Source organism: Gorilla gorilla, chromosome 16 (genome assembly GCF_029281585.2).
Source record: "Gorilla gorilla gorilla isolate KB3781 chromosome 16, NHGRI_mGorGor1-v2.1_pri, whole genome shotgun sequence".
In the NCBI taxonomy this organism is placed as follows: Eukaryota; Metazoa; Chordata; class Mammalia; order Primates; family Hominidae; genus Gorilla; species Gorilla gorilla.
This window is the reverse complement of record NC_073240.2, coordinates 15956202-16100380: the sequence shown is the minus strand read 5'-3', so window position 1 is coordinate 16100380 and position 144179 is coordinate 15956202. Positions and strand designations below refer to the sequence as shown.

General features: G+C 35.6%; 1 protein-coding gene and 1 pseudogene across 2 annotated transcripts; both read right to left on the bottom strand.

The window, feature by feature from the left end:
- Positions 1–67666: 67666 nt before the first annotated feature.
- Positions 67667–68431, bottom strand: LOC134757322 (small ribosomal subunit protein uS2B-like; annotated as a pseudogene).
- Positions 68432–71526: 3095 nt separating this feature from the next.
- On the bottom strand, positions 71527–136251 carry LOC129531453 (ATP-binding cassette sub-family D member 1-like). 2 transcript variants are annotated; one of them, XR_010130904.1, is made up of 7 exons: positions 136225–136251; positions 126567–126675; positions 123849–123905; positions 112549–112602; positions 73176–73260; positions 72901–73026; positions 71527–72755 (listed from the first exon to the last, which is right to left on the bottom strand). XR_010130904.1 is itself a non-coding variant. In XM_063698384.1 (7 exons), the coding sequence occupies exons 4-7, from the start codon at positions 112553–112555 to the stop codon at positions 72509–72511; spliced, it is 465 nt and encodes a 154-aa protein (XP_063554454.1). In that variant the 5' UTR covers positions 112556–112602; positions 123849–123905; positions 126567–126675; positions 129545–129728; the 3' UTR covers positions 71527–72508. The 2 variants fall into 2 exon arrangements, 1 of the variants encoding a protein (XP_063554454.1); XM_063698384.1 differs by lacking the exon at positions 136225–136251 and adding an exon at positions 129545–129728.
- Between the last annotated feature and the right edge of the window lie 7928 nt (positions 136252–144179).

The window sequence follows — 144179 nt, the reverse complement described above, 5'->3', positions numbered from 1 at the left end:
TACACAATTTTTACAGACAAATACATTTATAAGTTGTTTTTATCTTAAAAATTGGGGATATTTCATATTTATAACTAATTATTGAGCCTTAAGTTTTCTTGGCCATTTCTAGGCTAATAAACTAAGAATCATGTAAACTAAGCCAAAGTAGAATAGACATAAAAGTCCTGAACACTTTAACTTCCTATCCTTCAAGAAGTATACCTCGCAAAGCTCATTTGAGAGAGGAAAAGCTTTCCTCCACCCTCTGTTTTACAGCGCTGAGGCTTCTCATCACATTTCTATGACTTGTAGCTTAAATCCATGTTACATGGTCACTGGTATTATTAGTGCTTCTCTTTTAACACTGTAGGAATTAATCAATTTGGTGGCATATTTAATTAATTCTATCACTAGAGGATTGTAAAATTACATATATGAATACCTCACTTTAAAGGCCACTTAATTTTTTTCCAAGGGGATATTTGACTATATTTCACTTGTGTCTTATTTAATGATTTTATAATTTTAACCCTAAATTATAAATCTAGAATTTAGAAAGTATATTTCCTCACTGGATTACATTTTTGGAAATATTATTTTATATGTGCACAAATATTACAAAATCACTGTAGACACCTGAAAACTATATTTTAAAGGCAATATTCTACATTAAACTGCTATAACAAAATTGTTTGGTGCATTTTTTCCAGTACATTTTGTATATATTACATGTTTAACCTTTTTTTATCCAGCAAATAATTTTTGAGTACTAAGTGCTAGGTTCTGCATTACTAACTGATTTTAAAGAGTGAAATAACAGACATGGTCTCAGACAATAAAAATTAACATTAGGTCACCTATTTATATATTTTTAAATGGTAATTATGAAAACTTTTTGAGATTTTTAACTAGATAACATTACAATAACACACTTGATGTTGTTAATATTTGCCAGTGAACAAAAAGGAAAATAAAAAGATGGTTTTATTCAATATACACTTTAAAATTGCAGGAAATAGTCAAGTTTCTCTGCTTTGCAGTTGAATGTCTATGTGTTTTTCTCTGCAACTTGGCTTTTGTGGAGTGAGAAACAATTATTCTTCCAGCCCAATGAAGGCAGAAGAGTAACAATAAATCTAATATTTTAAATGCTTATCAAAAGATAGTAAACATATTATTTCAGAATACAGATATCAATAAGTTGACCTACAAAAAAAGCCAAACTGACAGTATTACTGAATAAGGAAAGGCCCAAAGAGACAAAATACTTTTTATTTTGTAATCTCGGTATGACACAACTTACCCTAACTATAAAGACCCTAAATTACCAACATGGGTGCTTATAATATGGAGAGTTAAAAAACTCATTTCACTTTTAGCTTTTTTATTTCTCTCAGAATAAAAAGTGTATAAGGAGTTGATAAAGAAGTTGATACTATAAGTTAGTACTACAATGACAGCACTTTTCAAGAAAAGACTTTTTTCTCTCTTACAAATATCATGTTAGCAGTATTTGTTTTCTCCACAAATAATGAGGAAATAAAAACATGAGTATGTGGGTAATTAGTGTAGTTTCTTAAAGAAATGAGTTAGTCAACAGGCTAATAATGTATACTTCACAGGCTTTTGAATGCCAACAATCATATTCTTTATAAGGCACAGAGATTTTTCTAAAGAATAAGTATGTGAACCTGAAAAGTAATCAAAACTTGATAGTGACAATATGGATAGGGTGAAGGGTGTCACCAAGAAGCAATGAAAAGATACATTTGCAGTTAAATTTGAAAACCATGATGTTTAATACATATAGTAATAAAAAATACTTTCTCCTGTTTCAAAATTATTTTAGAATTTAAGATAGAAGCTAAAATACCTAGGGATAATGATATGACTATTAAAAATTAAAGGACATTTTGAGTATTAGAAGAATGAAAACTTATTACCCAACGAACAGGGGATAATTCATTATGCTCCATATCCATTGAATTAAAAGACAGGCCCATTACCTGGATAATTTGAAAGTTTAACTTTATTTAAAAGTCTTGTTTCATTCATCAAGCTAAAGGATTAGCTCCCAGAAATATTCTAGGATTGCATATCCCCAACTCTGTAGGAAGTATAGAAAGAATGTTATAAGGGCCACCATCTAAACATTATTATGTAAATAATTTAGTACCATTCCATTTGCCTTTGTAGATTTAAAGATGTAAATGGCTTTCTCATATTAGGAAACAGCACTTTTCAAAACCCAGATAAACATAGTATATTGCAAGAGAATAATTATTTTCTTTATTGAAAAAGAAATACTGGATGCTAAGTCCAAAAGACATAAATTATTTTATACTAATAACTACTATTTTATTCATTAAAATGTAAAGGTCAAAGATTTCAAAATGATCTTTAAATGATTAATAAGGTGTTGATCTTTTTCTTCTTTCTGTAAACCTTTTTGAGTCTTAACAATACTGAACTATACAAGCAATATTAAATAGTATATAAACTTGGATTAAAATACTCAAATTTACTAGAATGTGGACATTGGAAAGAATGAAAATAAACAGAAGTATGAAGCAGCAGATATAAAATTAAGAAAGCAACTAAGAGTGCTTAAAGTACATATTCATCTGTGGTCTAATGTCTACCATAAACAATGACTCTTCTCAGTAAAACACAAACTGTTCATGAAGGGAAAAAGCATGTTGTATTAGAGAATATTCAACATAATTTTTTTAGTACTAACTTGTGCCTGGAGTATTATTGGTTTTTCTATTATGAACTTATGCACTTGATAATTTTTTTCATCAAAATTGTATGTACAATTCCATTCAAAAGCAGTTTTTGGTGGCTTTTTTTTTTGAGACAGAGTTTTGCTCTTTTCACCCAGGCTGGAGTGCAATGGTGCAAATTTGCCTCACAGCAACCTAGCAACTTTTGCCTCCCAGGTTCAGGTGATTCTCTTGCCTCAGCCTCTCGAGTGGTTAGGACTACAAGCATGCACCACCATGCCTGGCTAATTTTGTGTTTTTAGTAGAGACATGGTTTTGCCATGTTGACCAGGCTGGTCTTGAACTCCTGACCTGAGGTAATCCGCCCACCTTGGCCTCCCAAAGTGCTGGGTATGGGCAAGAGCCACCATACATGGCCTCAAAAGTAGTTTTTAAAAGCAAACACAACATAACACCAAAGTTGAAAAATCTATGCTCACCCAAGGATGCCAGGTTTAATAAATTACTGACAGAATACTACATCAAAAATAAGACAATAACCCAAAATATACCATTAAAGATGTATCCACTCCTACAACTAGAGATAATTAATCTATCTGGTAGCAAATGATACTTCAATCAGTTTCAGCAAGTCTGAAATCTTTAAGGACAAAAGTGATAAAACATGACTTCATTCTTCATTAGACTCTTAGAACACTTGAAGGAAAATAATTTCTGAAGCACAAAGAGGTAAAGAGGTGTAATCTTTCAAAAAGATATTCAGTGTTCAAAATCCAAGAGTGCAATACCAGGCTGGGTGCGGTGGCTTATGCCAGTAATCCCAGCACTTTGGGAGGCCATGGTGGGTGGATCACCTGAGGTCAGGAGTTCGAGTCCAGCCTGGACAACAGGGTGAAACTCTGACTGTACTAAAAATACAAAAATTAGCCGGGCACGGTGGTGTGCACCCGTAGTCCTAGCTACTTGGGGGGCTGAGACAGGAGAATTGCTTGAACCTGGGAGGTGGAGGTTGCAGTGAACCAAGATCATGCCACCTCATTCCAGCATCAGTAACAGAATGAGATCTCAAAAAAAGAAAAGAGTGTAATATCGGTATACACAGATAATATACTGAATGAAACAAATAGAATAATTTGAAGAGGTATCTTGTTGAACAAGGAGTCATTAGAAAGGTTGTATTCATGTCTTTGAAGGAAATTGCAATGTGAGAAATTAATACTTTGACTACTATACTAAAAGTTTATTGCTAACACGTATTGAGTTATTAACGTGTGTTAGGCAGAGTACCATACAATTTACAAGTGTTATCTTATTTATTGTAGGTAAAATGTAATTTCAAACTCTGGGAGTATAAATGAATTAGATAGAATAAAATTCTATTTAAATGGCCATCAGTAAATCGGTATCTAGGAACAGGGTGATACAGTGCCCAAGTTTTCTATTCTTACTAAATGTTGTGTTTCATTTTCAATGTTTTCTTGGATATTGCTCTTTTTTGGTGATTTTGATTTTTTTATTTTAGAAAACTAATAAATTCATGCTTCTTGGTACTGACTCGGGTTTTATAGAAGAAAAAGCAATTAAATTCTGTACATTTACCTTCACCTCATTTTTTCTCTTTTAAATTTACTTTAATTGACATATAATAAATGTACATGTTATGGGGTACAGAGTGATATTTTGATATATTTATGCAATGCGTAAAGATCAAGTCAGAGTCATTATCATATCCATTACCTAAATCATGTATTATTTCTTTGCAGTGAGAATATTCAAAATCTTTTATTTTAGTTATTTGAAAACACACAATAAATTCCCATTAACTACAGTCACCCAACAGTGCTGTAGAGAACTAGAACTTCTTCCTTCTCTCCAGCTGTAATTTTGTATGTATTAACCACATTTTTCTTATACTCTTCTTTCTCCTACTCTTTCCAGGATATGGTAACCAAAACTCTATTTCTATGAGATTAAAAATTTTAGCTTCCATACATAAGTGAGAACACGTAGTTATGTGGTGTTTATGTTTCTATGCCAGGCTTACTTCACCTAACATAATGCCCTCCACTTGCATTCTTGTTGCCACAAATAACAGGATTTTGTTCTTTATTATGACTAAATAATATTCCATTATATATGTCTGTCACATTTCTTTATCCATTCATCTGTTGATGGACACTTTTGTTGATTCCATATCTTGGCTATTGTGAATAGTGCTGTAATAAACATGGGGGTGCAGGTAACTCTTTGATATACTGATTTTCTTTCCTTTGGATATATACTGAAAACCATATGATTAAATTAATAAACACAATAAAAGCGTTTGGCAAAATTAAATATTCTTAGATGACAAAAAACCTCTCAACAATTTAGTATAGAAAATATATGCCTTAACACAAAGGACATAAAGGACAAATCTACAGCTAAGATCATACTGAGTGTGGAAAAGGTGAAACATTTTAATGTGAACAAGAAAAAGATTTTACTGGAACAAGAAAAGGATGCCTATTTTCATCAGTCATATTTCACATAGTGAAAGTCTTAGCCAGGATGATTAGGTGAGAGAAAGAAATAAAGGACATCTGAATTGGAAAGGAGACAGTCAAATTGTCCCTGTTTAAAGACAATGTGATCTTATACATGGAAAAAAATAAGACTCTACCAAAAGCTTCTTAGAGTGATACATGAAATTAATAAAGTTGCAGGATACAAATCAACATACAAAAATCAGTAGCATTTCTATATATTGATAGTAAACTAGCTGAAACAAGAAATTAAGAAAGCAATTCATTTTACAATAGCTACAAAAATGTACTTAGAGATAAATTTAACCAAGGAAGTAAAAGATTTTGACAACAAAAATGACAAATATTAATGAAAGAAATTAAAGAAAACACAAAAAAGGAAAGACATCCACGTTTATAGATTGAAATAATATTCTTAAAATGACCCACTATCCTATGTGATTTACAAATTTAGTACAATCAGTAGCTTGTATTTTTAAAAGCACCTTTGCTGCATATTCTTAAGATATTCAATGACAATGCCTGGATTTAAGTTTGAGGTATTATTATATCTATTTTATACTGGGCACAATATAATGTTATCAGAGGTAACGGTTTTGATTTGTCCTACGTCATACAGTAATATATACATTGTGATTTATAGACATGCTATCTTTTAATACTCAGGCATTTAGAAAGTTCATTTAGACAAAGTTATAAAAGCTTGCCTTCCTTTCTGCCTATATCACCTAAAATTCCTAATTTAAGAGGTAATAACATTTTTTATTTGATATACAATTTATCAACACAATAAAAATCTAACAATTATGTGCAGAGTGTGAAAATCTCATCAGATTAAGGAACACAAATACATCTTTTTCATATTTTGAATGTAAAACTGTTTTGGAAACTGTTATTTTTAGAAACAGTTAAAAACATTTTTTCATTAGTTTTTCGTGTAAAATTGTGACAACCAGCATGAAATAATTGTTATCACAGAAGCATGGTATATTCGATTCCGAAAGATATTCTTTGTAAGTTTTAATATATTTATGTATTATTTATACTTAATTGTAACCCATAATGTACAGATATTATTTTTCCTTCAACTCTTACGAATATTCTTAAATAATAAAATTAAAATTAATGAATTATAATTTTTGTTGGTAGGGAAAAAGACACACACGTGACAGTGCATCACTTCACCTCATCATTTCATCTCATCATTTCATCTCATCATTTCATCTTATCCCATCATCTCATCATTTCATATCATCTCATCATTTCATATCATCTCATCATTTCATTTCATCTCATTTCATCTCATCATTTTATCTCATCATTTCATCTTATCCCATCATCTCATCATTTCATATCATCTCATCATTTCATCTCATTTCATCTCATCATTTCATCTCATCATTTCATCATTTTATCTCATCATTTCATCTTATCCCATCATCTCATCATTTCATATCATCTCATCATTTCATCTCATCATTTCATCAAATCTCATCTCATCCCATTTCCATTTAATTTTCATTATTTCATTTCATTTCACTATTTCATTTCATTTCATCTAATTTCATTTATTTCATTATGTCATTTCATATCATCTCATTTCATTTCATCTCATATTTTTGATATCATTTTTCATCTCAATTCATTTCATCTCATCATTTCATCTCATCTCATCATTTCTTCCTTTCTTTTCAACATTTCATCTCATTTCTTCTCATCTCATTTCAATTTTATTATTTCATCTCATTTTATTATTTCACCTAATTTCATTATTTCATCTCATCTCATCTCAATTCATCTCATCTCATTTCATCTCATCATTTCATCTCATCATTTTTCATCTCTTTAATCTCATTTCATTTCATCTCATCATTTCAGCTCATTTCATGTCACATCTCTTCATTTCATCATTTCATTTCAACATTTCATCATTTCATCTCATCATTTCATCTCATCTTTCAATTTCATTTCAATATCATTTCATCATTTCATTTCATCTCATTTCATTATTTATTTCCTTTAAATTCATCTCATTTCGTCTCATCATTTTTCATCTCATCATTTTTTATCTCATCATCTCCTCTCATCATTTCATCATTTCTTCTCATTTCATCTCATCATTTTATCTCATTTCATCTCATCTCATTTCAATTTCATTTCATTATTTCATTTCATTTCACTTCATTTCATTTCATCTCATTTTATCTCATCTCATTTCATCTCATCATTTCTCATCTCATTTCATCATTTCATCTCGTTTCATCTCATTTCATCTCATCTCACCTCATCTCATCATTTCATCTCATTTCATCTCGTCCTTTCATTTCATCTCATCATTTCATCTCCTCATTTCATCTCATCTCACCTCAGCATTTCATCATTTCATCTCATCATTTATTTCATCTCATTTTATCTCATCATTTCATCTCATATCTCAATTCAATTTCCTTTCATTATTTCATTTCATCTCATTCATTTCATCTCATTTCATTACATCTCATCATTTCCTCTCATCATTACATCTCATCTCATCTCATCATTTCATCTCATCATTCATCTCGTCATTTAATCTCATCATTTCCATTTCATTATTTCATTTCATCATTTAATTTCATCATCTCATTTAATTTCACCTCATTTCATTTTTTCGTTTCATTTTTTCATTTCATTATGTCATTTCATTTCATCTCATTACATTTCGTCTAATTTCATTTCACCTCATTTCATCTCATCATTTCATTTCATCATTTCATCTCTTTTCATCTCATTTCATCTCATCTCATCAACTCTTTTCATCTTATCTCATCATTTCATCATTTCATCTCATCATTTCATCTCATCTCATATCTTCTCATCTCATTTCAATTTCATTTCATTATTTCATTTCGTTATTTCATGTCATCTCATCTCATCTCATCATTTCATCTCATCACATCATTTCATTTTATTTCATCATCTCATCTTATCATTTCATCTCATCTCATTTCAATTTTATTTCAATTTCATTTCATTATTTCATTTCATTTCATCTCATCAGTTCATCTCATCATTTCATCTCATCATCTCATCTCATCATTTCATTTCATCATTCATCTCATTTCATCTCATCATTCATCTCATTTCATCTCATCATTTTATCTCACCTCATCATTTCATCTCATTTCATCTCATCTCATTCCATCATTACATCTCATTTCATCTCATTTTATGTCATCATTTCATGTCATCATTTCATCACATCTCATCTCATCATTTCATCTCATTTCAACTCATTGCATCTCATCATTTCCGTTTCATTATTCCATTTCATCATTTCATTCATTATGTCATTTCGTCTCATCATATTTCATCTCATCTCATCATTTCATTTCATCTCATCATTTCATCTCATTTTATCTCATCTCATCATTTCATCTCATTTCTTCTCATCTCATCATTTCCATTTCTTTTTCATTTCATTATTTCATCATTTCATTATTTCATTTCATCTCATTTCATTATTTCATTTCATTATGTCATTTCATTTCATCTCATTACATTTCATCTCATTTCATCTCATCATTTCATCCATCATTTCATTTCATCATTTCATCTCATGATTTCCTCTCATCTCATCTCATTATCTCATTTCATCTCATTATTTCATCTCATTTCATCTCATTTCATCATTTCATTTCATCATTACATCTCATCATTTCAACTCATCTCATTTCAATTTCATTTCAATTTCATCATTACATTTCATAATTTCCTTTCATTATTTCATTTCATTTAATCTCATTTTTCATCTCATCATTTTTCATCTCATTTCATCTCATCATTTCATCTCATCGTTCATCTCATCTCATTTTATCTCATTATTTCATCTCATCTCATGTCATTTCAATTTCATTATTTCATATCATTTCATTATTTCATTTCATTTCATCTCATCATTTCATCTCGTTTCATCTCATCATTTCATCCATCATCTCATTTCATCTAATTTTAACTCATCTCATCTCCTTTCAATTTCTTTTCAATTTTGTCATTTCATCTCATCATTTCATGTCATCATTTCTACTCACCATTTCATCTCAAAATTTCATCTCATCATCTCATCTCATATCATCATTTCATCATTTCATCTCATCATTTCATCTTATGTCAAGTCATCTTATTTCATCTAAGTGAAATGATGTAATGGAATCATGAAATGAAATGGATAGGATGCCCTCAGTGATGTTAAATTTAAAAATTGTTTCTTTTCATGTATGCATTTTTATATTTATATGTATTTATATTTATATTTACTTATATTTATTTTTACTTATTTTTATTTATATTTTTACTTATTTCTTTATTTATAGACAAGGTCTTGTTCTGCGGCCTAGGCTGGAATGCAGTGGTGCATTCACAGTTCACTGCAACCTCGAGCAAACCTCCCACCTTAGCCTCCCAGGTAGCTGGGACCCGAGGTGCGCACCACCACACCTGGTTAATATTTTATTATTTGTAGAGATGGAGTCTTGCTATTCTGCCCAGGCTGGTCTCAAACTCCTGGGCTCAAGCAATCCTCCTGCATTGGCAACCCAAAATGCTGGGATGACAGATGTGAGCCACAGTGCCCAACCTATTTATTTATTCATTTATTTATTTAATAAGGACAAGGTCTCACTATGTTGCCCAGGCTGGTCAACACCTGGACTCAAATGATTCTCCAAACTTGGCCTCTCAAAATGTTGGGATTACAGGTATGAGCCACCATGCCTGGCCTAAAAATAGTATTATATTTTTGTATCATATAATTTTCAATTAGGTAATGTGAATATTCTGGACAGAAAATACACCCTTAATTACATAGGAATAAGCATTTGTTATACTGAGAAAAATCTAATAGAGCTAAAAATAAAAATTAATTTGGAAAGGTCATTAGATACTGATACATTCTTACGTTTACACATTCTTTCATATATTCATATATTCTTTTAACAGTATCAATGGTTTGGAGTTATGTGTACAACACCATGACCTATATGTAATACAACTAATAACAGGCACTTACAATTCAAGGCATATTATATACAAAGCTTTAACTTCTTATCAAAATATTTTGTTTTTTTTCTTTCTGTTTTGGCAGATACTATGAACACAACATTCAACTCACAGACACCATGGAGCCCTTACTAAGCATAAAGTACCGTGAAAGGCCAGGGCTAGGACAGAACTGAGACAGGGCCAGGTATAGGACAGAACTGGGGCAGGGTCATGGCCAGAGAAAAACCAGCGGCAGGGTCACAGCCAGGGACATGAGAGGACTAAGGCCAGGGCCAGAAGCAGGGAAGAACCAGGGCCAGGGCAGGGACATGGCAGGGCCAGGGCCATGGCAGGATCAGGGTCAGCAGAAGGTCAGGGCAGGGCTAGGGTAGCACAGGGCCAAGGCAGGGCAGGGTCAGTGTAGAGCAAGGAACAGGCCAGGGTATGGCAGGGCAGGGACAGGGAGATCCAGAGCCAGAGTCAGGTCCAGGACATGGACAGGGCAGGGCCAGAAACATGGCAGGACCAGAAAGGGGACAGGGCAAGGGCAAGGCCAGAGAAGGACCGTGGAAAAAACATGGCCAGGGAGAGTCCAGGGCAAGGGCAAGGCCAGGGCAGAACCAGAGCCACAGCAGGCCAAAGGCAGGGCCAGGGCAGGGCAAGGCCAGGGTAGGGCGGGGCCGGTGTAGGGTGAGGGTAGGGCCAGGGCGAGTTCAGGTCCACGGCAGGACTAAGATAGCACAGGGCCAAGGCAGGGACAGGGCAGGGCCAAAAGGAGGGGCCAGGGCCAAGCATGGCCAGTGTCAGATGTGGGGATTGTCAGGGCCAGGGTCAGGGTCAAGGCTGGGCCAGGGACAGGGCCAGAGCAAGGGCAGGGCCAGGGTCAGGGTCAAGGCTGGGCCAGGGACAGGGCCAGAGCAAGGGCAGGGCCAGGGAGAAAGCAGAACCAGAGAGGATCCAGAGCAAGGCCAGGGTCAGGGCAGAACCAGGACCAGGATAAGGCAAAGCCAAGGCCAGCGCAGGGCAAGGCCAGGGCAGGGCAAGACCACGGAAGGGCAAGGCCAGGGTAGAAAAGGCCAGTGTACGGCCAGACCAGGGTAGGAGAAGGCCATGGTAGGGCCAAGGCCAAGGCAGGTCAGGGCTAGGGTAGCACAGGGCATGGCCAAAAACAGAGCAGGGCCATAGCAGTGGCAGGACTAGCAACAGGGCTAGGGCAAGCGCTGGACCAGAGCATGGTGGGGACAATACAGGGCCAGGACAGAGGATGGCAAGGCAGGTCCAGGGCCATTTCATGGGCTCGGTAGGCCTGGGATCAGGACAGGTCAGGGCAAAGGCAAGGCCAGGGAGAAGGCAGGGCCGGGGCCAAGGCAGTGCCAGGGCAGGGCAGGACCAGTGGAGGGCCAATGCAGGCTGAAGGCAAGGCCAGGGCATGGAAGGGCAGGGCAGGACCAAGGAAGGGCCAGGAGAGGGCCATGGCAGGTTCATGGCCAGAACAAGGTTATGGCTGGGGTCAGGAATATGGTAGGACGAGGGCTGGGCCCAGGCTGGGGCACACAGGGCAGAGCATGGTCTGTGCAAGGCATGGCCAGAGCCAGGCCATAGAGATGGGAGGGCAACACCAAGGCAGAGTCAGGGTAGACCGAGGGCTGAGCAGAGTCAGGGCAGGTCCAGAGTCGAGGTAGAGCTAGGGCCCAAGCAGGGCCATGGTAGCACCAGGGCAGAGGAGGGCAGGGCAATGCAGGACTGGGCCATGGCAGTGCCTGGTCAACTCCAGGGCAGGGCCAGAAGCAGGACAGGGACAGGGCCAATGCTCAGGCCAGGGACAGGGCATGACAGGACATGCCAGAGCAGGGCTGGGCCAACGTTGGGGCAGGGCAAATCAGACCAGGACACCTCCAATTCCAGCTCTGGCCCTGCCTTGGCCCTGGCCCCTTCCTGGCCTGACCTTGTCCCTGGCCCTGCCCTATCCATGCCCTGTGTGTTTGACCAGTGTTTTATAACCAGAATCCTAGAAGAAACTTAAATTAGTTCTTTTTGTGCATTTTTAGTAGAGATGGGGTTTCACAATGTTGCCCAGGCTGGTTCCAAACTCCTGAGCTCAAGCCATCTGCCTGCCTTGGCCTCCCAAAGTGCTGGGATTACAGGAGTAATCTGGCCAAGTATTTAACTTCTTTATGCCTGTTTCCTACATTTGGAAAATGGGGATGCTTTAAGTACCTAGCACATAGAATTATTGTGAGAATCAATGCCTCACATATTTACATGTTGATAAAATTATACTCATAGAACACTACTGGAAGCAAAGATAGTATTAGTTAAAATTTAGTGATTACTGCAAATATTATTACTATTATAAACAACATAGTATAGACATTACTACTACTATAGTTATCTTAAAAATCTAAAATAAAAATTTTACGTAATAGCCTAAAGTAATCTCTCCTGCTCTGCCCTGGCTCAGCCCTAGTGCCGGCTCTGCCCCTAGTCCTACTACATCCCTGGCCCTGACCCTTCCCTGGTCCAGCCGCTGCCCTGGCCCTTCCCATCTTCAGGCCTTACTATGGCCCTACCCTGGTCCTGACCCTGCCCTGGTCTGGTCCTGACCCTGGCCCTACCCCAGAGAAGGGGTATGGCAGAGCCAGGGAAGGGCCGGGGCAAAAAAGGGACAGGACACATCCAAATCCAGGAAAGGGCCAGGACCATGACAGAGCCAGGGCGAGTCCTTGGCAGGGCCAGGTTCCAGGCCAGGTCCAGGAAAGGGTCATGGCAGGGTCACTGTATGGCCAAGGTCCAGGCCAAAGCCAAGGCAGTGGCAGGGTCAGGTCTGCATAAGGGCAGGACCAGAGCCAGTGATACGGCAGGGCCAGGGCCAGGGCCAGGGCTGTGCCAGGACAGAACAAGAGCAGAGCAGGGCAGGACCAGAGCCAGGCCATAGAGAGAGTAGGGCAAGTGCCAAGGCAAGGCCAGGGTAGTGCCAGGGCTGAGGCAAGGTCAGGGAAGGTCCAGGGCTGAGTCTAGGTTAGAACCAAGACAGGGGCAAAGGCCGGGGCAGATCTAGGGCACAAGCATGGCAGGTTAGGGCAGGGCAATGGCAAGACCAGGTCATGGCAGGGCCAGCCCAGGATAGAACAGGGCACAGGCAGGGCAGGGCCAGGGCCATGGCTGGGGCAGGACAAGGACCAGGACTGGGGTCCAGGCCAGGGCAAGGGTATGGCCAGGGCAGAGGTAGGGCCAGAGCAAGGGTGTGGGCTGGACCAAGGCAGGTCTATTGTAGGGCCAGGGTTCAGACCAGGGCCAGAGCAGGGCTCGGACAAGGCCAGGGCCAGAACCAAGAAAGGGCAATGTCAGGACAAGGGCCATGGCAGGACCAGCAACGGGGCTGGGGCCAGGACAGGGACAGGGACACGGTCAGGGCTAGGGCCAGAATAGCATGCCAGGGTAGAGCTAGGCCAAATTAGGGCCAGGACAGGGTCAGGAGCAGGGCTGGGCCAGGGTATGGCCTTAAGTAGCGAAGGGCCAGGGCCAGGGTCCATGCCAGTGCCAGTGCTGGTCCAGGGCAGAGGCAGGGCCATGGCCAGGTCAAGGACAAGGCTGGGGCAGGGTCAAGGTCTGGGTCAGGGTTAGCACAAGACCAGGACAGAGCCAGGGGAGGGACAGGGCCATGGTAAGACCAGGTTAAATCATGGACAAGACACCTGCAAATCCACTACAGGGCCAGGGTCAGGGCAGGGCCAGTTCAGGGCCAGGGCCAAGACAGGGCCAGGGTCAGGGCTGCCAGGGTCATTGGCAGGGCCAGGGCCATGGCAGGACCAGGGTCAGGAGCAGGGGGTCAATGCCAGGCCAAGGCCACAGATAGGAGCATGTCTGTGCTAGGGCCAGTGTGAGGGCCAAGGCAGGTTCAGAGCAGGCCCAAAGGGAGGGCAGGGCCAGGGCAGGGTGGAGCAGGCCCAGGGTAGCACAGGGTTCAGGTAGGGCACGACCAACCAGGGCAGGTCTATGGCTGGGGCTGGGGCAGGGCCAGGGCTGGGGCTGGGCCAGAGCCAGGGCAGGGCCAAGACAGTGGCAGCTCCAGGGCAGGGCCAGGGTTAGGACCACAGACATGTCCAAGGCCAGTGCCAGGGCAAGGGCAAGGGCAGGGGCAGGGCCAGGGTCATCTAAGAATTAGGGACAAAGCCAGGCCCAGAGCTGGGCCAGGACAGGTACCTGACAGGGCTAGGGTCTGGTCCAGGGCCACGGCAGGGCCAGGGCCACAACCAGGTCTGTGCTATGGCCACGTCAAACATAGTGCCCTGGTAAGGCTAGGGTGAAGGCCAAGGTAGGGCCAGGGCAGGGTCAAAGCCAGGCTAGGGCCAAGGCAGGGCCAGGGCTGGCAAGGCAGGGCCAGGAAAGCATAGGGCCAGGGGAGGGCAGGGCCAGGCCAGTGACAAGACCTGGGCAGGGCCAGGGCCGGGGTCATGGCCACGGCCTGGGCAGGACCAGGTTCGGGGCAGGAGCAAAACAAGGGCAAGGACAGTACAGGTTCTTGGCACAGCCAGGGTCCAGAACAGTGTCAGGGCAGGGCCAAGGCAGGGTCTGGGCCATGGTAAGACCAGCAACAGGGCTGGGGCTAGGTCAGTGACAGGACCAGAGTCAGGGCAAGGGCCAGAGCAGTGCAAGGCCAGGGTAGGGCCAGGCATTTCAGGGTCAGGGCTAGGGGAGAACCAGGGCAAGGTCTCAAGCAGGGAAGGGCCAGGGCCAGGACAGGTCCAGGGCAGGGCCATGACAGAACCAGGGGCTGCGTTAGGGCAAGGGCAGGGCCACAGCAAGGTAAGGGTCAGGGCCAAGGCCAGGGTAGGGACAGGGCAAGAAATATGGCAGGACCAGAGGCAATGCCAAGGCCAAGGCTGAGTCAGGGCTGAGTCAGGGCAGGGCAGGACAGGGCATGGTATGGCCAGGGCAGGACAGGACAAGAGCCAATCCACAGAGAGAGCAAGGCTGATGCCAAGAAAAAGCCAGGCTAGTGCCAAGGCTGAGGCAGTGTCACAGCATGTCCAGGGCAGGGCCGGGGCCAGGGCCAGAACCGAGCCAGGGCACAGCCAAGGCAGGGTAGGGCAGGGAAATAGCGTGGCCGGGTCAGTACTGGGACAGGGCAGAGCAGGGCAAGGCAATGGTAGGGGCAGGGCTGAGACAGGCCAATGCAGAGCCATGTTACACCGGGGCCAGGACACCTCCAAGTCCACTTCAGGGCCAAGGCTATGGCAGGACAAAGACCAGGGCCAGGGTCAGAGCCAGGTCTGTACTGGGCCTAGCGAAGACTAGGGTGAGGGCCAAGGTAAGGCCAGGGCAGGGTCAAAGGCAGAGTAGGGCCAGGGCAGGGTGATGACACATCCAGAGCACAGCAGGGCAGGGTGATGGCAAGACCAGAGGCAGACCACTGCCAGCTCAGGGCCAGGGAAAGGCCAGTGCAGAGCCAGGAATGGGTCTGGGTCTGGGTCAGGGCCAGAACAAGGCAGAGCAGGGCCAGGACCATGGCAGAGTCAGGGCAGGTCCTTGACAGGACCAGGTTCCAGGCCAGGGCCAGGGCAGCAGCAGGGGCAAGGCCTAGATAAGGGCAGGGCCAGGGATATGGCAGGACTAGAGCTAGGGCCAGGGCCAGGCCATAGTGAGGGCAGGGCAAAAGCCAAGGCAGGGTCAGGGCAGGTCCAGGGCAGGTCCAGGGAGCGGCCAGCACCAAGCGGGGCCAAGGCACAACCAGCGCCAGGTAAGGCAGGGCAATGGCACCACTGGGCCATGACAGGGCAAGGTCAGTGCCAGGAGCGGGCAGAACAGGCAGGCCCATGGTGGGGCCAGGGCAGGGATGGGCCAAAGCAGGGCCAGGATATTTCCAAGGCCAGGTCAGGGCCAGAACAGGAGCAGGACCATGACCATTGGCAGGGCCAGTGCCATGACAGGACCAGGGTCAGGACAAGGGGCAGGGCCAGAGCCAGGGCCAGAGCCAAGGTCAGGCCAGTGCAGGTTCAGGGCAGGGCCAGTGCCAGGGCAAGACCAGGGCAGGGACAGGATAGCACAGGGCCAAGACAGGGTCAGGATGGGACCAGAGCAGGACAGGGACGAGACAGTCCAGGTAACAGTAGGGCAGGTACAGGGCAAGGCAGGGCAGTACAGGGCCAGATCCACAGCAGGCGCAGGGCAAAGTCAGGCCCATTGCCAATGCACCAGCCCTCCCTACAAGGCTCCTACCACCTGGCCACTGCTGCAGCCCGTCCATCGCTGTAAGCCTGACTCCCAACCCTGCCTGCAGCCACCTGCCCTCCTAGCGCGGCCGCTCTCCTACCGCTCTGGCGCACTGCAGTCTCCATCACTGCCATCCACCTGCAGCGAGGCGAGCCACGGTGTTGCAGGCTCTAGGTGTCTCCTCCTCCTCCTGGCACGGAGCAGCTGGGCGGGCAAAGCCAAAAAAGCCTAGAGGAAGTTGTGAGGAGTGGAAGGGTTAGAGCCTCAACTTGTCATGCCAGCCACTGGGTGGCAGGGGCCAGTTTCAGCAAAGGCACTCACACCCACCCTCCAAAGTCCAGCCTCTCCTTTTGGCCCAAGCTGGCTGGGAACTGGGCTCTGGGGTGGGTGCTGGAGACACCACAGCACCCAGCTCCCCACTCCACAGGAACAATTGGGCCCACTGGGGCTGCACTCCTCAGGGAACAGGAGAAGCAGAAAAATTCAGACCCAGCCAGCCCTCCGCACCCAGGTGCCAATTCCTGTTCCGGACGCCTCCACGCACAGGGCCCTGTCCCCCGTGGTGTCCCCAGGGGTGCCTGGCAGCCTCTGAGGCACAGACCCAGAGTGCACAGGCCCAGGAACCACAGTGGGTGTGGGGGCTCTGCCATGCTCAGGCTTCCCATGCAAACGCTGCGTGCCCTGCCGCACTCCAGTATGACCAAGAGTGGGTCGCCCTCTGGAGTGTGGAGTCAGGGAGAGGAGAACCACTCCTTCCTTGGATGCCAACTCTGTTGACTGCCACCAGCAGTGCAGCCCCTTATAGCACCGAACTCGCCCGCCCTCCACGGCTAGTCCTGCCCTCAATAGCGCCCCCCACCTCCGTCCCCCAATGCTGCCAGTAGCGTATACCCGACAGTGCCCTAACCTGTCCTCCTCCATGGGCATTGCAGCCCCAGAAAGCACCCATAACCCACCCTCCCTGCCATGGGCAGTGCAGCCCTGTGGAGTGCTACCAACCAGTACCCCTAATGCAGGCAATGACACCCTGGATAGTGCCCCCAACCCACCCCACACTGCGAAAGGTGCAGCCCTGGATAGCCCCTGTCCTACCACTCTGGTTGTGCTGCAGTCTCTGTCACCACCACCACCAACCACAGTGAGGCAAGCCAGTGGGCCACAGGCTCTAGGACCTAGCAGCCAGGCATGGAGCAGCTCTCGCTAATGGCCGGCTCCTACCACTCTGACCACGCTGCTGTCTGTCTCCGTGGCCATCTTCTTTCACTACAAAGGAATAAAACTAGGTATCAATAAGAAAAGTAATTTTGGAAACAATACAATCACATGGAAGTTAAATACTACCCTCCTGAATAAATGACTAGCGGGTCAATGAACATACTAAGACAGAAATTCAAAAATTTCATGAAACAAAGAGTAATGAAAACATAGTATACCAAAACTTGTTACGCAGAAAGCAGTACAAAGGCAGAGATTTACAGCTATAAGTGCCTATCATCCAAACAAAAGAAAAACTTCAAATAAACAATACATCTTAAAGAACTAGTAAAGTAAGAACAAACTAAACCATAAATAAGAAAATAACTAAGATCGTAGCAGAAACAAAATTGAAATAAAAAATACACAAGATTAAACGAAAAGTTGGTTTTCTGGAAAGCTAAACAAAATTGACAAACTTTTAACCAGCCTAAGAAAAGAGACAAGATTAAAATAAATAAAATCAACAGATTAAAAAAAGGAGACATTACAACTAATACTTCAGAAATTCAAAGGATCATAACTGGCTATTACATGCCAATAAATTGGAAAGCCTAGTAGAAATTGGCAAATTCCTAGATGCATACAACCTACTTAGGTTAAACAATGAAAACATCCAAGACCAGAACAGATTGATAACAAGTAATGAGATTGAAGCCATCAGAAAAAGTCTCCCAGTAAAGAAAAGCACAGGAACTGATGTCTTCACTGCTGATGGCTTCACAGCAAACAATTTAAAGACCTAGTATGAATCCTGCTCAAACTATTTTGAAAAACAGGAGGGAATACTTCCAAACTTATTCTATGAGACCATTATTACTGTGATACAAAAATCAGATAAAAGCATCAAAGAAGGAAACTACAGGCCAGTATCTCTAATATTGATGCAAAAATCCTCAACAAAATACCAGTGAATCAAATTCAGTAATACATTAAAAAGATAATTCATCATGATCAAGTGGGATGTATCCCTGGGATGCAAGAGTCACTCAACATACAATGTGATACATCATATCAACCAAATAAATGACAAAAACAGTATGATCACGTCAACTGAAACCGAAAAAGCATTTGATGAAATTCAACATCCCTTCATGCTATAAATCCTCAAAGAAACGGGCACAGAAGAAACATACCGCAACATAATAAAAACTACAGGAAAGACACCCACAGCTAGAATCATATGGAATGGGGAAAAATGGAAAGCTTTTCCTCTAAGATCTGGAACATGATAAGGGTGCCCCCTGTCACCACTGTTGTTTAACATAGTACCTGAAATCCTAGCTAAAGCAATCGGTGCAGCCCCTGATATGGCCCCCAACCCACCCTGCCCCCTACCACCAGCAGTGTCGCCCCCCCCCCCATTAGCACACCCAACATACTCTAACCGCCCCGCCTCCCCGCACCATGGGCATTACAGCACCCCATAGTGCCCTCAACCCGAAACCGCCACCCCCCACCACAGCCGCACAGTGCAGCCCCGGATAGCACACTTAGCCCACCTCACTGTTGCCAGCAATACCGTCTGGGATAGTGCCCCCAACCGGCTCCCCACCAAAGGCAGTGCAGCCCCGGTTTGAGCCCCCAAACAACACCCCCGGTGCAGGCAGCACAGCCCCAGATAGCACACCCAACCAGCCACCCAAGACGGGCAGTGACGCCTAAGATAGGGCTCCCAACCCATCCCAGGCCACCTGCAGTGCAGCCTGGATAGTGCACTTACCCCGATGCCTTTCTACGCTCTGGCTGGCTGCAATGTCCATCGCTGCCACCAACCACAAACAGGGCTGCAAACAGGAAGGATTTTATTCACCGTCGATGCGGCCCCGAGTTGTCCCAAAGCGAGGCAGTGCCCCAAGGTCTGTGCAGAGCAGAACGCAGCTCCGCCCTCGCAATGCTCTCCGGGTCTGTGCCAAGGAGAACGCAGCTCCGCCCTTCCAAAGGCACACAGCGCAGGTGCCGGCGTGGCGGAGAGGCGGACAGCGGCGGTGAGGCGGCCAGCGTTGGCGCGGCGGAGAGGCCGACAGCGGCGGCGCGGCGGAGAGGCGGTCGGCGGCGGCGCGGCGGAGAGGCGGTCGGCGGCGGCGCGGCGGAGAGGCGGTCGGCGGCGGCGCGGCGGAGAGGCGGTCGGCGGCGGCGCGGCGGAGAGGCGGTCGGCGGCGGCGCGGCGGAGAGGCGGTCGGCGGCGGCGCGGCGGAGAGGCGGTCGGCGGCGGCGCGGCGGAGAGGCCGACGGCGGCGGCGCGGCGGAGAGGCGGTCGGCGGCGGCGCGGCGGAGAGGCGGTCGGCGGCGGCGCGGCGGAGAGGCGGTCGGCGGCGGCGCGGCGGAGAGGCGGTCGGCGGCGGCGCGGCGGAGAGGCGGTCGGCGGCGGCGCGGCGGAGAGGCGGACGGCGGCGGAGAGGCGCACGGCGTTGGAGAGGCGCACAGCGGCCGCGCAGGCGCAGAGAGGCGCACAGCGGCGGCGCAGGCGCGGAGAGGCGCAGGCCCAGGCTCCACTCCCCAGCTGTGAAAGGGTAAGAGCTGAGGGTGGCTGAGACTCGGGGTTGTTCAGGGCGGGGTGGGCTCTGGACCCAGCAGGCCCGGCACCCAGGTCAGGGCTCCAGGGGAGGCCAGGTGGGCGAAGGCGAAGAAGGGGCCGGGGCTGGTCAGGAAGGGCTGCTGGAGACCAGAGCACTTTGCGTGAGCCAGCGTGGGAGGAAGGTGGCCTGGATGAGCCAGGGAGGTGCAGGGAGGGGCCTTGGCAGAGGCAACCACCTCCGTCAGCCCCCAGGCCACTGAACCCTGGGTAGCGAGAACCGACAGGGGAGGCTGCAGACAGAGGAGTGGAGGCTCCCTGGCTTTGGGGGCTGTGAGTAGAAGCATCTAGGGGGTCCCTCAAGACGCCCCCAAACGCTTCCCCATGGTGAGAAAAGAAGGCGCAGAGAGGGGCACAGCGCCAGCTCCGGCGCAGAGGGGCGCACAGCAAGATTTGCTGTGATTTCTTTTATTGCCCCAAGTGTACTTCATGTTCAGGCAAGAGGAGTCTGAATTATAGGATGTTTAGAAGCTTCCCTGGCCTCTATCTCTAGATGCCAATAGTACCTGTACCTCTAGTTGTGACAGCCAAAAGTGCATCTAGATGTTGCTAAATGTCCTTTGTGGGTCAAGATGCTTTTTTCAGACATTACTAAAGGTTCTCTGTACATTACAATTATCCCTGGTGGAGAATCACTGACTTGGAGCAAGAATTTCTTTTTTAAAATTGAAATAGAGAAAGCACTTACGTAGAGTTCAAAACAGAATATTGACCTATAATTAGGTAGTGATTTGCAGGATAAGTTATAGAAGGTAGAAATGGGAGGCAATGAGAATGTGCAAAAATGATCATGTCAGTCTATAAATGAATAGATGGGCTTATAAGCTAGAGCTCTGCGGCTCTGATAGTAATAGAGGCACTGATAGTAATAGAATAGCAGCAGTTGTAGTGGTAGTAGAAGCAGCATTAATTGTGCAGTCATAAAAGTACTTCTCACAATTACCTTTGGAAATGTTTGCTACTATGGTTATCCCCATACTGCCGATGAGGAAGCTGAGGTTTAGTGGTCACCCATGGCAATGGTTGGGATTCCAACTCATATCTGTCTTGCTTCCAACACTTTCTATTGCTTCATCTCTGAAACAGGTTTTGCATTCAAGTGGTTGACAGGAAAAAGCAGTCTGAATGGTCACACTCTCTGTTGTTTGTTAAATTATACTATCCTTCTCAAAATCTCACTCTCTTTATTTAGAGATGTGAACAAAAATTGTTCCCCCTAAGAATGGCACAGGCTGGTACAACTTAGAGCCCCATCTGCCCTGGTTTGTTGGATACTGCCACATTACATTAATTAGTAGAGAGATAGCATTCACATGCATAATGTGCCCATTTTTAAAAGCATATTTTACCTGGTTCTGTCTTTTCCTTAAAAATTCATTACAAAGATAAGAGTGTGTTTATCACATAAATACAGCCAAATTAATGGCATAAGGGAGTTTTAAGAAAATAGACAAAAGAAGTTATAAAATTTTAGACATTATAAAATATTTGTTACTGATATTATGCTATGTTTTTCATGCTATCTTAAAGACTTTTTATAGATATTATTCTATGCTCACAACTAGATTTTGCAACTCCAGTATGCCCATGAATGGAGGAATCCTCCAGTTAGCTTGGTAATTAATTAGCTTCTTTTGTGAAATGTCCAAGCTGCTAATTTCTGTCCTTTTATTTTAAAATAGAACACCTTTTGTTTATTTCTCTGAGACACAGATTTCTCCTACAACTCCAAGTAGGACAAATAAAAGGAGAAAAACTCCAGAAAGAACTGTTCGGAGTTGGTTAAAAGATTGTCCAGATGATCTTTATTTTAATGTTGGGAAAATATAGATGCCTATCTTGGAATCAGCAAATAAATTATACTCATATTAAATTTCATTCTAAATTTCTGACTTTACGGTTTATTTTATATATATAATATATTATATATAAATAAAATTTTATATATGTATATCAGTAAACATATGAAACCATGCATAGTACATAAAAACTAGGTTCAAGTAGGAACCCAGTTTACTTTGTTTCTCTGAGCTGTAGTTTCTCAATATGTGAGGTGAGAATAAAATAGGAACTTCACAGGCTGTTAAATGTGTCAATGAGAGAATGTATATAAAATGCTTACACAATGACTAGCACAAACTATATTACATATGGTGACTCTCCTATGGTAACAGCTATTTACCAATCTCTGCAGTTGCCTTAATGGAATTGTAACAAAACTGGACATGAAAGGCTATTGTAATTTCAGCCCAATGCCTAACATTCGTGGAAAAACATTTCAGCTTTTCTATGCATAGCATATTTTTCTCCACCAAACATCTGTGAAGGTGATTTTCATTTAACTATTTAATGGGTCAGTAACCTCCCTTCTATTTTCATATTCCATCTACATCATCAAAAAAGAAATTTTAATTACCCTTTGGATAAATAATAGGGATAAAATGGCATGAATCAAAACACAGGGTTTATGCATATTCTCTATGAAAAACAGAACTAAAATGTTGTTAATAAATTTTACACCCATTAAGGAAGTGTGTGAGTCTACCTGGTAGAATTAAAGTATAGTTGAAACTATGGCTGTGGGATGAAATTATGCTCACTTTAATATTTCCGATATGTTTTCTTTGTACTGGAAAAAAACAGATATTTTTAAAATGCTGCATTTATCTTTACTCTCTGTGCACATGAGGATTTCATACCATATTTTCACTTGAGTTTCTTTGAACAATGAACACTTTTGAGGAGTGTATGCTATATTAGGAATTTATTAGACTTCATCAAATGGCAGGTGGTTATGAATTTTGTTTCCAAAAAGGAGACCTGAGGGATATTCCATATTAAGGGTTTTATTCCCTTTTGGTGGAAACATGCAAATCATTTGTTTTTGCTAAAAAATCTATGAAATATTTCTTTCATTATTTCCCTTGGGAATGGCAGCTCGCTATTATTCGTAATTGTAAATGCAGTTGACATTTTGAAGTTTATGTTCATGGGAATAAGATATTTTTTGGACATTTTAGTGATGCCAAGCCCAGGAAAATCTAGTTATTTTTTGCAATACACATGTATATACAGTATGTTACTTGGAGTAACAGAGATGGCCATTTCAAATTGGGCTTTGTTATTCATCTTTTTTTTAGAGGTAAAGAGTGTTGGTAAGCGAATTTAACCAGAAGAGCAGTAGATTCTTTTGAAATAATGACATAGTGGAAAATAAAAACACATATACACCAAGAAACAATTTGTGAACTAAAGCATGATTAAATTTAATCTATTGCCATAAAGTAGAGAATGTTCGAAACAAGGAAGACTGTGTACTTTCAGCTAAACTGAAAATAAAATGACAACAAAAAAGCAGGACTCTCCACAATTCAAGACTTGCTGCTTCTATGATGCCACACTCTTGATTATTTACCCCTGCTATATGAATGAGTGAGTGTTAACACTGATGTTTTACACCTAAAAGATTGGAAGAGCATCTTTGATTCCATTCCAGTCCACCACGTCGTGCTAGAACCAGGACATCTGCCCTCCATAGTAAATCTCCATAAAATTTTACTGGGGAGAAAAGAATCCTCTACATATGAGGTAGAGATGTGAATCAGACAAGTCGTTAAATGCATGATTCATCTAACTGCCTCTGAATAATTGGTTAACTTCAGCCACCTGTATATATAAGCATGTAGGTGTTCAATGCCACCACACACTCTCCACAAACAACAACTACACAGGGTTGCCAAAAGATAATTGCATGGTGGCAAAACGTGCTGCTTGAACAGTGCCAACGTAAAGGATAAAAAACCAGGAACCACATTGTAAGGAAGTGAAGACTGTATTATGCTAGCAATTCCACTTTAGAGTCCAATCTGACCATCTGAATCTGAATCGGACTATAGTGGATGGACTGATGCTACCCTGCAGCCTTACTTCCTTAACTTTGTTTCCCCAGGCCCTAATATAAACCCCAGGCAAACAGGCATACAGCTGTATGCATTTGGCAGATTACTATCCATTTCATTGTTCAGTTGTTCTGGAACGGCACCGAATGCAACTGTAGCCTGGAAACATTTGGAAAAATGGTACTGTTCCTGATATCTTTGTTTCTTCCTGAGTGACAGTTGAAGGTGACTTTCCTTTGTACAGTTCTGCCTGCTGTTAGCAATTTTCCAAAATTAAATACCATATTTTGTGTTTGATAGGCACAGCTGTGTCTGTTACCAAGGGCAAGCCCACTTGCACAACACTCTGTTGTTCATTTATATACTGAGAACTTTATTTAGAACCCAGTTTTACAGAAAAAAATAAAGTTGGGTGAACCAATTTTGAGGGCAATGAATTCTTGAATTCTACTTTTGGGTTATGAAAAGGGCAAATTTATTTGCTTCTGATGGAAGTAATATAGGCCTAGTGGATATCTTAGCAGTGCAGAAAATAGGATGTACCATCTACCTATATTAACTGTGTGTGCATTAATTTCTGAATCTGGTTTTAAAAACTCCATGGTGTTCTAAACCTGATAGTTTGGAAAGTTGTAAGATCGAGTCTAGAGACTCATGTTAAAATTCTAAATTTTGGTGCAAGAGGAATAGCTCTCGTTTTTGCCCAAGCCACTTTATTTTTCAATGTCTTCATTATTTTATCTGCCGATTGAACCCATCAGAGTAGAGGAATGCCCAGAGTTATTTGAAGCTCTGAAAGTTCTACAATTTGGGCTAGAGAAATGGAATATATGAATTCTACCAATTAAGACACCAACTCTTCAGGCAAAATTAATTTAATACTTGGGGTATGATGGGTTGACCCTGAATATTTACAAGATACTAACATTGGAAAATGTTAGAGTGTGTCACATGGGACAAGAGTCTGTTAAGGTGTTCTACAAGAATGGGAGGTTGTGTGGTTAAACATTTGGCATGCTTGGCACATTTTTTCCCTCTTCCTGGAGAGTTATAGTTTGCATTCACATTTAAAGGATCTGAGAAATCCTGCAGAAAAGAAAATTATGTAGCTTTGTTTAACCCAATGTTTCCCAAACTTAGTTGACTTTATGCATTCGTCATCTTTCCTTTGCTCTTCCAAATTACTCTTCAGCCTTCCCTACCCTGCTCTGTGTTCATGAAACTGACGTGTGTGAGTTCTAACTTGGAGTTTTCTTTCTACTGGCTCCTGGTTGTTTGGCTGTCAAGAGAAACTTCTGGAGGAATGACGGCAGGAAAAGGTATCTGAGGAAGAGAGAAAAGTAAGGTACTTGTTTCCCTGGCTTCCTCTCTCCAAGCTGACTGCATCTGCCCACCAGAGGTCACATTTCTTGTCAAGTGTTCTCTCCACACAGTTTTCCCTCCAGATTCCTGCAAACTCTTATTTCCCTCCATCCTTTCAGGCATAGTCTGTAGGTTACTGCCTTCCTTTTCAATTTTCCTATAACCTGCCCACATCTATTCAAATAGTGCTTGTTTTAGACATTCCTCAAATTACCAAATTTGAGTGTCATCTTTTTTCTGCAGGAAGTCTGAGTGATATATACACATGGTATCTTTTTTACCTTGCTGATGCATGCCATTTTTATGGAAAAACAAACTGCTATATTTAAAGTGAGGAAAATTATTTTGGTATCAAAGTGTCTGAAACACTGTTGTTGCTTGACTTGCTAACTATAATTGTCCGAACCCTTCTCTATGTGTAGATATATCCTAAAACCAAGTCAGTAAAAACAGGTCCTTCTGAGTCCTATCTGAGTTTATTTTACCATTGTCAGCTTTCTTTTTGCTCTCAGTGGGCCCATGAGTGATAACTATCTCCACACTTAGACATCAGTAAGCCATGCCATTTACCTGATTTGCCAACAGACATTTGTGAAGCATGTTTGTGTGTGTGTGGCATTGAACTAGATGCTGAGAATAAAAAGGTAGAGAAAGATTAACATGATTCCCAGGGTATCCAAAGCAGCCTGTATGCCCACCAATACAATAATAATAAAATGTGAATACCGATAATAAATGTAATAATACCTAACACTTAACATAGCTCTGAGTACAATAAGACATTTATATAGTTTGAGTGCTTTATCTGTATTCACTCATTCAATCTTCCCAACAACCTTATGAAAAGCTACTGTTATTATCTCTATTTGACAAATAAGAAAAAGATGACAAAGTCAGGCTAGATGAGTCTGTTCATGTTCACATGTAATTAAGTGGTGGGAGTGGAGTTTCAGTCTATGTAGTCTGGTCACAGAGAAAGTATAATTAAAAAATGACAAGGAGATGTGCAATAGGAGGGCTTGGCTCAATTGAGATCCAGAGGGCAAAAAAGTAAAGAGAGAAGAGTGTTTCAGAAGGGAAGAACTTGTGCAAAGATACCCTTAAATTGTCTTGACGCTGTTTCATCAGAGCAGACGACATACAAAAAGGCCAGTCAAAATGGAGTTGTTAAGAGGTGGTCTGTACAAATACATCAGTTAAGTGCACGCACTTATATTTTCTTTGCTGTGCTATTCACAATAACAAAGACATGAACTCAACCTAGGTATCCATTAGTGGTAGATTGGATAAAGAAAATGTGGTACATACAGGTACCAAGGAACACTATGCAGTCATAATAAAGAATCAAATTATGTCCTTTTAAGCAACATGGATTAAGCTGAAGTCCATAATCCTAAGTGAATTAATGCAGAAACAGAAAATCAAATACCACATGTTCTCACTAATGAATAAGAGCTGGTCATTGAGTTTACATGGACATGTAGATGGAAGCAATAGACACTGGGGACTAAAAGAGGGGAGAGAGAGGTGGGGAAGGGTTGAAAACTACCTATTGGATCCTATGGTAACTACCTGGATGACAGGATCCATACCCCCAAACTCAGGATTATGCAATATACCTATGTAACAAACCTGCACATGTATCCCCCCATATCTAAAATAAACACTAAAATTTAATTAAAAAATAAATTTAAAAAACTGAAAACATATATCAGTCATTGACTTTATTGCCCTGATAAGTAGCAATGGCAACTTCACAAGTTGACTTAAAACTTTGATTGTCAACCTTTGGTGTTTGCAGAATACTTAAAAAAACTGGATTATTTAATGACACTCTTGAAGGAATTAAAGTATAAAAAAGTTATAGAATATTGAAAACATATTTCCATACTTATTGAATTAGTTGTTTTTAATTTGAGGAGAACCAAAAAACTCTTTACTGTCCTGACCATATTCTCTGATACAGTAATAATGCAAATTTCTTACAATTTCTGGCATATAGGGCATCTTTCTTTAACACTAGCATGCCTTTACATGAAGCCTTATCACTTCTTTGCAGCAACTTGTTCCTCAACTCACTGAGTGTGCATTGTTCTGCCAGAGACATCACTGTAAGAGTATGTTGTGTCAAATGTAGCAAAAATTGTTTTCATATGGTATCAGTTATAAAGTGCTTTTGAGGACTGTTTCTTGCTTCCCTGAGAATGCTGACAAGCAGAGTAAACTAAGTGCTCCAATTTCTAAGTTCAGAAAATTACCCATTTTAGTCAGCTTCTGCAGGGCCTTCTAGGACAGGGCACAGCAAAAACACCACTTCTGAAAACCCCAATCCCCTGGACCACATCTAGAGGACTACAGAAGGTAAGAGGGAGAATTCTCAAAGTTGTAGTTATCCATAATCCTACCCCTTCTTATCAAGAGGAGGAGAAAGGCATTGAACTCTCTCTCATCCTTGCCTTTTACAGATGGTCCTGGAATATGGAGAAAAGGAAAGGAGAAAAAGGGCTAAGGTGCCAGAGGAAATTCCCAAAGCAGCCTGCATTCCCTCATAAATCAAATGTATAACATGGAACTCACCTGACACTTATATCATCTTTTCAGTGCTCCAATGGTCATACCCACAAAGAAAAGGGATCTACAGGCAACAAGAGGATGGAGGGTAGATTGGTCTTGGACCAGGAGTTTAGGACAAGGTGATGTTGAGGACTTTGAGACAAGAGTGTACATTTTAGTTATTGAATTACATCACAGAAATAATCACACCAGCCTATATTTTTCACCAAAAATGAATGAAAAGAAAATTATGTCTGTTATAGGCAGATGGAGGTCAAAGGCTGCTCTAGATCCAGAATCTTAACCTATATCAAGATTCATGTTCGTGCATAGCTTTATTGAAACTCTTGGCTCAAATTGACTTACTTCCCTAATGTCAAAATTTGAGAGCCCATTTGTAAAATGGCTTAGTGTAATGCACTGCGGATGATCAATCAAGAGTCACTAGTCTGTGTTCTTATTGGAGAAAATAATATTGCTTTTCTGTGTACGTCTGTGTAAGAAATTTCACTTAGACATCAATGCTAAGAAAAACTACAATCCTTTCCAAGCAATAGACATATCCTTTTATGTTTCATAAAATTATCTCATCTGGAATAGTAGAAGTTTTTATTCAGGCTTGCTTTATGCTTTCTCAAAGCTACAGTTATGTTTAACATATTTGCTTTATTTCTATTCCAATGCCTTTGTCATATTTTATGTTAACATTTTGTGTTGAACTATCTAGCCTATCTACCTTATCTATCTGTCTGTCTGTCTGTCTGTCTGTCTGTCTGTCTGTCTATTTTATTATACCAAAATCTTCCTGCAAGTGTTGATGTCTAAATAAATTTGATAATGTTTATTAGAGAACCTTCATATGTAATTGATTTGCTCATCTATTATCCATAGAACTTGGAAACATATTTGTAGATGAAAGTTAACAGATGTATAGATACATTGATAGATAATGCAGTTATATAAAAGTATATATATTAAATTTTAACCATATAAATATGTAACCAGACATATACAGATTTTAGTAAATTTCTTTTGACTTTTTATTTTTAAATGTGAACAAAAATAGTTGGTGATGATGGTGTCTGAATCTGTGGTCCCAATTGTAATCTCACAACTCCAAGTTTCCAACACAGTTGGAAACATCATTTATCTACCAAATTCTTCTGTTGGTGTTTTTCTCCCAGGGAAGCAGAGAAAATAAAGAGTTTTCTGCTTTTAATGTTTCTGCTTTTTATGTTTGTCACAGTGCTCTGCTTTTAGCAAACACCCTGATACACTAAAAGTTTGCTTTTTATTTAACCTTAAAAATTTCTTTGGTAAGCTTGTCCTAAAAACTTGACCCAGAATTATACAAATGCCATTCAAACATCTATTTGTGCATCTCTTTTTTTTTCCACTTCAACTGAAAATATACTTTCTCTAAAATGTACATTTGCAATAGGAATATATTACTGATGGTGGAAATAAATTTCCATGTAAATTCATATTGTCCTTCTACATAGTGAAATGACAGCTTTTTGGAAGTCACGTGCACACAGCTCCCCAGGGAATCTCACATCTATTATCCATTTCATGCATTGTGAGGCTTTTATGGCAATGTCCATACCCTTCATTTTAGATAGATCTATCAGTCTCTCGGTACTACCCATGCACTTTGGATCACTAAGACTCCTCCTGAGTAGGTGACATACTAATATGTGACTAGTAATTGAATTTTTGACATATGCAAAAATGTTGTAAAATAGGTAAGAGAGAAAGTGCCATAAATAGATATCTAAAAGAAGGGAACAGATGGCCTCTTTGTGAAGATGTTTGGGTAAAGCCAAAACATGACAAACAGATGGTTTATATGTATGGGGTAGGTTGACAATGGAACCTGAAGCTGGTGGGGCATAATGCACAGAGCTCCAACTTTTCCTAAAAAACCTGAAGTTTGGTCTATAAGAGGAAAGTATTACAGACTACATAAAAACATAGACAATTGCTGAGGAGCGCTTTACTTCCAACTATGTGTTCAATTTTGGAATAGGTGTGGTGTGGTGCTAAAAAAATGTATATTCTGTTGATTTGGGGTGGAGAGTTCTGTAGATGTCTATTAGGTCCACTTGGTGCAGAGCTGAGTTCAATTCCTGGGTATCCTTGTTAACTTTCTGTCTCGTTGATCTGTCTAATGTTGACAGTGGGGTGTTAAAGTCTCCCATTATTATTGTGTGGGAGTCTAAGTCTCTTTGTAGGTCACTCAGGACTTGCTTTATGAATCTGGGTACTCCTGTATTGGGTGCATATATATTTAGGATAGTTAGCTCTTCTTGTTGAATTGATCCCTTTACCATTATGTAATGGCCTTCTTTGTCTCTTTTGATCTTTGTTGGTTTAAAGTCTGTTTTATCAGAGACTAGGATTGCAAACCCTGCCTTTTTTTGTTTTCCATTTGCTTGGTAGATCTTCCTCCATCCTTTTATTTTGAGCCTATGTGTGTCTCTGCATGTGAGATGAGTTTCCTGAATACAGCACACTGATGGGTCTTGACTCTTTATCCAATTTGCCAGTCTGTGTCTTTTAGTTGGAGCATTTAGTCCATTTACATTTAAAGTTAATATTGTTATGTGTGAAGTTGATCCTGTGATTATGATGTTGGCTGGTTATTTTGCTCGGTAGTTGATGCAGTTTCTTCCTAGCCTCGATGGTCTTTACAATTTGGCATGATTTTGCGGTGGCTGGTACCGGTTGTTCCTTTCCATGTTTAGTACTTCCTTCAGGAGCACTTTTAGGGCAGGCCTGGTGGTGACAAAATCTCTCAGCATTTGCTTGTCTGTAAAGTATTTTATTTCTCCTTCACTTATGAAGCTTAGTTAGGCTGGATATGAAATTCTGGGTTGAAAATTCTTTTCTTTAAGAATGTTAAATATTGGCCCCCACTCTCTTCTGACTTGTAGAGTTTCTGCCGAGAGATCCACTGTTAGTCTGATGGGCTTCCCTTTGTGGGTAACCTGACCTTTCTCTCTGGCTGCCCTTAACATTTTTTCCTTCATTTCAACTTTGGTGTATCTGACAATTACGTGTCTTGGAGTTGCTCTTCTCAAGGAGTATCTTTGTGGCATTCTCTGTATTTCCTGAATCTGAATATTGGCCTGCCTTGCTAGATTGGGGAAGTTCTCCTGGATAATACCCTGCAGAGTGTTTTCCAACTTGGTTCCATTCTCCCCGTCACTTTCAGGTACACCAATCAGATGTAGATTTGGTCTTTTCACATAGTCCCATATTTCTTGGAGGCTTTGTTTGTTTCTTTTTATTCTTTTTTCTCTAAACTTCCCTTCTCGCTTCATTTCATTCATTTCATCTTCCATCGCTGATACCCTTTCTTCCAGTTGATCGCATTGGCTCCTGAGGCTTCTGCATTCTTCACGTAGTTCTTGAGCCTTGGCTTTCAGCTCCATCGGCTCCTTTAAAGCACTTCTCTGTATTGGTTATTCTAGTTATACATTCGTCTAAATTTTTTTCAAAGTTTTCAACTTCTTTGCCTTTGGTTTGGATTTCCTCCTGTAGCTTGGAGTAGTCTGATCATCTGAAGCCTTCTTCTCTTGACTCGTCGAAGTCATTCTCCGTCCAGCTTTGTTCCGTTGCTGGTGAGGAGCTGCGTTCCTTTGGAGGAGGAGAGGCACTCTGCTTTTTAGAGTTTCCAGTTTTTCTGTTCTGTTTTTTCCCCATCTTTGTGGTTTTATCTACTTTTGGTCTTTGATGATGGTGATGTACAGATGGGTTTTTGGTGTGGATGTCCTTTCTGTTTGTTAGTTTTCCTTCTAACAGACAGGACCCTCAGCTGCAGGTCTATTGGAGTTTGCTGGAGGTCCACTCCAGACCCTGTTTGCCTGGGTACCAGCAGCGGTGGCTGCAGAACAGCGGATTTTCATGAACCGCGAATGCTGCTGTCTGATCGTTCCTCTGGAAGTTTTGTCTCAGAGGAGTACCCACTGTGTGAGGTGTCAGTCTGCCCCTACTGGGGGGTGCCTCCCAGTTAGGCTGCTCGGGGGTCAGGGGTCAGGGACCCACTTGAGGAGGCAGTCTGCCAGTTCTCAGATCTCCAGCTGCGTGCTGGGAACACCACTGCTCTCTTCAAAGCTGTCAGTCAGGGACGTTTAAGTCTGCAGAGGTTACTGCTGTCTTTTTGTTTGTCTGTGCCCTGCCCCCAGAGGTGGAGCCTACAGAGGCAGGCAGTATGGCACACTCAATTCATCTTCCTGGAAACCTCCATTTACATTTTATTGTTCAATCGAGAAGTAAATAACTTACATTCAACCATTGAGAAAAATTTTAAATGTGAGGACTACAGGGTAGATAAACTTCAAATATCTCAACTGGTACCCAGCTAAGTTCATGTAGACTTAGGATTAATTTTTTTTTTTTTTTACAATATTGGCTTTGCCTTGTTTTATTTGCTTTAGAAATAAAATCTTAAGAACGTTGAAAATATGCTGGCTTATTTCTCCCTATAGAAATATACTGCTAGTTATTTCTACTTGTATAAAATATACAGGGTTTCTACTTGTATAAAATATATAGGGTTTTTTGTTGCTTGTTTTTTTTTTTTTAGAACAAATGGAGTCAATGAGCTCTCTCTTCTGTAGCACTTTCCATGTTGAATAATTCTCAACACAAGGAAACAAACCTGTTTTCTTTTTAAAAATAATTACACAAGCAGGTCTTGAAAAATTTAGCTTACACAATGCAGTATTATGTAGATTTAAATGTGTCCTCATCCTGCCCACTGCTGTCTTATATTTATTTTAAATTACCATTCTATTCTGATTTTTTTTAGTGGTAGTCATTGCTATCATTTCAACATACGTTATATTCTGTCATTTTCTCTGACTTTACTTGTGTATACACGTGTCCAAATTCATATATATGGATTTTATTAAAACCATAGTTTAATAATTTTGTTTACATGCTTTTTTTCTGTTAACAATAGCTTAGGTTTTATACAGCTATCCCTCTCATTTTGATTAAGAACTATGTAATATTTCATAGAATGAAAGTACCATAATAGCTTATTCCATTAAAAAATCTGTTACTCACCATGCTTCATCATGCATACATGAAGATATATATTTATGGTCATGTGTAGAAAAATAAAAGCAGAAATATTAAGTGAAATTAAAAATATATAACCTTTACAAGATTTCTAATAGATGCTAGCAAATTGCATTTAACAAATTATTTTCTCTCCAAGACTGTAGGAAAATGACATAACCCCATCCCCTACCAGAAATGAATATCAAATTAATCTTGATTTTACAAGTATTAGTATGCAGATATCATAAGGGCTGTTAGTTAATAACAACAACTGAGTATAATTTGAGCTGTTAGAAAATTATTTTCTTATATCTAAGGTAAAATTTTCCCTTAATATTGATTTATTGGTCTTAGCTCTACTCTTGGTAAAAGAGAAAATGCTTCTATCTTGTTTATGTAACAATTTTTCCACATACAAAGTAGTTACATGGTAAAAGACTGAATAGACTGCTAAAGCCCTACATAAAGAGCAACCCATATGTTACCTGTGTCTTCTATGGTTACTCGTGTCAAAGAGATTTCAATAATATGGTGCAAATTTTAAGGGGTCACATTTATTTTTCCCAAGACCTAATCTGTGTATTCGTGTTGCCTTCACAATTCAGGCAAGAAGGTTACTACTCAGGGCTTTTCTTTATCCCCATTTCTCCCATCACCCCCCACCAGAAACTATATTAATTACGCATGCAGATCAAAATCACCAGGTTTTATTTTAGTTCTACTTTACTTGCCCTTTGGAGGCCAACCTCCCTTATTTCCACCCATCCTTTTTGTTTCTTCCTAGCTGCTGTCATTTTCTTTTCATATTTTTTCTATTAATCTCCATATCGTTCACGGTGTTTATCATGCTATTCCATCGTAATTAATGTCTCTGGGTTATGAAAGAGCAGATTTAACTTCTGTTTCACTTAGATGTGCTTTATCCCTGAGTAACATGATGCGTGAAAGGATGGACTTGGTGGATTTGGAAATGGAAATGAGACCCATAAAGCTTTGCAGCAAATATGCCTGATTCTGAATTTGAAAACTCTTTTAGTTTAGATTCCAATTGTATCCTAAAATAAATTTAGGTTCCACAGACATTTTACTAAGTGTCTGCTTTGGGTCAGGCATAGCCCCAGGAACTCTGACACTGTATTATTACATTAACAGAAGTTATTAAGTGTATGAGAGTGAAACTGTGGAATGAAAACTGCATTTCGTATCAGAGAGAAAAGAAACAACTTACATTTTACATATTAAAATATAAAAAATCCAGTATTTTACATGTGAATCCTGTGGGATTTCATACTGCTTGTATACATTAGCTCAAGTGATATTAATTGCAATATGGTGGAATATTAATAGTTTCATTTTTGCAGAAGAGAAAATCGAGTGTTACAGATGCTGACATCCTTGCCACTATCCTACAGCTATTCAATGACATTCCAGGGCTAGGTTTCTGGTGTTTTTCTTTTTCTCTGGCTTCCAAGAGACTGGCAAATTATTTCTTAGTTTTGATTACCTTATCCCAGTAGTCTCCGTAATCAACAGAAGCAGCAACCGAGGTTCTCTACTTATTAGGATGCACAGGTTTGTGTTTTTTTAACGAAGTAAATATATTTTATTGAGTCTTTCCAAGATCTTTGTAATTTTCCTTAATAAATCAGGAAAGAAAGCATTGTGACTTTTTTTTCCAATATAATCCTGTATTTCCATGAAGACGGCTTCTTTCAGTGTTTATTTTGTTAAGCACATAGTCTATACATCTTTGTTAAATAAATGAATATGGAGCTTCTATTTTTCATAAATAATTTTATGCATGGTTCCAAACTGACCTGTCTGTATATTTTTATCACTTCAAGCCGCAATATGTAGTATTTATTGAGTATCCATTTGATTATAGCACCATATTTCGTGCATATATGTTTTTATTCAATATTTGATACATTGAGAGAAAAAAATGAATACATTAAAAGTACCGACTGTTTTATTTCTTCCAATATATCTTTTTCTATACTGATATAGTTTATAGCTTTATAAATTCTAATAGCTACATTCTTTTTCATTCTCTTGATAAACTCTTTTGATTAAACATTTTGCAATTGTTGAACTTCATAGTTGATTTTTTTTTTTTTTTTTTTTTGGAGATGGAGTCTCGCTCTGTCGCCCAGACTGGAGTGTAGTGGCGTGTGGTGTGATCTCGGCTCACTGCAACCTCTGCCTCCCGGGTTCAAGCGATTCTCCTGCCTCAGCCTCCCGAGTAGCTGGGACTACAGGCCCCTGCCACCACTCCTGGCTAATTTTTGTATTTTTAGTGGAGACGCAGTTTCAACATATTGGCCGGGCTGTTCTCGAACTGCTGACCTCAAGTGATCTGCCTACCTCGGCCTCCCAAAGTGCTGGGATTATAGGAGTGAGCCATCGTGCCCAGCCTCATTGTTGATTTTTTAAAGCAGGGACTCTAAGTTTGCATGTCAACTATAGTAAATGCATGTTACATACCCTTTTTCCATTTTTTTTTTGCTTATTTTTAGTTTGTTATATGAAACCTGTTATTGATATAACCTCAAAAAACTTGCATGTGTCTAAAGTATGTTTACATATATTTACAGCAGTGGTACTGTCATTAAAGATTTTAGGGCAGAGGGCAGTTTACATCCTTATAGATACAATTACAAATATCTCTGTTCTTTCTTTTGTAACTACAAAATGCCTTCTGAAAGTAAAAGCATGGGTAATAGTTCTAAAGGCACTTTGATTATTTTTTGGAATATCATTCCTGAATTGAGCTGTGTGCGATATCAAAGAATTGGGCTTTTCATTAGTCAGGATGTTTGTCCTCAATTGTTTCCTTAATGATGGTTCTTTCATTGCTGGAATGTCCTGTTTCTCCTGATGTATTTATTAACCATGAGTTGACTCATTCTATTTTTGAGGTATGTTTCTTCTGCAGGAATAAGCTACATAGGTAGTTAAGCCATTTTTCTAATTTGCCTTTTAAAGATACACAATGTGCAACAACCCTTTTTTAATACTGCCACTTCAATTTTGCCTTTTGAAAATACCAGTAATATTTTTCTCAACAATTTCTTAGTTTACTACAGGTTTTCTATTGTTTTATATTCTATTTTAGTAGTCATTGCTTTTTTCTTTTATTTATATAATCATGCTTTTTTCATGATTATTAAAGTTTCTCTAGTATGGATATTTTTGGCAAATTTTGTTGTTTCTTTATTATTTTTTGTATTTCTTTTATTTAGATCTGACACCCCACCCTCATTCCTCTTTTACTTTATTCATAATTTTGAAGTCTCCCACTGACACTTACTACTTTTTCTTTACTATATAACTATTTTTTTCTTTTTTAATTTTTATTTTAAGTTTGGGGTGCATGTGCAGGTTCGTTGCAGAGGTAAACTTGTGTCATGGGAGTTTGTTGTACAGATTATTTCACTATCCGGGTATTAAGCCTAGTACCCTGTACAGTTATTTTTCATGTTATTTTCTTGAGTATAAAAGTGGTAAAATGTACTCCATTTATATGAATATTCCATGTCTTTCAACTTTAGTAGAATTTATGCTTATTAATAGCTTTTTTTCCCTATATCACTGGCAATGGAATAAAACCAAACATCTGTAAGCAACAAAGAATGTTGCTATCAGCATATTTAGGAATTGACAGAATCATTTGATTGAAAATTATCTAAATATGATCACAGTACTTTATGGATTTTCATCTTTTTTAACAACATAAATATGGATTACATTTGCCTTATAATCATGTGTTTGTGATTCAAGCAGATATGCCAGTACTTAGATGGTTCTCAGGAGAGACTCCATTTCTCAGTCTAATACTGGTATAGGGGAAAGGAATTTAAACTATTTTCAGAAAAAAAGGTCATCCATACCGCGTGTCATGTTCTTTGCATTTATTCTAGTTTTAAGGTTCTTTAACATTTAACATGGAGATGTTACTACCTTTCTCACCAAGTTATAATAGAGGATGTTTAGGGTTGAATAAAATAATATATGTTAAACATTTTACTTTATGGTTTATATACTATTAGTATTATGCTTATTTTATATATTGCCATTATCTTATCATGAAATAACGAAAATGCGGGGGGTGGGGGTCTATCGATTTTGAGTTATGGTTTGCTGACTGCGTTGTCCTGAATGATTTCTCTGATCATGAGAAAGTACACAGTGGGTGGAATTGCAAACATCAATTCTTCTGGTAGTGTACACAGGCTTCTGTAAGTTAGAAAAATCCTTCGACAATTATGGCCTTCAAATTCCCCTTCAAGACAGCTGTACAATAGACTATTGCCATATTTCAATTTTCTCCCCACGAATTGTTCACATTAGTTTCTCAATCTAAAATGTCTTTTGGTGTGGTCTTATTTTTAATGTGAACTGGCTTAGAGGTCAGAGATTAACTGCCAATAATATTCCTGAAAAGAGTAGGAAACTACTTTTAAGTAAAACATTCCACTTAATCCAATAGGTCTTTATTCTTCATAAACCAAATGTCCTTTCTGAATAATATTTTTCCTACTGAGTTAGATATTTTGGTATGTCCTGTAGATACCTCAGTTTTAATATGGCCAAAAATATCTATCATTTCCTCTCTTCAAACTATTTCCCTCTATTATTCTTAATTTTGATTACTGTAGCCATTATCTACATACTTTTTTGAAGCTTAAAACCTAAGAATTGACATGGACAACTTCCTTTTTTCATTCCCACAATAGACTGTTCATTAAATCCTTTTGAATCGACTTCCAAATGCTTCTCAAATCCAATCTCTCCTCTCATCTCCTTGCCTTTTGTCAATACTTTACTTCAGGCAAACTTTATCTATTCTCTGGCCTATAGCTGAACATCCTGACTTGTGTCCCTACTCTCAGTTGTTCCTTAGTCTTTCACTCCTGGACATCTCATTAAATTCTCTACATAGTTCCCAAAGTTACCTACCCATTATATCATAATATCATTTTTAAAGGTTTAAAAGGTTTTTGATTCAATATCATTAGCTATTAGAGAAAAGCAAAGTAAAGCTACAATAACATGCCACTATACACTTACTAGAATGGGAAAAGTAAAACCATGCTGACAATATCAAGTGCTGGTAAATATGTGGAACAACTGGATCTCTCCTGCATTGGTGGTGGGAATGTAAATCGATACATTTATTCTGAAAAACAGTTTGGCAGTCTTTTATAAAGTTAACCATATCTTTATCACATGACATAGAAATCACAATCTTTAGTGTTTATCTCAGAGAAATGGAAACTTACATTCACGAAAAACCAGAACACTAAAATGCATAGGAACTTTATTTATAATAGCCCTAATCTGGAGAAACTCAATTGTCGTTCAGTGAATGAATGAATAAACAAACTGTGGTACATCATTACAACAGAATACTACTCAGAAATGAAAAAGAATAAGCTATTAATAGACACAATAACTTGAATATATTTTGAGGCTAAGTGGGAAAAAAGCCTATCTCAAAAGCTTACTTACTGTGTGATTCTATTTATTTAAAAGCCTAAATATGATGAAATGTAGTGATGGAGAACAGATCAGTGGTTATTAGGGGTTATGGTATGAGGAAGTGGAGGGTTGTGACTATTAAAAGATAAATTTCTTTATGTTGATAGAACAGTACTCTATCTTGATTGTAGTGATACACTAATCTATACATGTCATGGAGTTTATAGAACTATATACTAAGGGAAGAAAAGATGACTGAAAAGTAGATGAAATCACAGTATGATCTGTAGTCTAGTTAATAGCATACCTATATCAATTTTTTGGTTTAGATAAACTTCTTTGCTTACAAGTTTATTTGGGAACCTCTGTACTATTTTAAAAACTTGTTTATCTTAAACTATTTCAAAATAAAATCTTATTCAAGGGAAAAAAATAAAGGCTTTTACTGATTCCCCAGACCAAGAGAGATAAAAATCAATTTTTTACCAAGACACGTAATATGAATCCAAGTTGTTTTTAAACTCTCTAATCATCACTCTTCTTCATTCTTGCAAGTAGTTCATATCTTAGCCATTGGGAAATCACAGATATGCACAGAATGCCTTCTTTCACCTCTCATTGACAAATTCCCACTTATCTTTCAATACACGGGCTAAACTCTTCTTTGAGGATCTTCTCAAATCTCAAGTGCTGCTCCTACTCTGCTGCTGTAACACTTCATCATACATTTTTTGAGAAATTATCACAATCCATTGTTTTTTTTCTGTTTATGCGTCAGTTTCTTTCTTTAGACAATGAACTGGACAGATGGTATAGCACTGTTCCAGGTTCCTCTCAGAGGAGACAATATTAGCCTAATTACTTTATAAGCTCAACCTAAAACTAATTTTACAACCAAGCCCAAAATAAATTAATGTTTTGTATTAATTGAGCTGTTGCACTTAGACTTGGTTAATATAAATATTTTTATTTTCTTCCACCCACAAGGAATGTCTACTTTGCATTGTTGTTTCTGATCTCCATATTCTTTCCATATTAGCAGAACATCAGTGTTTCAAATATATTTTTTAAAGCAAGCTTCATGGATCTAATAAACACTAATACCATCTGTGATTTTCTATAGCCCAGGGAAATTCTATCTAGAGTTACAGGACATCTTTGAATAGAGTTAGAAATATATACAGTTCTCTTGGAGTCCGTAACATTTTATTTCCCAAATATTATGTTTGTGGAATCTAATACTTGCTGTTGTGTGCTATTATAGGCACAGTTTTAAAAACATTTGTTTTATATATAAGCTCTTGGGTCATGATCTCAGGAAGTCATTTTAGATTATGTTGGTTTTGTATGATAGAATCACTTTCTAAAAGTGATAATAGTACAACATGACAGACAGTGGTAATTGACCATAGAAAACAAAAGCAGAAAAATATATTTGTATGAAGCAAAGCAAATTATGTATTAAGTTGGATGCCATAATTGTAATAATATGTTGAGATGCCTACTAATTCTAACCTCTTATTCAACCTAGTTTTTAAGGATTTTTTCCTATTCTTTTTATCATCAGTAAGCCAAGGTCTGTTCCTCCTTCTGTAATAGCTTTTTGCTTTACTATAGACAGCATAGAGTAAATGCAAAAGTTTTAATCAATACAATTAACATGATTCACAAACCTTCCAGTGACATCTTTGCCAAATTTCATACCCTATATTATGAAGTTCTGCATGAAAAGCTTTGACTGTTTTTCTAATCCCATTGTATATCCTCCTTTTAGGTAGTACACCCCAGACTTCTTGGCCTTCTTGTTCTTCCAACAATCCAGGCTTGCGCTGGTTTGGGAACTTTAGCTGTTATCCCTCTTCAGGGAGTAATGCCTCAAGATTTCACACACGACTTTTTCTGGTTTTTCAGATCTTAGTTTAACTGTCACTTTCCCAGAGAGGCCTTTTCTGAGTATCCAACTTAAAGTAATCTTGTCATAGTGTGTGTGCCAATGCTGTCTTATAACAGCTCACTAGGGCTTAACGGTATACCTCTTTCCAACTATGTATGGAGTGATGTCATATTAGTATATTTAAATTAGTCATGTTGGGAATGTTTTCATCACAGAAAATGGCAAAAACTCGCCTTGCTTTGTTCCTTTTAGAGAGCTGGTTATTAAACATTTGTCAGCATACCATCGCCTATATTGCCTATTAATATGTGACTCTTTATATTCTTTATATTTCTTGCAACCTTTAATTTCTCTTCTGAAAACTCTATTCATATGCATCTATTTCTAGTAGAATATAAGTTTGATAACAACCAATTCCCTGCTGTCTTGCTAGTGCCTAGAATACTGCTTTCCACATCATGAATGTACACTAAATATTTTTTGAATGAGTAAATTACTAGGCTAACCTATCTGTTATTCAGTTATGATGAGTTTATTAATATTTAACATCCATTAGTTGATTTTTAAAATAAAACATCTATTCTTCTATGAATGATTTTCTTAAGTAACATTGGATATATAGGTATGCTATATTATTAGTCTCTTTCAATTAGTTAGATGCCCATTTCAAGATAGCTCGTTAGATTTGCTTTATCCTAACATATAAACTTCACTCAGAAGAGAGAACTTTCAAATCCTTAAATCATCTAAGAAATCTCTCCAATTCTTTCATGTCAAGGTTAATAATTAAATGTTTAATATCTCTTTAAGCTATTAAGCTAACAATAAAAATGCAATATTTTAACCCAATTTACTTGATTAAGGAACAATCCCAGATGTGATTTAACATGAAGAATTGCAGTGATCTGCAGTTCATTAAAATCTGAATACTAAAAAGAGAATTTTAAACATATTATGTAAAGAAGTTCGTTTACCTCTTTTCCATAAAGAAATATTATCTTCATTTTCCTTAAAGCATGTTGATTATCATTAGGTACTGGATATACCTAACATGAATTATTGCCTTTTTCCCTGCAGAGCTGTGTACTGGTAGTTATTAAATAGCCCATTATCAACTGAAATTCAGATGCAGGTTTTATTCTCCTTTTTTCTGACCATATTTTTCTGCTAGTGTTTATTTATTTACTTATTTTCATTAAAATGACCATGACCTTGGTGTTAAAATCAGTAATGTATACAGAAAATTCATTTGGAATGCAACAGTTATAATTCAGTTGTGAAAATTTATGTTTATCAAAGTATAAAATATTTTTGTTATAACTCTTTTAACTTTTCCTAAAGTGATGTGTGAGCATGATGTAATGTAGCAAAGGCCCAAATTTCCTTTAAGAATATTGCTTAGACCTCATACCATCTTCTAGCCTCACCATAAGCAAATTGAGAACTGCAATCATTTGATGGTTTTATGACTTAACAAGAAAAGAAAATATTAAAAATCAGATGTCCTACACTGAGAGTTTTATCTTCTAGAGAACTATTTCCTCTTTTATGTTAAGTACCTCCAAAGTATGATGTTGTTAACATGAGCACATATGTGCACAAATCAGAGCTGCGTTACAGCGCTGAGGAACTACATGTGGATCCTGAGACCCAGTTTAGCTGAAAAAGTACATCTGTGAGTAAATGGCATTGAATTTTATTATTAAGCATCTGATGAAGTGGTTCACCTTTTGTTTTTAGGTCCACGTTTGCTGAAATGTAACTCTTATCTCATGCACTGGGAGTGATGAACTTCACTAGGAATCATCGTTCTTTCTGGTAAGTCACCACAGCACAAAACTGCAACCATTGTTTAGTAACAACTAGACTCTGATAGATGCTGTGGAGAATTTGACTAGAAGTAGGAGGATCATTTACTACACGGCAAAAAAACAAATCAGTCTATCTTAGAAAGGTTAAAATTTACATGGATAATAAAGAAAGGAAGAAGAAGAGTGATAAATTAGTGAGAAAAGAACAGTAAGTGTAATTATAGCAATATGCTTAAATGAAAGAAAAATATGGCAGAAGCATTTATTGATTTGAGATTGTAATTTTTTTAAATAAAAAAGCTTATTCTGGATTCCAACTTGTATATAAAATTAGGAGCAAAGGTATGATTAATATGTTCATGGAATATAATTATCAAGAAACCACAGACATTTGTGTATGGAGGACACAGAAAGGAGAGAACTTGCTAACAGGAATCCCATTAAAGAAGCTTCAGAATTTGAAGATCAGCAAAGAGAAGGAAGAGATGAGAATGAAAGGCTTTACGAAGGAATGAAATGACAGTCATTGCATTTATTGATGTATCTGTATTTAAACATAAGTATATTTATTTATATTTGAACATAACTGAGTTTTCTAGCAAAATTAATAAGGATTATGCTACAGGCATACTGAGTTACAATCTTAGAGGGATTCTGAGAACTCTTTGACAGGTTATTTACTTATAGTTTGTCAGTAGTTTCTAAACATTTTTGGATGCACATCTCTATAAGTAATAATATTTGAGCAAGTAAACTTCAGTACTATATTTGTTTATGTATATGTACACAATTTTTCTAATATATAATTTAAAAATACCTACTAAAATTGATAAGATAAATGTAAACAGAATTTTTAATAAATCATTTCTACCACAGCAGATCATTTTTGTATGCATCCCAATCTGGAGACTACGCAGTTTGATTTGGCATTACTATTGATTTGAAATAGAGTTTTGTTTATTTATTTCATTGTTACAAAGAATAGGAAATAGAACATAGAGGCTCCCCTCCTAGAATCAAACTAAGTTTAGCATATTATCAACAAATGCTTGCCTCTGAAAAAATACTAATCACTTCTTGTATTAATGAGACTTTATCCAATTTAATTTCATATATTGAATGAGGTTAGGCATTCATTAGAACAAGTCATGACAGGCTAACATTTGTATTTATTAATAGTATGGTAGATATTGATCTTTTTTTCTTCTGAACAACAGGCATTCTATTTTCTAACTATTCTTTCCTCATTTCATGTGATTTTGATGAGCCTATAAATCATAGGACCCTGCTCTTTCAGCTTAGTCTAATTTTGGCACAAAGTATGCATTTAATAACTGATAACAATTATTACTACTACTGTAATTATTACTATTATTGTAGTTATAGGTGCTAATTGGGATTTGTTGAGAGTCCCATATTTGCTCTATGGAATAAACCAAAAGTTGATCAACTCTTTCTGTAAAGGGCCAGATAGTCTATGTTTTGGGCTTTGAGGACATTATGTTCTCTGCCATAACCACTTAACTCTGCCATTGTAACATAAAAGCAACCAGACAGTACATCAACGAATGAATGTGGTTTTGTTCCAATAAAACTTTAGCTGTGAATATGGAGGTGGGTTTGATTTAATTTGAGGGCCATAGTTTGCCAAACCCCAGAAAAAAGCATACAAAATTTACTGAATGCCAATCTGTACAAACGCATAGCTAGTGTGTTAATACGTAAATATGCATACAGTCATTCATTATATAATAATTTAAGTTCAATAATGGTCTGCATATACCATGGTGGTTCCATAAGGATGTAATATATTATTGCTGTACATTTTTTATTTTGACATGTTTATATACATAAATACTTACCGTTGTGTTACAATTGCCTGCAGCATTTGGAACAATCACAAGCTATACAGGCTTAAAAGTGAAGAGCAATAGGCTCTATACCACATAGCCTAGGTGTGTAGTAGGCTATATCATGCAGGTATACATAGAGCATAAGTACATTCTATGATGTTCACACAACAGATCACCTAAGGACTCATTTCTCAGAACATTTCCCTGTCATTAAGTGATGCATGACTACACACGTACCTGAAACTATAAATAACTTTGAAGCATAAATAGTTTGTTGCTTTCTGGTATTTAAAATCAAGCCTACTTTTTAGGCTAAGCGATAGAAGAATAAGAAAATGCTGATTTCTTTCAATGTTTCTTTTGCTTTCATTATGAACTGAATGCTTGTATGCCCCCAACATTTATATGTTAAAGCCTGATTCCCAATGTGATGTCATTTGGAGGTAGATCCTTTACAGGTAATTAGGTCATGAGAGTGGAGCACTCATTAGTGGTATTATTGCCCTTATAAGAAGACACAGGATAGAGTGTGCTTCCTCTTTATCTTTTTTCCACCATGTGAGGAAGCCATGGAAGAAGGTGATCATCAGAACCTAACCATGCTGACACCCTGCTTTCAGAATTTCAGCCTCCAGAACTGTAAGAAATACATTTCTGTTGTTTAAGCCACCCAGTAATGTGTTATAGCAGCCTGAACCAACTAAGTCAGCTTTCATTATTTGTTTCTTTATGATTTGCTGATCTTGTTTTGTGCTTCACAAAGATCCACATAAAACGTCGATCCCCCCAGTAGTTCACTTGCAGTTGGTCAATTTCCTGCAGCAGAGCTAATCAACTCATTGCAGACTCTCCTTGCCCTTCTATTCTAGTTGGTCTAAGTTTGATCTGTAAAGTATAGTTTCTATGTCAACTTTAATTTTGCTATGCACTTTCTCCATGTCTTTAAAACTACATAAACACATGTAATATTTAAACACTGTGGTTTATTCTAATCTATGAAAAACCTATTATTCTGTTCCATTTTTCAGAATACATTTCTCAATTACAATGATGCTATAAGTTTTATAAACTCCCTTTTATTAGGCAAGGAAAAAATGCCCCTCTTCTAGATAGAGGGCCCCCAAGTTAATTCATCAGCAGTAAACATTTTTTTTCCTACGGTTAAATTGATGTATTCACTGCTCCGTCCTTTCTTACTTCTCAACATTAACCCTCCAACAACCTGGATTTTCCTGTGGTCTCTGAAGAATTTTCTGCTAAATAATGTGTCCATCACTACTTTTGACTTATAATTTCTATTTTAATAAAAAATTTAAAGATTGATTTTTTAAAATTAAAATATTTTATTTTTAATAAATATTAAAAGACTGTTACTGTTAAAATACATTGATTCTATATATATATTTTTTCTCTATCCTTCCTTTGAATGACGCTCAAGGCATTTCTTCCATTATGCCTACAGACCTGTGTTATAACACATTCTTTGCCAATCCTTGAAATAAATGCTTAGCAAAGTAATCTTTTAGTTGTATCAGGAGGAAAAGCTTATGCAAAACTGTCTCCACAAATTGGTGTTTAATGTCTACAAGAAAAAAAAAGAGTGGCTATATTTGTAGCAAAAGGTAAACTCATTGATTTTCATCTCCAGAAGCAATACAAGGATGATTTATTTCCTTGAGAGATAATTTCTTATATGTATAGCAATCAAGGATAGCAACACAAATGAAAATGTAATTATGAGCACTACATACCATATTGGTTTTTTCTTCTATTTCTTCTGTTTTTGTTAATTGTCAAAGTCAAGAGTATGTCAAGCTGAGAAAATGTCATTAATGAGGATATAGATTAAATGGTCTGTGGGTAATTAATGATGACTGCAATGTCTTTCTCACTTTCTGCATAAAAGATGGGGTTTATTGCTTCTCTCTTTGAACCTGGGTTAGCTCTGTGACTGCTTCATCAGTAAAATGTAGTAGAAATGACATGGTGACAGCTGAAAGTTTACATTTTAAGCAGAGTCTGCTCCCATTTCCTATTGCTTGGAATGCTTGCTCTGGGGAAAACTAGATGCCCTGTAAGATGTGTGAATATTCAGAACTCGACACGCTATGAGGACTCCAAGCTGGCCATGTTGCAACATCATTTAAACACTATGCATATTGAATTCAGTAGGTTCTTCACACAGATGCTATCTTTAAAAAAAAACAAATGTAGTTTAACAATTTATTTATTTGTTTTTGTTAATTCTTACAGCAAACATTTGTAGAATATAGTTAAGGATACAGAGATAAAAGATAACATTTTTATCCACAAGGAATGCTTATTGTATTTTATGAGACAGAAAAGTAAACACACAAAATTTAAAAAGTATTATAGGTAATAAGGCAAAAAAAGGTACAATGTACAAGTTTGGATGCTAAGAAAGAAATACTACTTCTATCCGGAGGCATGGTATCTAGTATGCTCTTTGTGTATAATAACAATATATTATTATATGTTCTATATGCATTTTTATTAATAATGGTAATGGCAACTCTCCATTATTGAGCACAAATCATGTGCCAAGCATTATGCAAGTGAGCTACTATTCTGCTTCTACCTGAGAAAGGAACAAGAAATTAGAAATAACATGTTTCTAAAAATTTCCAATCCAAATTGATCATCTCAAAATAGTATGGCACTTAGGTCAATCAGTTTCTTGGGAAAAGAAGCTAACTAGATTATAAAATGGGATCCCTCCTCAAAAGGCAGCTCATTCATGATAACTGTCTAAATGGTTGTATGAAAAGATAAAAATAATTCAGTTTCATCCTGGAGCTTTTGATGCTAACATTAAAAGGACAGCATTGTCTTCTCACAAAAATCCCTTATTTTTCTTCTTACCAATAGAAATCCATGATGAGTGAGCTTGTCTCATTATGGCAATTCCTATAATAACAGATAACAACTAGTAACAAATGCCTCTGAGTCAAATCTCTCTTCTGACCAGCCATACTGAATGAGATAATTTGTCATTTCAATTTAAGTGTTTGTGTGATGATGAGAATACTGAAAATATGACTTTTAAAGCACTTGATGATACTTTGAATTCTTTAGTTTTTGTAGTTTTGGTCCAAATTTGCTTGCTTTATTTCCTCATAGGTAATGAAAATATAAATCCTTAGCCTAACACTTTTGCAAATTATTTCAAAATGAGAATAAATGAAGTCTAAATTCATTGTGTCTTACTCAAATTATTTTTACTCATATGGTTGAGTTTCAAATTCACCAGCTGCACAACCTCATGCCAGTCATTTGTTTCCCTCACATATGCCTGTGAAGATCAAAGGTTATAGTTCTTGCTTGTGGTTTTCAAAGTCAGTTTTGCTGAGAACACTGATCTCTAAATCAATGCTTAGTCAGAAGCCAAATACGTAAAGCACATAACCTCAGGGTTACTTGAAGGATCTCTAATCAGTGGAGATAGGATATGATGAAATTGGACATGAATGTGTTAGATAGCATATTAGTTGTGGATGTTACACAAAGAAGCACTCTCCTCAAATAAGTTTGAGACACTCAGTGATAAGGAAGTTACACAGTTTCTTTATTGCAGTACTTCTCCAAGACCTAGTTATGCTGATGTGAATTGTTATTCTGTGGTGAAGGGTAGTATTTCTCAAAGTTAGGCAACAAATCACTGAACTTTAAGAAAGACAGAAGTGTATTTTATGTACTATTTTATCTTCAATGCTTCCCATAATATCTGACACATAAGTGATATCAATAAACAACATTTGACTGAATTTAAATAATCCATGAGATTTGGTTTCTGTGCCACTCACTACTGAGTAGCTTTTTGTTTTGAAGGACATAGTCTTTTCTCTCTGTTATTATTTTTGTAATGTGAGAGGTGTCTACAAACACAAGAACCAACTGAGCACAAAACAAATAAACAAAAACTGTGAATCTATAACTAATTGAACCACTGAAATTTTTCATCTGAACTTTCCTTACATTCTGACATCCAGAAAAGAATTTCTGCTCAAATGGGCAAGTCATAAAGACAAATACTTTTAACTGTCTTGGTGTTTCACCCCATTTGTTTTATTATCTCTTACTTCTTTTTATGTAAGTTATATTTAGTAGACATTTGTCCACTATTAATGGACTTCTTTCTAGAGGTGGCATTATGTTGAATTTAGTTTTTTAAGGTCATTGCAAGTAAATGAAAAATTTCTGTCTATTATGGTCATTACTATTGAAAATAGATGTGGGAAAATATTCTGTTTATCATTACTGAGAAGATATGTACCAGGTACTATTCTAAATTTAGTACATTTTTCAAAATATCTAACTTTATTTAATTTTCCTAAAATTGCATGAGATGGATATCACCATCTTCATTTTCTCAATGAGAAAGAACTTGAGGATCTGAAACATTGAGGAATTTTTCTAAGAACAAATAGCTGTGAAATTAGAGTTGAGGTGAGGACTCAATTTTACCCTGACTCCAAATCATATACTCTTAAATAATAAATAATAGAAATTTGAAATACAAAAATCAAAGTTTCTCTCTCCTTCTGGTTTCATCATTTTATTCTGAGACATCAAGGGAAAGAAGAAAATATCTTCTATATTAAAACCCCTCACCTCAACATGAATTTGTACACTATTCCAGTTTTATTCCCAAAGTGATTGATGAGTTCAAACAGACAGAGGTGAGGTATTGGAATATTAATATCAAAGATCTCAAATGATTTTCTCTCTCCTATGACAGTATTGAATGAGCTTAAACTAATGTTAGCATCAAGATCTTCAAAACATCATTCATCGTGGGGAAAAGGGAATCAATACTAACATCAGGATCTTCCCTCTTACTTAAAGCTTTAATTCACTTCTATGTTCCACTTATATAACCCCAAACAGCCAATACATTTCATTTTATAATATTGCCTATGAATTTTACATATTTATTTTGTGTTATTTCATTAGTCACTGCATGCATGCCTCTGTCCATTCAACAAATGTTTATTGAGGACCTATTACATGTCAGCACTGTTGTAGGCTCTGGGATGCATCAGAGAACAAAACAAACAACAATCCCTGATGTAATGGAGCTTGCATTTTAATGAGGAAAATAGACTATAAATAAAATAAATAAGTTAAATCAATAGCATATGAGAATATTATTAGTGGGGGGAAATCACTCAGAGAAGGCAGAGAAGGAGTTTTGGGAAATAGGGGTGAATTTTAAATTGAGCATTCAGAAAAAGACTCACTGAAAAGATGAAATTTGAGCAAATGCATAAAAGAGATACAGAAATGAGCTAGCTGGATATCTGAAGGAAAAGCATGCTAGGCAGAGGGAACAGCAAGGTGGCACATATGCTAAACTATACAGTGAGGAACAGAGTACTAGAGAGATGAATTCAGAGAGCAAATAGGGGAGCAGGGTGTGTGTGTTCAAAACTGCAGACCAGGGGTTAGTAAACTTGCCTTCTAAGGGGCCAGATTATAAACAGGTTCAGCTTTGCAGGCCACATTATCTCTGTCACAACTACTCAACTTTGGCATTATAATACAAAAGCCATCATTGTATGTAAACCAATACACGTGACTGTTCTAATCCAACTTGATTTTAAAAAGCAAGCAGTGGTCAAATTTGCTACAACTTCCCATTGCAGACCATTGAGAAAATTGTGGCTTTTGCTTTAATTGAGATGAAGTGTAGGGTAGTTTTAAAAAACTGTGGCATATTCTTTAGATTTCTTCCCATTGAGAGGTGTCTCTACATCTTGACTTCATTTTGGCTGGACTTATGACTTCTTCTACACATGTACTATGGTAGAAATGATGCTATGCGACCTCTAAGGCTAGTTAATAAAAAAGCATACAACTTCCACTGTTTTCTTTGTATCCTCCCTCTAGAGAAAACCAACTACCATGTGAGTAATATGGCTACCTTGAGGCCACTGAATTGGAGAAACCACATTGAAAAATCTCACAAGTAGGACAGGAGATGCCAGATAAATCCCAGCTGTTCCAGCCTTCACGTAGTTGTGTCATGAAAACCTGTGATTGTGGAAGGCATAAAGATGACCTCAGCCTCAACCTCCATCTGACTACAATCACATGACAGATCCCAAACCAAAACAACCCAGCTGAATCTAGTTGGTTCCCAGGACCTTGAGCGGAGTGATACATATTTTTTTAAGCCAGTCTGTTTTGGAATTGTGTCTTACACATATCCAGGTAACTGAAATCAGCACTCTTTAAAGTATTTTGAGAAAAGGAATTATGCAGCATTAATCTTGTGTTTTAACAGGATTTCTCTGGCTTTGTGGGTGGCAAAAAGGAATCAGGGAGACTATTTTAATAATCCAGACAGAAGAGTTTAGTGGGTTGGACCAGAATCATAGCAGGGAGGACCAAGAAAAAGGGTAGGATTTTGTTTAACTGTATTTTGAAGGTACAGGTAACTGCTTTACCTCATAAACTAGATGTAGAATACAAGACAAAGGGTTGAATGAAGATGTCTCCAAGAGTTTTTAGCATGTGGCGGAATGTAGCTGTCATTTACTGAGTTGGAAAAATATGAGAGATGCTGATTCGAAGGTGAAAAATCAGGACCTGAGTTTTGGACTTGTTATTTTCTACATGGTTATTCAACACCCAAATGGAGAAAGCAAAGGGGTAAATATGTATGAGTCTAGCTTTTCTAGCAGAGGTCTTATCTGGAGATATATGTGGATGCTGCCAGCCTCTAGAAAATACTGAGTTACTAAAGCACAAACGGGGAAGAGAAATACCAAGAGCTTGAGGCACTTACATTTTAAGAGGGCAGGGAGATAAGGTAGGATTATCAAGAGTGTTCAAGAGAAAAGGGCCAGAGAGGTAGGAGAAAAGTTAAGAGAAAGTGATGTCCAAGGAAGCCAAGTGGAAACAGTACTGATGCATGAACCAAGGCAGGCATTTATTATGAAACTGAGCATCCAGAAAACAGGGTGAATATTTAATATCTGTTTTGTCTTCATTTATGAAATCGTGACAAACAGCGTTCATATCTTGAGTCCATTCTATATGCAAGTACAAGTAAAACCTTAGCAAGTATTCTCAATTACAAGTGCAATTTTAGATATTGATGGAGGATGGGCAAGAATTTGGAACAATTTGCTAGGGATGATATAAAATTGTAATAAATAAAAAGTGTTACTTTTTGGCTGTGTCCCCACCCAAACCTCCTCTTGAATTGTAATACCAGTAATCCTCACGTGTGGATGGAGGAATCTGATGGGAGACGATTGGATCGTAGAGGTGGTTTCCCCTGTGCTGTTCTCGTGATAGTGAGTGAATTGTCATGAGATCTGATGGCTTTATAAGGCAGTTTTCCCTGCTTTTGCTCATGTTTCCTCACCTGCCACCATGTAAGATGTGCTTGCTTTCTCCTTCTGCCATGATTGTAAGTTTCCTGAGGCCTCCCTAGCCATGTGGAACTGTGAGTCAATTAAACCTCTTTTCTTTGTAAATTATCCAGTCTTGGGTAGTGTCGTTTAGCAGTGTGAGAATGGACTAAAACAAGAAGAAAGATTGAGACAACATGCTTTGGCCTCTTCTCTGTTTGTTGAACATCCTGGGGAATCCACCACCATAATATCTCTTCTGTTTTAACTGAAGACTTTTGTGCAGGACACTGAATTCGCACCAATCTTTATGTTCATATTGACAACTCAGTGATTAATAGGGATATCCTATTTGTTTCATATGCTACATGGTCACAGATTTAGATATGTAAGCTGCAGAAATGAATTGGTTCAACCTTTCTGTAAACTGGGGCTTTATACAAGGAACAATTAAAATTTCTTTAGTTGGCTTTTCTCTGCACTATTTCCCCATTTGTCTATCTAAATCTAAACACAGATGCCATAGTCCTGTTATTTTACCCTTAACTGTGGTGATGCAAAATATAATGCAAAAGCTCAAAAACGATGCACAATAATAGACACGTGCAACTAGCTTTGTAAATAAAAGTTTGCAGTGAGGTCCCCAAAGACTGGAAACTAAATGTTTCCTTTTCAAATTAACAGCTAATATGTCTCACGGTTAGAATGTAAAACTTGCTTCATTACTCATTTAACGACCTGGGGAATTAAAACCATCCTTTCCTCTTCCAATGTTTGAAAGATAAATTTTAAATTTCATGTTTTTCTCATTATTAAGGATTGATAATGGACCCAATGCATGGGAAAACTAATCTAACAAAAAATACATTGGAGGTGTCAAGGCAGTGTGTATTAATGGATGACACTTAAATGAGCTGCTAACAGGGCTCAGAAAGAACCTGACAGGCACCATGATTGATCTATTATTGGCCTAGGTGACATTATTAGATTTCAGAAATTTGAATTAAAAATTTCACCTAAAGAAAAAGAATAGGTTTGAATTCAGGCAGTTAATGTAGTATAGTCATTATTTTAAAAAACTTGCTGAAGTGAGGCAGTGTCTACACAGTCAAGTAGGCTTTGGCAAATATTTTAAATATTGTGATTTTTACCTGCAATATATTTGTATACTGCAATGCCTTTGTACACTACAGTTATATTTTAAATATACCATTTTAAGTTATTTTCATTTGTGTGAATAATGTTGAATATCTGATTTCATAGTTAACCTGGCCAGAGGCTTTTTTTTATTTGAACTTTTCAAAAAATCATCTTCTGGTTTTGTTGATTTCTCTATTGATTTCCCATTTTTATTTCATTTATTTCTACTCTAATTTTAATTTATTTTCCTATGCTTACTTTGGATTTAATTTGCTTTTGTTCTACTTTTCTAAGGTGATTAATTTTTTTTAATTTTAATAAGTTTTTGGGAAACAGGTGGTGTTTGGCTACATGAATAAATTCTTTATTGGTGATTTCTGAGATTTTGGTGAACCGATCACCCAAGCGGTGTACACTGTACCCAATATCTATGTAGTGTTTTATCCCTCAACCTCCTCCCACCCTTTCCCCCAAAATTCCCAAAGTCTATTATATCATTCTTATGCCTTTGCATCATCATAGCTTAGCTCCCACTTATGAGAACGTATGATGTTTGGTTTTCCATTCCTGAGTTGCTTCACTTAGAATAATGGTATCCAATTCCAAGGTTGCTCAAATGTCATTATTTTGTTCCTTTGTAGGGCTGAGTAGTATTTCATTTTATATATATATATATATTTATATATATACACACATATACTATATCACATTTTCTTTATCCACTGTTGATTGATGGCATTTGGGCTGGTTCCATATGTTTGCAATTGTGAATTGTGCTGCTATAAACATGTGTGTACAAGTATCTTTTTTGAATAATGACTTATTTACCTATGGGTAGTTACCCAGGAGTAGCATTGCTGAATCAAATGATAGATCTACTTCCAATTCTTTAAGGAATCTCCACACAGATTCCCATAGTGGTTGTACTAGTTTACATCCCCACTAACAGTGTAAAAGTGTTCCCTTTTCATCAGATCCATGCCAATATCTATTTTTTTGACTTTTGGTTAACGACAATTCTTGCAGAAGTGAGGTGGTATCGCATTGTGATTCTGATTTGCATTTCCCTGATAATCGGTGATGTTGAGCATTTTTCATGTGTTTGTTGACCATTTGTATATCTTCTTTTGAGAAGTATCTATTCATGTCCTTAGCCCACTTTTTGATGCAATCGTTTGTTTTTTTTTTTCTTGCTGATTTGCTTGAGTTCCTTGTAGATTCTGAATATTAGTCCTTTGACTGTTGCACAGGTTGTCAATATTTTCTCCCACTCTGTGGCTTGCCTGTTTACTCTGCTGATCATTTCTTCTGCTGTGCAGAAGCTTTTTAGTTTAATCAATTCCCATCTATTCATCTTTGTTTTTGTTGTGTTTGCTTTTGGGTTCTTGGTCATGAAGTGTTTTCTTAAGTCAGTGTCTAGAAGGGTTTTTCCAATGTTATCTTCTAGAATTTTCATGGTTTCAAGTCTTAGATTTAAATCTTTGATCCATCTTAATTTGATTTTTTTATAAGGTGAGAGGTGAGGATTCAGTTTCATTCTTCTACATGTGGCTTGCCAATTATCCTGGCAACCATTTGTTGAATAGGGTTCCTTTCCCTATTTTATGTTTTTGTTTGCTTTGTCAAAGATCAGTTGACTGTAAGTATTTGGGTTTATTTCTGGGTTCTCTATTCTGTTCCATTGGTCTATATGCCTGTTTTTATACCAGTACCATGCCGTTTTGGTGACTATGGCCTGATAGTATAGTTTGAAATCAGGTAATGTAATGTCTCCAGATTTGTTCTTTTTCCTTAGTCTTGCTTTGGCCCTGTGGGCTTTTTTTGGTTCCATATGAATTTTAGGATTGTTTTTTCTAATTCTGTGAAGAATGATGGTGGTATTTTGATGGGAATTGCATTAAATTTGTGGATGGCTTTTGGCAGTATGGTCATTTTCACAATATTGATTCTACCCATCCATGAGCGTGGTATGTATTTCCATTTGTTTGTGTTGTCTGTGATTTCTGTCAGCAGTGTTTTGCAGTTTTCCTTATAGAGGTCTATCACCTTTTTGGTTAAGTATATTACTAAATTTTTTTGTTGTTATATTTTTGTGGCATTTTGCAGCTATTGTTAAAGGGGTTGAGTTCTTGATTTGATTCTCAGCTTGGTTGCTGTTGGTGTATATCAGCGCTACTGATTTGTGTACATTAATTTTGTATCCTGAAACTTTACTGAATTCATTTACCAGTTTTAGAAGCATTTTGGATGAGTCTTTAAGGTTTTCTAGGTATGAGATCATATCATCAGCAAACAAGAACACTTTGACTTCCTTTTTACTGATTTGGATGCCCTTTATTTTTCTTTTGTCTGATTGCTCTGGCTAGGACTTCCAGTACTATGTTGAATACAAGTGGTGAAAGTGGGCGTCTTTGTCTTATTCCAGTTCTCATGGGGAATGCTTTCAACTTTTCCCCATTAAGTATAATGTTGGCTGTGAGTTTGTTATAGATAAGGTGATTAATTTTAAATATTTCTTTTCTAATAAATGTATTCAATGCTATAAATTTCTCTCTAAGCACTGCTTTTGACACATCCCACAAACTTTGTAAGTTGTATTTTCATTTTCATTTAGTTCAAAATACTTATTTTGTTGTTGTTGAGATTTCTTCTTTAATCCACGTGTTCTTTAATAGTGTGTTCTTTAATCATAAGACAGTCAGTAGATGTCAATTATATCCAGTTAATTGACGGTGCTGTGTTTACTGTTTTTTTCTGTCTGCTTGATATGTCCATTTTTGATAGAGGGGTGTTGAAGTCACCAACTATGATAGTGGACTCATGTTTTTCTCCTTGCAGTTCTATTAGATGTTGCCTCATGTTTCTTGATGCTCCATTGTTAGGCATCTATACATTAAGGATTGTCATGTCTTTATAAGGAACTGACCCCTTTATCATTATGTAATACCCGTCTTTAGCCCTGATAACTTTCTTTGCTCTGAAGTCTAGTCTGTTTAAAATTAATATAGCTGTTCCCATTTTAAAAATTAGCATCAGCATAGTATATCTTTCAGTATGTGCTCTTATAGTTAATGCATGTTTCTTGTAGGCAACATACAATTGGGAAGGTTTTTTTAAATCCATTTTTACAATCTTTGCCTTTTAACTGATATATTTAGAACATTGATGTTTAAAGCAACTAATGATTTAGTTGAATTAATACCTATCATATTTGTTAGTTTTATATTTGTTTCCCTTTTTCTTTGTTCTTAGTTTGTCTTCCACTATTTTACTGCCTTTCATGGCTTTAATTGAGCATTTTGTATGATTCCATTTTCTCTCCCTTATTATTAGCATATCAGTTATGCTTCTTTTTAACATTTTTCAGTGGTTGCACTAGAGTTTCCAAGATACATTTATAACTAATTAAAATCCATGTTCAAACAACATTATACCACTTCACAGGTAGTGTGTGAGTACCTTAAAATAATAAAATAATCATAATTCTTCCCTCCTTGTCACTTTTATCATTGCTATCATTCACTAATATATAAGCATATATAAGTGCTTATATATAAGCACTCATAAAATAACATAATAGTAGCATCAATATATTTTATTACATAATCACATGTGTAATAAAATGTATATATGTAATATATATGAAATTTTTATATATATTATATATAAAAGCATATGTAATGAAATACATTGTTGCTACTATTTTGAGCACACTTCTATTTGTAAATCAATTAAGAATAAGAAAAATATTTTTTCTTTATGACCCCAGGTGTCATGGATAAAAGATCTATGGATATAATTTTCAAGTCAGTGCAAGGGTATTTTTTCTAACACCGAAGTGATATTAGAGTGGACTGAATTCTCTTGGGAAGTATTTAACTCCTAATTCTGGAGCTATTCCAGTGCTTGATAAACCACTCAGTGAAGATACTCTCAAATGAGTTCTTAGTATTTTTGTGTTAAACACAAAATTTTCCAGTGTTAGGATAATTGGCAGGGATGGAAAGACTCAAAATTGCACTAATTGTATTATTCATAAAGAATAATGGAGTCACCACCAAAGAATAAAACAGTGTCTGAAAGGCATCCACGGATATCACTGTCTTCATTTGTTGAGTCTTCATCATCAGGTTACTGTTTTAATAGAGCTATTTACTTCCTTGAGTGCACTCTCTGTTATTCACTCAGATATGTTATCATAAGTTCAGATAAATAAAATATTTTCAGAATCATCTTGAAATTTCACTATACCTATTATTTGCAACAAATGTTATTCTAGTTTCCATTTGACTCTTTTAGCTTAATGTTCTGTGTAACAGCCATTGCTGTTAATATACGTATTTGGGGCAAAAAATACAATATCCTTTGTGATATCCCTTGGATTGTAATATCTGACCTTTGTCCCCACATTTTAATTATGCAACTAATTATCATGTAATAAAGGAAATACAACTTCAAGATGGTAGCTTTGTATTTTATGTTTAAAATCTTAGAAAGTTTTATTATTGATAAATAAAAGGATTCAAAATAATCCTGAAGTATAATGATGTTAAGCATATAGTTTAGAACTAGATTAACAAAATAATACCATTTGCATAGGTAGGGTGTCTGATATGCTTCTAAATTAATTTGATTTGTATATTCTTGAAAACTCCCACAAGTTATTTGCATGTACTAAATAGATGTTGCTTTTTATTCTGAAAGAATGAGAATGAAGATAAAACATAGGTTCATACATTGGTCAACATGCAGAAAAACCAATATTGATTATTTTTACAGTTCATTACATCATTAATATATTGGGATTTCCCTTTTACTACAGACAATAATATATTTCACTATGCATGTTTATTGAAATATGTTTTAAATAGATATGCATAACAAAGTATATATTAGTTCAAGCAGATGTTTAGGGTCATAACCATCAAGAAATTTGAGCTGCCCAGGCGTGTGGCAAAATCAGAGTTACTAATTATTGTTTTATTGTTTCTGCATTTCAGTCATAGAGTCTGGCAGATTGCAAGTATACTGTTATTCTGTAGGAGGTATAAAATGTTCATGATGTTATTTTGGGCGAGGCCTCCAGCCTGGAAGATCAGCATAACTCTGAGTTGCTAATCTGGCCAGTTCAGTCTTTGTTTTTATAGAGAAAATCAAAGATATATCAATTGATGCTAGTTGCAAATTACAGAAATGTTGTGATTAGTATTTTTGAAAGTCTTATATTAACAACACTTCATTAGTTGAAAATTCTTCTCCTAGGCTCCAGTTACTATCTTCCCAGCTTAAATCCAGAAAGCAACAGCAACGTCTTTGCCAGCTACCTCACATTTGGAGAATTGAACACTGTAGCTCAGCTTGAGGAAAGATGATAGCATTGGAACTGATTTCACTTTCTGAGCCTTTTGTTGAGGGTATTTACTAGTAATACTTCTGAACTGTAAAATCTGTGGGTTAGCATCCCCCTCTGATGCAAGAAACCTGGAGTTTACTGGCTAGCTAGCAAATGCAAAATTAGACAATTTTGCTGGGAGCTAAATATACACGGTTAAGTGTGTTTGACTATTATATGGCTGCAGAAAGTTCCGCATGCCAATTTATTTGCTTATGGTGTTTTGGAAAATGGAATCCTTTAGAGAAAGAGAAAGAGAACACACCAACTTTCAACTCCATTGATTTTAATTAAGCTAACTGTAGATTGGCAAGCACTGCAAAATTCACAAACCTGATGAGACAAAAGAGATTACACAATAGGTACAGGAACTAATGGCTAGTCCTTAATTATCTGAAACTGACAAGACAATGACCTGTCAAATTAATGGAAATTATCTTCCATGAAGCCTTTGTGGAATGGCAGCATAATATTGAACTTTAGAAGAAAAAGAAGCCTGGACCAAAAAGAAGTTCCTTGCCCTTAAAAATGAGCATACCATAATAGACACAGACATGGGAAGATGCTCATGATGTATTAAGTAGAAAAAAAATAGAAAATAATATAATATAGTCAGCCTGTTCCCATTTTGGTAAAATTGAAATACACCAAACCACTTTCACCTGTTCTGCCAACATAGGATGTGTACCTGGTCACTCCTGTTTTGTTTTATTGTATATATATATATATATATATATATATTCAATTAATCATTGGAAAACCCCATTTTCTCATTTGGGAAAAAAATCTAATACTGTCTCTAGGTCCTTCTGCCAAACCCAGTGAGACAGATTCCAGATGCCAATGCCATTGCTTATCAATATCACATGGTATCACTGTCAGATGCATATCATGAAAAACTTCATGCCTGTCTGCTGCTACTGGGATACCCTTGCTGGTAGAAGCCTGTGCCAGAGTGGTGCTCATGAGATATGAAGGATATAGCCCATTTTACATCATACTCCCATGTTCCATCCTTATTCCACTAAACAATCATGGAGCTAGTAAGGCTGTGTTTGGGTGAGTTATTGCAAGCTAATTTTAGTAGGCCAAATAATGCATACAGTAAACTAGAGAATATTTGCTTGAAAATATTATGGTGACTTGTCCTTATTTTAGACTCACCTCGTAAGTAGTAACTAAAACAATAAATGAATGAATGAACGAGTAAATGAATGAATGCAAGCTGTCTGGACCAGCTTGGTAATAAATATCCTGAAGTTCATCTTTCCATTTTTAAAAAGTCACCCAACTTATGTTTGATAAATATAAACAAACTTTTTTATGTCATCATTTTAAATGCTTTAGGAAATGCTTTCATTTCCTTTCGTTTTGTCCGATGTTCATATCTTTTATGCTTTGCTTATCTTTTGGAAGTGTCTGTCCAACTAGAGCTCTTCCAAAAAGATATTTGGCAAGGACATCTTCTGCTCCCAGGTATAAAAGTGAGTCAAACACCATTATTATTTTTATCCTTCAGGAAAAACCTTCTGTGAAAATCCTGATTGCATTTCCTTTTATAAGATTCTGTCTCATATTTATTAACTGAAAGGTTTGGGTCAAATCGGCCACATGAACTCTCTGTAGTTTATCAGCAGAAGGATTCTTTGAAAGATTAAATTGCACAGGGCTGACTTCTAAAGTGCAGTGAAAAAAATAAAAAAGCCACTTGGTAAAAATGCTAAAACTGTTATTTTCTTGGGAAATGTAGAATTTTAGCAAATTAACATGTTACATTTAAACCCATTTGTACTTGAGACTGGATTGTTTATAGATGCTTGAAAGAACCATTATTTGTGTGTACAGATAAGCAAACTGAAAAACATAATTACTCATAACCGTGTTTTATGTTTTCCAGAATCTTAAAGAAGTCAAAAATATCAGTGAAATCAAGCATGGAGAAATATTGCATTATTAATAGTATACTGAAAAGTAAATAAGATTTTTGAATGTCTTTATAAATCATTTTTAGTTATCATAATCCTTCAAGCATCAATTCACTGTGTTTTAAAATGCACATTTATTATCTCTGTATGTGATTTTTCACATCTTTCATTTTTTTCTCTATATTTATGTTTGGGGAAGAGCGTGGAATATAGAATGCAGACATGATGTCTCTGAAATACATGTCTCCTCTCCCAGAGACATAGTCACATTTTATAGTTAAATTTTGGTTTGAAAGTTCTAATTTCTCTTCCATTAACCTTTCTGATTCCAAATGCTACCAGTCTCTGTGGCCAAGAGAATGATATACCATCTTTCTCCATCCCCAACAACAGAAAGCTCAGTTTCATCTTCCATTTTCCCCAGCTTTTCCACCTCATACCACTCAGAAAGTCCTGGATTTTATTTTCTTTTGAGTTTCTTGAATAGGTTGACCCTTTCTCCATTTCTGATTCCTGAGTCCTTTCATTAGTCTCTTATTATTATTATTATTATTATTATTATTATACTTTAAGTTCTAGGGTACATGTGCACAACGTGCAGGTTTGTTACATATGTATAAATGTACCTGTTGGTGTGCTGCACCCATTAACTAGTCATTTATATTAGATATTTCTCCTAATGATCTCCCTCCCCCCTCCTCCGACCCCACTACAGACCCCAGTGTGTGATGTTCCCCTTCCTGTGTCCAAGTGTTCTTATTGTTCAATTCCCACCTATGAGTGAGAACATGCAGTGTTTCGTTTTTTGTTCTTGCGATAGTTTGCTCAGAATGATGGTTTCCAGCTTCATCCATGTTCCTACAAAGGACATGAACTCATCCTTTTTTATGGCTGCATAGTATTCCATGGTGTATATGTGCCACATTTTCTTAATCCAGTCTATCATTGATGGACATTTGGGTTGGTTCCAAGTCTTTGCTATTGTGAATAAACATACATGTGCATGTGCCTTTATAGCAGTATGATTTATAATCCTTTGGGTATATACCCAGTAATGGGATGGCTGGGTCAAATGGTATTTCTAGTTCCAGATCCTTGAGGAATCGCCACACTGTCTTCCACAATGGTTGAACTAGTTTACAGTCCCACCAACAGTGTAAAAGTGTTCCTATTTCTCCACATCCTCTCCAGCACCTCTTGTTTCCTGACTTTTTAATGATCACCATTCTAACTGGTGTGAGATGGTATCTTATTGTGGTTTTGATTTGCATTTCTCTGATGGCCAGTGATGATGAGCATTTTTTCATATGTCTGTTGGCTGCATAAATGTCTTCTTTTGAGAAGTGTCTATTCATATCCTTCACCCACTTTTTGATGCGGTTGTTTGTTTTTTTCTTGTAAATTTGTTTGAGTTCTTTGTAGATTCTGGATATTAGCCCTTTGTCAGATGAGTAGATTGCAAAAATTTTCTCCCATTCTGTAGGTTGCCTGTTTGCTCTGATGGTAGTTTCTTTTGCTGTGCAGAAGCTCTTTAGTTTAATTAGATCCTATTTGTCAATTTTGGCTTTTGTTGCCATTGCTTTTGGTGTTTTAGGCATGAAGTCCTTGCCCATTGCTATGTCCTGAATGGTATTGCCTAGGTTTTCTTCTAGGGTTTTTGTGGTTTTAGGTCTAACATGTAAGTCTTTAATCCACCTTGAATTAATTTTTGTATAAGGTGTTAGGAAGGGATCCAGTTTCAGCTTTCTACATATGGCTAGCCAGTTTTCCCAGCACCATTTATTAAATAGGGAATCCTTTCCCCATTTCTTGTTTTTGTCAGGTTTGTCAAAGATCAGATGGTTGTAGATGTGTGGTATTATTTCTGAGGGCTCTGTTCTGTTCCATTGGTCTATATCTCTGTTTTGGTACCAGCACCATGCTGTTTTGGTTACTATTGGCTTGTAGTATAGTTTGAAGTCAGGTAGTGTGATGCCTCCAGCTTTGTTCTTTCGGCTTAGGATTGACTTGGCAATGTGGGCTCTTTTTTGGTTCCATATGAACTTTAAAGTAGTTTTTTCCAATTCTGTGAAGAAAGTCATTGGTAGCTTGAAGGGGATGGCATTGAATCTAAATTACCTTGGGCAGTATGGCCATTTTCATGATATTGATTCTTCCTATCCATGAGCATGGAATGTTCTTCCATTTGTTTGTGGCTTCTTTTATTTCATTGAGCAGTGGTTTGTAGTTCTCCTTGAAGAGGTCCTTCACATCCCTTGTAAGTTGGATTCCTAGGTATTTTATTCTCTTTGAAGTAATTGTGAATGGGTGTTTACTCATGCTTTGGCTCTCAGTTTTTCTGTTATTGGTGTATAAAAATACTTGTGATTTTTGCACATTGATTTTGTATCCTGAGACTTTGCTGAAGTTGCTCATCAGCTTAAGGAGATTTGGGGCTGAGACAATGCGGTTTTCTAAATATACAATCATGTCATCTGCAAACAGGGACAATTTGACTTCCTCTTTTCCTAATTGAATACCCTTTATGTCTTTCTCCTGCCTGATTGCCCTGGCCAGAACTTCCAACACTATGTAGAATAGGAGTGGTGAGAGAGGGCATGGCATCCCTGTCTTGTGCCAGTTTTCACCGGGATTGCTTCCAGTTTTTGCCCATTCAGTATGATATTGGCTGTGGGTTTGTCATAAATAGCTCTTACTATTTTGAGTTACGTCCCATTAATACCTAATTTATTGAGAGTTTTTAGCATGAAGCGTTGTTGAATTTTGTCAAAGGCCTTTTCTGCATCTATTGAGATAATCATGTGGTTTTTGTCTTTGGTTCTATTTATATGCTGGATTATGTTTATTGATTTGCATATGTTGAACCAGCCTTGCATCCCAGGAATGAAGCCCACTTGATCATGGTGGATAAGCTTTTTGATGTGTTGCTGGATTTGGTTTGTCAGTATTTTATTGAGGATTTTTGCATCGATGTTCATCAGGGATATTGGTCTAAAATTCTCTTTTTTTTGTTGTGTCTCTGCCAGGCTTTGGTATCAGGATGATGCTGGCCTCATAAAATGAGTCCGGGAGGATTCCCTCTCCTTCTATTGATTGGAATAGTTTCAGAAGGAATGGTACCAGCTCCTCCTTGTACCTCTGGTAGAATTCAGCTGTGAATCCGTCTGGTCCTGGACTTTTTTTGGTTGGTAGGCTATTAATTATTGCCCCAATTTCAGAGCCTGTTAAAAGTCTATCCAGGGATTCAACTTCTTCCTGGTTTAGTTTTGGGAGCGTGTACGTTTCCAGGAATTTATCCATTTCTTCTAGATTTTCTAGTTTATTTGCATAGAGGTTTTTATAGTATTCTCTGATGGTAGTTTGTATTTCTGTGGGATTGGTGGTGATGTCCCCTTTATCATTTTTTATTGCGTCTATTTGATTCTTCTCTCTTTTCTTCTTTATTAGTCTTGCTAGTGGTCTATCAATTTTGTTGATCTTTTCAAAAAACCAGCTTCTGGATTCATTGATTTTTTGAAGGGATTTTTTGTGTCTCTATCTCCTTCCATTCTGCTCTTAGTTATTTCTTGCCTTCTGCTAGCTTTTGAATGTGTTTACTCTTGCTTCTCTAGTTCTTTTAACTGTGATGTTAGGGTGTCAATTTTAGATCTTTCCTGCTTTCTCTTGTGGGCATTTAGTGCTATACATTTCCCTCTACACACTGCTTTAAGTACGTCCCAGAGATTCTAGTATGTTGTGTCTTTGTTCTCATTGGTTTCAAAGAACATCTTTATTTCTGCCTTCATTTTGTTATGTACCCAGTAGTCATTCAGGAGCAGGTTGTTCAGTTTCCATGTAGTTGAGCAGTTTTGAGTGAGTTTCTTAATCCTGAGTTTTAGTTTGATTGCACTGTGGTCTGAGAGACAGTTTGTTATAATTTCTGTTCTTTTACATTTGCTGAGGAATGTTTTACTTCCAACTATGTGGTCAATTTTGGAATAAGTGCGATGTGGTGCTGAGAAGAATGTATATTCTGTTGATTTGGGTGGAGAGTTCTGTAGATGTCTATTAGGTCTGCTTGGTTCAGAGCTGAGTTCAATTCCTGGATATCCTTGTTAACTTTCTGTCTCATTAGTCTCTTAACACTCATACCGTCTCCCTTACCCCCCCTACTCCAAGCATAGATACTATTATCCAACTTTTAAGTATGAAAAAACTGAAGGCTGCTTAGGGCTTAAAGGTTTAAATTAAGGCTATGATTTGTATCCAGATCTGCCTCTCTCTAAAGCATGAGCTTTTCAACATTACAATAGGCTGTCTCACTTTTCACTGATATCAGAGTAACCTTTTTTAAACCATGATGCTGAACATATTCCATTTCCCTGCACAAGTTGATTGCAACTAGTGTAGGTTTAAGTACAAATTTCTTACCAGGAAATCAAAGTTTTTAATTACCTGACTCTCACCTGCATTTCTGGCCTGTTATATTTTCAATCACTTTCTCAATGACTTCTTATATTGCAGGTTAATCAGGAATATATAATCAGCCTGCCTAGAACATGACTCCATGTCTTGCCTATGTTAGACTCTCAGCCTGGAAACCCTTCTACTTAAAACTTGTCTTCTTATCTCACACCCTTAGCTAGGAAAAATTTTCTAACTTCTAGGTAGAGCTGGTTCCTCCCTCTTCCAGGCATCTTCACACCTTGTACTAGGCAATGAACTCTTCAACAAGAGGGCCCACTTGTTTTCTACTTTTTTATTCTGCAGAATCTATTGTAGAGCCTTGCTCATACTGGGACTAAAAATACATTTAAAAAATAAAATTAAGCACACTTATTTTCCATAGGAATTTTTGAGTCATTGGTTCCCTGAATAGCCCTACTCCCCTTTTCTATTTTGAAGAAGTATGTATAGTTTTCCAAAACATTCTTGTTTGACCAATGCGATCAGTTCATTTAGTCAAAGCATTTGCACTGTTTCTAACTTTTCTACCTTAAGAAACATACTTTTGCTCAAGCAGAGCATTTAGTGCATGTCTCCTTTAATGGATTCCTGCTAAGAGCTAATAACTGGATTATTGAATCTTCTCCTTCAAAACCACTCTTTGACTTATTACAAGATTATTTTTCTCAGTTACACTTGATTTTTTATAGGTACCATTTTCTGCCCCTGGCCTTGTTTAAAATTGAATTGTGATGGCTCTTCCCCTGACTTATCTTTTAAAGCTATTATCATTTACTTAATTTTTTTTTTAGGCCTTTACTGGAAAATTTCTGGCTGTAACACTTTCTTATAATTTCTATTTCTATTCCAGGTTTCTGCTTAAGCACAGTGTTGCATTAATAAGGGTCAGTCGAAGTTTCAACAGCATTTAATCTTACACTTTAAATTTTTGTTCACATTTTATGGTCTTGACACATTTACTGTAATAAAGGGAAATCATTAATTCACTAAGAAATGTGTAAAAACTACAGTTTTGCTTTTGATTAATTTCCACATTCATCATTACTTTGCTACTAATTTACCATGCATTGAAGAAACTGAGGGCGCAAAACATGATTTTTTTTCTTTGTTTGAAAAGAACTGTCTTAGAAACCAAATGAGGCTAAAAATGTACCTGTGTTTTGGCTGTCAAAGGGGAGAAGATTACTTCTTCTTGAACATGTTTTCTGTCTCATCCTCATGTTTCCTTTATTTATACCAAATACACCATACCATTCTTCACTTTTTTTCTTGAAGTAAAAGAAAGCTATAGCCATAGCCACTGTCATATTAACTCTGAAAATAGGTTTTTTTCCTTTATGAAGAGGAAAGAAATCTTAATTTACCTTTGGCTTATGGAAGAAAATCACCTAAAATTTTATAATGCCAGCTACATCTTGAACATTTTTGAATACTGTTGTTATGAAACAAAATCATACTTGAGCCTAGAGGTCAAATATCTCACCAATATTGGCAGCAGGCAATTGAATAACGATTTTTTGTTTTTGTTTTGCACTTGTATAATTGATACTAAAGTGGTAGTGACTACTAAAATTAATGAAAAGGAATCTATAGTTTTTACACTATAACTAGGCCAAGTTGGGAAGGTATCAAAATTATAGTTATGAGACTGAAAGTTTAAAACAGATCTCTACCTATGACGCACACAATTGCAAGCCCTTTTTCATAGATCAGTCAATGAAGTCTTTGCAAAAACCCAAAGAGGGTTATTTTGGATTTTAGGGGAGGAGAAAACTGAGACTCATAAAGTTAAATAAACTCTCCTCCTTTATTGTATTGTTTTGTTAAATATAGGTTTTTATTCTTATTTTTAACAACACAAATATTTGTAGAAAAATTTAGAGAATGCAGAATAAGCAAGAGAAAAATAAACACAATGTATTGCTATCCCCCCAGTTTTCTTAACGGTGTATTACACATTTTTGTGTAACCTGCTTTTCTGCTTTAAAATGTCATGACCTTTTCCAACCATAAGTATGTTATTTTTCATATGTCAGTTTTAATGGCTATAATATTCTCCTCAGTGTTTTTGAGGGTCTTTGAGAGCACTCAGTAAGTAGCACCTGTCTTTTCTACCCAATTCAATTGAAAAATAGACAGCAAGTGGAGAACCAGAATATCACCCTATTCCTAATTAAGGCACAATTGGCAGGCACAGCTTACAATGAGAGAAAAAATTGGCTTGCTCACTGCATCCCTTGGAAGTTTGTTGAGCTGTGAGAAGAACCCACTTCAGGGAAAGCTTAAAGCCAGGGAGCAGGAAATCCCTGCCCTGCACTGGCCCTGGCTAGAGGAAAGAAGAAAAGAAGCAACTTCTCCAAGCAGAGAAATTTTGATCATGTCTACCCAATACCTGTAACACACCAACCACTGTAAAGCTGGTGGTCCTCTGCTCTGGCGATGAGGAAGTGGTGGAAAAGGAAGCCAGGCAGACTGCGGAGGATGCCACAAAACAAAGGTGAGGAAGGAGGCATTCCCCTGTGATATATGAAGTTCCTATTACTCATTTAATCAATCCCCTATTGTTGTACACTTAGGTTGTTTCAAAACAACAATGAAATTAAATGCATTTGTAATTAATTAATGTGTACATTATAGAAATTTTCTTTAAATGAAACTATAAGTAAAATTCCTGGGACAATGTTTTTAACATGTTTAAAGCTTTTGATGCATTTTACCACATTTTACTCAGGAAAGTTTTGTCAATTTACATTACCACTCAGTAATGTATAACCTCATTTATTTTTAATAAGTGTATTTGAACCCAGTAAAGTTGGCTCTGGAGCCCAAATTATTAATCTTAACAAAATACTGCTAGTTACTAAATAAAAAAAAACTGTAAAATTCATGAAATTTCTCTGACTCCATAAACTTTCAATGGATAATTTCTATATCTGTCCATACTGCCTGGGAGTGGAGAATTATAATGGTCATGAAAGTGGCCTTTGGCCTTGGACTCCTCCTGGCTTTGAATTCTGAATTTGCCCTTAACTAGAGCTGTGGCAAGTTATCATAGATGTTCAAGCAACTCTGCTCCTCACAGTGCTAATAAAGACATGCACAAGACTGGGTAATTCATAAAAAAAGAGGTTTAATTAACTAACTGTTTGGCATGACTGGGGAGGCCTCAGGAAACTTACAATCATGGCAGAAGGTGAAGGAAGCACATCCTTATTCACATGGCAGCGGCAAGGAGAAGTGCCAAGCAAAAGGGGAAAAAGCACCACTCACTATCAGGAGAACAGGACATGGGAAACCTCCCCCCAATTCAATTATCTCCCACTGGGTTCCTCCCATGACATGTGTGGATTATGGGAAGTACAATTCAACATGAGATTTGGGTGGGGACACAGCCAACTCATATCAGCATCCACCACATCAAACCCACTGAGTGAGCTACATTTTTGCTGCGTGGGATGAAAATGTCCACACAGCACAGAGAAGAATATGTGCTTCATAGAGTAATGATAGTCAGCTTAACACAAGATGCTTCCATGAGAGGCTGATGGTCAGCCCTGAGATCAGTAACCAGAAGCCGTGACTTCCAGAAGGCTGCCTGGATCTGGTTAGTGAGGACTTCAGTAGTGAAGTGACCAGCAATAGGAGTAGCTCCAGTGGCAGCAGCGAACTTCAGCACAGCCCACTGGCCAGGATTCCTGGATGACCTGACATTGACATCAGCAGAGTTTTCAAGGGCAACAATGGCATAAGCTGTCAGCAGAAGCTTCTCCCAGGTCCTCTTCAGATTTAGGATGTAGATGCCATCAGTTTTCCTTTTATAGGTGTACTGTTCCATTTGGAAGGGTTGGTGCCACCTAGCAGGTTCCAGCTACTAGGAACTAGAGGGCATCCTCCTCCTTCATTTGCAGGACATCAAGGACTCCCGACATTGTGAAAGTTTCCATTTAAGTTACCATGGGAACCCAGAGCAACACATGTGGACTCCTGTCTGGATAGTGCAGAAACCTAAACCTGCTTTATTATATCCACCCACATTTTCAAATTTCCAGCATTTTTATCCGACCTTTAAAGATAGTAGTCAGAGTATTTTTTAAGTATATAAAATAAATAATTACCTTATTAATCAGACAAGACTTTACTATAAAACCAAAGACTTCTGAGTTAACAATATTGAATATTAACATGGTAAAAAGGCATCAGGATGAGTTCTTTTATGGAGAGGTCCTAAAAATATATAATATTGAAGTGTGTGTGTGACACATGTAAGTTATATTGCACTCAGAAGTGTTGGGAATTCTTTGAGAGATTGGTTTATATTTGAGAACCTGCATGAGTCTAAGATGGCTCTCATCTTCTTCTAGAAAAGAACAAATGTGAAATAAGACCCCTGTTATTTCTTTAGGTCTTACTGAGATTTCTTCTTTTGCAAGAGGATGTGAGTTTTCTGTAATAACACCATACTTCACATTGGATCACTAGGTAGTTATGGACTAATCTAGGGCTGAGGGAGAGATTTTTATGACACACTTTATAATAGACTTTCAGCGTTTTTCAGAAAGAAAATCCCACTGAGGATACAAAGTTTATATTTTTCTTTGACTGTAACACATCACAATAAAGATGATACTCTGCTGATATTTGAGATTCATGTTATCTGCAGGAAAACTTAAAGTGTTTTGTTCTATGTGACAGTGACACTATGTCTAAGAATGCTAAGGCAGAGAAAAATGGAGATTTAGGTAATATTTATATAGATAAGAAAGAAAGTTTAGGCTCATAGTCCAGAAAGTAAACTGCTAATTCTTGCCTAGTATGTTTTTTTAAAATTTTTTTAATTCCTTGAGTCTCCTCAGTTTTGCATGATTTTGACACTGTTTGCAAGACAATTCTACATTATCTCTCCTTGTCTTTTGGTTTGAATTAAAAGTAATTTAGGATAATTTCAGTTTACCTAAAATTAATGAATCTAATTCTTTACCTGGTAAAAAAAAAATTTGCTCTTTGTCTTCCATAATCTGTCCCTCTGTAATTATTAATTTTACATGTTAAGGTCCAGATATTTGGTCAAACACTATTTTGAATTCTGCTGTGAAGGAATTTTTAAGATGATATTAACATGTAAATTAGTAGACTTTGAGTGAAGCAGATTAACCTCCATAATCTAGGTGGGCCTCATTTCATCAGGTGAAGCCCTTAATGGTGGGGGGATGGAAAGACTGACCTCTCCTAACATCTTTCTCTCCTGAGGAAGAGGGAATCTGGCAGCAGACTGCCTTAGACTTGAGCTGCAACATTCATTCTTTCCTGGGTCTCCAGCTTGCTGGTCTATCCTGCAGATTTTGGACTTACTAGCCTCCACAATCACATAAGCCAATTTCTTAAAATAAATCTATTTCTCTCTCTCTCTGTCTCTTTCTCCATCCATTCATCCATTCATCCATCTGTCTACACATTTTTTATTGTTTATTTTTCTCTGGAGAATCTTGACGGATACACCATCGTTTATCAATCATTCTTGAAACAGAAAATTCTACCTATGTATGCACCTTGACTGGAAAGAGTTTTTGCCAAGTCTGTACTATACCTAGTTAAGGCATATTTAGAAACATGGCCGTGGGAAAACAAAAAACAGCAAGATTAAAACATAGAGATATATATCCTAATTCTACAAGGATGTTTCTGGCTTTACTTATGTGTGTATTAAGGTTTTTCTTCTCTTCTTCCACACTATTTTCCTATAGTTGGCATATGGTAATATAGTAAGAAAAAATACACATATATTTCTTCTTGCAATATATATTCATTGGGATGTTTAACAGTGAGTGTCAACCTGATTGGATTGAAGGATGCAAAGTATTGATCCTGGGTGTGTCTGTAAGGGTGTTGCCAAAGAGATTAACATTTGAGTCAGTGGGCTGGGAAAGGCAGACCCACCCTCAATGTGGGTGGGCACAATCTAATCAGCTGCCAGTGTGGCCAGAATATAAAGCAGGCAGAAAAACGTGAAAAGGCTAGACTGGCTTAGCCTCCCATTCTACATCTGTCTCCCATGCTGAAAATCGGACTCCAAGTTCTTCAGCTTTGGGATTCAGACTGGTTTCCTTGCTCCTCAGCTTGTAGACGCCTACTGTGGGACCCTGTGATTGTCTGAGTTAATACTACTTAATAAACTCCCTGAGAATATATATCCTATTCTTTCGCTCTGGAGAACTCTGACTAATACATTCATATATACATAGTTTTTAAAATATATATATAATATATAATATATATTATATATATATAAATTATATAATATATTTATATATTTATATTATATAGTAATATATGTGTATATTGCAATACATACATGTATACATATGTGTATACGTTGTATATATGTATATTGCAATATGTATGTTGCAAAGATGGGCTGCCGCACCCTATTCCCACCAGCCACCCTCACATGCAGCCACATGGCCTGCAGTACTCGACACTGCTTCCCTGTTGCTGAAAGCTCCTCGGTGGCCTCTGGGCTAAGTCCTGTCTCTGTAGTGTGGCCTCCAAGGCCCGCCAGCCACAGCCCTCCCTTCCCCTGCCCTCCCTTCCCCTGCATGCAGCACGAACACCCTGCACTGTGCTCCCAGTTCCCCCCAGGCCCCTGCACAAGTGGCCTCCTCTCCCTAGAAGGGCCAGCAGCACGCTGTGTGGCAGCTTAGACATCCCTTCTCTTGCCTTCGTGCTCCTCCCACAGGGACCAGCATGATCCCCTCCCCTAGTCCTATTTGAGCTCAGCCAGTATTTCTGTGCAATGTTGTTGCAGGTTCTGCCCCACCACCGTCACAGGAATCCTAAGAGCATTGGCGTGAGGCTCGGTGGAGGGCATGTTGGACCATGTCTTCTGATGACTTTCCCCCACAGAGGGGCTTGGGGGTCAGGCCCACTCGTTTCCCAAACTCACTCTTTCCCCCACAGGCAACCCACTCCCTCTCCTCCATCTCTCCCCAAGACCCGCAGCAGACACCACCAGACTCTGAGGCAGGGAGGAAGGACTGCATTTGCCAATGGAGGCTTTTACTGGGGTGACTCGGGATGGCGCCCGGCCTGAGGGCTGAGGGCCCGGGAAAGGCACACAGTGGCGGTGGGGTCTCTCTCGGGCAGGCGCTGGCTCTGCAGACAGCTCCCCCTGGTGACCCGTTTGGCACTGAGCTGGGAACATAGTGTCCGCACTCCCGGCTAGCAAGCAGAGGCCCGTGTGGCCAGGTGGCGGCTGGTAGTGTAGGCTGGCGGGGTGACACCCACAGGGGCTGGGTTTGGCACTGGTGGGAGCAGGGGACCCAGGGGACTCAGAGGCTGGGCTGCCCCCGCTGCTGGCAGGGTAGTCACATTGGCCACAGAGATGGCTACGAATAGGGAATCCAATAAATTAGGCTGTAGAAAGAGAAGGTGAGGGGCTGAGGGGGCGGGGACTACATTCTCGCTCCGCAGGCAGTGCTGTGCGTCCCTCTCCCGTGGGATCTTCGGGGCTCTTGTGGGGGAGAGGATGCAGGTGAGGCGCTCTTTGTGACCGTGGGTACCACTGGGCGGCTTTTATGGCATCGCATGGGATGGGAGCCTTGGCTGGCCACCCTTAGGGGATGGACCATGGGGTCTTTGAGAGACTGACGAGGAGGGAGGCCACCTGCAGCACCAGGGGCTGTGGCCTGAGGGGCTCCTGGGGCTTGGCTGCGCTGCTGTGTGGCCAGCACTGGGCCCCTTGTACCCCAGCTTCCTCCATGGAGCAAAGTAGAGGACTCACTGCCCTGGACAGGGCCCAGTCACTGTGGAACAGCCCCCCCAGGGAGTGGGAGGGACAGGGCGAGGGTAACGCAGGGCGCCACCCTCCACATCTACTTCCCGAGGTCGGGAAGGGTCTTCTAGGACGAGGGGCCAGGCATGCAGGGGAGGGGTGTGTGCGCAGGTGGGTGCTGCTGTCTCCTTCATGTGATTCGAGCTTGGGGGCGGGGCAGGGGTTGGGGATGGTGGCGTCAGGTGGAGGCACCCTGGAGGCCATCAGGGCCTTGCGGGCTAGGTGCCGGCACGTGCGCTGGGGCCACGGCCTCGCCCAGGATTTGGCAGAGCTCCTGGAGGTGCCGCTGCATCTTGGGAATGCCTGCCAGCTGCTGCTCCAGCCGCTGCTTCTCCTCTGTCAAGCTCAGGCGGGCAGCCGAGTCCAGCTTCTCGAACTTCCAGCCGCCCTCCCCATCGAACTGTAGCAAGTGTGAGTGGTACTCCCTGGCCAGGAGAGGGACAGGGTCAGGGGCACAGCATGAGGGCTGCTAATGACAGCCGCCTGCTGCTGCCGCCTGGCCCAACAGGGCACCTCCTCCCCTCAGGCAGCCACTCCCACTGACCCCAGGCAGGGAGACAGGGCACCTACCACAGGGAGGGCCAGTTGGTGATGGAGAGCAGGGCAATGCCTGTGTCCTTGGCCGCCTCGAAGATCTTGCCTTCCACGTCGATGCTCACAGCACTGGTGCATTCATCCAGGAGGGCGTACTTGGGCCTGGGGGTCCGGGCCGAGAGGAGAGTCTGTGCACCCTCCAGGGCCCAACACCCCAGCCCGGCTCAGGCTCCACTGAGCCCAGGCCTCCCCACAGCTGCTACTTCTCCTTCCAGGGGACCCCAGGGAGCCTGCTGGCCTGGAGTGCTCACCTGTGGTAGAACATGCGGGCCATGCCGATTCTCTGCTTCTCGCCACCCGGCAGGACATCCTTCCAGTCACACATAGCCTCCCAACCTAGGTGGGGGCAATGGTCTTGGCTCAGTTCCCCCAGCACCCAGACCCGGGGGCCAGCTGGGGAGCTGGGGGAGCTGGGGGAGCTGCGGGAATGAGCTAGCTGTGACGACAGGACCCCTGTGCCTCTGCGTCCTTGTCTGTCTGACAGGCATTAATCATGGAGGAGTGGGGACTGGAATCGTGCCTTCCCCCACAAGAGATATGGTGAAATCCAAGCCCCAAAACTTCAGTGTGACCTTATTTGGAGACACGGCCTTCGCAGAGGTGATCACACTAAGATGAGGTCATCAGAGCGGACCCTAATTCAATATGACTGTGTCCTCATAAAAAGGGGGTGTGCGAGCAGAGGACGTGCACAGGGGAACACGAGGTGAAGATATACAAGGAGAAGTGGACCATCTGTGAGCTGAGGACAGAGGCCTGGAACACATCCTTCTGTCATGGCACCCAGAAGGAACCCACCCTGCTGGTACCAGGATCTCGGACTGCTGGATCCAGGAGATGATCCACCCCTGCGGTTTATGGCAGCCCCAGGACACCCATACAGTTCCTTGGCACAGAGCTCCAGAGCAGCCTGAGTGCTCTCCCCAGACCGGGGGCTTGTCACCCACAGGGGTTGGGCCTCCTGTCACTGCCCCGTGCCAGCACTTTGGCAAGGCTCGAGTGGGCTGCTTGAATGAGCAGGTGAGCCGGCTGCTCCATTAGGCCAGGGCGCTGTGGCAGAAGTGGCCCCTCCTGTCTTCTCGCCCATGCTGCCTTCCCCAGTGGCCCAGGGCTAGAAGTGGCAACAGGGTATATGGCCACCCAGAGTAGAGATTATGCTTCCCAGGTGGCCTTGTGGTCAGGTGTGAGCATGAGACTAAGTTGTGGCCAATGAGATATAACTGTAAGTATTCAATAAGGCAGCTTCTGGAACCTTCCTTACAAGATAGAAGGCACATACCTTTTGCCCCTTCCCTTCTTTTTTTTGCACACAAGAAAGTCAGTGTTTGAGTCTTCTAAAATCTTCCTATTTCCAATTTGCAGACTACCACTGATTCCTAAACAAAGATCTAATTTTTGACTCAGAGACGTGGCAAGGTAGTGAATCACCATTATAATTTAACAATCTTCAAGATAAAATTATCACTCTGATATTTAGATTTTGCCCAATTATTAAGATATTTGGGTGTTTCGTTAAGAATGGAAGACTCTAGTCTCTTGAGCAGAGACTATAAAGGCCTCAGATGATCATTTTTAATTTTATGCTCTTTTCTTTAACACCTTCAACACAGTTGGAAGCAGTCGATATTCCCCAGAGTTGTTGTGTTTTTTAAAGCAAATGCATGGTTCAGTGGTAGAAAACAGGGCTGATCCAAGCTGTTTTCAGTAAACACTTCATTTCAGGTGACCGATTTCATATTAAATAATCTCTAGATCCTGTCTTCCAAACTAACTAGATCAGATAACCTACCCTGGATTTTCTCCTTTTAGGGTCTGTGAGCTGCAGTCACTTTTGTGAAAATGATTGCAATGACAAGATAGAGTTGTAGATGGGGAAAATGTTTTGACTAATTTAAACATAGTGGTATTTCATATGAGAATTTAAGTTACACACATTTGAAAATTTTAATGGAGTCTCTTGGCTGAGCTTTAAAATAAATAGCGTTTAGGCTAAAAAGGGAACTGCTGCCTCTCCTAAAATCAGAAAGATGTTACAGTAATTCTCCATTCTCTAGAATTATCAGGAAGCACCTTTGTGATGATTTACTTTTGCTCTTGGGAGTGTGAGCCCGTGTAGTCGTGGAACCATCAATTAGAACGGTGGCTTTCTGATCCCAAAGTCATTCATTCTGAAAACAATATTTTTCATACATTTGAAAGTGAGAAGTTTTGAGCTTACCATTCCCAAGTAATTCTCTTAATAAGAGGCATCAGCGTGCTTCAGTGACAGCTGTCACCTTCCAGTGCTGAGAGTCATCTTTGAGTTCTCCATTTCACTCCCTACACTCCAATTTAGCTGCAGTTCTCTTGGCCAGTCCTATGAAATACATCCATGGCCTAATGACTTCTCACCACTACTACCACATCCTGACAGCATTCTCACCGAAGTCACTACCTTTTTTCTCTGGATAACAGTAGCCTTCCAATTTATTTGCTCACATAACCTGTTTATTCTACACAGTGCACCAGATACACCCCTTTGAAATGCAAACACAATCATGTTATTCTCTGGTGAAATTATCTCATATATTCCTATCGCATTTAAAATTAATTCAGAATCATCCCATGATTATCAAAACCCTACATGCTCTTCCACACCATGGTTTACTTCCAAGATATCTCTTCAACTTTTTTTTCCACTGTACTGAATTGGTGACTAATAGTCATATTTTTGTTTTTGCTCAAAATTCTTGACTTGTAAATTTTTCAGTTTCTCCTTTATCCACAGGTAACTGTTTCCTCATAAGGCGAATTGCTTGCTTCCTTGAGTTCTGCTCTCAAAGATACCCTTCATTTTCTACCTAATATTAATAACTTTAATCATTCATTATTCCATTACTATGCTCTATAGTGTATACAATTTCTGTTCTTTGTCATGTTATTAACTAAATTATTTATTTGTTCCAGTAACGTATTCCATAAATATTGTACACATAAAAAATTGTTATTTTTATTGCTGTATGCTCAGCTGCCCAATAACTGTCTGAAGATTAACATATTTGTTAAATGCACAAATACATTCTTTCACAAATGTCAGTTTAATAATTTTATATTAAACTCCCTATATACTTACAATATGAATTAGATAATTCAGAATAAACATTCTATTGGATAAAACTAAACAATTTGTTCTAAAAGATCCTTAAAAGCATCAGAAAGTTAATACAGCAATGAAGAATTACAGGACCAAATTAAGAATGGTATGGAAGCCTGTTTGTGAGGCTTATTTTTGGGTTATCGCTTTACTTAGAGTGACTATAAATCTCAAAAGAGAACTAAAGGGAGAAATAACCATATCAACTCACATGGTAAAGGTATTTAAACATCTCTTAGTAATTGAGATAATTGAAAGAAAAGAGAAAGGGAGAAAGAGAAACAGAGCAAAAGGGATAATGAAGGAGAGACAGAAGAAGAGAAAGGAAGAGGAAGAAAAGTAAAAAGGAGGAGAAGGGGGAGGGAGGAAGAAAGAAAGGTGAAAAGAAAGAATGTTAAAGTTTTCAACAACATAATTTATCCTTTTAGAATATGAATGTTGGTCTATTTGATGATGTCCCACAGATTCATTAGTCTGTGCTCATTTTTTATCTGTTTCTCAGAGTCAATATTTTCCATTTTCTTATCTTCAAGCTCATGTCTTCTTCTGTGTGTGCAAATATACTCTTAAATCCCTCTGGTGATTTTTAAATTTTTATCGTTGTAGTTTTCCGCTCCAGAATTTCTGTTACCTCTGTTGATATTCCTACTTTTTAATATTTTTTCTGATTCCTTGATTTCTTTGTTTATGTTTTCCTTTTGACATTTGAGTATAATGAAGAGAGTTGTTTTAAAGTCTTTTTCTAGTATGTTTGATGTCTGGGTTTCCTTAGAGATATTCTCTGTCAATTTTTTTTGTTCCCTTGAATAAGCCATACTTTCCCATTCTTTGTGTGCCTTGTAACTTTTTTTGAAAACTGGACATTATAATAATTATAATTACTATGTGATTACTCTGTAAATCAGAACCCCCCTACAAACACAGTAATGTTTTGTGGTTTTAAATTTTCTTTACTTATTATATCGTTAAGGATTTTTTACAGTGAAATTTTCCAAAGTGATTTACAAAATTGTTTGCTTTATAAGGTGTGGTCACCGAAGTCTTTTCGTTTCCTTAACAAATGTTAAGCTAATGTTTTGACAGTGATTTTCTTGTATGTCAGGAACTAAGCAAACAGGCAAATACAACAAAAACAAAGAAAAACAAGTAATCATTATCCAGCAAAATATGTCTCTAGGCCATGCAGACTGGCTTTGTGCTGGGTTCTTTAAAGCCGGGACAAAGTGTGTGTTCACTCTTGCACTGAGTGAAGTTCAAGTTCACTCTTGCACAGAGCTTGCAGTGAGGGGAGGGATCAGCCAAGGTAAAAGTGTAGGGTCTTCTTATGACATTTGTCAGCATGTGGCTTAACCTATGCATACATGTGACTTTCTAGACTCTCCGATGTACGTGAATGATTTTGAATGTCTTAGTTTTCCAAATACTCTTCTCCAACTTTTCTTCCTGTGCTGAAGGTGATCTACTATATGTGTAAATTCTAATTTTTGCCCTAAGCATCCGTGGTTTGTTAGGTCTCCTTGCAGAGTTTCTTAAAAATGTGCATTCCTTATCTGTTCTTTATTCTAGCAACACAGAAAAAAACAGCCTTTCATGAGTCCTTTAGATATCCCCTAGACCTGTCTGAACAGACACTCGAGTCCATTCGATGATTCCACTCGATTCCATTTGATGATGATTCCATTCGAGTCCATTCGATGATTCCATTCCATTCCATTCGATGATGATTGCATTCGATTCCATTCGATGATGATTCCATTTGATTCCATTCGATGATTGCATTCGATTCCATTAGATGATGATTCCATTCGATTCCATTTGATGATTCCATTCGATTCCATTCGATGATTCATTTCGATTCCATTCAATGATTATTCCGTTTGATTCCATTCGATGATTCCATTTGATGCCATGTGATGATGATTCCATTCGATTCCATTCCATGATTCCATTCGATTCCATTCGATGATGATTCCATTTGATTCCAGTCGATGATTCCATTCAATTTCATTCTAAGATTTCATTCAATTCCGTTCAATGATTATTCCATTCAATTCCTTTCGATGATTCCGTTCGATTCCATTCGATGATGATTCCATTCGATTCCATTCGATGTTCCATTTGATTCCATTCGATGTTTCCTTTCGATACCATTCGATGATGATTCCATGCGATTCCATGTGATGATGATTCCATTGGATTCCATGCAATGATGATTCCATTTGATTCAATTCCATGATTCCATTCGATTCCATTGGATGGTGATTCTATTCGATTCCATTCGATGATTCCTTTGGATTCTATTGGATTATTCCACTCGATGATGACACCATTCGATTCCACTCGATGATTCCATTTGATTCCATTCGATGATTCCATTCGATGATTATTCCTTTCGATTCCATTGGATGATTCCATTCGATTCCAGTCGATGATTCCATTCAATTCCATTCTATGATGATTCCATTCGAGTTCATGCAATGATTACATTCGATTCCATTTGATGATTCCATTCGATTCCATTCAATGATTCCATTTGATTCCATTGGATGATGATTCCATTCTATGATGATTCCATTTGATTCAATTCAATGACGATTCCATTCGATTCCATTCGATGATTCCATTCGATTCCGTTCGATGATTATTCCATTCGATTCCATTTGATGATTCCATTCGATTCCATTCGATTCCATTCGATGATGATTTCATTCGTTTCCATCTGATGATTCCATTTGATTCCATTCGATCATGATTTCATTCGATTCCATTGGATGACTCCATTCGATTCCATTCGATGATGATTCCATTCGATTCCATTCAATGATCCCATTCAATTCCATTCTATTATTCCATTCGATTCCATTCAAGGATTCCATTCGATTCCATTGGATGATGCCATTCGATGATGACACCTTTCGATTCCATTCGATGATTCCATTCAATGATTCCATTTGATGTTTATTCCATTCAATTGCATTTGATGATTCCATTTGCTTCCATGTGATGATGTTTCCATTCGATTCCATTCCATGATTCCATTTGATGATGATTCCATTTGATTCCATTTGATGATTCCATTCTATTGCATTTGAGGATTCCTTTTGATTCCATTGAATGATTATTGCATTCGATTCCTTTCGATGATTCCATTCGATTCCATTCGATTCCATTCAATGATGATTCCATTAGATTCCATTGAATGACTCCATTCGATTCCAAACGATGATGATTCCATTCGATTCCATTCGATTCCATTCAATGATTCCATTCGATTCCATTGGATGATTACATTCGATGATGACACCATTCCATTCTATTCCATTCGATGCTTCCATATGATTCCATTCGATGATGCCATTTGATGATTATTCCATTCGATTCCATTGGATGATTCCATTCGAATCCATTCGATGATGATTCCATTCAATTCCATTCGTTGATTCCATTCGATTCCATTCGATGATGATTCCATTCGATTCCTTTTAATGATTCCGTTTGATTCCATTCAATGATTCCATTTGATTCCATTCAATGATGATTCCATTCAAATCCATTTGATGATGATTCCATTTGATGATGATTCCATTTGATTCCATGTGATGATGATTCCATTCGATTCCATTCGATGAATCCATTCGATTCCATGTGATGATGATTCCATTCGATTCCATTGGATGATTCCATTCGATTCCATTTGATGATGATTCCATTCGATTCCATTGGATGACTCCATTCGATTCCATGTGATGATTCCATTTGATTCCATTCAATGATTCCATTCGATTCCATTGGATGATTCCATTCAATTCCATTGGATGATTCCATTCGATGATGACACCATTCGATTCCATTCGATGATTCCATTCGATTCCATTCAATAATTCCATTCGATGTCTATTCCATTTGATTGCATTTGATGATTCCATTTGCTTCCATGCGATGATGTTTCCATTCGATTCCATTCCATGATTCCATTCGATTCCATTCAATGATGATTTCATTCGATTCCATTTGATGGTTCCCTTCGATTCCATTTGAGGATTCCATTTGATTCCATTCAATGGTTATTCCATTTGATTCCTTTCGATGATTCCGTTCAATTTCATTTGATGATGATTCTTTTTGATTAAATTCGATGATGTTCGATGATTTTCTATTTCATTCGTTGATGATTCCGTTCGATGATTCCATTCAATTCCATTCGATGATGATTCCATTTGATTCCATTTGTTTTATTCCATTCAATTCCATTCAATGTTTCCTTTTGATACCATTTGATGATGATTTCATTCGATTCCATGTGATGATGATACCACTCGATTCCATGAGATAATGATTCCATTCGATTCCATTCTGTGATTGCCTTGGATTCCATTCTATGATGATTCCATTCCATTCTATCAGATGACTCCATTCGAATCCATCTGATGATGATTCCATTCAAATCCATTCAGTGATTCCATTCGATTCCATTCTTTGATTCCATTCGTTTCCATTGTATGATTCCATTCGATGATGACACCATTCGATTCCATTTGATGATTCCACTCGATTCCATTAGATGTTTCCATTCAATGATTATTCCATTCGATTCCATTGGACGATTGCATTTGATTCCATTCCATGATGATTCCATTCAGTTCCATTTGATGATTCCATTCGATTCCATTTGATGATTCCATTTGATTCCATTTGATGATGATTCCATTCGATTCCATTCTATGATTCCATTTGATTCAATTCGATGATGATTCCATTCGATTCCATTCGATGATTGCATTCCCTTCCATTAGAGGATTTCATTGGATTCCATTTGATGATTATTCCATTCGATTCCTTTTGATGATTCCATTCGATTCCATTCGATAATGATTCCATTCGATTCCGTTCGATGATGATTTCATTCAATTCCATTCGATGATTCCATTTGATTCCATTCGATGACTCCATTCGATTCCATTCAATGATTATTCCATTCGATTCCATTGGACGATTGCATTTGATTCCATTCCATGATGATTCCATTCAGTTCCATTTGATGATTCCATTCGATTCCATTTGATGATTCCATTTGATTCCATTTGATGATGATTCCATTCGATTCCATTCTATGATTCCATTTGATTCAATTCGATGATGATTCCATTCGATTCCATTCGATGATTGCATTCCCTTCCATTAGAGGATTTCATTGGATTCCATTTGATGATTATTCCATTCGATTCCTTTTGATGATTCCATTCGATTCCATTCGATAATGATTCCATTCGATTCCATTCGATGATGATTTCATTCAATTCCATTCGATGATTCCATTTGATTCCATTCGATGACTCCATTCGATTCCATTCGATGATTATTCCATTTGATTCCATTCGATCATTCCATTTGATTCCATGTGATGATGATTCCATTCGATTCCATTCCATGATTCCATTCGATTCCATTCGTTGATGTTTCCATTTGATTCTGTTCGATGATTCCATTCGATTCCATTCTAGGATTTCGTTTGATTCCATTCGATGATTATTCAATTCCTTTTGATTATTCTGTTCGATTCCATTCGATGATTATTGCATTCGATTCCATTCGATGATTCTTATTGATTTCATTCAATGATGATTCCATTCGATTCCATTTGATTTATTCCATTCAGTTCTGTTCGATGTTTCCTTTCAATATCATTTAATGATGATTCCATTCTATTCCTTGTGATGATGATTCCATTCGATTCCATGTAATGATGATTCCATTCGATTCCCTTCAATGATTCCATTCGGTTCCATTCGATGATGATTCCATTCAATTCCATTGGATGATGATTCCATTCGATTCCATTCGATTATTCGATTCGATTCCATTGGATGATTCCATTCAATGATGACACCATTCGATACCATTTGATAATTCCATTTGATTCCATTCGATGATTCCACTTGATGCTTATTCCATTCGATTCCATTGAACGATTCCATTCAATTCCATTCGATGATGATTCCATTCGATTCCATTCAATGATTCCATTCTATTCCGTTGGATGATGATTCCATTCGATTTCATTCGATGATTCCATTCAATTCTGTTTGATGATTCCATTCGATTCCATTCAATGATGATTCTGTTCAATTCCATTTGATGATGATTCCATTCGATGATGATTCCATTCGATTGCATTCGATGATGATTTCATTTGAGTACATTTGATGATGATTCCATTCGAGTGCATTCGACGATGATTCCATTGGATTCCATTCGATGATGATTCCATTCGATTCCATTCGATGATGATTCCATTCGATTCCATTCAATGATGATTCCATTCAATTCCATTTGATGATTCCATTCGATTCCATTCGAGGATTCCATTCGATTCCATTCGATGATGATTCCATTCAATTCCATTCAATGATGATTCCATTCAATTCCATTCAATGATGATTCCATTCAAGTCCATTCGATGATGATTCCATTCGAGTTTATTCGATGATGATTCCTTTCAATTCCATTCGATGATGCCTCCATTCGATTCCATTCGATGATGATTCCATTCGATGATAATTCCATTTGAGTCCATTCGATGATGATTCCGTTCCGTTCCGTTCCGTTCTACTCGGGTTGATTCAATTCCATTCTATTCCATTCCATTCCGTTCCGCTATGTTCCGCGTCGATCTACTTGGGTTGATTCAATTCCATTCTATTCCATTCCATTCCATTCCATTCCATTCCATTCCATTCCATTCCATTCTACTCGGGTTGATTCCATTCTGTTCCGTTCCGTTCCATTCCGTCCCGTCCCGACCCGTCCCATCCCGTCCCTTCCCGTCCCGTTCCGTTCTACTCGGGTTGATTCCATTCCATTCCGTTCCGTTCCGTTCCTTTCCATTCCGTTCCTTTCCGTTCCGTTCCGTTCCATTCCACTCGGGTTGATTCAATTCCATTCTATTACATTCCATTACATTCCGTTCCGTTCCGTTACGTTCTGCGTCGTTCTACTCGGGTTGATTCAATTCCATTCTATACCACTGAATTCCATTCCATTCCATTCCATTCCGTTTTACTCGGGTTGATTCCATTCCATGCCATGCCATGCCATGCCATGCCATTCCATGCCATGCCATTCCATTCCATGCCATGCCATTCCATGACATTCCATGCCATGCCATGCCATGCCATGCCATTCCATTCCATTCCACTCGGGTTGATTCAATTCCATTCTATTCCATTCCATTCCGTTCCATTCCGTTCCGTTCCATTCTGTTCTACTAGGGTTGATTTCCGTTCCGTTCCGTTCCATTCCATTCCATTCCATTCCATTCCATTCCATTCCACTCGGGTTGATTCCATTCCATTCCATTCCGTTCCATTCCAATCCATTCCATTCTACTCGGGTTGATTTCCATTTCGTTCCGTTCCGTTCTGTTCCGTTCCATTCCATTCCATTCCATTCCACTCGGGTTGATTCCATTCTGTTCCGTTCCATTCCGTCCCATGCCGTCCAGTCCCGTTCCGTCCCGTTCTGTTCTACTCAGGTTGATTCCATTCCGTTCCGTTCCGTTCCGTTCCATTCCGTTCGGTTCTACTCGGTTTGATTCCATTCCATTCTATTCCATTCCATTCCATTCCGTTCTGTTCCGCTATGTTCCGCGTCGATCTACTCGGGTTGATTCCATTCCATTCCATTCCATTCCATTCCATTCCCATTCCATTCCCATTCCATTCCCATTCCATTCCATTCCATTCCATTCCATTCCATTCCATTCCATTGAATTCCATTCCATTCCATTCCATTGAATTCCATTCCATTCCATTCCATTGAATTCCATTCCATTCCATTCCATTGAATTCCATTCCATTCCATTCCATTGAATTCCATTCCATTCCATTCCATTGAATTCCATTCCATTCCATTCCATTGAATTCCATTCCATTCCATTCCATTGAATTCCATTCCATTCCATTCCATTGAATTCCATTCCATTCCATTCCATTGAATTCCATTCCATTCCATTCCATTCCATTCCATTCCATTCCATTCCACTCCACTCCATTCCACTCCACTCCACTCCACTCCACTCCACTCCACTCCACTCCACTCCACTCCACTCCACTCCACTCCACTCGGGTTGATTCAATTCCATTCTATTCCATTCCATTCCATTCCATTCCATTGCATTCCGTTCCATTCCATTGCATTCCATTCCATTACATTCCATTCCATATAATACATATTTGGTGAAATTTGATACTTTATATACAGTATACAATATATATTTGGTGAAATTTGAAATTTTATATACAGTATATAATATATATTCGGTGAAATTTGATATTTTATGTACAGTATATAATATATATTGGGTGAAATTTGATATGTTATGTACAGTATATAATATATATTTGGTGAAATTTGATATTTTATGTGCACTATATAATATATATTTTCTGAAATTTGATATTTTAAGTACAGTATATAATATATATTTGGTGTACTTTTATATTTAATGTACAGGATATAATATATATTTGGTGTACTTTGATATTTTATGTACAGTTTATAATATAAATTTGGGGTATTTTGATATTTCATGTACAGTATATAATATATATTTGGTGTATTATCATATTTTATATACAGTATAAAATATATACTTGGTGTACTGTCATATTTTACGTACAGTATATAATGTATATTTGGTGTACTTTGATGTATTATGTATAGTATATAATATATATTTGGTGTGCTTTGGTATTTTATGTACAGTATACAATTTATATTTTATGTATTTTCACAGATTATGTTAAGTATATAATATATATTTGGTGTACTTTTATATTTTAAGTACAGTATATAATATGTATTTAGTGTAATTTGATATTTTATGTACAGTATATAATATATATTTGGTGTGCTTTTATATTTTTTGTACAGTATATAATATATATTTGGTGTACTTTGATACTTTATGTATAGTATATAATATATATTTTGTGTATTTTCACACTTTATATACAGTATATAACATATATTTGGTGTACTTTTATATTTTATGTACAATATATATTTGGGGTATTTTGATATTTTATGTACAGAATATAATATATATTTGGAGTACTGTGATATTTTATGTACAGTATATAATATATATTTGGCATACTGTGATATTTTATGCACAGTATATAAAATATATATGTTGTACTTCATATACAGTATATAATATACCTTTGGTGTAGTGTGATATTTTATGTATAGTATATAGTATATATTTGGTGTACTGTGATATTTTATGTACAGTATATATTTGGTGTACTTTGATATTTTATGTACAGTATATAATATATATTTTGTGTATTTTCATATTTTATGTACAGAATATAATATATATTTTGTGTATTTTCACATTTTATGTACAGTATATAATATATATTTGGTGTACTTTTGTATTTTATGTACAGTATAAACTATATATTTAGTGTGATTTGATATTTTATGTACAGTATACAATATATATTTGCTGTACTTTGACATTTTATGTACAGTATATAATATACATTTGCTGTCCTTTGATATTTTATGTAAGTTATATAATATCTATTTGGGGTGTTTTTATATTTTATGTATGGTACATGATATATATGGTGCACTGTGATATTTTATTTACAGTATGTAATATATATTTGGTGGACTGTGATACTTTATGTACAGAATATAATCTATATTTGGTGTACTTTCATATTTTATGTACAGTATATAATACATATTTGGAAAACTTTGATATTTTATGTACAGTATATAATATATATTTTGTGTATTTTCACATTTTATGTACAATATATAAAATATATTAGGTGTACTCTTATATTTTATGTACAGTATATAATATATACTTAGTGTAATTAGATATTTCATATACAGTATATAATATATATTTGGTGTACTTTGATATTTTGTGTACAGTGTATAATACGTATTTTGTGTATTTTCACATTTTATGTACAGTGTATAATATATAATTTAATATTTTATCTACAGTATATAATGTATATTTGGTGTACTTTGATATTTTATGTACAGTATATAATATATATTTGGTGTGCTTTCATAATTTATGTACAGTATATAATATATATCTGCTGAACTGTGATATTTTATGTACAGTATATAATATATATTTTGTGCATTTTCATATTTTATGTACAGTATATATGTTTGGTGTACTTTTATACTTTATGTACAGTACATAATATGTATTTAGTGTAATTTCATATTTTATGTACAGTATATAATATATATTTGGTGTGTTTTATATTTTATGTACAGTACATAATGTATATTTGGTGCACTTTGATATTATATGTACAGTATATAATATATATTTGGTGTATTTTCACATTTTATGGACAGTATATAATATATACTTTGTGTAATTTTATATTTTACATACAGTACATAATATATATTTAGTATAATTTGATATCTTATGTACAGTATATTACATATATTTGGTGAACTTTGACATTTTATGTACAGTATATAATATACATTTGGCGTTCTTTGATATTTTATGTACAGTATATAATATACATTTGGGGTATTTTGATATTTTATATACAGTATATATCTTTGGTGTACTGTGATATTTTATGTACATTATATAATATATATATGGTGTACTGTGATATTTTATGCAGAGTATATAATGTATATTTGGTGTACTTTGATATTTAATGTACAGCACATAATATATATTTGGTGTGCTTTGATAATTTATGTACAGTATATAATATATATTTGGTTTACGGTGATATTTTATGTACAGTATATATGTTTTGTGCATTTTCACATTTTATGTACAGTATATATGTTTAGTGTACTTTTATATTTTATGTACAGTATATAATATGTATTTAGTGTACTTTGATATTTTATGTACAGTATATACTATATATTTGGTATGTTTTATATTTTATGTACAGTATATAATGTATATTTGGTGTACTTTGATATTTTATGTACAGTATATAATATATACTTGGTGTATTTTCACATTTTATGTACAGTATATAATATATATTTTGTGTACTTTTATATTTTACGTACAGTATATAATATATATTTGGTGAAATTTGACATTTTATGTACAGTAATATAAAATTGGTGTCCTTTGATATTTTATGTACAGTATATAATGTATATTTGGTGTACTTTGATATTTTATGTACTGTATATAATACGTATTTTGTATATTTTCACATTTTATGTACAGTATATAATATATACTTGGTGTACTTTGATATTTTATGTACAGTATGTGATATGTATTTTGTGTATTTTCATATTTTATGTACAGTATACAGTATATATTTGGTGTACTTTTATATTTTATGTACAGTATATAATATGTACTTAGTGTAACTTGATATTTTATGTACAGTATATAATACATATTTGGTGGGATATTATATTTTATGTACAGTATATAATATATATTTGGTGTACTTTGATATTTTATGTACAGTATATAATATATATTTTGTGTACTTTGATATTTTATGGACAGTATATAATATATATTTGGGGTATTTTGATATTTTATGTACATTATACAATCTATATGGTGTACTGTGATATTTTATGTGCAGTATATAATGTATAATCGGTGTACTTTCATATTTGGTGTACAGTATATAACATATATTTGGTGTACTTTAATATTTTATGTACAGTATATAATACATATTTGGTGTACTTTGATATTTTATGTACAGTATATAATATATATTTTGGTTATTTTCATGTTTTATATACAGTATATAATATATATTTGGTATACTTTTATATTTTATGTACAGTATATATTTATTTAGTGTAATTTTATATTTTATGTACAGTATATAACATATATTTGGTGTACTTTTATATTTTATGTACAGTATATTATATGAATATAGTGTAACATGATATTTTCTGTACAGTATGAAATATACATTTGGTGTGATTTTCTATTTCATGTCCAGTACATAATATATATTTGGTGTAGTTTGATATTTTATGTACAGTATATGACATATATTTCGCGTATTTTCACATTTTATGTACTGTATATAACATATATTTGGTGTACTTTTATATTTTACGTCCAGTATATAATATATATTTAGTATAATTTGATATTTTATGTACAGTATATAATATATATTTGGTGAACTTTGAGATTTTACGTACAGTATATAACATACATTTGGTGTCCTATGATATTTTATGTACAGTATATAATGTATATTTGGTTTATTTTGATATTTTATGTACAGTATATACGTTTGGTGTACTGTGATATTTTATGTACAGTATATAATATATATTTGGTGTACTGTGATATTTTATGCAGATTATATAATGCATATTTGGTGTACTTTGATATTTAATGTACAGTATATAATATATATTTGGTGTGCTTTGATAATTTATGTACAGTATATAATATATATTTGGTGTACCGTGATATTTTATGTACAGTATATAATATATATCATGTGCATTTTCATATTTTATGTACAGTATATAATATGTTTGGTGTACTTTTATATTTTATGTACAGTATATATGTATTTAGTTAAATTTGATATTTTATGTACAGTATATACTATATATTTGGTGTGTTTTATATTTTATGTACAGTATATAATATATATTTGGAGTACTTTGATATTTTATGTACAGTATATAATATATATTTGGTGTGTTTTCACATTTTATGTACAGTATATAATATATATTTTGTGTACTTTTATATTTTATGTACAGTATATAATATATATTTAGTGTAATTTAATATTTTATGTAAAGTATATAATATATAGTTGGTGAACTTTGGCATCTTATGTACAGTAATATACATTTGGTGTCCTTTCATGTTTTATGTACAGTATATAATATATATTTGGTGTACTTTTATATTTTATGTACTGTATATAATACGTATTTTGTGTATCTTCACATTTTATGTACAGTATATAATATATATTTGGTGTACTTTTATAATTTATATACGGTATATAATATATATTTAGATGAATTTGATATTTTATGTACAGTATATAATATATATTTGGTGTACTTTGTTATTTTATGTACAGTGTTTGATATATATTTTGTGTAGTTTTATATTTTATGCACAGTATATAATATATATTTGGTGTAATTTCATATTTTATGTACAGTATATATGAATCTACTGTAATTTGATATTTATTTACAGTATATTATATATATTTGGTGTGATTTTATATTTTATGTACAGTATATAATATATATTTGGTGTACTTTGACATTTTATGTACAGTATATAATATATATTTAGTTTAGTTTGATATTTTATGTACAGTATGTAATATATATTTGGTGTACTTTGATAATTTATGTACAGTATACAATACGTATTTTGTGTATTTTCATATTTTATGTACAGTATATAATATACATTTGGTGTACTTTCATATTTTATATACCATATATAATATATACTTGGTGAAATTTGATATTTTATGTACAGTACATAATATATATTTGGTGTAGTTTGATATTTTATGTACAGCATATAATAAATATTTGGTGTTCTTTGATATTTTATGTACAGTATATAATATATATTTGGTGAACCTTGACATTTTATGTACAGTATATAATATACATTTCGTGTCCTTTGATAATTTACGTAGAGTATATAATATATATTTTGGGTATTTTTATATTTTATGTACAGTATATAGTATATATATGGTGTACTGTGATATGTGCAGTATATAATATATATTTGGTGTACTGTGATATTTTATGTATAGTATATAATTTATATTTGGTTTACTTTGATATTTTATGTACAGTATATATTTGGTGTGCTTTAATATTTTATTTACAGTATATGATATATATTTGGTGTACTTTCGTATTTTATGTACAGTATATAATATATATTCTCTATATTTTCATATTTTATGTACAGTAATATATATTTGGTGTACTTTTATATTTCATGTATGGTATATAATATTTATTTAGTGTAATTTGATATTTTATGTGCAATACATGGTATATATTTGTTGTGCTTTGATATTTTATGTACAGTATATAATATATGTTTGGTGTACCTTTATATTTTATGTACAGTATATAATTTATATTTTATGTACAGTATATAATATTTATTTAGTATAATTTGATATTTTCTGTACAGTATATAATATATATTTGGTGTACTTTGATATTTTATGCACAGTATGTGATATGTATTTTGTGTATTTTCATATTTTATGTACAGTATACAATATACATTTGGTGCACTTTTATATTTTATGTACAGTATATAATATGTAATTAGTGTAATTTAATATTTTATATACAGTATATCATGTATATTTGGTGTACTCTGATATTTTATCTACAGTATATAATATATATTAGATATACTTTGATATTTTATGTACAGTATATAATATATGGTGTAATTTGATATTTTATGTACACTATATAATATATATTTGGTGTAATTTGATATTTTACTTACAGTATATATGTTTCGGGTATGTTTATAATTTATGTACAGTATATAATATATATGGTTTATTGTGATATTTTATGTACAGTATATAATATATATTTGGTGTACTGTGATATTTTATGTACAGTATATTATATACTTGGTGTTCTTTGATGTTTTATGTACACTTTATAATATATATTTGTTGTACTTTGATATTTTATTTACAGTATATAATATATATTTTGTGTACTTTGATATTTTAAGTACAATACATAATATATATTTGGTGTACTTAGACACTTAATTTACAGTATATAATATTCATTTGGTGTAATTTTATATTTTATGTAGAGTAGATATATATATTTGGTGTACTTTGATATTTTATGAAAATTATATAATACATATTTGGTGTACTGTGACATTTTATGTACTTTATATCATGTATATTTGGTGTACTTTGACATTTTATGTACAGTATATAATACATATTTGGTGTGCTTTGATACTTTATGTACAGTATATATTTGGTGTACTTTTATATTTTATTTACAGTATATGATATGTATTTAGTGTAATTTGATATTTTATGTACAGTATATAATATATATTTGGTGTAATTTGATTTTTATATACAGTATATAATATATATTTGGTGAACTTTGACATTTTATGTACAATATATAATATACATTTGGTGCCCTTTGATATTTTATGTACAGTATATAATGTTTATTTGGGGTATTTTGATATTTTATCTACAGTATATAATATGTATTTTGTGTATTTTCACATTTTATGCACAGTATATAATATATATTTGGTGTAATTTTATATTTTATGTACAGTATATCATGTATATTTGGTGTTCTTTGATATTTTATGTACAGTATATAATATATATTTTGTGTATTTTCACATTTTAGGTACAGTATATAATATATATTTGTTGTACTTTTATATTTTATGTACAGTGTACTATATGTATTTCGTGTAATTTTAGGTTTTATGTACAGTACATAATATACATATGGTGTACTGTGATATTTTATATACAGTATATAATATATATTTGGTGTACTGTGATATTTTAACTACAGTATATAACGTATATTTGGTTTACTTTGATTTTTTATGTACAGTATATAAAATACATTTGGTGTGCTTTGATATTTTATGTACAGTATATAATATATATTTCATGTACTTTGATATTTTATGTACAGTATAAAATATATATTTCGTATATTTTCACTTTTTATGTACAGTATATAATATATATTTGGTGTAATTTTATATTTTATATTCAGTATATAATATATATTTAGTTTAATTTGGTATTTTATGTACAGTGTATAATATATATTTGGTGTACTTAGATAATTTATGTACAGTATATGGTATGTATTTTTTGTATTTTCATAATTTATGTACAGTATATAATATATATTTGGTGTACTTTGATATGGTATGTACAATATATAATATGTATTTTTTGTAATTTGATATTTTATGCACACTATATAATATGTATTTGGTGAGATTTTATATTTTATGTAAAGTATATAATATATAGTGTATTTGATATATTTTTTACAGTATATAATATATATTTGGTGTACTTTGATATTTTATATACAGTATATAATATATATTTGGGTATTTTTATATTTTCTGTACAGTATATAACATATAAGGTGTATTGTGATATTTTATGTACAGTATATAATATATATTTGTTGTGCTTTTATATTTTATGTACAGTATATAATATATTTGGTGTACTTTGATATTTTATGTAGAGTATATAATATATATTTTGTGTATTTTCACATTTTATATACAGTATATAATATACATTTGGTGTCCTTTGACATTTAATGTACAGTATATAATGTATATTTGGTGTACTGTGATATTTTATGTACAGTATATAATATATATTTTGTGTATTTTGATATTTTATGTACAGAATATAATATATATTTGGTGTACTTTGATATTTTATGCACTTTATATAACATGTATTTACTGTAATTTGAAATTTCATGTTCTGTACATAATATATATTTAGTGTGCTTTTATATCTTATGTACAGTACATAATACATACTTAGTGTACTTTGTTACTTTATGTACAGCATATAATATATATTTTGTGTATTGTCACATTTTATATACAGTATATAATATATATTTGGTGTACTGTGGTATTTTATGTACCGCATATAATGTATATTTGGTGTAGATTGATATTTATTATACAGTATATAACATACATTGGTGTGCTTTTTTATTTTATGTACAGTATAGAATATATATTTGGTGTCATTTTATATTACATGTACAGTATATAATATATATTTGGTGCACTTTGATATTTTATGTACAGTATAAAACATATTTGGTGTATTTTAACATTTTATGTACTGTATATAATATATATTTGGTGTAATTTTATATTTTACGTACAGTATATAATATATATTTAGTGTAACTTGATATTTTCTGTACGGTATATTATATTTCGTGTACTTTGGTATTTTATGTACAGTATATTATATATATTTGGGGTATTTTAATATAATATGTACAGTATATAATATATATGAATTGTGATATTTTATGTACAGTGTATAATGTATATGTGGTGTACTGTGATATTTTATGTACAGTATATAATGTATATTTGGTGTCCTTTGATATTTTATGTACAGTATATAATATACATTTAGTTTAATTTGATATTTTATGTACAGTATATAATATTTGGTGTACTTTGATTTTTTATGTACAGTATCATATATATATTGTGTATTTTCATATTTTATACACAGTATATAATATATATTTGGTGTACTTTTATATTTTATGTACAGTATATATTATATATTTAGTGTAAAATGATATTTTGTGTACAGTATATAATATATATTTGCTATGATTTTTTATTTTATATACGGTATATAATATATATTTGGTGTACTTTGATATTTTATGTACAGTATATAATATATATTTGGTGTACTTTGATATTTATGAACATTATATAATATATATTTGGTGTACTGTAATATTTTATGTACTGTATATAATATGTATTTTGTGTATTTTCACATTTTATGTACAGTATATAATATATATTTGGTGTACTTTTATATTTTACGTCCAGTATAAAATATACATTTAGTGTAATTTGATATTTTATGTACAGTATATAATATTTATTTGGTGAACTTTGAGATTTTACGTACAGTATATAATATTCATTTGGTGTCCTATATTTTATGTACAGTATATAATATATATTTGGTTTATTTTGACATTGTATGTACAGTATATACGTTTGGTGTACTGTGATATTTTATGTACAGTATATAATATATATTTGGTGTACTGTGATATATTATGCAGATTATATAATGCATATTTGGTGTACTTTGATATTTAATGTACAGTATATAACATATATTTGGTGGGCTTTGATAATTTATGTACAGTAGATATATATATATGGTGTACCGCGATATTTTATGTACAGTATATAATATATATCGTGTGCATTTTTATATTTTATGTACAGTATATAATATATGTTTGGTGTACTCTTATATTTTATGTACAGTATATATGTATTTAGTGTAATTTGATATTTTATGTACAGTATATTCTATATATTTGGTGTGTTTTATATTTTATGTACAGTATATAATATATATTTGGAGTACTTTGATATTTTATGTACAGTATATAATATATATTTGGTGTGTTTTCACATTTTATGTACAGTATATAATATACATTTTGTGTACTTTTATATTTTATGTACAGTATATAATATATATTTAGCGTAATTTAATATTTTATGTAAAGTATATAATATATATTTGGTGTAATTTCATATTTTATATACAGTAATATGAATCTACTATAATTTGATATTTATTTATAGTATATTATATATATTTGGTGTGATTTTATATTTCATGTACAGTACATAATATATTTGGTGTACTTTGATATTTTATATCCAGTATATAATATATATTTAGTTTAATTTGATATTTTATGTACAGTATGTAATATATATTTGGTGTACTTTGATAATTTATGTACAGTATACAATACATATTTTGTGTATTTTCATATTTTATGTACAGTATATAATATATATTTGGTGTACTTTCATATTTTATATACCGTATATAATATATACTTGGTGAAATTTGATATTTTATGTACAGTACATAATATATATTTGGTGTAGTTTGATATTTTATGTACAGAATATAATATATATTTGGTGTTCTTTGATATTTTATGTACAGTATACAATATATATTTGGTGAACCTTGACATTTTATGTACAGTATATAGTATACATTTCGTGTCCTTTGATAATTTATGTAGAGTATAAAATATATATTTCGGGTATTTTTATATTTTATGTACAGTATATAGTATATATATGGTGTACAGTTATATGTGCAGTATATAATATATATTTGGTGTACTCTGATATTTTATGTACAGTATATAATTTATATTTGGTTTACTTTGATATTTTATGTACAGTATATAATGTATTTCGTGTGCTTTAATATTTTATGTACAGTATATGATATATATTTGGTGTACTTTGGTATTTTATGTAGAGTATATAATATATATTCTCTATATTTTCATATTTTATGTACAGTAATATATATTTGGTGTACTTTTATATTTCATGTACGGTATATAATATTTATTTAGTGTAATTTGATATTTTATGTGCAATACATAGTATATATTTGTTGTGCTTTGATATTTTATGTACAGTATATAATATATATTTGGTGTACTTTTATATTTTATGTACAGTATATAATTTATATTTTATGTACAGTATATAATATATATTTAGCTTAATTTGATATTTTCTGTACAGTACATAATATATATTTGGTGTACTTTGATATTTTATGCACAGTATGTGATATGTATTTTGTGTATTTTCATATTTTATGTACAGTATACAATATACATTTGGTGTACTTTTATATTTTATGTACAGTATATAATATATATTTCGTGTACTTTTATATTTTATGTACAGTATATAATTTATATTTTATGTACAGTATATAATATAAAGTTTAATTTGATATTTTCTGTACAGTATATAATATATATTTGGTGTACTTTGATATTTTATGCACAGTATGTGATATGTATTTTGTGTATTTTCATATTTTATGTACAGTATACAATATACATTTGGTGTACTTTTATATTTTATGTACAGTATATATGTAATTAGTGTAATTTAATATTTTATGTACAGTATATGATGTATATTTGGTGTACTCTGATATTTTATGTACAGTATATAATATATATTAGGTATACTTTGATATTTTATGTACAGTATATAACATATACTCGGTGTAATTTGATATTTTATGTACAGTATATAATACATGTTTCGAGTATGTTTATAATTTATGTACAGTATATAATATATATGGTTTATTGTGATATTTTATGTATAGTATATAATATATATTTGGTGAACTGTGATATTTTATGTAAAGTATATAATGTATATTTGGTGTATTTTCACATTTTATGTACAGTACATTATACATATTTGATGTACTTTTATATTTTATGTACAGTGTATAATATATATTCAGTTTAATTTGATATTTTATATACAGTATATTATATATTTGGTGTACTTTGTTTTTTTATGTACATTATGTCATGTGTATTTTTTTTATTTTCATATTTTATGTACAGTATATAATATATATTTGGTGTACTTTTATATTTTATTTACAGTATATGATATGTATTTAGTGTAATTTGATATTTTATGTACAGTATATAATAATATATTTGCTGTACTTTGATATTTTACGTACAGTGTATAATATATTTAGTGTATTTTGATATTTTATGTACAGTATATAATATATATGGTATATTGTGATATATTATGTAGAGTATATAATATATATTTGGTGTACTGTGATATATTATGCACAGTATATGATGTATATTTGGTGTACTTTGATATTTCATGTACAGTATATAATATATATTTAGTGTGCTTTGATATTTTGTGTACAGTATATAATATATATGGTGTATTGTGATATTTTGTGTACAGTATATAATATATATCTGGTGTACTGTGATATTTTATGTACAGTATATAATGTATATTTGGTGTACTTTGATATTTTATGTACAGTATATAATATACATTTAGTTTAATTTGATATTTTATGTACAGTATATAATGTATATTTGGTGTACTTTGATATTTTATGTACAGTATGAGATATATATTTTGCATATTTTTATATTTTATGCACAGTATATAACATATATTTGGTGTACTTTTATATTTTATGTACAGTACATAATATGTATTTAGCGTAATTTGATATATTATGTACAATATATATTTGGTGTGATTTTTTATTTTATGTACAGTATATAATATATATTTGGTGTACTTTCATATTTTATGTATAGTATATAATATATATGGTGTATTTTGATATTTTTTGTACAGTAATATATATTTGAGTATATTTATATTTTATGTACAGTATATATCTATGGTTTATTGTGATATTTTATGTACAGTATATAATATATATTTGGTGTATTGTGATATTGTATGTATACTATATAATGTATATTTGGTGTACTTTGAAATTGTATTTACACTATATAACATATATTTGGTGTGCTTTGATATTTTATGTACAGTATATAATATACATTTGGTGTACTTTGCAATTTTATGTACAGTATATACTATATATTTAGTTTAATTTGATACTTTATGTACAGTATATAGTATATATTGGGTGAAGTTTGATATTTTTTCTTCATTATATAATATACATTTGGTGTACTTTGCAATTTTATGTACAGTATATACTATATATTTAGTTTAATTTGATACTTTATGTACAGTATATAGTATATATTGGGTGAAGTTTGATATTTTTTCTTCATTATATAATATACATTTGGTGTCCTTTCATATTTTATGTTCAGTATATAATATATAATTTGCATATTTCCACATTTTATGTACAGTATATAAAATATATTTGGTGTACTTTTATATTTTATGCACAGTATATAGTATATACTTGGTTTACTTTGTTGTTTTATATACAACATATAATATACATTTCTTGTACTGTGATATTTTATGTGCAGTATATAATATATATTTGGTGTACTGTGATATTTTATGTACAGTATATTATATACTTGGTGTTCTTTGATGTTTTATGTACACTTTATAATATATATTTGTTGTACTTTGATATTTTATTTACAGTATATAATATATATTTTGTGTACTTTGATATTTTAAGTACAATACATAATATATATTTGGTGTACTTAGACACTTAATTTACAGTATATAATATTCATTTGGTGTAATTTTATATTTTATGTAGAGTAGATATATATATTTGGTGTACTTTGATATTTTATGAAAATTATATAATACATATTTGGTGTACTGTGATATTTTATGTACTTTATATCATGTATATTTGGTGTACTTTGACATTTTATGTACAGTATATAATACATATTTGGTGTGCTTTGATACTTTATGTACAGTATATAATACATATTTGGTGTACTTTGATATTTTATGTACAGTGTATAATATATATTTTGTATATTTTCATATTTTATGTACAGTATATAATATATATATGGTGTACTTTTATATTTTATGTATGGTATATAATTATTTAGTGTAATTTGATATTTTATATACAGTATATGATATGTATTTGGTGTGCTTTGATATTTTATCTACAGTATATAATATATATTTGGTGTACTTTGATATTTTATGTACTGTACATAATACGTATTTTGTGTATTTTCACATTTTATGTACAGTATTTAATACATATTTGGTGTGCTTTTTTATTTTATGTACAGTACATAATATATATTTAATTTGATATTTTATGTACAGTATATAATATGTATTTGGTTTACTTTGATATTTTATGTACAGTGTGATATGTATTTTGTGTATTCTCATAAATTATGTACGGCATATTATATATATTTGGTGTAATTTTATATTTTATGTACAGTATATAATATGTATTTAATGTAATTTGATATTTTATGTACACTATATAATACTTATTTGGTGGGATTTTATATTTTATGTACAGTATATAATATATATTTGGTGTACTTTGATATTTTATGTACAGTATATAATTTATATTTGGTGTATTTTGATATTTTATTTACAGTATATAAAATATATTTGGGGTATTTTTATATTTTATGAACAGTATATAATATATATATGGTGTATTGTGATATTTTATGTACAGTATATAATATATATTGGGTGTACTGTGATATTTTATGTACAGTATAAAATGTTTACTTGGTGTACCATATTTTATGTACAGTATGTAATATATATTTGGTGTGCTTTGATATTTTATGTACAGTGTATAACATATATTTGGTGTACTTTGATATTTTATGTATATATTATATATTTTGTATATTTTCATATTTTATGTACAGTATATAATATATAGTTGGTGTTCTTTTATATTTTATGTACGGTATACAATATTATTTAGTGTAATTTGCTATTTTATGTACAGAATATAATATATATGTGGTGTGCTTTGATATTTTATGTACGTATATAATACATATTTGGGGTATTTTGATACTTTATGTACAGTATATAATATGTATTTTGTGTATTTTCACATTTTATATACAGTATACAATACATATTTTGTGTACTTTTGTATTTTACGTAGAGTATATAATATATATTTAGTGTAATTTCATATTTCATGTACAGTGTATCATATATGGTCAACTTTCACATTTTATGTACAGTATATAATATATATTTTGTGCCCTTTGATATTTTATGTACAGCATATAATATATATTTGGTGAACTGTGATATTTTATGTACACTATATAATATATATTTGGTGTACTGTGATATTTCATGTACAGTATATACTATATTTGATGTACTTTGATATTTTATGTAGTTTATATTATATATTTGGTGTACTTTGGTAGTTTATTTACAATATGTAATATATATTTGGTGTACTTTGATATTTTAAGTACTGTACATAATATATATTTGGTGTACTTAGACATTTAATTCACAGTGTATAATATTCATTTGGTGTAATTTGATATTTTATGTACAGTATATAATATATATTTGGTATAATTTGATTTTAATATACAGTATATAATATATAATTGGTGAACTTTTACATTTTATGTACAGTATATGATATACATTTGGTGCCCTTTGATATTTTATGTACAGTATATAATGTTTATTTGGGGTATTTTGATATTTTATCTACAGTATATAATATGTATTTTGTGTATTTTCACATTTTATGTACAGTATATAATATATATTTGGTGTAATTTTATATTTTATGTACAGTATATCATGTATATTTGGTGTTCTTTGTTATTTTATGTACAGTATATAATATATATTTCGTATATTTTCACTTTTTATGTACAGTATATAATATATATTTGGTGTAATTTTATATTTTATATACAGTATATAATATATATTTAGTTTAATTTTGTATTTTATGTACAGTGTGTAATATATATTTGGTGTACTTAGATATTTTATGTACAGTATGTGGTATGTATTTTTTGTATTTTCATAATTTATGTACAATATATAATATATATTTGGTGTACTTTGATATGGTATGTACAGTATATAATATGTATTTTGTGTAATTTGATATTTTATGCACACTATATAATATGTATTTGGTGAGATTTTATATTTTATGTACAGTATATAATATATATAAGGTGTATTTGATATATTTTTTACAGTATATAATATATATTTGGTGTACTTTGATATTTTATATACAGTATATAATATATAGTTGGGTATTTTTATATTTTCTGTACAGTATATAACATATAAGGTGTATTGTGATATTTTATGTACAGTATATAATATATATTTGTTGTGCTTTTATATTTTATGTACAGTATATAATATATTTGGTGTACTTTGATATTTTATGTAGAGTATATAATATATATTTTGTGTATTTTCACATTTTATATACAGTATATAATATACATTTGGTGTCCTTTGACATTTAATGTACAGTATATAATGTATATTTGGTGTACTGTGATATTTTATGTACAGTATATAATATATATTTTGTGTATTTTGATATTTTATGTACAGAATATAATATATATTTGGTGTACTTTGATATTTTATGCACAGTATATAACATGTATTTACTGTAATTTGATATTTCATGTTCGGTACATAATATATATTTAGTGTGCTTTTATATCTTATGTACAGTACATAATACATACTTAGTGTAACTTGATACTTTATGTACAGTATATAATATATATTTTGTGTATTCTCACATTTTATATACAGTATATAATATATATTTGGTGTACTGTGGTATTTTATATACCGCATATAATGTATATTTGGTGTAGATTGATATTTTTTATACAGTATATAATATACATTGGTGTGCTTTTTTATTTTATGTACAGTATAGAATATATATTAGGTGTCATTTTATATTTCATGTACAGTGTATAATATATATTTGGTGCACTTTGATATTTTATGTACAGTATAAAACATATTTGGTGTATTTTTACATTTTATGTACAGTATATAATATATATTTGGTGTACTTTTATATTTTATGTACAGTATATAATACATATTTAGTGTAATTTGATATTTTATGTACGGCATATAATATATATTTGGTGTACTTTGCTATTTTATGTACAGTATATTATATATATTTGGGGTATTTTGATATATTATGTACAGTATATAATATATATGGTGAATTGTGATATTTTATGTACAGTGTATAATGTGTATCTGGTGTACTGTGATATTTTATGTACAGTATATAATGTATATTTGGTGTACTTTGATATTTTATGTACAGTGCATAACATACATTTAGTTTAATTTGATATTTTATGTACAGTACATATTTGGTGTACTTTGATTTTTTATATACAGTATGATATTTTGTGTATTTTCATATTTTATACACAGTATATAATATATATTTGGTGTACTTTTATATTTTATGTACAGTATATATTATGTATTTAGTGTAAAATGATATTTTTTGTACAGTATATAATATATATTTGCTATGATTTTTTATTTTATGTATGGTATATAATATATATTTGGTGTACTTTGATATTTTATGTGCAGTATATAATATATATTTGGTGTACTTTGGTATTTTATGTACAGTATATAACATGTATTTGGGGTGTTTTGATATTTTATGTACAGAATAAAATATATATATGGTGTATTGTGTTTTATGTACAGTATATAATATATATCTGGTGTACTGTGGTATTTTATGTACAGTATATAATGTATATTTGGTGTACTTTGATATTTTATGTACACTAATATACATTTACTTTAATTTGATATTTTATTTACAGTATATAATATATATTTGGTGTACTTTTATATTTTATGTACAGTATGAGATATATATTTTGTGTATTTTCATATTTTATACACAGTATATAATATACATTTGGTGTACTTTTATATTTTATGTACAGTATATAATATGTATTTAGTGTAATTTGATATTTTATGTACAGTATATAATATATATTTGGTGTGGTTTTACATTTTATGTACAGTATATAATATATATTTGGTGTACGTTGATATTTTATGTACACTAAATAATATATAGTTTGCGTACGTTGATATTTTATGTATACTATATAATATTGATTTGGTGTACTTTGATATTTTACGTACGGTAGATAATATATATTTGGTGTACGTTGACATTTTATGTACAGTATATATCTTCGGTGTACTGTTATATTTTATGTACAATATATCATGTATATTTGGTGTACTTTGTTATTTTATGTACAGTATATAATATATATTTGGTGTACTGTGATATTTTATGTACAGTATATAGCATACATTTTGTGTATTTTCATACTTTATGTACAGTATATAATTTATGTTTGGTGTACTTTTATATTTTATGTACAGTATATAATACATATTTTATGTAATTTGATATTTTCTGTACAGTATATAATATATAATTGGTGTGCTTTTATATTTTATGTACAGTATATAGTATATATTTGGTGTACTTTGATATTTTATATACAGTATATAATATATGTTTTGTGTATTTTCATTTAGTACACCGTATATAATATATATTTGGTGTACATTTATATTTTATGTACAGTATATAATATATATTTGTTGTACATTTATATTTTATGCACAGTATATGAAATATATTTAGTGTAGTTTGAAATTTTATATACAGTATATAATATATATTTTGTGAACTTTGACATTTTATGTACAGTATATAATGTACATTTGGTGTCCTTTTATATTTTATGTACAGTATATAATATATATTTGGTGTACTTTCATATTTTTTGTACAGTATATAATGTATATTTGATGTACTTTGATATTTTATGTACAGTATATAATATATATTTGGTTTGCTTTGGTATTTTATGCACAGTATATAATATATATTTGGTGTACTTTGATATTTTATGTATAGTATATAATATATATTTGGTGTATTTTCATATTTTATGTACAGGATATAATGTACATTTGGTGTACTTTTATATTTTATCTACAGTATATAATATATATTTAGTTTAATTTGATATTTCATGTACAGTATATAGTATATATTTGGTGAAGTTTGATATTTTTTTCATTACATAATATACATTTGTTGTCCTTTGATATTTTATGTACAGTATATAATGTATATTTGGAGTATTTTGATATTTTATGTACAGTATATAATATATATTCGGTGTACTGTGATATTTTACGTAAAGTATATAATATATATTTGGTTTACCCTGATATTTTATATACAGTATATAATGAATATATGGTATACTTTGATATTTTATGTACACTATATAGTATATATTTGTAGTGTTTTGATATTTTATCTACAGAATATAATATATATTTGGTGTGCTCTTATATTTTATGTATAGTATATAATATATATTTGGTGTACTTTGATATTTTATGAAGAGTACATAATATATATTTTGTGTATTTTCATATTTTATGTACAGTATATAATATACATTTGGTGTCCTTTGACATTTAATGTACAGTATATAATATAAATTTGGTGTGCTTTGTTATATTATGTACAGTATATAATATATATTTGTTGTACTTTGATATTTTATGAACAGTATATAATATGTAGTGTAATTTCATATTTTATGTACAGTATATAATATATATTTGGTTTGATTTTATATTTTATGAACAGTATATAATATATATTTGGTGTAGTTTCATATTTTATGTACAGTATATAATACATATTTGGTGGGATTTTATATTTTATGTACAGTATATAATATATATTTGGTGTGATTTTATATTTTATGAACAGTATATAATATATATTTGGTGTAGTTTGATATTTTATGTACAGTATATAATATATATTTGGTGTATTTTGATATTTTATGTACAGCATATAATATATATTTGGGGTAATTTTATATAATATGTACAGTAGATAATATATATATCGTGTATTGTGATATTTTATGTACAGTATATAATATATATTTGGTGTACTGTGATATTTTATGTACAGTATATCATCTATATTTGGTGTACTTTGATATTTTATGTACAGTATATAATATATATTTGGTGTACTTTGATATATTGTCTACAGTATATAATATATATTTTGTATATTTTCATATTTTATGTACAGTATAGAAGATATAATTGGTGTACTTTTATATTTCATGTATAGTATATATTTAGTGTAATTTGATATTTTCTGTACAGTATGTAATATATATTTAGCGTGATTTGATATTTTATGTACAGTATATAATATGTATTTGGTGTAGTTTGATATTTTATGTACTGTATATAATACGTGTTTTGTGTATTTTCACATTTTATGTGCAGTGTATAATATATGTTTGGTGTACTTATATATTTTATGTACAGTATATAATATATATTTAGTTTAATTTGATATTTTATGTACAGTATATATGTTTCGTGTACTTTGATATTTTATGTACAGTGTGTGATATATATTTTGTGTATTTTCATATTTTATGCCCAGTAAATAATATATATTTAGTGTACTTTTATATTTTATATACAGTATATAATATGTAGTGTAATATGATATTTTATGTACAGTATATAATATATATTTGGTGTGATTTTATCTTTTATGTACAGTATATAATATATATATGGTGTACTTTGATATTTTATGTACAGTATATATATTTGGTGTACTTTGATATTTTATGTACAGTATATAATATATAGGGGTATTTTGATATTTTATGTATAGTATACAATATATATGGTGTATTTTGAAATTTTATGTACACTATATAATATATATTTGGTGTACTGTGATATTTTATGTGCAGTATATAATGTATATTGGGTGTACTTTGCTATTTTATGTATAGTATATAATATATATATGGTGTATTGTGATATTTTATGTACAGTATATAATATATGTTTGGTGTACTGTGATGTTTTATGTGCAGTATATAATGTATATTTGGTGTATTTTGATATTTTATGTACAGTATATAATATATATTTGGTGTACTTTCATATTTTATGTAGAGTATATAATATATAATTGGTGTACTTTGCTATTTTATGTACAGTAATATATAATTGGTGAAATTTGATATTTTATGTACAGTATATAATATATAATTGGTGTACTTTGCTATTTTATGTACAGTATATAATAGATATTTGCCGTACTTTGATAGTTTATGTACAGCATAAAATATATATTTGGTGTACTGTGATATTTTATGTGCAGTATATAATGTATATTTGGTGTATTTTGATATTTTATGTACAGTATATAATATATATTTGGTGTACTTTGATATTTTATGTACAGTATATAGTATATATTTCGTATATTTTCATATTTTATGTACAGTATATAAAATATAGTTGGTGTGCTTTTATATTTTATGTATATTATGTATTTATTTAGTGTAATTAGACATTTTATGTACAGTATGTAATATATATTTAGTGTGCTTTGAAATTTTATGTACAGTATATAATATATATTTGGTGTAATTTCATGTTTTATGTACAGTATATAATATATTTGATGAAACTTGATATTTTATGTACAGTATATAACATATATTTAGGTTAATTTGATATTTTATGTACAGTATAAAATACATTTTGTGTACTTTGATATTTTATATACAGTATATGATATATATTTTGTATTTTCATATTTTATGCACAGTATATAATATATATTTGGTGTACTTTTTTATTTTTTGTACAGCATATAATATGTATTTAGTGTAATTTGATATTTTAGGTACAGTATATAATATATATTTGGTGTGATTTTATATTTTATGTACAGTATATATTTGGTGTACTTTGATACTTTATGTACATTATATAGTATATATTTGGTGTACTTTGATATTTTATGTACAGCATATAATATATATTTTGGGTATTTTGATATTTTATGTACAGTACATAATATATATATGGTGTATTGTGGTATTCTGTGTACAGTATATAATATACATTTGGTGTACTGTGATATTTTATGTGCAGTATATAATGTATAATAGGTGTAATTTGATATTTTATGTACAGTATATAATACATATTTGGTGTACTTTGATATTTTATGTACAGTATGTGATATGTATTTTGTGTATTTTCATATTTAATTTGCAGTATATAATATATATTTGGCATACCTTTATATTTTATGTACAGTATATAAGTATTTAGTGTAATTTCATATTTTATGTGCAGTATATCATCTATATTTGGTGCGTTTTTATTTTATGTACAGTATATAATATATATTTGGTGTAGTTTGATATTTTATGTACAGAATATAATATATATTTGGTGTTCTTTGATATTTTATGTACAGCATATAATACATATTTGGTGTAATTTTATATTTTCTGTACAGTACATAGTATATATGTGGTGTATTGTTATATTTTATGTGCAGTATATAACATATATTTGGTGTACTGTGATATTTTTTGTAGTGTATATAATGTATATTTGGTGTACTTTGATATTTTATTTACAGTACATAATATATATTTGGTGTACTTTGGTATATTATCTACAGTATATAATATATATTTTGTATATGTTCATATTTTATGTACAGTATATAAGATATATTTGGTGTACTTTTATAATTAAGGAATAGTATATATTTAGTGTAATTTGATATTTTATGTACAGTATGTAATGTATCTTTAGTGTGCTTTGATATTTTATGTACAGTATGTAATATATATTTGGTGTACCTTGATATTTTATGTATTGTATATAATATGTGTTTTGTGTGTTTTCACATTTTATGTACAGTGTATAATATATATTTGGTGTACTTTTATATTTCATGTACAGTGTATAATATATATTTAGTTTAATTTGATATATGTACAGTATATAGTCTATATTTCATGTACTTTGATATTTTATGTACAGTATGTGATATATATTTCGTGTATCTTCATATTTTATGCCCAGTATATAATATATATTTGATGTACTTTTATAGATTATATACAGTATATAATGTGTATTTAGTGTAATATATTTTATGTACAGTATATAATATATATTTGGTGTGATTATATATTTTATGTACAGTATATAATATATATTTGGTGTACTTTGATATTTTATGTACAGCATATAATATATATTTGGTGTACTTTGATATTTTATGTACAGTATATAATATATATTTGCTGTCATTTTATATTTTATGTACAGTATATAGTATATATTTTGTATATTTTCATATTCTATCTACAGTATATAAGGTATATTTGATATACTTTTATATTTTATGTATACTATATCATACTTATTTAGTGTAATTTGATATTTTTTGTACAGAATGTAATATATATTTAGTGTGCTTTGATATTTTATGTACAGTATATAATATATATTTGGTGTACTTTGATATTTTATGTACTATATATAATACGTGTTTTGTGTATTTTCACATTTTATGTACAGTATATAATATATATTTGGTGCAGTTTCATATTTAATGTACAGTATATAGTATATATTTGGTGAAATTTGATATTTTGTGTACAGTATATAATATATATTTGTTGAAATTTGATATTTTATGTACAGTATATAATATATATTTGGTGAAATTTCATATTGTTTGTACAGTATATAATATATATTTGGTGAAATTTGATATTTTATGTACAGTATATAATACATATTTGGTTTACTTTCATATTCTATATACAGTATGTAGGATATATTTGGTGAAATTTGATATTTTATGTACAGTATATAATATATATTTGGTGAATTTTGACGTTTTATGCACAGTATATAATATACATTTGGTATCCTTTGATATTTCATGTATATTATACAATATATATTTGTTGTACTGTGAGATATTATCTACAGTACGTAATATATATTTGGTGTACTTTCATATTTTATGTACAGTATATATTAGGTGTGCTTTGATATTTTATGCACAGTATATAATATATACTTCGTGTACTTTGATATAGTGTATACAGTATACAATATATATTTGTACTTTCATATTTTATGAACAGTATATAATATGTATTTTGTGAACTATATTTTATTTACAGTATATAATATACATTTGGTGTACTTTGGTATTTTATATAGAGTATATAATATATATTATTCTACTTTGATATTTTATGTACAGTATGAAATACATTTGGTGTACTTTGATATTTTATGTACAGTACATTATATATATTTGGTGTACTTTTTTATTTTATGTACAGTATATAATATATACTTGGTGTACTGTGATATTGAATGTACAGTACATAATGTATATTTGGTGTACTTTGATATTTTATGTACAGTATATAATATATATTTGGTGTGCATTCGTATTTTATGTAGTGTATATAATGTATATTTGGTGTACTTTTATATTTTATGTACAGTATATAATAAATATTTCACGTACATTGATGTTTTGTTTACAGTATATAATATATATTTGGTGTACTTTGATATTTTATGTACATTACATAATATATATTTGGTGTACCTTGGTATTTTATGTACAGTGTATAATATATATTTGGTGTACTGTGATATTTTGTGAAGAGTATATAGTATTTATTTGGTGTACTTTGATATTTTATGTACAGTCTTTAATATATATTTGTAGTACTTTCATATTTTATGTAAGTATATAATATACATTTGTTGTACTTTGATATTTTATCTACCGTATATAATATATATTTGGTGTACTTTGATATTTTATGTAGAGTATATAATATATATTTGGTGTAGTTTGATATTTTACGTACAGTATATAATATATATTTGGTCTTTGATATTTTACGTGCAGTATATAATATATATTTGGTGTACTGTGATATTTTGTGTACAGTATATAATGTTTGGTGTACTTTGATATATTATGTGCAGCATATAATATACATTTGGTCTAAGTTGATATTTTATGTACAGTATATAATATATATTTGATGTACACTGATATTTTATATAGAGTATATAATATATATTTGGTATTCTTTGATATTTTATGTACAGTAAAAAATATATTTGGTGTACTTTGATATTTTATGTACAGTATATAATATGTATTTGGTATACTTTGATATTTTATGTACAGTATATATATATTTGGTGTGCTGTGATATTTTAAGTACAGTATACACTATATATTTGGTGTAATTTGATATTTTATGTACCGTATATAATATATATTTATTATACTTTGATGTTTTATGTACAGTATATAATATATACTTGGTGAACTTTTATATTTTATGTACAGTATACTATATATATTTGGTGTACTGTGTTATATTATGTACAGTAAATATATATTTGGTGTACTTTCATATTTTATGTACAGTATATTATATTAGGTGTGCTTTCATATTTTATGAACAGTATATAGTATTCATTTGGTGTATTTTGATATTTTATCTACATTCTTTAATATATATTTGGAGTATTTTGATATTTTATGTAAGCATATAATATACATTTGCTGTACTTTGATATTTTATCTACAGTATATAATATATATTTGTTGTACTTTGATATTTTATGTGCAGTATATAATATATATTTGGTGTACTGTGATATTTCATGTACAGTATATATCTTTGGCGTACTTTGATATTTTATGTACAGTATACTATATATATTTGGTGTAGTTTGATATTTTATGTTCAGTTTATAATATATATTTAGTGTACTTTGATATTTTATGTACAGTATATAATAAATTTGGTGTACTTTGATATTTCATGTACAGTATACTATATATTTGATTAACTGTTATATTTTATGTACAGTATATAATATATATTTTGTGTACTTTTATATTTTATCTACAGAATGCAATATGTATTTGGTGTACTTTGATATTTTATGTGCAGTATATAATATACATTTGGTGTACTGTGATATTTTATGTACAGTATATAATATACAGTTGGTGTATTTTCATATTTTATATAACGTATACAATATATATTTGGTGTACTTTGATATTCTATTGGCAGTGTATAAAATATATTTGGTGTACTGTGATATTTTATGTCCAGTATATAATATATATTTGGTGTACTTTGATATTTTATGTACAGTATACAATATTCATTTGGTGTATTATATTTTATGTACAGTATATAACATATACTTTGTGTACTTTGATATTTTATGTACAGTATATAATATATATTTGGTGTATTTTGATATCATTTGTACACCACATAATATTCATTTGGTGTACTTTGATATTTTATTGACAGTATATAATATTCATTTGGTGTACTTTGATATTTTATGTACAGTATATAATATATATTCGGTGTAATTTGACATTTTATGTACCGTATAATATATATATTTGGTGTACTGTATTTTTTGTACAGTATGTAATATATATGTGGTGTACTGTGAAATTTCATGTACAGTATGTAATATATATGGTGTATTTTGATATTTTATGTACAGTATAAAATATACATTTGGTGTACTTTGATATTTTACATACAGTATATAATATATATTTGTTGTAGTTTGACATTTTATGTGCCATACATAATATATACTTGGTGTAATTTAATATTTTATGTACAGTTTATAATATATATTTGTTGTAATTTAATTTTTTATGTACAGTAGAAAATATACACTTGGTGTACTTTGATGTTTTACATACAGTATATATTATATATTTGTTGTAGTTTGACATTTTATGTGCCATACATAATATATATTTGGTGTAATTTAATATTTTATGTACAGTATATAATATATATTTGGTGTACTTTGATATTTTATGTAGAGTATATAATATTCATTTGGTGTACTTTGATATTTTATGTACAGTATATAACATATATTTGGTGTATTTTGTTATTTTATGCACAGTATATAATTTACATTTGGTGTACTTTGGTATTTTACGTACACTACATAGTATATATTTAGTGTACTTTGATATTTTATGTACAGTATATAATATTTATTTGGTGTACTTTGATATTTTATGGGCAGTATATAATATATATTTGGTGTACTTTGATATTTTATGGGCAGTATATAATATATATTTGGTGTACTTTGATATTTTATGTGCAGCATATAACAAATTTGGTGTACTTTGATATTTTATGTTAAGTATATATGTGGTGTATATTGATATATTATGTACAGTGTATAATATATATTCGGTGTACTGTGATATTTTATGTATAGTATATAATAACTATTTGGTGAAGTTTTATAATTGGTGTACAGTATATAGTACATACTTGGTGTACTTTTATATTTTATGTACAGTATATGATATGTGTTTGGTGTAAGTTTATAGTTTATGTACAGTATATAATATATATTTGGTGTGCTTTGATATTTTATGTACAGTATATAATATACGTTCGGTGTACTTTGATATTTTATGTCCAGTATATAATATATATGGTGTACTTTGATATTTTATGTACAGTATATAACGTACTTTTGGTCTTTCCTGTCCATGGGACACAGGCAAGTAGCTGTGGGCCTAAGGAAGGGCTGCATCCAATGAGATGATGTGCTTGTGTTTATGTTTTAGCACCAACCTCATATGTTGACAGAGCTCTGGAGTGTGAGGGACAAGTCCATGTTCCATTAGCTCTGTTCTTTTCTGCCCAGGGCTTCACCGCTCCTTGTCAGCTGCTATCTCCTCCATGTTGCAAACAGGATTTTCTCCTCCTTTCTGTCAATCTGGTGGGCTCTCAAACTCAGGAAATCTGAGTCCTTTAAGAAGCTGCTTACTAGGAACTAACAGTGACAAATACACTAACACAGGAAGCAGCAGCTCTCCTATGACCTGCTCCTTTTTATAACACTCCGTTAGAAAAGGAAGCAATGTTACCTACAAAGGCTACGAGGAGAAGAATTGGAAATCCTGTTAAAAACCACTCTCTATGGCCACGCAGGCTTCCCAGAATAAACTCCACAAATGTCCGGCCGTCTGTCTCCTTGTTGTATGTTTCCACTGTATGCATGGATTTGTTAGTGGATGTGTTTGAGAGAAGTGTGTACGGATGGATGCATGGATGGATGGATGGATATATTTGTTTATGTGCCTGTGTGTGTGAATACTTCTATGCTCAGTTATAATTCGATAAAGACACACATATGCATAACTCACCTTTCATTCATACGTGCCTCTGGGTTCACTCCTGATAATTCATTTGTGGGTGGACTAGAGGATGACAAAAGAATACAGTCAGACAGGAGACACAATTCAAAATTTACTTTTCTGGTAAAACTAGCTTTCATTACTCTGCACATAAACCAGTTAAGTTCTGACTATTCATGTGTATAGCACTATTTGGTTCTAAAATGTCATTTTTTTATTAAAAAGGAGGATTTATATGATGGCAACCAACATCTTAGGCTGGGGAAAATAGTAATGCTTTCAGATTTAAATAAACCTCTTTATTATGACCTCAGTCCCAATGCGTGACAGCCTTTGTGGTGGCAGTTATTTCAAACTAAACTTTTGCGTGGAGGTAGTCAGCCCTCTTATTCCACTAAATGTGCTGCCTCGAAAGCCCTCCATTACTTCTTCACTTGATTGTCTCTCTTGGTCCACAAGTATGGTAAAGTAACTGCAGGTCTGAGTCAAGGACACAATCCAATATGATGGTATTTGGGGTTTTGAGTACCACTCTGTATTGTGGCAGAGTTCTGCAGGGTCAAAAACATTTCTAGGGTTGTTAGCTTTTTTCTCTTCTCCTGAGGTCTTCACTACTCTCCGTCCCTGCTGTGCTTCCCTGTTTCCAAAGAGGATTCTCTGCTGTCCTCAGCCATTATAGTAAGGTCTCACATACAGGCAGTCTGAAAATTATTTTTTATTTTTACTCGAGTATCAAACAGACTAGTAAGAAAAATCATTCTTCTTTTTATGTGGTCATCTTTTATCTAAATTCATTCAAGACATAAAGTCACCTTCATATCCTATAGTGAGATCACGCAGACACATGTGTCAAAAGTTTTTTGTTTTTCCATTAATGCCCTTGAATGGGAACTTCCCTAATCTCAACCTTTATATTTCTCTGCAGTACCTGTGGGTGCATGCCTTGATTTAATATGAATGCATATAGGTATATATAAATGGTATATAATCGTTTCCTCCCTTGTTCATACATCCTTATATCTATATTGATTTATTTCTTTTTCTTTTTTTTCTTTTTTTGAGGGGGAGTCTCCCTCTGTTGCCCAGGCTGGAGTGCAGTGGCAGGATCTCGGCTCACTGCAAGCTCCGCCTCCCGGGTTCATGCCATTCTCCTGCCTCAGCCTCCTGAGTAGCTGGGACTACAGGCACCTGCCACCACACCCAGCTAATTTTTTGTATTTTTAGTAGAGATGGGGTTTCACTGTGTTAGCCAGGATGGTCTCGATCTCCTGACCTCGTGATCCACCCACCTCGGCCTCCCAAAGTGCTGGGATTACAGGCGTGAGCCACCGCACACAGCCTCTATATTATTTCTGTCTCACAGTTCACTGACAGCGCCACTCCAGGGTACTGATTTGAATTTAGACTTGGCAGTGCTACAGAATTTAAATATATATATGTATCGTCCAACACCAGTATGACATCCTGGACTTCACTTTCTGGTTTGAATTACTCACAAGCGATGTTTAGTTCTTTACAATTGAATACAGCACAAACTAAGAATTTGGTGGTTTACTTTATTTCAAATTCAGCTGCAGTTTCTATATACAAATCCCCTTGACCCCATCTCATTTCCTGACACTAAAATCCCTTCATGAGTGCCTTGTTTTTGCCATTATAGGTGTTTTCTCTGCTCTCACACAGGGTCAAGAAACTGCCCCATACAATGTGATGATGGGTGTGGGCTTGCAGTGTTAGCCTCACATGGTGGTAGAGCTCTGGGTGTGAGGAACCCTGCCAGGGCCATTAGCTCTGTTTTTTTTCCCTAAGGGCTCCACTGCTCCCTGTCCACTGTTACTCGCTTGTTGCTCTGCATAGGATTTTCTTCCCTTGGTCCACTCTAGTATGTCTCATACACAGAAAATCTGACTTTCCTAAGTATGTGCCTGCTACTAAGGGTGACAAGACAATAACAAGAAGTTTCCCTTTTTTGCCCTGTTCCTTTTTTATCCAATTTAATCAAAAAGTTGGATAAGGGGCCTGCAGGGCCTATAGTGAGGAGGTTTATAAACAGTGTAAAAGACATTCTATATGGCCATAGATGATCCTGAGTGTAAGCACATAATCTTCATCTCTCTCTCTGTCGATTCTCTCTCTCTTTTCTCTTTCTCTCCCTTTCTCTCTCTCCCTGTGTGTCTAGATAGACAGAAGTATGTATATCTGCATATATATTTCTTTAAATATTTGTGTATATATATTTTATAATTCACATTTCATTGGTGGTTCTATCATAGGTCATTGATGTCAATTCTGTATGCAGGCTAAAGGAATATAAAAGTAGATAGTTGGACACACATGTAATTCTAAACTTACTTTTTGAATCAAACAGCTACAGTTACTCTACGATGTACTATCTGGTTGACATTTAAATATTCATGTGTATATCACTAATTCGAACTAGGTGTATCTTTTTTTTAGGTGGAGTCTCACTCTCACTGAGGCTGGAGTGCAGTGGTGCCATCTTGGCTCACTGCAACCTCCGCCTCCCAGGTTCAAGCAATTCTCCTTCCTCAGCCTCCTGAGTAGATGGGATTACAGGCATGCACCACCACACCTGGCTAATTTTTGTATTTTTAGTAGAGACAGGGTTTTGCCATGTTGGTCAGGCTTGTCTCAAATTCCTGGCCTCCAGTGATCTAGCTGTCTTGGCCTCCCAAAGTGCTGGGATTACAGATATGAGCCACCATGCCTGGCCAGTGGCATTTATTTCTAATGTAACTGCAGTCTGTAAGGAAACATGCCTCTTACCCCATCTAAATTCTTGATTCCTAAGTCCTTCTGTCACTTCTTTACTTTCACCCATCATGGCTGTCTTTCCTCCCCAGAAGATATGACCATGTAGCTGTAGGCCTGAGTCACAAACTCCCTACAAAATGATTGTGGGTTTGGGTTTGGAGCACCAGCCTCACATGGTGGTAGAACTCTAGAAGGTGAGGAACCCATTACGGTTTCATGAACTCTGTTCTTTTTGCTGAGTGCTTCACTCCTCCCTGTCACCTGTTACCTCCCCATTGCTCCATATAGGATTCTCTCTCCCTTTGGCCCACTCTAGTAGTAGGAGAGTCTCATAAATGGAAAACCTCAGAGGTTCCTAAGGGATTGGATACTACTAACTTAGAGTGACAAATATACTAAGAGGAAGAAGCATCCCTTTCATGACTTCATCCTCTTTTATCCAATTTGGTCTGAAAAAAAAATAGAAGGTTATCTATAGATCCTACAGTGAGAAGATTTAGACATAGTGTCAAAGATACTCTGTATTTCCAAGGATATGCCTGACAGTGAATTTTACAAATATCAACTTCTCTTTCTCTTTCATTGTTTTATGTTTCTGTGTGTGTATGTGTATGCATGCGTGTATGTTATGTGTATATATGTATATATACACTTACTTGTATATAAATCTTTGTTTCTCATTCACATTTCATGGGTGGCTCTATCATAGGTTACTACCATCAACTCAATTGGCTGTGGGTTGGGGAATTATAAAAGCATATTACTCAGATACAAACACAATTTGGACTTACACTTTTGGTCAAATAGCTGCAGTTACTCTAGACAAGAGTCTACCTGCCAAGGAATGCCAAAGATTGCCAGCAACCAGAAAAAGCTAGCAAAGAGGTATCAAACAGATTCTTCCTTATAGCCTTCATAAAAAGCCAACCCTACTGACAACCTCAATTTCAGATTTCTAGTCCCTAGGACTATGATATCATTAATTTTTGTTTAAGCCACTTGGTTTGTGATACTTTGTTAAAGCAGCCCTAGAAACTAATATAGCCTAACCTGGTAGAATCTCATACACAGGCAATCCAACAGTTTTCTAAAAGTTTTAGCTACTAGTCAATTCAGCTAGGAAGAAGTAGACTTCTTGTGATCTACTTATCTTGTATCCAACTAGACCCAAAAAGAAAAGGATGTTACATACAGAAGCTGAAACTACCAGTACTTTAGAAACAGTGTCCAAGAAACTCTATAGTTAACATTTGTGTGTATCTTTATGAACATACACACACATAACACACACACCTTTCACTGATGGCTCCATTATAGGCTAGTGATATCGTTTCACTTTCACTGAGGACTCCATCATGGGTTAGTGATATCACTTCATTTGGGTCAGAGCTAAAGAATTAAACTAAATTGTACATAATCAAATACCATGTGAATTTGTAGGCTTAATTTTTATTCAAATTAGCTACAATAACCCTACAACTAATAAACTAGCTGTTCTGAAAAAACAAAACAAAACAAAACACATGCAATTTAGCCATTTGGAAACAATAGTGACCATCCCTGCCTGTCTCCATAGACAACAACAGCAACTACCCAGGAGTAGTTACAGTAAAATTAGGAGAGCATTAGGCTGGCTGATGAAAACAGGGAAGGGCTGAAGAGCCATCCTTGGGCCTTCACTCCTCCACCTGCCTCCATCTCCAAAGCCCAGGTTACAAACCAGAGAGATTGTCTCCTCCAATGCTGCTTTGTTCAGGAGCTTCAAGGTGATATAGTTGTTTAATTAAACAAAATTTTCCCTGTGGTTGCCTCTGTACTTGAGTCCTTATGCAACAAACTGCAAGCTAACCTAGTGTGTAAACTAACAGCATAATTATGAATAGAATATACACTTGTAACAGATAGCTGTGTCTCAGTCAATTGCAGCAGCTGAGCTTCAGTCAATTGCGGGTGGCTGACTGATTCAAATAAGACAAAACATCCAGCTGTAACCAGTTGTAAACAACAAAGCTGTTTCTGGACCTCACTTCCATTTTCTGTCCATAATGCTGTCTGGCCACGTTGCCAGCTTGCAGTTCTCAGAACTTGTTCTCGTTCTAAAAGCTTCCCAACTCACGAATCATTCTTGCACTATTAAACTCTTAAATTTACCTTGTCTAAAGTTTTTCCTTTTCACAACCCAGAGGAGTTGCCTGGTCAGTGTTTCATGGTTCCTGAGACTCTCTACCCTGGGGCACATCACTTCTCTTCATTTTAAACTTACTGACAATGACACAGCTTACGTCCTAGATTTCAGTGAGACTGACTATATAATTCCTGCCCAAACCAGGACACTTTTGAAAGGAAAAAGTGGGTGCTATTAATAATTATGTTGCAAGAACAGCAGCAGACTGAGATTGTCCTTCAGTCCTTCCCCAATACAAATGACCAGAGTAGCCAACAGCCACAAAAAATCTGAGTTCACAAACCAACATGATTAGATATCTAAGGAATACAACTACTGAAAAAGAAATACAACAAGCTGAACAACAGCATACCGACTGTAGCAAAACTACTGGAACACACTGACCAAGATTTTAAAGTAAGCATGACAAATATTCTTAAGGATAAGAGGACACAAAGGAAGATGTTGAAACATGAAATGAGAATGGGAGTCGTAAGAAAAAATAAAAGAGAAAGCCTTAAATGTAAAAGTATGACTGTCAAAAAAATATAACTTGTTGAGGGATAAATAGTAGTTTGGATACATGTGAAAAGCTAATTAATTTAGAGCTAGAAGATTAGATTGAGAAACTTACCCAGAAAATAGTAGAAAAGAATAAAGAGAACATACTAAAGAAGAATGTTATGGAGGATAAAAACAGCTATCTAACATCTAGAATATGAAAATCTAAGAAGAAATGAAAACTAAAAATGCAAAACAAAATGTGAAAATTTATGATGATAAATTTCCCAAAATTCAAGAAAGAAGAAATATATCAGCTTTAAGTATCTAATGGAGACAAAGAGAAAATTCTAACACCTTCTAGAAACAGCAAAAGACCTATGAGGGCACAAGGACAGACCAACATCATAGCTCTCTGTACCATAAAGAAAGCTTCCACAGGATAAAGTCCACAGGATCAATATCATATTGCTGTTCTCTGAATATATTGTAATATGATTAGCTTTTTTAAAAAAACCCACATTTGAAACTAAATTACACTTTACTGAATGCCTCTTATGTTAAAAGGGAAATCATGAAATATTTTAAATACTAAGAACTGATTGATAATAACATGACAAAGTTTGTAGGATACAATGAAGCAATATTTAGAAGAAAATTTACCAATATATAAGCATTAATAAGAAGTCAAGATGGTTAAAAGCAAAGAGTACACATTTAAGTAGAGAGGTTGGAAAAGGAGCACAAGGCAAAGTCTATGGAGTAATAAGGAAGCAAAACATAAGGAGGTAAGCATAAGTCACTGAACTGGAGAAGAAAAAACCGTAGAGAAGATTAACAAAACAAAAGTGTGTCTCTTTGAAAAGATTACTACAATAGACCTGTGGCAATAATAATCAAGAACAAACAGAGTGAATATCCAAATAAAATGTACAAGAAGGGAGCATAACTAGAACACAACTAAAATTTTTTAAAATAAGATTATTCAATTATATGCTAATAAATGTGAAAACTTAGATGGAATGGAAAAATTCCTAGACGAATATAAAACACTAACATTAGTGCAAGAAAATATATTTATATAGAAATAGAATACTCAAGTAACAAAGAAATCAACCTAGTATTTAAAGCCCTTCCCTCTCCCAAACACCACAGGGCCCACATAGGTATTTTTCAAAATTTTTTAGAATATTGACATACTTACTACAAAATCTATGTCAACATATAAAGTCTCCATTAATAACTATTCATGCTAATAAAAAAAGGTGTAGGGATGCCATAAGTATTAATGGAGCAAAATATTGAGCTCAGAGATAAACCTATGTAGATATATGTCACTGACGATGATTACATAAACAAGGAAAAAGGATGAATTGTTTCATAGATGGTATTTGGAAAATCAGCCTACCATTGGGAGAAAAATGAAACCAAATCCCTACCTAACACCATATTGAAGGGTAGACTCTAAGTAGATTAAAGCATTAAATGTGTAAATTAAAACTATGAGGATTAGAAATTACCTTTGTAGACTGAAAGTGGGAAAATTTCAAACTTCAAAAGTAAAATAATAAGGCAAAAAGTTCTGTCATGAAGAGAATGAAGAACAACAATGCCAAAGCTAACAGGCAGATGACGGATTAGAGAACATAACTTCAATGTCTCAAACTGACATGAAGGATGATTTGAATACATAAAGCGATAGTCCAAACTTTTGAATGGGATTCCATACATCTGAGTCTGTTTAATAAGGGATACCTGAGGCTGGGTAATTTATAAAGAAAAGAGGTTTATTTGGCTCACAGTTGTGTGCTGCACAAGAAGCCTGATGCCAACATCTGCTTCTGTGGCTGCTCCCATTTATGGTGGAAGATGAAGGGGAACTGACACGTGCAGAGATCAAATGGCAAGATGGGAATCAAGGTGCGGGAAGCCGCTGGTCTCTTTTTAAACCACCAGCTCTTGCAAGAACTAATAGAGTGAGTACTCACTCACCCTCACTCCAAGGGAGGGAATTAATCTATTCATCTTCCAAACACCTTCCATTAGGCCCCACCTCCGACATTGGGGATCAAATTTCAACATGCAGTTTGGGGGTACAAACCTCCAAACAATAGCATCATGTTTTTAATGTTACTAAAAAGAGTGAATCATTGCTATATTGTTTACAAATGTAACATAATCACTTTGAAAATTAAACATAATTTTAAAAGAAATTTGATTAACTTATTCTAAAATATAAAATATTCAAAAACAGCACACGTAAATTAACAAGACAAAGATAGGAACACTAGTGGAAAAACGGGCTAAGTTCATGAATGGACCATTACAGAAGAAATCCCAAATGCTATAAGAACATAAAATGATGCTCAAATTCATAAGTTATCACATAAATTCAAAGTAAAACACAATGCAATATGTTATGACCTATTAGATTGATTATATAAATTAGAAAGTTTGATAATGTCAAGTGTTGTTGTGAACGTGTATGTGTAGGAACCATCATGCACTGTTCATGAGATGCAGACTGGTATAACCATTGTGAGAGCAATAGGCAGTATTCAGTAAAATTCAAAATATGCAATCCCATGGCCCATCAAGTCCTGTTTCATATTCCTACAGAAATACTCAAACAGGTCTATAGGGGTCTGGCATAAGGATAATCATTTAGTGGCACTCTTTGTGAAGGCAAATGGTAGGAAGCAATATATGTGTTCCTCACTAGGGGATGCATGCATGCTGTGCAATTTTTCATACCAGTTAAAAGCAACAACAAAAGGTATGCACAAGAAGAATAATCTTATGTTACTAAGCAAAAAACTAACAAAATGAGATGCAACTTAATACCATTTAAGTAAATTTAAAAACATATAGGCAAAACAATAATACGTAGTTTACAGAACACATATAAATGTATATACTGTGTAAACATATTAAAATTGTTGCATATGTGCATGTATCTGTATATGTCAATATGTATAACTGTACTCTCATCTATATATTAAAAAGGCCTACAAGTAGCAATGAGCCAATGGCAATCAGCATACCAAATGCAAAATATTGATTGGTTTCTAAAGGGCATGAGGTTCTTTGGGTAAATGGCTGATTCCAGGGCTGGGGAAATGCTCAAAAAGTGATGGGAACATGTCAAGTCAAAAGGACACAGGGGCTACCTTTTAGGGAGTCCCACTGGCCAAATATGGGACCATTTAAAGATCAAAATAAATAATGACAGAAAGGATTGTAATTCATTGAAATAATGTAAGAATTTATAAGTTCATAGTAATAGTGAACAAATAGGGGTAGGAATAGCTCTCCTTATAATAGAGTGATACTTATTAAACACAGAAAAACTACTTTTTTAAAAAAAAATCACCATTTTGTAATGATCACAGTTACAACTGATTCACATAAAAATCAATGAATGCTAAAACTAGGGCATGAAAGTTTTATGTGGAACAGGATACTGAACATTGAAGATAGTTTTAACATAGACTGAAAGTATCTCCCCCCAACATGGATATTAATTATAAACTGAATAATATTTACTTGTCAGCGAATAAATCTGGCAATACCTCTCAACCACAATAGAGATATGAACCATAAAACAGTGTAATATTCAATAGAGGAGTTACTTAATCTGAAAGTGGTATTCAAATCCCTCATCTATCCTTTAAAAGGCCATGAAATTATTTCCTGTCATCTCATATAAAAGATGTTGTAATATTCTAAGAGCTTGCATTTAGGTTGTCTCTGGAAAGAGTCTGATGAATAACTTGACAATAAGAGAGTGAATGCTGAGATTTTAGAGTGAACAGACATTTTAATCTCACAGTCTACTTTGTGTTAACTCACCCCTCTCACATTTCAGAAATATCTAAAAGTAGCTGTTAGACATTCTATTAAGTCCTCCTGGTGAAAATGGAAATGTTTGGATATTCGATCTTTGCATCATCTTCCTATATCCCACTTTTAAACATTTTTGGCATTGAAACTTATTCTTCAAATGAACTTTTAGATATCACACATGCTTAGTAAACTTCAAATCTGCAAGTGGTGAATAGATAATCTGCACAGGAAACACTTTTTTTTTTTTTGAGACAGAGTTTTGCTCTGTCATCGAGGCTGCAGTTCAGCGGTGCTGTCTCAGCTCACTGCAACCTCTGCTTCCCAGATTCAAGTAATCCTTCTGCCTCAGCCTCCCGAGTAGCTGGGACTACAGGCATGCACCACCATGCCCAGCTAATTTTTGTATTTTTAGTAGAGACGCGGTTCTACCATATTGGCCAGGCTGGTCTTGAACTCCTGACCTCGTGGTCCACCTGCCTCAGCCTCCCAAAGTGCTGGGATTACAGGCTTGAGCCACCATGCCCAGCCAGAAAACACTTTTGACAAACACACCAGCATTTCCTTTTGTAGAATCCTTGGGCCATATTCAGGGTATTGTTAAGCTGCCATCTCATAAAGTGTACAGAATAAAACACTAATTTGGGGAGACGTTAAAAGGGAATAGTAACAACAGCAGCAGCGCTTGCTTTATTTAAATGTGGAAAATTAATTCAAAATATAAAAAAATATTTTGGTGACTATATTGGTAATCTTACGATAAGAAATAACTTTCTGAGTATAACAAACAGCATCGGTTATAAAAGTACCAATTATATTTGAACACATGAAGCTTATTATAAAGCTCTATGTAAGGTTGCTGCATTTTACTTCAAACATCAAATGCAAAAATATATTAGAGATTTGCCACATGGACCGGTGATATGACCAATTTATTTGAACAACAAAATTCCTTGAATCTAAAAGATATGATAAATATGACTTAGCTTACTTAAGACCCAACATTTTAGAAAGAATTTTAGAATCAGTGTCCAGAAAACTATTTTCCCATGAATAATTCTGAGACTGAATTTCACAAACCTGAATTCCTCCCATCTCCAATATATATTATGACATCACCTTTCATTGTTGACTCCAGCACAGATTTCTGATGTCAATTCATTGGAGTCAGTGCAAAGGATTGAAAGGTAAATAGTAAGAAACAACATAAATGCATACATGACTTTTTTTTTTTTGGTTCAAATTGGCTATGATTGCGCTACAAATTACAATGTGTTGTCCCTAAAAATTCTCATGTAAATCTGTTATTTGGCACCTGGTACTTGATTTTTCTCTAGAAACAAGTCTCTATGTGTTGGTAATAAAAATTGTTTAGGACTCTCAAAAAAGTTTAATGAATCAAGATTTAAATACAATTCTTTATTACTGAACCTGATCATCATGTGTGGCAGCAAATTTAACTTAAATTTCCTTCAAATTCATGTCCCATTTGTAGTCACACATTATTCTTGCCCATTTTGATTTCCTAATTATCAAGTCCCTCCACCACCTTCATGCTCTTCATGAGTCACAGATATCTTTGCTTCTCCTCAAATAGGATAAAGTGACTAAACCTGAGGCAGGGGCTCCATCCAATGGGATGATGGCTTTGAGTTTGGGGCACTAGCTCTGAAGGGTGAGGGACAGATACAGGGTCTCTTAGCTCCTTTCTTTATGCTGAGGGCTCCTCTGCTGCCTGTCCAATGCTACCACCTTCTTTCTCCAAGTAGGATTCTCTACTCTCTTGGATCACTCTTGAGAGAGTCTCATACACAGGCATTCTGATAGTTTCCTAAGGTTTTGTTTGCTAATTACTTAGAGTCACAAACAATCTTTGAGTACCAAGCATCCCTCTTCTGACCTGATCTTATTTTTTCCACTCTGGTTCAAAAACAATGTTACCAAAGAAGCTTAAAGTCTCTGATAGAAAGCTGTTATTGCCATTGATGCTCCCAGTGTTTTTCACCACTTAGATCAGTCAACTCACCCATTGTGGTCATAGTTGTCAGAGCATACAGTAGAATCTGGTAGTGAATCCATAACTCTACCAAAGAGTAAAAAGCACATACAAAAAATAAAGTCAGATATTTTGGAAGGCAATGAGGATGTTAATGTCAACAGTATTTCAGGACACAAAAAATAAAATCGGAGGAATTTTGACAAGAACTAAAGAAACAATTTCAGGATACAGCACTAGTAGTTCTGAGACTGTGTGTGTCTGTGTGTGTCTGTGTGTGTGTGTGTGAGAGAGAGAGAGAGAGGACACAGAAAAAGAAAGAAAATGTAAGAATAATGAATGTTTCTATATCAATGGCTAGTTCCCGGTCATCCTTGGTAGGAAATAAACAAGTAGATAAGTCAAGCATAGCCTTAATTATGTTTAAAACATTTTGTGAACTTAAAGTGGATTATGTGTTTACAATGATTTTGTTTTCTTTTTGTCTGGATTCATTTTCTTAAAGTTATATGGCTATGTTTTACAATATCAAGACTTCCTAGCACCGAAACCCCTGGCTTGGCTAATTTAATCTCTCTGCTACTTCATTTCCTCATCTGTAAGTTAAGACACATGCAAAATACACTCCACATCTGTCAACTTCATAAAACCATGCTGAATATTCAGCATTTTGCCAATATTGGTTTTTAGACAACCTGCTCTCTACACCATATATTATGCCATAAAAATCAGTATGTGGCAATATAAACTGATACACATTTTTAGTTTCAAATACACAAACATTCTCATCAAGGTAATACACTCCCAAGACTCAAGAATTAATGCTCTTTGCCACAATTTTCTAACTTTTCAAACATTTAAATAAGTTTAAGAAACTGATCACATATTTTTTTGCTGCTGATAACAACTGGGATTCTCTAAGAGTGTGCTGAGGTTTCTTAACCTGTTTGACCACAGAACCTCTTTCTCACAGTGGAAATGTGTGAGAAACACATTTTGGAAACAATATATTAAATGGTATCTTTTTATGTCTTTAAGAAAAGTTCCCCTACACAAACTAATTTTGGACTCTGATCAATAGCTCCAACCTTTAAGCACAGATAGACACTAATATTGTGCTAGTCTTTCAGCCTGTGAGGAAAGGAGTGCCGGAGTTCAAATTATCGCATCTCATTAGCCTGGTCTGAGGGCCATGAGGGGAACCTTTCAAGTTCTAAGTGGGTGTTCTCATGTCCTTGAATGGCTCCTGGAAATTCATCCAGGTCTCAGGAAAAACAATACCTTTTACAAAAAGAAAGGCATCTATAGGCATCCGCTACTTTTCAGCAGGATGAATAATTGGATTGTCTATGCAGAATACACTAATCATAACAGGGGAAAATGTTCAAAACACCAAAAAGGTAAGAATTTGAGTTTCTGACATAAGCAGCCTTATTAAATGATTACTGGATTTTTCAGACATCCTCTACTGAGGAAGAGAACTGGAAGACACTCAAATTACTCCAGATTCAGGTGACAAGCCAGGATTGCTAAGCAAGTTCCTCGGGAAACTAATCTCCAAAAAGGGCACGAGACATCCATAGATGTTACCTGAACTCCTTTCAGGGAGAGTACTGCATGAAGTCTGAAATAATACTTTGATAAGCTGCTTTGGGGCACAGAATGACTTCCCTCATGGGACATGAATAAGTAACTAGCTAAATTGCCCTCTAAGGAAGGTGAGAATTGCAAACTGTCCTAAACTGAAGTGGTCATGCAGAATTCTTAAATGCTTTTTGGTAGATAGGAGCAACCACAGAAGTTTGAGTTAGCTGAAGGTTAGCTACACCTTTATAATCATGCTACCAGGTTATAATGAAAAGTAGGTCTCCGACCAAATCTGCCACACATACAGATATTCATTTAACAAAACATTCAGTAGCAAGCAGACACAGTACACAAGCTTCTGTAAGCTTTCCGCACTTTAGGTGCTCCAAGCATGAAAGCTTCATTCTCAACAGATTCCTAATGTTTCAGAGGCCAAAATCTTCCTAAACCTTCCTGGAGATAGGACCATATGAGGATCAAGCCTTGGGTGTCATCTCTAAATATACACTACAGGCCACCCTCATACACCTTTATCCTGTTTATGCAAGGGTGGGCTGTCTCCAAAACACGTTAGTTGATTAACAGATCTTAAAATGTCATATAATTGTAACATCCATCATGCTGCTTTGTAAGCCATCAATTGCACTAATAAAAACCCATTTGTGACCTTTACTGTAATTATTAACAGTGTTTCAGGTGTTAATTGAGATGGGACCACTGAAGCCCTTTTGGTGGCCATCTCTGTGGAGTGGCTTCCTGAGCTGAACACTAGCTCACCATCCTTGAACAGAGCATCCAACATGAGGGCAACCAGCTGCCCCTGTAGGAAAGATTAAAGTGACCAGTATATGCATATTATCACACTGCCTAAAATGTCATAGAATGAGGCTTGGCTTGTTTTTTAAATTTTTTCTATTTCTATTATTTTTCTATCGAATCATTTTTCTATTTTTATTTCCTGGGTCACAGACAACAGCAAATTCCATACCTTTGGAGTTATACCAGCTCATCTGCCGTAGGAGTAGAAATATCAAAGCTCTCAGTCTACCACCTTGCGCTCCAGAGATGTGGCCCAAGCACATCTTTGGACGTGAACCAGGGCAACCCAAGGCAGAGCTGGATTTCTGGGAGTTTCTCCCTGTAAGCCCTGGACATGCTTACCTATAGACCAGACTGCTTCCAGAGCCACTGCCGGTCAGAAGAGCCTGGGGTGTGTTCAGCTGCTAGAATAACACAAGTCTGAGGTCTTGTGTCGTCGGTCCAACATTCTCTAAGAGGGAGAAATTTAATCAAGATCCTGTTAGCAGTTTTCTCTCTTGTTGCCTTTCAAGATTATGGCTTTTCCTTTTTTCATTTTTTAGTTCCCAAAACCAAGCTTGTTAAATCAAATCTTGACCCAATTCCTGGCAAGTAACAAGGTTATTGCTATTTGGCCTTACACCCACGGGTTGTCCCCCAGTACCGTGAGGGTAAGGGGACTCTGTAAGGTCCCTGGGAGGGGAAAGGAATGTCAATTAGTGGTCCCCCCAGCTGGGTATAAGCAAACTTTCCTGTCTATGGGCCGCAGAGACCACCATCTAGTCCCCCCGCCAAAACTTTACATGATTTTAACTCTCCTGATGAAGATGAGAGGACAACAGCCAACAGAGAGGGCAGAGGATGGGATGGGACTCCCTTGCTCAGAGACCTCACCTCTAGGTCTTTACCTCCTATTGAGAATAAGTCAGTTCTGTAATAAGAACTCTGTGTCCACAGCAACCCCAAACAGAATCCTAGCGCTCTTGTGATTCTTGTAGAGTGGGGAATAGAACGAGCTTGGCCCAAGACTGCAGACACTTAAAAACATACTGTTCTTTGAGAATGGCAATCATTAAAAAGTCAGGAAACAACAGGTGCTGGAGAGGATGTGGAGAAATAGGAACACTTTTACACTGTTGGTGGGACTGTAAACTAGTTCAACCACGGTGGAAGTCAGTGTGGCGATTCCTCAGAGATCTAGAACTAGAAATACCATTTGACCCAGCCATCCCATTACTGGGTATATACCCAAAGGACTATAAATCATGCTGCTATACAGACACATGCACACGTATGTTTACTGTGGCACTATTCACAATAGCAAAGACTTGGAACCAACCCAAATGTCCAACAATGATAGACTGGATTAAGAAAATGTGGCACATATACACCATGGAATACTATGCAGCCATAAAAAATGATGAGTTCATGTCCTTTGTAGGGACATGGATGAAATTGGAAATCATTCTCAGTAAACTATCGCAAGAACAAAAAACCAAACACTGCATATTCTCACTCATAGGTGGGAACTGAACGAGAACACATGGACCCAGGAAGGGGAACATCACACTCTGGGGACTGTTGTGGGGTGGGGGGAGGGGGGAGGGATAGCATTGGGAGATATACCTAATGCTAGATGAGGAGTTAGTGGGTGCAGCGCACCAGCATGTCACATGTATACATACGTAACTAACCTGCATATTGTGCACATGTACCCTAAAACTTAAAGTATAATAAAAAAAATACTGTTCTGCCATACATACAGATACTCATTAAAGATGAGGGAGAAGGGCATGGGGTGGGGGAGAATGTACCAAAACCAAAGACCACAGGATAATAACCTCAGAGCAGAGACTATCTCTCCAGTTATCTTTTCTTTTGTATGTAATGGAGAGGATTCTTATTATTTACTCTGATGAAGAAGTTTACATCAAGTGTTCAGCTTCCTTTGTGAGTTACAGAGAATAACCAGAGGGCTCAGTTATGCTCTCTGAATAACTATGTTTGCTTAGTGTTTTCTAGACAATATTAAATTTCACTAAAATAGACAAGGTTGATAGGACTTGGGGGGATAACTCATTGACTCAAGCTATCATTTTATAGGATTGTGAGAAAACAAATAGATGTACATTTAAAATACACTCATATTCTCGCTAGAAGAGAGGATTTTGAATATTCTTACATCAAAGACATGGTAAATGTTTAAGGCAATGGATATGCTAATTACCATGATTTGATCTTATGCAATGTAAAATGTACTGAAACATCACATTGTACCTCATAAATATGTACAATTTATGTGTGAATTAAAATTTTGAGTATAAGAAAAAATAAACTTCAATTATAAGAAAACAACCCAACTTTTAAAAAATGGGCAAAATATGTGAACAGATACTTCACTAATAGAGATTTGCAACTGGCAAATAAGCAAATGAAAAACTGGTCATCATCACTAGCTATTAGAGAAATGCAGATTAAAACTACAATAAGAAGCAATGCTGCCCGTCCAGACGCATTGTTTTGACCATTTCCAACTTGCCCCGGCCCTTCCCGGGGTATCGCTGGGGACCCTACGCCGACCTCCCCCCTCCGCCCGCGCCCCAAGGGCCGACTGGGCAAATTGGGAGACCCGCCCCGCGGGGCGACCCAACTTTTCGGAACAGACCCCCACCGCCCACCCCCGCAGACCCCCGGACCCCCGCTCCCGGCGGAGATTCAGGGAACCCCGCATCCCAAGCCCTTCTAAATCGTGCAGTGTGAGTGTGACGGCCAAGAGCGGATGCAGCCCGGGATCGCCCGCACCTTCCCGTGGGCGGAAGCGCAGGAGCCGGCTGGGGAGGCCGCGCCCTAGAGGAGCCGCTAGAAAGCTGACACGGGGAACTGAGGTCAGCCTGGGGAGGGGACAAGACAACGAGAGCCGGGCGCCTCGGGGGCGGCGCGGGAGCCTCCGCAGGACCGGGCGGGCGCCCCGGCTGGCGCGGGCGGGGGGCGCGCCCCCTTTACCTGCGGCTCCGGCTCCTCGGCCATTTCCTCATGCGGCGGCAGCCAGGACTGAGCTGACACCACTCAGGCCGGCCGGGTTTGAATGAGGAGGAGCGGGCGCGGAGACGGCGGAGGGAGGGAGGGAGGCGTCGCGGAGTTTTTCTCGGCCTTTTGTGCGGACACCTCCCGGATTCCGCGCCCGCACCCGGCCCCCCAAAAGACACGGGGAGCCGCGGGCGAGGGGTGCAGCCATCCGCCGAGGCGCCTAGTGCCTTCGCGCCTCCAAGATCCCTGCCCCAACAAAAAAGGAGCGTCCCTCACCCCTACCCCCGCCCGGAGGATTTAGGGCCTGGGCTCACCTCGGGCGCGGAGCTAAGTGTAGGCGCCAGGGGTCCCTAGAGTCGCCGGGGCGCAGCGAGTCCGGCGCTGGGTGACCGTTGGGTCAGAAAGTGTTGAGGTAGCAGCTGTTGCGCCCTCCCTTGGCCCCGCCGCTCGGAGACGTCCCGCCCCCTGCCTTGAACGGCCGCGCCGGCCCCGCCCCCTGCCTTGAACGGCCGCCCGACCCCGCCCCGGCCCCGCCCCAGCGCCCACGTGACTAGCATAGGCGCGCCCCCCGCTCCGCCCGCCGCCGCAGACTCCGCCTCCGAGACGCGAGCGAGCGGCGAGCGCGCGCACTACAAGTTCTTGCTCGGCGACTCCTGCGCACGCGCGCGCCGTGCCACCCTCCCTGCACCCCGTGCCCCGCACCCCTCCTCCCGCCATCCGGCTTAACCTGGCGGGCGCGCGCCGCGGCAGTAGCTGTGACAGGTACCCGGCGGGGGGGTGGGGTTGGCCCGCGAGGGTGTGCGCAGGCACAGACCTGGGTCCTGTCCCCGCCGCCCCCTCCTCTGCAAGGTGTGCCTGGGCGAGGGGAGGGGCCCGCGGCCCGAACCCCTGGGTCACCCCCGAATTACAAACAAAAACCTTAAAGCCATTGCTCGCGGGTTAGAAGGCAGCTGTGCGTGCTCAGGAAAAGAAGCCACGCACAAGAAACCGCACGCTGCCTGGATACAGTGACATGAAACACCCAAAATCTCTTTTGAAAGGGAAACCAGGCACAGTGGCTCATGCTTATTATCCCAGCACTTTCGGGGGCCAAGGCGCTCACCTAAACCCGAGAGTTCAAGACCAGCCTGGGCAATATGGCGAAACCCTGTCTCTAAGAAAAATATAAAAATTAGCTAGGCATAGGGCTGGGCACGGTGGCTCACGCCTGTAATCCCAGCACTTTGGAGGCCGAGGCGGGCGGATCACGAGGTCAGGAGTTCCAGACCATCCTGGCTAACACAGTGAAACCTTGTCTCTACTAAAAATACAAAAAAAAATTAGCCGGGCGTGGTGGCAGGTGCCTGTAGTCCTAGCTACTTGGGAGGTTGAGGCAGGAGAATGGCATGAATCAGGGAGCAGAGGCTGCAGTGAGCCGAGATTGCGCCACTGCACTCCAGCTTGGGGGACAGAGTGAGACTCCGTCTCAAAAAAAAAAAAAAAAAATTAGCTGGGCATGGTGGCTGGCACCCATGGTCCCAGCTACTCAGGAGGCTGAGGTGGAAGGATCTCTTGATCCCGAGGAGGTCAAGGCTGCAGTGAGCCCAGATGGCATCACCGCACTCCAGCCTGGGCCACAGACCTTGTCTCAAAAAAAAAAGAGAAAGTGGGGAAGAAAATGTAATACAAATTAATATACCAACAGCAATTAGTGAGTACTTTTTCCATGGAGCTGGGAGAGAGAATAAATGTTTGTAAAATTAAAATGTTCTACGCTAGAAATCAACTTTCCTTCTATGCTTTCTTTACTTCACCCCTTATAGCTACTTAGTAAATCTCACAAATCCTATCCTTCTAATCTCTCTGAAATGTATGTACCCTTTCCTTTCTATTCTCACCACCCATGTTTCTTTGTTTCCTTCTGGCCTGTGTAATAATCTCATAATCGCACCTCCTGTACCTGCCTTCTTTCTAGTCCAGAATAAGTTTTCCTAAATTCCACCAATAACCATCCTGCTACTGCTTTGTGTGAAATTCTCCAAAAAAATATTTTACTTTTCCAAAATAAGTCAGGCTCCCTCTCTTAGGATACAAAACCACACCATGGTCCCAGCCAATCTTTCAGCCTGATTCACTCAGTATATATTTATTGACCTCTCCTTTCTCCCAAGCACTTGTCTAGATAGTAATTAAAGAGTGCGGCACAAAACAAATTGGATTCCTCCCCTCATGGAGCTTGTATTTTAACAGGAAGCACAGACATTAAATAAATTAAAACACACAAAAAAAGACAAGCATATAATTACAGTATGTATCCTAGAGAAATATCACTCATGCAGAAAGCATACACAAGGATGCAGCACTGTTTCCAATAGCGAAAAGCTAGAAACAACCTACATGTTCTCCAAAAGAAAATTGCCACATAAACTATACCATATCCAAATTATCCAAATTTTAGAATATAGACAACAGGTTGGGCGCGGTGGCTCACACCTGTAATCCCAGCACTTTGGGAAGCCGAGGCAGGTGGATCACGAGGTCAGGAGTTCAAGACCAGCCTGGCCAACATGGTGAAACCCCGTGTCCTCTAAAAATACAAAAAAATCAGCTGGGCGCTGTGGCAGGCGCCTGTAATCCCAGCTACTGAGGAGACTGAGGCAGGAGAATCGCTTGAACCCTGGAGGCAGAGGTTGCAGTGAGCCAAGATCGTGCCACTGCACTCTAGCCTGGGTGACAGAGCAAGATTCCATCTCAGAGAAAAAAAAAAAATAGAATATAGACAACAGGCCAGGTGCAGTGGCTCATGCCTGTAATCTCAGTACTTTGGGAGGCAGAGGTGGTCTGATCACCTGAGGTCAGGCGTTTGAGACCAGCCTGGCCAACATGGCGAAACCCCGTCTCTACTAAAAATACAAAAATTAGCCGCGCGTAGTGGCGTGCGCCTGTAATCCCAGCTACTTGGGAGGCTGAGGCAGGAGAATCACTTGAACCCAGCAGGCAGAGGTTGCAGTGAGCTGAGATCATGCCACTGGGCAACAAAGCGAGACTCTCTCTAAAAAAAAAATACACACTGTGAATAAAATGTTTACTAGTTCCATATCCTGCTTTTGGATAAACATTTGATACACCATTCTATACTTACTCCTCTCTTTGCTCTATTCTGAATGCCTGCACCCCTCCCCACCACCCAATCCCCCAACGTATATGCCATATATATAAACATCAACCTGTAACCACCCTAATCGGCCCCAAGGTCACTCAAAATGCCACCTCCTTCAGTTACTCTCTCCTTTGTTCAATGCCTCCTTTATAACACTGTCTGCATTATGCCTAGCCCTGGGTATGTTATTTCTCTTACCACCTGAATAGTGGGGAGGCTCTTCCAAGGGAAGACCAGTTTCCTCCATGCTGTGGAACGGTCAACACACAGTAGGTGCTCCAATATTTAGCTGTTCCAATATGTAGCTGTTCTGTGCTCCTTGGGTTTTTGTTTGTTTGTTTGTTTGTTTGTTTGAGACAATGTCTCACTCTGTCACCCAGGCTGGAGTGCAGTGGCGTGATCTCAGCTCACTGCAACCTCTAGGGTTCAAGTGATTCTCCTGCCTGAGCCTCCTGAGTAGCTGGGATTACAGGCGTGCACCAGCACACCTGGCTGATATTTGAATTTTTAGTAGAGATGGGGTTTCACCATTTTGGTCTCCAACTCCTGACCTCAAGTGATCTGCCCGCCTCCCAAAGTGCTGAGATTGATTACAGGTGTGAGCCACTGCTTCTGGCCTCCCTGGATTCTTTTTTTTTTTTTTTTTTTGAGACAGTGTTTCACTCTTGTTGCCCAGGCTGGAGTGCAATGGTGCAATCTTGGCTCACTGCGACGTCTGCCTCCCCGGTTCAAGCGATTCTCCTGCCTCAGCCTCCCTAGTAGCTAGGATTACAGGCACCTGCCACCACACCCAGCTGAATTTTTGTATTTTTAGTAGAGACGGGGTTTCACTATGTTGGCCAGGCTGGGCTCGAACTCAGGTGATGCACCCGCCTCAGCCTCCCAAAGTGCTAGGATTACTGGCATGACACACCTCACCCGGCTCCTGGATTCTTTAATACACTCGTTTTTTTCCTCTTTCATGTGACATGTACCTAATAAGCACCCACTATGTACACCAGGCATTTTTCTATGTGCTGGAGATGCCGCAGGGAACCAAATAGATCAAAATGCCTATCCTCATGGAGTTAACATTTGATATTATAGTGTGTTAGATATTATAATAAGTACTGTGGAGAGAAATACAAGGGGCAAAGGGGCTACAGATTGGAGGGGTGGTGAGGGAAATGTTAAATAGATTGGCCCTGAAAGGCTTCATCATAGACACATCTAAATAAAGATCTGAAGGGGGTGACAGTGGCAGCCACAAGGAGTTCTAGGGGAAGAGCATTCGAGGTTCAGGGACACGTAAGCGAAGTCCTTGAAGCAAAGTGCACCCAGTGTTTCAAAGAACAGCAAGGAGGCCAGCATGGCATTGTGGCTGGCGTGGAGACAAGCCAGGAAATTAGGATAGGGATGGTGCATCTTGATTGCACGGATCTTTCTGGCCATGGTAAAGATTTTGAATTTCATTCTGAATGGTCCTGAGAGCTCTGAATAATCTGAGCAAAATGGCCGGGCTCGGTTAGTAAGTGGTGTATTCAATGGGTTCACACAATCAAGAGCACTCCTAAAATAGTAACACAGGGTCTCTCTCCTTTGCTGAAATCACTCAGATATTTAAATGTATCTCTATTTCAGGTTACTTCTACAACCATAACAGTAATAATAATAATAGTAAGAAGAGGGCTGAGCGCAGTGGCTGGCTCATGCTTGTAATCCAAGCACCTTGGGAGGCCAAGGCCGGCAGATTGCTTGAGTCCAAGAGTTCGAGACCAGCCTGGACAACATGGCGAAACCCTGTCTCTACAAAATACAAAAATTATTACAAAATTAGCCAGGAGTGGTGGCAGGCACCTGTAATCCCAGCTACTCAAGAGTCTGAGGCAGGAGATCACTTGAACCCAGGAGGCGGAGGTTACAGTGAGCCAAGATCGTGCCATTGCACTCCAGCCTGGGCAAAAAGAGTGAAACTGTCTTAAATGAAATGAAATGAAATGAAATGAAATGAAATAAAAATTTGGCGGGCTTGGTGGCACGCGCCTTTAATCCCAGCTACTCAGGAGGCTGAGATGGGAAGATAATTTGAGCCCAAGGAGTCGAGGCTGCAGTGAGCAGTGTTCATGCCACTGCACTCCAGCCTGGCCAACAGTCTCAAAAAATAAAATAAATAAAATAAGAAGAACAGGGAGGAGAAGAGGAGGGATAAGAAGGGGAAAAACAGGCCAGGCTCGGTGGGAAGCCAGCACTTTGGGAGGCAGAGGCAGGAGGATCACATGAGGTCAGGAATTCCAGACTAGCCTGGCCAACATGGTGAAACCCTGTCTCTACTAAAAGTACAAAAATTAGCCGGGCATGGTGGTACGTGTCTGTAATCCCAGCTACTTGGGAGACTGAGGCAGGAGAATCGCTTGAACCCCGGAGGCAGAAGTTGCAGTAAGCAGAGATGGAGCCACTGCACTCCAGCCTGGGCAACAGAGACTCTGCCTCAAAATAATAATAATAAAAGGGGAAAAACAAAATGATTTACTGCACCCCCACTATGTACCACTCTCAGCTCCAAAGCTGATTTATATTATGGTGTTACTTAGTTCTCCTGATAACCTTCATGCTTAAATCCATTTGCAGATGAGGAAACTGGGGCCTGATGTTAACTTTCTGACTTAATTCTCTTACTTGAAGATCTACAACTAGAAGAAAGTGGGATTCTAGCCCAGATCCAATGCCAAAAGCCATGCTGACTCATACCATTCTTTTCTGTCTTAAGTGGTTGACCTTGGCCTTAGGAAAACAGAATAATAACAATCACTGATTGGGCATTGACTCTGAGGCAAGCACGCCATCCTCCATTTTGAGATCCCCCGGCAGAGTTGGAATCCAAGTCTCCCAGAATACAAAGTGGCACCTAGGAGTGGTGACCCCCACAGCAGGTCAGGGCTGAGCTCTTGAAAATGGCTCTCTGGGTTCAAATCAAAACTCGATTCCCCAGCTGTGCCACCTTGGGGCTTCCTTTGAACTCTCTTTGACTCCATTTTCCCCATTTTACAGATGGGGATAACAGAACTCCCTAACGGCCGGCGCAGTGGCTCCCGTTTGTAATCCCAGCACTTTGGGAGGCTGAGGCAGGAGGATCGCTTGAGCACAGGAGTTCTAGGCCAGCCTGGGCAACAAAGTGAGACCCTGTCTTTGCAAAAAGCCTAAAAATTAGCTAGGCATGGTGGTTGTGTGCCTGTGGTCTCCAGCTACATCAGAGGCTGAGGACAGGAGAATTGCCTGAGCTCAGGAGTGCAAGGCTGCAGTGACCCATGATTGTGCCACTGCATGCCAACCTGGGTGACATAGTGAGACCCTAAGATAGACAGATAGATAGATAGATAGATAGATAGATAGATAGATAGATAGATACATACATACATACATACATACATAGATAAAAATTGAGGTGCACTGTCACTTGAGAATTTCAAATTATGTGATAAGTATCTAAGGCAGTCAAAGAAAGGCTTTGGAGATGACCAGAAAGTACCTTATGTAACTAAGTTATTAAGTCCCTAAACCATTTATATTTAAATATAGAAAATATATTTAATAACTTGATACAGGAAAAAAGAGCTTGTCAAAAAATCTCAAAAGAATAAAGTCTATTGGATTTAAACCATTTCCTTATAAAACCTGATTGCTGTATTACAGATATGAACTCTATATGCACTCAAATCCTTTCATCAATAAAAGGCAATAAGACTCTTATTGAGTAAGAATAAGAGGCAATAAGGTTCTTATTGACTGTAACATTATTTAGGATAGTTCTTTCCAATAGAAATATCAGGATCAAGGGGTTACATAAAAAAAAAAATTTTTTTTAAGTCAGTACTATACCATCATCTCTGCAAGGTAACTGCTCAGAAACAGAGCCTGAGGAATCTTTTCTGATCACAGATCTTTTGGTTTTCCCTTGCCCAGTTCGACTTCTTTGCCGCACCATAAATCCACCAATACCTATCCAAAAAAGAAATTGGGTAAACTGAAAAATAATTTCTCCCTACGTTTCCACAGTACACAGGATAAAAATGCTTTATCTTGAATAGTAAGTCATTTTCCAAAATTAAATCTGTGCTAGTCTAAATAAATAACCTGAGTTTTAGGTAAAATAGAAGTTAAAAACAACCAAAAAAAAAAAAAAGGCAAAGCCACTGTTATCACTTATCAAACATAATACAAAAAGACCTGTGTGCACTTCCTCTTCTAAACAGTATCAGTGTAAATATCAAACACTAAATTACGCTGGCTTATCTATTTGACAAATATTAGTGTCTCATACATCACATAACAGTCATGCACTGCATAATGATGTTGGTAAACAAAGGGCTGCATGTTAAGGCAGTGGTCCCATTAGATTATAATGGAGCTGAAAAATTCCCACCACATACAGACATCACCATAGTTATAACACCGTAGCACAATTACTTTATTTTTTAAAATGAATTTAGCGTACCATACAGCCTAAGTGTGTAGTAAGCTATACCATCTAGGTTTGTGGAAGTGCACTCTATGATGTTCACACAAGGATGAAAATGCCTAATAATGTATTTCTCTGAACTTAAGTGATGGATGACTGTGTCTGTATATTAACCGGCTAACTGGTACATTAGCTGGAGGACAGAAGACACAAACTACCTAGATGACACAAATATTCTTTGACTGATATGATTTCAGGGGGATGGTGTCTGGTACTCCAACGTATGACGGCATTTATACATGGGACACATAGAGCCCTGTGGTTAAGAGCATGGAATCTGGAGTCAGACTACGTAATTCTGCTTACTCACTAAATACTTCTCAATGCCTCAATTCTTTCACTGGTTAAAAATGGGGGTAAGGCAAAGCAGCTTCTCATACATATGTTAAAAGGACAAATAACATAAGTGAAGTGCTTAGAATAGAGGTCTGGTACACAGTCAACACTATAAGCTTTTGTGAAATGATATCGCTGTCTAGCAATATACTCTGTGACCTAATGGGTCCCTCAATTAGAGGGTTGACTTCCATGTGAGGCAGAGGAAAAGAAAACAGTAAATACAAGTTCCTGGAAGAAATCTGCAATGTCTAAAAAAGTACACTTATAAGCCTCATGATCAGGAAGAAATGAAATCATTTTCATAAAACGATTTAGAAGCAACTCATCTTAGGTCCTTATTATAGATATGACCTATTTAAAAGACAGGTTATCTTTTAAGGTCTCATGGAATACGAACGAAGTAAGAAAGTTCTTCCTTACATATCAAAAGGGATTTAGATCACTCTTACCAATAAAATAATAAGCAATAAGAAGCATAAAGATTGTACGAATCCAATTTAAAACCTCATTGGTAAACAGACATTAATAAACTGGCTAAGGAAAGCCTACTCAACACGTGTGAAAAGCGGGAAAAAATTTTTCTTAAATAAATACATAAAAGCCTACAACTTCTGTATTGTGACAATTTTAATAATTTTTTCCAATAAGGCAAATAAAACTGACAAGCAAGACCGCTTTTCTCTCCACTCCTGAGGCACATAAGAAATGAGTGTTTAATCAGTCATGGTTTTTAACTGGACTATAAATTCTAGGAGCCGTAATAACTCTGTCTTGTTCCCCTTCACACTGTATACTTACTGGCACTCCTGCATAAACACTGAAATAAGTTTTTTCAAAAAAAGATATTAGAAAGTGAATACTGAAAATTAAAAGCGTTACAGAAGTACACATCCAGAGGAACTATATAAATGGCCTTCAAACTCCAAGTATGAACAAAAGCCAATCTAGTAAAGCATTTAATAAAATGGTTAACATTTGGGATAAGGCATTCAATAATGGTTCATTGTGAAGTATTCACATATTCAAAATAAAGAACTCTGGAGCTAAAAAGTCGTATTCAAATAGTTTAGTTCTTTAATTTATGTGCACATATTTTTGTTTAGACAGTTCTTAATCCTGAATATTTAATTTTAATTGAAGTCTTCAGTATTGTATTTTTCTTTAATTAACCAAGTGTTGATGATATTGAAATGTCTACCTCAGGCACTATACCTGGTCTGTATGGTTTCCTTTTTTCTCTTTTTGACACCATCTGTTCCTTCCACTCCCTTAGTTTCATCATCCACAGCTTCCCGCTCAGGACTAGATTCTGATTTTCCATCACAATCCATAAGTTCTCCTTCTGGAAAAAAGTAAATATATACACAAAACTGGAAAAACCTATCAAATATATAATCCCTACATAATGGGGAATAAAAAGTAGGGTTGTTGCTGAGCCATTTTAATTGTACATCCCTGTTGGTAGGGAAAGTATGAAAGGAGATAGAAGCAGCCCCAAATGGTTGTAGAAATTGTGCTGCTTAGTGCAGTGTTCCCATGAAATAAAACATAATCAGAGAAGGGGAACACAGAACTCAGAGTTCTGTTGAGTGCAATCCATTTGCACTTGACAAATTCACTTGCTTTTAATTATGTCTTCAGGTCCAGGTCTCTAGACTAGAACTCTCTTCTGAGCTTCAACCACAGCTATAATTGAATATTACCTAGTTACTGAAAACTGTATATCCAAAATGAACTATTAATTTAAAATAAACTTTCTCCTTTTTCCCACGTTACCTGTCATCATTAAAAGGCATGGAAATGTAACCTGGAGAAGACACAGGCCTGGAAGACCACCTTAATCATTCCTAATCTCTTTCCTCCTACAACCAAGACTCCTCAATACCTCTGAAATGCATTTTATCACTCTCTACTACCATCTTAGTCCAACCTCAGATGACTCACTATTAATACAATATGCTCCTATCTAGTTCCCCACCTCAAAGCTTACCTCTCTCCAATCAATTCTTTAAATTACTGCATAAATGATCTTTCTATAAATATGTATCAATTTTCTGCTTAAAATCCTTTCATGTCTTCCCAATGCCCTCAAAATAAACTTCAAATTGCAAGGCCCATTACAACAGTCTCTTGTAAACTTTCCAGCTTCATCTCACTCCCACCAGTGAACTACACTCAGTTATTTGAATGTATCAAGCTCTTTCTTCCACTATCTTCCCCAATTTCTGCCTTCTACCTAACTTATCTTTCAGGATTTATTCTAAACTTCACTATATTAAAGAATTCCTGATATTTAGATAAAATTATGTCAAACAGTTTTATGCTCGTATGTATGAACGTCATGCTTCATTTTTATTGGTTCTTTAAAATCTGTGTCCCTGCTAGATTATATTCTCCATGAGAACAGGTACACAGATTTTCTTAGTAACAGATGTATTGTTAGTAGGATACCTAATACATGTTCAATAAATACTTCACTGAATGAGGTAAATGGAATGCTTAGAGAATGCTATTTTAGAGAATGCTATTTTAACACTGTGGTAATCAAACTTTTCCAAGTTATATATGCTTTACATTGTATTACAGGAAAAAGACATGTTTATCAAATACATTTTAAAATCAAGTTGTTAACTCCTTCAATATTCTCAGTATTAGAGATAACGTATTTCTGTAATGGCATGAACAGGGTATTTGTCTTTTCTTTTTTATTATATTTGGTCTATATTTGAGGCCAATTCCATAACAATCTGATAATGGCTATGGACTTATGACTAAACCATGAAAAGAAAAGTTTATAGACCAGGCACGGTGGCTCATGCCCATAATCCCAGCACTTTGGGAGGTCAAAGCAGGTGGATCACTTGAGGTCAGAAGTTCCGTACCAGCTTGACCAACATAGTGAGTCTCTACTAAAAATACAAAATTATCTGGGCGTGGTGGTACACGCCTAAAATCCCAGCTATTCAGGAGGCTGAGGCAGGAGAATTGCTTGAACCCGGGAGGCGGAGGTTTCAGTGAACTGAGATCGTGCCATTGCACTCCAGCCTGAGCAACAAGAGTGAAATTTCATCTCTCAAAAAAAAAAAGAAAAATCCGGGCGCGGTGGCTCATGCCTGTAATCCCAGCACTTTGGGAGGCCAAGGTGGGTGGATCACGAGGTCAGATCGAGACCATCCTGGCTAACGCGGTGAAACCCCGTCTCTACTAAAAATACAAAAAATTAGCCAGGTGAGGTGGCTGGTGCCTGTAGTCCCAGCCACGTGGGAGGCTGAGGCAGGAGCATGGCATGAACCCGGGAGGCAGAGCTTACAGTGAGCCGAGTTGGCACCATTGCACTCCAGCCTGGGTGACAGCGAGACTCTGTCTCAAAAAAAAAAAAAAAAAGAAAGAAAGAAAGAAAAGAAAAGAAAAGAAAAGAAAAGAAAAGAAAAGAAAAAAGAAAATTACTGAAAAAAACAAACACCAAAGATGATAATACCAATTGTTTACCTTCAAATAAACCCACCTAAAAGTTAATGACAGGGAATTTTGGGTTAAGGTGGCAGACTAAATTCATACATTAAAATTACATTCTCCTGAAACCCTACTAAAAACACACTGAAATAATCTATTTTTAAAAGATAAAATCAAGCTGTGGCATGGTGGCATGCCTGTAATCCCAGCTATTTGGGAGGCTGAGGTGGGAGAAGAGAATTGCTTGAGCCCAGAAGGTTGAGGCTACAGTGAGTTATGATCACACTACTGCATTCCAGCCTGGACAACAGAGAAAGACCCAATCTCCTTAAAAAAAAAAAAAAAAATGACAATAGGAAAGGAGAAAAACAACTTAACAAAGGCAAATTCTCAGTTGAGAGCAGAAAGAACTGAAAAAAAGAATCCAGTTTATAACAATCCTCAGAAGGCTGAGAAACTAGGAAAACTGGCCACCTTTGGAAATAAGTGGGAGAAAACTGAAGCAACAAGAGATTTAATTATCTGCAGAAGTTATACTCCCTACACCTGCTTCCTAGGTTTACACACTGAGAAGCTGCTACTCTCATTTGTGGGATGCAGGATTCCTGGGTGACCTTAAATGGAACAATGGGATGAAGATCGAAAATAGGACCAAGAAAATATGGGCATACTAAGTGTGGACAACCCCATTCTGCTCCCGCTGCCGGACCCCACATTTCCCCACTGAATTCTCAGAAAGCTAGCAGCCAGATCTCTAGCCTCCAAGTATGAGGTTTGAAAAGACTGTTGTGGGGAACCTGATCAGTTCAAGAAGAACATCTAAAGATACTGAAACCAGAGGGTTCACCACATGGTCAGCACAAATCACCCCACTAAACTTACAAATCGACAAGCACCACCACATACTCAAAGCTTTCTAATCAACTACTTAATTCCTTTTTTAAAAATAAAAATACTATCTATCCAGTCTCCATCTTTAGTTCTTCACTTTTAATCATGCATGTACCATAAAGATTATCTGACAATGGTCTATAACAAGCTTGTCCAACCTGCAGCCAAGATGCTTTAAATGCAGCCCAACACAAATTCATAAACTTTCATAAAACATTATGAGACTTTTTATGAGGTTTTTTTTTTTTAGAAAAAAGCTCATCAGCTATCATTAGTGTATTTTACGTGTGGCCCAAGACAATGCTTCTTCCAATGTGGGCCATGGAAGCCAGAAGATCTGCAACACCCTTGATCTGTAACATAAAAGACAGAGACCTGAGAACATAAAAGACAATTTGGAATTAACAGACTAAGTAGGAAGTTAAGAAAATCTTCAAAAAGATTAAAATCCTCTGAGGGATAATATAAGATACCCTTGAGGCAAGAATAGGATGCTACAAAAGAAACATTCAAAGGGAGGAAAGAAAGCTCTTGAAATAACTGAAATAAAAACAAAACTCAGTAGAGGAAGATAAAATAAGGACATGAATTGGAAAGAAGCAGAGAAAAACTGAGTATGTTTCACATCTGAAAAGCAGAATTCTGGAAAAAGAGAGGGAATTGTTATCAATAATATAGTTCAAGAACATTTCCTACCACTGAAGGATATAAGACAGCAGACTGAAAGAGACCACTCAGTGCCTAACAAAACAGATTTTAAATGTCAAAAATAGACAAAAACAGACGTTATCCTCATGAAATTTTAGAACACTGAGGACAAAGAATTTCCTAAAATCTTAAGAGCTTCCAAGAAAACACAGGTCACATAGAAAAAACCGAGTTCTTCATATACTAGAAACTAAAAGACGGTGGATCAATTGACTAAAAATGATAAATGAAAATGTATTTCCAACCTGGAAAAGATGAGTCAGGTAGGAAGGTAAAATAAAGACATTTTCAGAAGTATATAATGCTCAAAACTTACCTTCCACACATTCTCTGTCAGGGAGCTACGGAAGATACGTTCCACCCAAATTGAGGGAAGAAATAAAGGGAAATTCATGAAATTGCAGAAAACACATGTAACACAAGAGAAAACAGAAGATGATCTCCAGGATAATAAAGAGGAAATCCCCAAATTAATCATATGTAATGGTTTGTGGCCAAGGATAGCACTGGATCTAGTACAAAGACCACCTTTCACCTGAAACAATGCACACAAGGACAGTAAAAACCAAGAGAACACTTTTATTGATGAGGTTCATAGTGACACCAGTAAGCATACATGTTGAGACAAATGGCATAAAGTAGCACATACAGTGCCCTAACACAAGTGGTATCACTGTAGCTAAAGTCTCTTCTAACCAACATCTTCACAAGGGCCTTCTGATTCCCACAGGCTGAAATAAAGAAAAAGACCGTTATCGGCCAGGCACGGAGGCTCATGTCTGTAATCCCAGCACTTTGGGAGGCTGAGGTGGGTGGATCACGAGGTCAGGAGATAGAGACCATCCTGGCTAACACGGTGAAAACCCATCTCTACTAAAAATACAAAAAATTAGCCAGGCGTGGTGGCGGGTGCCTGTAGTCCCAGCTACTCCAGAGGCTGAGGCAAGAGAATGGCATGAACTTGGGAGGCAGAGCTTGCAGTGAGGCGAGATTGCACCACTACACTCCAGCCTGGGCGACAAAGCAAGACTCCGTCAAAAGAAACGAAGAAAAGAGAAGAGACGAGACGAGGACAGAAAGAAATACAGAAAGAAAAGAAAAGAAAAGAAAAGAAAAGAAAAGAGAAAAAGACCGTTATCACCCAAATATGAGAAATTCTCCCATATATACATACTTGTATCTAGATGACTAATCTCTGGAAAGTTATAAGAAAACACTGGTTCTTTCCAAGGAAGGGATGGCCAAAAGGTAGGCTAACTTAACATTGTTCACTCTTTTTAAGACCTTTGTATTTCTTGTATCATGCACAGGTATTGCCTATTCAAAAACAAACCTACAACAGGGAAAGACTGAAAGCTTTTCTTCAATATCTGCTACAAGGCAAGGATGCCTACTCTTAACACTTATATTCAACATAGTCCTAGCCAGAGCAATCACATAAGAAAAGGAAATAAAAGGCATCAGCAGAAAAAAGGGGGTAAAATTATCCCTGTGTGCAGATGACATGATCTTGTATGTAGAAACCCCTAAAAATTCCACAGTTACTAGAATAAATGAATTTGGTCAAGTAGCAGGATACAAAATCAATATACAAAAATCAGATGTATTTCTTTATACAAATAATGATCTGAAAAAAATCAAGAAAACATTTCCACTTAAAATAACGTCAAAAAAATAAAACACTGAGGAACAAATTTAATGAAGGAAGTGAAAGCTTTATATACTAAACACTATAAAATACAGACAAAGTAAACTGAAGACACACAGCCGGGCATGGTGGCTCACGCCTGTAATCCCAGCACTTTGGGAGGCCGAGGCGGGTAGATCACCTGAAGTCAGGAGTTCAAGACCAGCCTGGCCAACATGGCGAAACCCTGTCTCTACTAAAAATACAAAAATTGGCCAGGCGGGCGTGGTGGCAGGC

Excerpts from the sequence above, each read along its gene's own strand:
- LOC129531453 (XM_063698384.1), bottom strand. Across the intron at positions 73,027-73,175 it reads GCCCGCATGTTCTACCACAG|GCCCAAGTACGCCCTCCTGG; the intron begins GTGAGCACTCCA and ends CCGGACCCCCAG. Across the intron at positions 72,756-72,900 it reads ACCAACTGGCCCTCCCTGTG|GGAGTACCACTCACACTTGC; the intron begins GTAGGTGCCCTG and ends TCTCCTGGCCAG.